Source organism: Meles meles, chromosome 18, assembly GCF_922984935.1.
Source record: "Meles meles chromosome 18, mMelMel3.1 paternal haplotype, whole genome shotgun sequence".
In the NCBI taxonomy this organism is placed as follows: domain Eukaryota; kingdom Metazoa; phylum Chordata; class Mammalia; order Carnivora; family Mustelidae; genus Meles; species Meles meles.
Genome location: NC_060083.1, coordinates 3,246,494 through 3,390,672, shown reverse-complemented (window position 1 = coordinate 3,390,672; position 144,179 = coordinate 3,246,494). Strand labels below are relative to the sequence as shown.

Sequence of the window (144,179 nt, the reverse complement as noted above, 5' to 3'; positions counted from 1 at the left end):
ATATAACTTTCGTTCCCCCCCCCCTTTTTTTAAGTGTTCTGGTTTTTTCAGCATTCTGCCATTCTTGCCAAACTATCCATTTCACAACTCCACCTCCTTTCCAGAGGAGGATTCCTACACTTCAGCATTTCGTTTTCAATCGATAGAATTTAAATTTTCTGGGAATTTTAAAATTCACGAAGAACCTTGCCCTTTATTTTCTAAGCAAACTATAGTTGAACGAGTCACCAAAAAATTATGCATTTATCATCTGTAACTTGCTCTTCTTCCAACAGCTGGTGTGTGAACTGCCTTTGGGTCTTTTGATATTTTATGAGATATTAAAAACAGCCTTCCTGGGGCCACCTGGCTGGCTCTGTCCAAAGAGCATGAGACTCTCGATTTTAGGGTCATAGTTCGAGCCCCATGTTGAGCATGTATGTGTGTATATATATATAATGATATTATTATCTATTATTATATTATTATATATTATGTTATATGTAATATATGTATTTATTATATATGTATTTATTATATATATAATATATGTATTTATTATATATATAATATATGTATTTATTATATATATATATATTTTTAAAATAGCCTTCATGAAGGAGAGTACCTAACTGACATCCAGAAAGCAGAAGAACTGCTTGATTCAATATGATTCTTTCAAAATCCTTGACATCGCGGTGCCTGGGTGGCTCAGTCATTGGACATCTACCTTTGGCTCAGGTCATGGTCCCAGGGTCCTCGGGCTCTCTGCTCGCTGGGAGGCCTGCTTCTCCCTCTTCTACTCCCCCTGCTTGTGTTCCTCTCTCACTGTGTCTCTCTCTGTCAAATAAATAAATAAAATCTTTTTTTTAAAAAAAGTAAAATCTTTGACATATTATTCCTCTTTCGTTTATTTGAATTTTCTGTTTTTCACACATGAAGCAATGAAAACTTCCTATGTACCAAACATTACTTGCTCCTAGTTTCCTATTATCGTGAATATCCCATCCAGCCATTGGAGATGGTGCCCAATGCCTCCTTGTCCTGCTCACCTCCTCAGAGCCACGCCAATCAGTCCAGGGGTGGCAACGTGGGCAGGGTCCGTGCTGCTTCCCAGTAACATTTTCTCATCAGAAGCACGCTCTATTTTAAAGTTCAGAGCTGCTCATAGACTCAGTCTCAGTTGCAATAAAGAAATAATTATGTGATGTGATAGAGACGTTAGCTAGCCCGAGGTGCTAACCATATTGCAGTATTGCAGTATAGAGATGTAGCAAATGAATGCGTGATTGAACCTACACTTGAACTTATACGATGTTATAAGTCAACTCTATCTCAATAAAAATAAATTTTGAAAAAGCACACAGTGGCAGCACCTGGGTGGCTCAGTCCCGTAAGTGTCCCACTCTTGATTTCAACTCAGGTCATGGTCTCAGGGTCCTGCGCTCACTGTGAAGTCCACTTGTCCCTCTCCCTCTGCTCCTCCCCGCCCCTGCTCACTCTCTGTCTGCCTCTTTCTCTCTCAAATAAATAAATAAGAAAAAGCAAACAGCGTGGGTTTTTTACATTCTAAATACATTTTTGTATTGTATGAATACAAAGGAAAAATAGTTTTCTTTAATGGGAAGAGAAAAAAAACAAATTGAAAGATGAACAGGAATGGAAAAATGGCCAAAGACTGTGAAAAAAATCATTGACAAAAGAAATTCAAATTGACAATAAACACAAGAAAAATGTTCAATATCAGGTTCAAAACATGAAAATTGAAATCACAAGATGTCCCTATTCATCTATCAGATTGGCAAGATTAAATACATTCTCAACCTCAGAACTTTGGAAAATAATAGGAAATTGCATTCTCATTGCTAGAAAAGGGTGAATTAGAACATTCTCTCTAGAAGCAGTTCAGCAAAATGTATCAAAAGCTTTCAGTTTTATGAATAGAATCCATATGGAAGTTTCTAGAAATTTAATTTCTTCATTAAAAGAAATAAACAGAGACATGAGTAGACTTTTATCCATCTGTATAATTGTAACAACATTACTTAGAATAGTATAAAAAAGGAATTGGCTCATTCAGTATTTCTGTGCAGTGAGAGAACAAAGCCATTAGAAATCACATACTATAAGAATACAAGAGAATTTTTTATAGCATATTGCTAACTAAATAAACATAGTGTGAAAATGATATGGATGGTGTAATTATAATTATTTTTAAATTTTGACACTTGTATACATGTATAGGACAGAATAACGTTGATGCCAAATGTTACTAGTGACTATTTCTGGGAGGTGAGGTAGGAAGAGGTTTTTATTTCCTCTTTTCATGCTTCTCTATTTTCCAAACTATTTATAACAAATAAGCCTAACTTTTTAAAAAATTCAACCATTAGCATCACTGAAAATATCCCAGAATTCAACCTCAGTATTTATCTATTTCCTTTTTCCTCGAACTTATCTGATTTTACCCAAACAATAGGGATTAATAGAGAGGGGGAACATACCATCTCCTTTTTATTTCCATTTTGTTATTAATATCCCACCTGTATTATTTTTTGTGCCGTGAACTATCAATCAGTGACTGAAAAAGAATCAGCATCATACCAGTTACTAGAACCAATTTTTGTGATAGCAAATGATCCGTGATGTTTCCTGAGTTCCAGGAACTGTTCTAAGTGAGGGGTGTGCCTGTGTCTGTGTGTGTGTGTGTGTGTGTGTGTGTGTGTGTGTGTGTGTGGTGTGTGAAATTCTCACCCAATAGCTCTGGCTCCATGAAAGAAACTGATTTGAGAAAGAGAGAGAGAGAGAGAGCATGAGTGGAAGGAAGGGCAGAGCCAGAGGGAAAGAGAGAATCCAAGGAAACTCCCTGCTGAGCTTGGAACCCGACCTGGCACTCGATCTCAGGACCCTGAGATCATGACCCGAGCCCAAACCAAGAGTTGGACGCTTAACCAACTGAGCTACCCAGGTGCCCCTCCATGAAATAAACCTTAACAGCATCTGCCTTTAAGAGTGAGGACACTGAGAAGGCAGCTTAAGTGACCTACCTAGATTCACACAGCTAGTGCCCATCCAAGCCTAGATTCAAGGGCAGCTGGTCTGCCTAGCATCTGTGTCCAAATCACCATAAGATGCTACTTCTACAGGGGTATCCTAGAAATAAGCAAAGAGCTCTGTGTGGCTCTTGTTCTCTGCTCTTTTTTCTAATAGTACTTTGACTAATGTAGGGTAAGTAAGAATTTGGGGGCTGGCCTGGGCCCCTAACTACCACTTATAATATTATTTCTATGGAAAAAAAAAAATCACTGTGCATTCCAAACAACTGACCTACAAATGAAAATTCTGAATAGTCTATTTGCAAGGTGGGGGTTGCCTGTACATCTCACAAGGAAATTATTACCGAGGGAAAGACATGTGTTTCCATCCAAAATAAATGTCTGGAAATTATTTGGCCTTTGAATAAACTCAGGCCATCCCTCTTTAGCCAGGAGTTTACTCTGAGGGCTCTTCGTCAAGTGTTACAATGTGAATAAAGAGTTTTCGGAATGCTAACATCAAGTCACAGCCATGGTTCTGGAAGCCTTAGAATTTTCACATGGGCACAGACATGCTCCTAGAAGAAAGTCCTTAGGGGCTGCCTGGACTTCTTGAAGAAGAGGCAGAAAATCATGAGAGCTGAGCATTTCCTGATCCTTTTAGAAGTAAATGAATGTTATGCTCTGTACTTCATTGAAGATGAGATATCTAAGAGGGAGAAAAGGCTCAAAGCTGGCAGAGCTTTAAAGTTGCATAATTTTTATTGTTTTTAAATGTGTTCTAATATATGCTTGGGTTAGCCTGCTGAAAGTGGACCACACATTTAACATGTTGTAATAATTGCCTACCAAGCTCTCTCAATCCAGTTTCTAATTGCAGTAGACAGATTCTGATTTTGCTTAATTTCACTCTCCAAAAGGTAAAGCTGTCATGGAATTTTATAATTCTGTAAAAGTCATAAAGCAGTAGTATACTGTAGCCTTGGACAGATATCTATTTGATGGTACACACTTTCTCCTTCAATAATAAGAGAAAGTGTGGATGCCCAGAAATAACAAAAATATCACTACCTGAGAAACCAAGAAAGTCTAAAGATACAGTTTACAATTCTACTGAGAAAAAAAACAAAAACAAAACTCCTATTTGAGGAAGCCGGAGGAGGCAGCCAACTCTCCACATTGCGAAGATACTAGCCGCATTGTCATGAAATGAAAACTTTACAAGATTAAGAAAGAACAAAATCAAAATCTATACTTATAATGGAAAAAGCAGTCACAGGCATCTGAGTCCCACAAAGAACAATGGCCAGCTTTATTACCATAAAGAAAAATTCTGAATTGGAAAATAAAAATCTTTAACAGTAATGGCTAAGAAACTCATTGCTTTGGACAGAATGTTTATGTTCCCTCAAAATTCATATTTTGAAGTCCTAAACACTAATGTAATGGCATCAGGACACAGAGTCTTCAGGAGGTGATTGGTTCATGATGGTGGAGATTTCATGAATGTAATTAGTGCCCTTATAAAAAAGACTCCAGGGAGTTCTCTTGCCCCCCTCCACCGTATGAGGACACTTTGAGAACTGTCATCTGCAAACCAGGAAGAAGGTTCTAGCCAGATGTTGGATCTGCCGATGCCTTAACCTTGGACTTTCCAACCTCCAGAATGATAAGAAATAAATGATTGTTGTGTAACCATCAGGTTGATGGCCTTTTTCTTATAGCAGCCTGAATGGACTAAGACATTCATTCTGGAGGTGTTTAGAAACAACCTGCTACAACGGGCGCATAATTTTGATACATCTGTTTGTCACTAGCTTACTTTTTACATGTAACCGACTTGCAGTTTCATCTGGTTCTTAGAGTTTAGAGGCCCAGGAATAATCCACATGTCCAGTTATCTTAACGAATGGTAACTGGTTATTTTTGTTCTGCTTGATGAAAAGACGGTCTTTTTTTAGGATGAGAAAGACACTTTGATCATTCATCAGCTCTGTTAATGAACACTTGTTGGTTTGTAACCTTCTTGGAGCTTCCCTGGTGAAGTCTGAAAATGGCTCCTGTACTCGGAGGGCAGGGATAGATTGAAGAAAGGGTCAGGGCACTCCAGGCTGGTAGGTGGCAGTTTTCATAAGCAAAGGGAACTTACATATGAGACTTGTCTTGGGCAGTCACAAGACAAATGGATCCCCACACCAGCCTACCAAATCTTAAAAGTTTCCAGAGACCCTAATTGTGTTTGGTCACATATACCACGCAGGTGTTCTCAACACCACACCACTGTCTCAAGGCTAGGACCTTGGAACAGCCTCTGGAAGTGGGAGAGTCAAGCGAAACCCAAATTGCAAGGATGGGTAGGGGAGAAAGAAACTCTGAGTGCCTGGGGCCAGCTCATGGGTCAATCAGTGGTCACATCTTTTTTGATGACCTCTCCCACAACACCCTAAATCTCAGAACATGGGTTTGGCCTCTTAAAGACTCTGAGGCATATCCTCATATAATTATTCTACATGAAGGTGTAATTTTATTGAATTAATGATTTTTTTTGTTTCATAAGTACAATGATACTGACAACAGGTTAGAACTACACCCTATGGTGGGCTAACCACTGGCCACAGATGGCTAATAAACCCAGGAAATGTGGATGGTCTGAACCGGGAGGCACTGGGAATGTAGAACACATACAGGATTTGAAGACTGAGTACCAAATAATGGAAAATATCATCATAATCGTGTTTATATTGCTTACATGTTGAAATGATAATATTTTGGGTATAGTGTACTAAATAAAATAGATTTTTAACATAAATTTCATCCATTCTCTGTCCTGCCATGTGCTCTAAGAGAATGACCTCTGAGGTCTGAGCCAGCCAGACTTCCATACTAGTGGGTTTCTGGTCTGTGGATGATCTGAAGATGACAAAAAGACAGGTTGAGATACTCTGTCCTTTTCTCCCCTCTCCAATTTAGGGCCATGTCTCCTGTAGACACTGGATGTCTTCATGACTTGAGTTCCCACCTGGTGGCCCCTCCCCAAGGCTTCATCTTTCACTGGGGTCTGACAACACAATGTCCTGCTTTTGTCACTTTGGGCCCAAGGAGGTACTAATCACTGGCTGCTTCACCATCCCTTGTTGGTTCCCTCAAGTCTGCCCACTCATCAGATTATCCCTTCATTAATGCCTTTCACTTGAAAGACCTAGGGAGAGTTCTGTTTCCTGCCAAGACCTATGATGCAATAGCCTATTCTTTTCCCCCATGTACCAAAAGGAAAAACCCAAACCCAGGGCCTGCTGACAAGATGACTTATGTTAGGTCAAGATGAGTCTGATGCCCTGAAATCCGCCTACTCTTCTTCTTAACTATCCAGGTGCTTTGCGTGGTGATCAAGGTACTATGCTGAGCTCCTAAGTGACCCCAAATTCCCAAGTCCTAGTTTCACTTCAAGAATATGAGGAAATGAGGGAAGCCCCCAGAAAACAAAATATGCAGCTGAAAGATTAAGTGTCCACAGAGTTACCAGTACAGTGTTTGGGAGTTTGGAGGAGGAAGAAATATGTGAGTGTGGTCAAGGTTTCTCACTCAGACTTGCGATCATTTCTCCAACAAACGGTAAGAAATGTAACAGTGGTCTGGAATACAAAATCTGGGCAGAAGAGTGGCAAATGGTTGTAATAAGCACCGTTAGTGCTTCTCTAATACTTTGTATGTGCCTAACACTCTGCTAAATACTGTACATAATAATTATAGCCATCACTTCTGTAGTGCTTGGAATCTTCCAGGTACTTTCCAAGCATTTTATGGGCATTGACTCATTTATTCCTCATAACAACCTCATGAGATGGGTAGTATTAAAAGATAAACTGAGGCATATTAAAATTTTAAGAGTTTATTTGAGCAGGGGCGCCTGGGTGGCTCAGTGGGTTAAGCCTCTGCCTTCAGGTCAGGTCGTGATCCCAGGGTCCTGGGATCATGCAGGGAGCCTGCTTCCCCCACTCTCTCTGCCTGCCTCTCTGCCTACTTGTGATCTCTCTCTCTCTCTCTCTCTGTCAAATAAATAAATAAAATCTTTTTTTAAAAAGTTTAAAAAAAGAGTTTATTTGAGCAAAAATCTATTTAAATCAGTGCCAAACCCAAAGTAGTTAGCAGTGCTCCCGCAACAGGAGCCAGGGGTAAGACTTCTACAGAGAAGACACAAAAACAAAGCAAGGAAATTGACTGGCTATAGCTTAAGTTTGCCTTATTTGGGAAAGGCTTGATGGCTTTTTACAACTGTCTTTAGGTTTTGATTTCTTAACCTTCAAGCTTTTAAAGGCTTAGGTTTTGGGTGGCTAATAGGCTCTAAAGCATTAGAACCACCTCTGGCTATGCCTCCTTGCTTAACTAATTAAGAATATTATTGGGACACCTGGGTGGCTCAGTGGGTTAAAGCCTCTGCCTTCAGCTCTGGTCATGGTCTCAGGGTCCTGGGATCAAGACCCGCATCGGGCTCTCTCCTCAGCAGGGAGCCTGCTTCCCCCTCTCTCTCTGCCTGCCTCTCTCCCTACTTGTGATCTCTCTCTGTCAAATAAACAAATAAAATCTTAAAAAAAAAATAGTATTGGGTTCTCATTTTACATATGCACAACCTGGGACACAGATTGGTTTCATCAGCTTGCCCAAGGTCTCCTGGCCAGCGATAGAACTGGGTGTCAAGCCAGGCATCCCAGCTTTAGAAACTGCATTTGTAGCCACTGTGTCCTACACCCTCTTAGAGTGAATCTCGGGAAAACAGTTAAGTCTCTCAGCTGATTCTCACAACAAAAATTCTCATCCTATAAAATTCTAAGGAAGATGGAGCCTCAAAATAGCTTTCCTAACTTGCCAAGATGTTGACTATTCACTGTTACTCTGTAGTGCCTCCCAAATAGTCCTGGAAAATAAAGTGGGCCAGACCCTAGAGAGCTTTCAGTACAAGGATATGAGTTTTGTAGCTCTGTGATGATTCTTCACTTGACTTTTCACTTTCCCCCATGCCTCCTGTTCATACCACCCACTCATGATCTTTGACTCCTTTTCCACATCAGCCCCATCTCTGTCTTCTTCTCCTCAACAGTTTACCTTCTTTTCTTCATCTTTCTTCCTGCATGAATTTCAACAATACTAGACACTCAACAGTTATCATAACCCTATCCATTTTCCCCACCCCGACTTACAAGTGGATGGATGGATTTGACCCCGGCAGCTTCAGAGACCCATCTGGATCACTCTATACCATCGTTATAGATTATCAACTTAAAATGATTGGTTCAGGGTTGGAAATAGTAGGGTGCTGGAGATAGCTCTCATGGGCTTCAGAGAGTCAGTTGTGTGGACCTCTTCCTGACTTTGGGTTCAGTGATATCACCCTGGTAGTTTGAATCAGCCATGGTGAGAGTGCAATGGCATTCAAATTTTACAATTGGGGCTTCTCTCTCTCTCTCTCTCTCTCTCTGTCATTCTGTCTCTCGTTTCTGTTTCTCTCTCTTTTTGAGAGAAAGTGCATATGCCCGTTGTTAAACATTCAACTACACGCTACTGGATGCCCATAACCTAATTTAGGTACATGAGACCTGAGGAGATATTTAATCAGCCTTCGGGGAAATCACTGAAGAAGAGGCTTTCCCTAAGATAGAAGATTATAAAGAAATGAGGTCACAAACTGCTGAAACAATTCTGTTCACCATGAGAGGACCTGACCAGATGATAGAATTGACACACATGAAAAGATCAAAGAAATCTAGAGTCAGAACCCTGATTGTGTGAACTTCTGAATCAACCCCCCTGAACCCCATTTACCTCTTTACTCTTCAGTTTAATGAACCAATAGAGTGTCTATTTTAAAACCAGTTTGAATTGGGATTTTTTTTACCATCATCCGTTGAAAGATCTTGAGTTGATATATAGCTATGACTAATGGCAAGAATACCATATTGCACAACCCCAAGGGGATCATTCACATTGAAGTCATTGCAAAGAGTAGTCCCTGGAGTTGGATGGGACCCAGCTTGCGGCCATGTGTGGGGTATGCAGCGGGTGTGCCTAAAGAACAAGTCTACCTATTCCCTATCACTCAGCAAAACCACCACTCCCTGCTAGTTCCCCACTGATTCATTCCATTGCTCTATTTTGATTAATCTCTTATTACCCTGCCACAAGTAAGACACCCATCGGCCTATTTTTATTTCCTCACTTCTTCCAACAAACAACCTTTACTGCTTCTATCCTTGTTTTATGTGTTCTGTGGCCGCTGGGAATTCCTAAAAAGAATGAATAGACCCTTTAATGCTGGCCAGGTCCTTTGATTAATCAAACTTTTCCCATCAGTCTTGCAAACATTTATCCTGTTATTTTGCTTTCCATTTCCTCTCTATTGGCCAACCTGAGCTATTCATCATCCTCCAAAAATACCCAAAAATATGAGTTTTAGCACCTCTGTGCATGAATTCCATGCTCCCTTTATCTTCCCCTATTGAAATCTAATGTTTTCTGCAACTCCCAGTTCAAGTCCCTTCCCTTACAATTGTCTTAGTCCAATATTGTTACAAGAAATGGACCTTTTTATTCAAAGAGCTAGAAATACAGGGCTAGCTCACAAAACCTCAGACACCAAAAGCAGCCTGGTCTCCAATGAAACTGGAGTCAGAGGTACCAGAAAATTGGCAATGAAAGTTATTCTTTCCCTCTCTGGGGCCTCAAGTGTCTGTCTGCTTCTCCCTTCATGTCTTCTTCATTATTTTCACTCGCATTATACCAGCTCTCTGTACTTTTGAGGTCCAATGGCTTACTGGTCCCATCAATTTCAGAGTCCAAAGGAAACTGAGTGCATTTTTATTATATCCCAGTTTCCTTCTCTCCAGTTTCCTAATCCCTTGGAGAGAGAAGCTTGTAGATCCAGCTGAGCCAGTGGGTTGATCTCCCTGGGTCTGTTGTCTACCCTTTAACCAGTCAGCTATGGAGGTGGATAGAAGGTAGATGCTTACATGATGCCTTTGGCTATGGCTTCTCAGAATGTGGGAAGATATAACTCTCTAAAGAGGAGGTGTACAGGCACAGAAGAAGTGATTGGCATCTCTAAAAACTAATCATCCCCCACAGAGGGATCTGAATTCCCACACCCTCTACTTCTTATTGCATTTCTCTTATACTGCTGTAACTTTATTTATGTCTCACTTCCCCCACTAGGGCACAAGGGACGTACTTTCTATTATATTACATACACCTTATGTAAGAACCCACCATTACAGCTGGGTTCTCCAGAAAGCAGATTCTGAAATATAGTTTATAAGTAGAATGTTTATTGAAGAATGCCTTTGGCATCAAGGCTTATGGAAAAGAGGAAAGAAGCACAATTAGGCAAAGAGAGAAATGAGCTGCAATGGAGGCCAACTGACAGCCTCAACCTCTTCTACAGGGAGCCCTACAGCTAGAACATGACTCTCAGCCACTGGATGCCAGCCTTTCCAGAAGGGGTATGAATTTATGCAATGGGGCTCTCTACAGCTGAGATAATCTTTCGGGGGCTAACAGCTGGAGCTGTGTGCTGACAGCCTGCCCAGCAGCTGCAGCAGCAAGTCCTTTTTTGAAGGGGGATCTGGAGGACACCACACAATGACCACATGTCAACTGCAGTCACTGTCATGCCTTACACAACACAGGTGTTGTGTAATCACATCTGTTTGCTCATTCAGAGCAGAGAGACAGAGGGGTTGGGAGGGAAGGAAGGGAAGAGGAGAGAGAATGAGAATAATTGTTGAATAAAAGAATAGATGAATGAAAGGCGCCTGGTGGCTCGGTTAGTTGAGTGTCTGACTCTTTGGTTTTGGCTCAGGTCATGATCTCAGGGTCCTGGGATCAAACCCTGAGTCAGGCTCCATGCTCGGGGGATTCTGCTTGAGGATGTTCTCTCTCCTTCTCCCTCTGGCCCTCCCCTACTTGTGTGTCCCCACACACACTCTTTCTCTTTCTCGCAAGTAAATAAATCTTTTTTTTTTAAGAGGGAATGAATGAATATATACAAATAAGTCATTTTTTCCTACAAGTCCTACTGGAAAAAATAGAAAGAGGAAAAAAAACTCCCAAGGTTTAAAGTCAGTGATGTGTGCAAATTTCAGATCTGCTACTTATTAAGGCTTCAGGCAAGTTACTTACTAAAACTCTGATTATAGCAAATGTACTCCGTGCATGTCTGTCTCTACATTGGCATGACCCAGACAAAGTGTACAAACGGACGACCTATCCCCGATGTGTGAGGAAGCACCTTGAGCAAGTCCTGCCCACACTCCTTGCAACACTATTGTTAGAAGCCCCTTAGACACCCACAGACCTATATGTGCATACCACTGTGGTGTGGTCCTCCCTGAGGTGCACAGACCCAGAAGAAAGACTCTCATATGTTCTGAATGGCACTCCCTTTCGCCCACCATCTCCTTACTTCATGGGGAGGAGGCTGGAATAACAAAAAGAATGCAGGCCCCTCTAAATTATTAACAGGTTTAAATCATTTAGATATTCATTTATCAATGACTTTTCCTGATTCCAGCAGTTCTGCATCGACTTCATAAAGTCCTTGATGCTTTGCAAGATTTGAGACTTTGCTTGGTAATGTTTGTGACTACCCTGTATTTGATGATTGCCCCCCATGTGTGGAGACGACTGAACCATTCCCTAAAGTTAAACCGGGAGGGAAGTTATGAAACAAGATGGGACTGGGGAGGGAGAAAGACCATAAGAGGCTCTTAATCCCAGGAAACAAACAAAGGGTTGCTGGGAGGGCAGGGGATAGGGTGGCTGGGTTATGGACGTTGGGCAGGGTATGTGCTATGGTGAGCGCTGATTGCGAAAGACTGATGATTCACAGACCTGTAACCCTGAAGCAAATAATACATTATATGTTAATTTAAAAAAAAAACAACTGGGAGGGATGTTGAAATAGGGGTTAATTTTATGCATTGTTAGTAATGGTAAATATTCTTGTATTGTGATGCATTTCACTTCCATCTGAGGCCTTTACATGCGGGAACTTAAATAATACATACCCAGACAATGAGTACCTTTTATATTAGATTCCACCTTTATATGGATGGACTGGCTATTGGACTAGGATACCTATTCTAGTCCTACAGACAGAAAAGTGGACTTTCTTGGGTTAGCTCTACGCAGGTATCTTATGGTCTGAATGTGGAAGAGACATGGACAAATGCCAAAAGAGAGAGATTTTTTTAAAAAGCAAAATAAAAACTTTCCTGTATATCAGGCAAAGAAAAAGCAGCCACACCTCCGATTCGTGCCAACAGTGCTAGTGAGTTCTACTGGTTGAGATGAAAGACAGCCTTGGTCTGAGCCATGACACTGTCACATTCAACACTTGCATTAACTATCAACGCCCTCAGTTAAGTGGAAATAGAAATATATATATCAGAAAAGTATTGGGAGGAAAAGTCAAGAAAAAAGAAATAGCTTTTTTATTTCAACCCCTTGCAAGGTCCAAACCTCCCTCTGGTACCTCAACCTTTGGAGCAATGGCTGTGTCCATGGATGGTAGCTACCCAGAGGGTCCCCAGAGGGCACACCTCTACTGATGAAAACATAAAGGAGATGGTGGCAGCTGGCTTAAACTTACAAACAGGAAATTCAACTTTTTAAAAAAATTTATTTATTTATCATAGAGAGGGGCGGAGGGCCAGAGGGAGACAGAGAATTTCAAGCAACTCCTTGCTGAACACAGAGCCCAAAACGGGCTCCATCTCGTGACCTTGAGATCACAACCTGAGCCAAAAAAAAGAACCAGATGCTTAACCAACTTTACCACCCAGGCACCCCGACATTTTTTAAAGTAGGCCCCATGCCCAGCTCAGAGCCCAACTCAGAGCTCAAACTCACAACCAGGAGATCAAGACCTGAGCTGAGATCAAGAGACAAACATTCAATTGACTCAGCCATCTGGGTGTCACATGACTCCTCTTGCTTTAAAATGATTCTGCTTCCTCAGCATCAAAGAAATAACTTAGAAAAGAAAAATTAAATACTAGTTTGCCTGGATAACTATTAAATTAGTAATAGCAACTTCTGAGACCTGCCACGAAACATGTGCTTGTCATTCACTGGGTCAAACCACTGGGTTGTACCATTGGACTAATGATTTAGATAGATTAGAAGGTAATAAATTAATTTTAAAAAGAAAATATGTATATTCTTTCTCATTTGGTGCATGATTCTAAATATGTTCATTATAGTAAGCTTTGTAAATACGTTGTGTGAAACATCTACATGCTTAGGAAATTTTGGTTCTGGGGCACCTGGATGGTTCAGTTGTTGGGTATCTGCCTTTGGCCCAGGTCGTGATCCTAGGGTCCTGGAATCCAGCCCCACATCGGACTCCCGGCTCTAGCAGGAAGCCTGCTTCTCCCACTAAAATAATTGTGATTTCTCCTTCTATTCAGGTCATTTTTGCTTTATTATTTTTGAGGCTTTCTAATTCAAGATGTTAGATCCACCACATGACTCATGTTTATCTCTAAGAAAAGACTCTTCTAATCCCTAATGAAGTTGATTTTGTCTGATACTAAAGCAGCTACATGGGCTTTCTTTTCATGAGTGTTTGCCAACTATCTTTTCACATTCTTTTCAACATCAACATCAACTTTCAACCTTTTGACATCATGACTTTTTAGAGTATCTCTTGGAAATAGCTTACGATGAATCTTATTTATTTGGTTGTTTTTTTTTTTTTTTTTTTTTTTTTTTTTTTTTTATCACAAGACTTATCTGCTAGGCAGTGCTTTTATTTCACTCGGTGTCAGTTTTCCTTCCAGGGAAATGGGCACAAGGATGCACATCACTCACTGAGAGGAAGGCGTTCTGGATTATGCCCCAAAGCCCTAGAGAGATCACCAGTTCTACCTCAGAAGTTCCAGAGGGGAAAAGGATGGAGCTGTTTTGGGAGAACAGGGTGCCATGGTGACAGCAGCCTTGACAACTGGGAGTAGCGAGTAGGCTGGGCCCAGAGGTGCCCTCAAACAGAGTCCTGAGAGAATGAGTGCAAAGAAGAGGAGAGGACAGCTTGCCCTTATCGGCTCTTCTCAGCTGTCATGAGCTCCACTCCCCAGTGTTAGTCACAGAGGGCAGGGGGACCAAAACCACAGCACCTCATAGCTCACGTCTGAGGAGTCTCCCCACACATGCTGGCATGTTCTTCTACTTCTCCTGCTGAGAAGTACAACTGGCAGAGAGGGCACTGGATCCAGGAAGCGGGTGGTGAGCTCTCTGGGGAGGATGACCACAGTACGGACTGCGATGAAGATGGTGATGAGGAGGGAGAGGCTGGCTGAGGTGGGGAGATTTCTCCACAGGTGGCAGCGTGCCGGGGAAGAACCTCAACACTGAAGGAGCCTGCACAAATGGGGCACAGGGCAGTATCCGGGACCCCACTGCTTTGGGCCTGGCATCGGTGATATTCTCTCTGCCCTGCTTTTGCCATCCCCCGCTGGTTGGGCCGTGAGTTCGAGCTGGATAAAGGCCTGCGGGATTGTACTTTCCGTCTCTTTGTCCTGCCCACATGATTCTCTGAGTTCTGCTCCTCTGGTCTGAGCTCTGTGCTGGCTGGCTGACTAGGACCTGGTTCTGAGGGGCTGGTTTTCCTGCCTGCCATGCTTGCGGGGGGGACCCTCCGGGCAGCTGAAAGCACCATTTGGGCTGAACGGCCCAAAGCCCCTGGCTGCAGCTGCTTTAGGATATTCTTAAGCTCTGAAATTTCCTTGGTGCTCGTTTGGGGATCTGGGAAGAACGTCCTCCGAATGGAAGGATTAGCCAGCCAAGGGCTGGGACTAGACTCCTGAGCATCAGAGCCCTGGCTCAGCCTAGAGCTCTCAGGGGCTGAGGGAACTCCCACAGTATCATCTAAGAAGTCCAGAGAGGAACACACCCGGAGCAAGGCCAGGCCAAAAGACTGCTGACGTGTGAATGGTTGGGAGCAGGTCAGGCGAAGTCGATCCCATGACTCACCTGAGGCTGGCGCCAGGAAATCATCATCTTTAAACATGCGGACACCTGAGCGATTTTTCCCCTGTTTTAAGTCGGCTAGGGACATTAGCATGGTTGCAGGGAGCAGGGTGACAAAAGGTCTATCCAGGGACCAGGAAGAACGGCCCACATCAATTTGCAGGAAAGCAGAGCCACAGTTACCCACATCAATGTAGCCAATGGGCACTGCCCTCTCCAGCTGGAGTTCTACTTTCAGTTGCCCACTCTTGTCCTGAGGGCTACTGAGCCAAGGTCCCCTCGGACTGTCTGGGTTCAGCAAGTTCTCCACAGGATACTTGGGATCCTGAGAGGAAAATGATACTACGTGGCTAATCTTTATAGGAGCCATGGTGTGCCCAGCAGCTGTCCCAAGTCGGAGACGAAATTACTTTCTCCCAAGATTTCTTCTGTCACCACTTTTGGCACTGCCTATGTTTTGGTCCTGTCAGCTTCCAGAAGAGAACAAATCCTCATGCTATTCCTCCGCCTTCTGACCCGGAGCACGACTCTTACGCCACCCCAAGTCCAGGAATGTGTTCTGTCGCCTCAGGAAGCCGCTGTTTCTGAAAGATGACTCCCATCGAAGCAAGAAGACATTCGTGCATATCTATGTATATTTTATGTCTATTTGTAAACGAATATCTTACGCAAATTTTCACTCACTACAAATCTTATTTGGTTGTTTTATTCTAACCTGTGAATCTGTCTGTTAACAAGGAGGCTTAGTACATTTGCATTTATTGGAATTACCAGTGTATCTAAACTGTCTTCTGCTTTTTGCTTTTTAATTATCATTCCTTATTTGCTTTTTTCCTTTATTGCCTTCTGTTGAATGATTTGGGCTTTTTCCTATTTTTTCCTCAATTTGTTGTAAAGTTTTACCTTTTTTTGCTTATTTTGTAGCAAACATAATCAATGTAGTTCATCAACCTCTCTGCCTTTCTCCAAAAAATTCAAGGATCTTAGGTCTTATTCTATAATCTCTTTCAGCTGGTTTTGTTTCTTTGTTTCTATTCTTGGGGTGCTGGTTCTCCTGAATTATAATTATTTTTTTTTATTGTGAGTTTTTCCTCATTGGGGTGGTCTTTGCTGAGGGTATTTTATATAGTCTGGGTGGTCGTAGAGAATAGTGTTCTTCTCTTCTCCCACAAGCATAGTGAATCCTGGACCACTTTATGTTAATTTCTCAGCTTGGGGTTATCACCCTGTACCTGTAAGCTTAGAGCTTACCCTCATGTTTGGTGTAGATGGGGTGTTTAGGTTTCTTAAAAAATATGTTCTCCTGATTTTTAAAAATACACTTAGCACCTAAGAAAGATCCTGGGCTTCCTTGCCATCCCTCTGAGCCAGGAGATGGATTTTTTCATTTTTATGACATTAGAAATCCTCTGAAGATCCCAGGTGTACAATAGGAATTTTAGTTAGGGCTCCCCAACTCAAGCAGGCTTCCTTTCCTCCATCCCTAGTAGGGCAATAGAACCTGAGCCCCAGCTCACGGCCCCATGCCCCGCCCTGATGGCCCAGGTTCTGGTGAAGCTGCCACAACTTATGCTAGGTTAGGGGCTTAGGGTGTTAGTGACTGGCCTGTTCCTTCTTATTCCTGACATCAGGAGACTTCCATTTATTTGTCTTATTGAGCTTTATTTGTAGATTTCATTATGCAACTCTACATGTCTAACAACGGTGGAGAAACCACATCCGCTGATCCCCATATGGTGAGATCCAGATTCCAAGGGCACTTTTCAACATTCCCTACTTCCTCCTTGTCTTTCCTCCTGCCTTCCCACTCCCAACCTCCTTTGACACTGTTGTATTCTCCTATTCTGGGTTTACTCTTATAAGCTAGGTGGAGTAGCAGTTCTATGAAGTTGAAAGAAATACTCGCCAGTTTACAGACTCCATATGGCTGAACCACATTGCTCTGAGTTGGGGGCAAGGGTAGATTGGGGGGGGGGGGGAAAGAAGATGAAAAATAACAATATTTCAGGGATACTTGTTGATATTGAATTACTCAGCTACATCTCTCAACTTTTCAGAAATGAAGAAAGCATCATCCTTGGTTGAACCTGTGAAAGTAATGAGGCAGTCAGCTTGGCTTGCTTTGGATTAGAAGAAAATGTACATTAAACTTAAGGTCACCCCACACGGAGAGAAAAGAAGCTGAATGCACTGCTGATGACGTGCAAATTCCCCAAATCTTCTTAACTTTCATAGCCAGGTACTTCTTTTAATGTTTTCTCAGATTTCCTAGGTAAGCATTTTTTGACATTTCCTCCCGCTGAGAGAGTTTCCTTTTGGTTATTCCCAAGCAGTAATTCAAGAAGCAGCCTCCAGAAGGTTCACCCTGCATGTGGCTTGGTTTCCCTGGGATGCTGCATGCCCTTGGCGCTGCATTCCAAATGCCATGAGGGACTCGCTGGTTTGCCCCAGGTCCGGTAGACTAAATACTCAAACTCTCCCCTGGGGGTAGGTTTTCTTTCATTTTTAATTTTTAAATCTCTTGATCCAGCTGCCTTACTTTTGATCGTCAAGTCAAGGTGAGATTGACAAATGTTGACAGTTGTTACAGCTGCCGCTGAGCACCGGTTACCTTAGAAATGGAGAGAAAACAAACACAGAAATTCCAAGGAGCCATGTGGGGTACCCCTCACCTCTAGGCTCCTAAGAACTAGCAAAGCAAATGAGCCTGAAGCCCTACCCATATCTAGCAGGCTGACAGTGTAGCTGCTCCAGGAGCAGCAGAGAAAAGGGAGACAGTAGCTTGGGGGGAAACCAAAGTTGATTGTCACCAACAGTTCAGAGGCAGAAAGCTCTGCCCTTCTTTTAAGCGGTTTGATTTATAGCTTGTGATATTATGTGCAAGAGCACACACAACCCAAAGTGTTTTGTGTCTTGACCTGTAAAAATAAGTCTATTAACCCTAATCAATCTCCCATTATGCAGAGATGCCTGAAATTTAGCAAGCAAAGGGGTGACTGAGGTCTTGCCGCCCAGGAGTCACCATTGTCTAGGGCAATCAGCTTGATCTTTCCAGCAGCAAAATTATCATTCCCAGTAACGTGGTGGGGGAGGGGCTTCCATCTTTTAATGAGAAAATAGACGATTGTTTTCATTTTTAATTGCTGGGACTAATTAAGGCCTGGGGCTCCCGAGCGGACCTGGACCCTTGTGGGTGCGTGTTCCCAGACACCTCCGCAGAGCCTCACCCCAGCTGTGGGTAACCCGCCTGTCCCGACTTCCCTCTGTAATTAGCAGGGGCTTCCATTCCGATTAAGTACTTTATTACAGAAGCTAATTGTGAAGTCTATAGCCTGTGCACTGTGCCTTAGGAGGGATTTCTTTCTGCTTTGTGAGGGGAATTCTAAGGGTGGGTGTTGTTTCAGCCCTTGAAGGGCAAAAAGGAACTGGTGCATCATACGGATGGTCAAATGTTAATATATCTCTGGAAAATGGAAATATTTTAAAGCCACACTAGGAAAACCAAGCAAACAAAGCTTCTTTTTAACTGAGATTTGGAGAGGGGGTTGAAGAGGAAATCGACGCCATGGTCTACCATAACCTACAAACTCCAACAGCAAAGGTCCTGCTCTGACGGCCGGGCTCCAACCCGGAGCCCCGCGGTGAGGAAACATGCTTTGTCCAACGCATTAATCCGGGGCAAAACAATGCAGTGAAAGGTTCTCAGCAGTCACTACCTATTTCTATTTCTCCGTGCAATATTCTGTTCATTAAATATTTCCTCAGAATTCACTGGGGTATTTGGGGAAGAGACATCTTTTGTACAACAGGATGAAACTGGGAAAGATTGGGGATGCTGAATATTCTTTAGGTGCTGTTGCACGGCTATCTTGAATCCCTTTTTATAAAAGGAATTAAGGAAAGAAGACATGGTCTTTCTTCATTATATGTGTCTTTATAATTCTATACAAGGTCTTTATGTATCTATTTGGATGTAGATAAAGGTATCTATGTAGGCATTTGTAGAGGTAGAGTGATAGATCAATCCATAGATGATGGGTGGATGGATGGATGGATAGAAAGATAGATATAGATAATAGATGATAAACACATGATAGACAGATATAGATGATAGATGATTGATGATAGATAGACAGATAGATATTAGGGGTTTTGTTTGGACTTCATGAAGAGTGTTTATGTGTGTGTGTTTTAATGGCTATTGAATTTTTCCAGTTCCCCAAAAAAATTGCATAGGAGCATATTTGGGATGGGGGGTGGGAAGAGTAAGTGACTGAGATAACCCATCCTGTCCTAATATTTACCAGACTTGGGGCAAGAGTGAAATGGAGACTGGTAGACATTGCCTCCCTACTCTTTCCACCTCCGCCTCTGGGAGCAGCCTCCTCTTGGCCACCTCCTGGGCCCAGGGGTGGACACACCAGTAACACAATATATTTTCATGAGGAGAATCCAGAAAACAGGTAGATACAGGTCCTAGAAGCAGGCTCAAAGTTGTTTGGCCAGCTCACTTCCCAATCTCAGGTACCTAGAACTTGGAGTGAGGAGGTGGCCTGCTCTGGATGGAAATGACCCTTTGACACTGAGGCCTCCTCAGTCCGGAAGGAGGATCTCAAGGAGAGGAGATAGAGAGTAAGCCCTCTAAAGCATAGGGCTCAAGGCAGAGCCCTGGATGCCCAGGCCTGAAGTTGATCCTAGACGTTACAAAGTCTGTGACATAAGTTTATTCATTTATTTAAAAGTATATTTCGACTTTCTGCTTTGTCCCATGAACTCTGCTATGTATCAAGGTTGCAGTGGTGGTTAATTATACAAGATAAAGTGATTGCTTTTTATTTTTTTTATTTTATTTTTATTTTTTATTTTTTAAAGATTTTATTTATTTATTTGACAGACAGAGATCACAAGTAGGCAGAGAGGCAGGCAGAGAGGAGGAAGCAGGCTCCCTGCTGAGCAGAGAGCCCGATGTGGGACCCAATCCCTGGACCCCGAGATCATGACCTGAGCCGAAGGCAGAGGCTTTAACCCACTGAGCTACCCAGGTGCCCCAAGTGATTGCTTTTTAAATGAACATATCAGAGCTCATGCAACAAGATGAATGCAGCTTCTATTGCTCCAATCATTATAGAACTGGAATTACTCTTTGGTTCAGTCTAGGATATAGAAAATATATATATATTATATATAAGAAGAATATATAGGAGTGTGTATATATACATGTATGCATACTTGCGTGATTGGAGGTTTGAAGGTTCTACTCCTCTTTGCACATGAAGACACTGACGTTCAAGGACAGTACATCTGGTGATCAAAGGACTTCTGCTGCAGTGGTGATTGATCCCAAGCTTCCGGCAAGCCTGTTGACTACAAAACTGATCTGTCCTCTTGAATTTCTGATTGCTTAAATGTCCTGGCTGACTCTCACATTATGCACAAATCCTGTCATGCTCCTACAAACTGTTTCTCAATGTTAGTTGTATTCAGATCAACCAAGTACAAATCAAAATGTCGTCCAGGCTGAGGGTTCTGTCTTTCCACGTCTGAGGACTTTATGCCTTTGAGGAGGTTGCGTGCTAAGAGGTCTCTATCTTCAAATGGCTCAAGGCTCTAACATCCCACAAATACTCTTGCAAACTAGTTTCCAAGGCTGGATGAGAGAGGACTTTCTTTTAAAATCAAAAATATAGGTTTTGGGGCATCTTGACAAGATGAGGACAAAGACTAATAAATAAATCTAGTCTCCTGGGTGACCTGGATATTAGAAATGACCCATGTAAACACCTTAATTGAAAAAATGGATAAAACTGGGAGGAATTGTTGCCAGATTTAGTGTACAATGGGGTCTGATTTAAGGAAGCACATTTTTTGGATCCATGACCCCCCTTCCCACCAAAAAGTAGAGCAGTCAGCAAAGTGAAGAAGACCCTGTTAAAACTTCACTAACACTCCTCATCTTGGAATAGGATGGACAGTGAGGCCAAGGGCCTCAGTGTGAGAAATGTAGGTCATTGCCCCCACCCAACCTTGGCCTAATTCATCATGGGTGTGTACATTAGCTTCAGCCAACACAAAGAGATACCTTTTCATATAGCTGTGAATGCCTACATTTCTTCTCTCAATATCCACTCACAACTCCAAGCTATGAACTCCAAGCAAAAATGCCTATGAAAGCATAAATTTCCTGTTTACCCCTCATATAGAAATGCAGGATTTCAGCAGGAAACCCCACTAAGTTTTGAAAGAATATTATCTTCCTCATTATTTTTTTTCTTTTTTTTCTCTTTTAATTTATTTTTTCAGCGTAACAGTATTCATTGTTTTTGCACAACACCCAGTGCTCCATGCAAAATGTGCCCTCCCTATTACCCACCACCTGTTCCCCTACCTCCCACCCCTGACCCTTCAAAACCCTCAGGTTGTTTTTCAGAGTCCATAGTCTCTTATGGTTCCCCTTCCTTCCAATTATCTTCCTCATTATTTAAACAAGCAAAGAACTCCCTCTGAAAGAATGGGTCTAAAATAGAAACATCTCAGGATCTGGGAAAGATACTGCTATGCAGAAAAGGGAACCCGGGGTGCCTGGGTGGCTCAGTTTGTTAAGCATCTACCTTCGGCTTAGGTCATGATCCCAGGGTCCTGGGATCGACTCCCATGTCAGGTTCCTTGCTCAGTGGGAGAGTCTGTTTCTCTCTCTCCCTCTGCCCCTCCCCCAGCTTATGTTCTCTCAAGTAAAGAAATAAAATCTCTAAAAAAGGGGGAACCCCACTGAAAAATCGGAGAAACTATTTCTCTATTAAATACATTTGCTATAAGAAATAACACATTTTTCGAAAACTAGTAATCCATGAACTTAATAACTTCCAAGTGGGCATTGAATTTCTGAATTCCCAGTAAGCAGTTCTGAGGAGACAATCATCTCAGAGCATCTCTGTTAGCTAAAGTACTTTCTCTAGTAATACCTGGATATGTCAAAATATATTCCCATTTCAGCAGAAACTTCTGTAACATGAATTTACCTTCTGGTCCATGCTACACGACAGGTACGATTGCAGGCATTTGGCGTTACACCTAAGAAGTCAGCCACTCCTGGGCATCCATTTCAAGACATGACTTTGAATCCCTGGTTTTAATTCCTTCCTCTTCTCTATCTTGAACACCCACAAATAAGAAAACATGTATGTAATCGAGAGGGTGTGGGAATAAGAATAAGATACATGTCATAAAGAACGCAGGAAACGTGGAGAACTTCTGTAAGTTGTAGGTGAAGAGGGATTCACACTCGACAGGTACCCCCCTGGTACAGAACAGGAAATGTCCACCTGGAGAATGAGCAGACAGCAGCAGCTTCTCACCATACTCATCCCCAAAACAGAGGAGGAACTGCTGTAGCCACGAGTGAGTAACTCAAACAAAACAAATTGTTCCAAAAATTAAGGTCAATTTTCTCCATATTTTCACCCACTCCAAGAAACAGAAGTAGACTGAATATAGAAAAAGGAAACCACATAGGTCCAGAGAAAACTGCAGATTACTAAATCCAAAAGCATTAGCAATGATGATCACCACATTAGATACAACAAAAAATCTGCATTGATTAATTAGAGTGTGGCATACCTACTGTATTTGACACCAGCTTCCACAACATGACAGAATTATTTTCATAAGTAATCATGAAATAAAACAATAATAATCAGAAAATAATTATTGAGGCATGAAATGTACAAGATGAGCCATACTGTAGTACAAAAGAATAAGAAAGTGCTCAAAAATAAAAACCCACAATGATGGCAATATACCAAAGGGACCGTGGAGCCAACTGGAAAATCTCCCAATGGTCAAAGCTGGAAGAATTTGAGCAACAGGATAAATAAAATCATATTAGATTACAACCCAAAGTATTGAGAAGGTATTTGCAAATGACATATCAGATAAAGGGCTAGTACCCAAATATCTGTAAAGAACTTATCAAACTCAATACTCAAAGAACAAATAATACAATCAAGAAATGGGCAGAGGACATGAACAGGCATTTCTGCAAAGAAGATTATCCAGATGGCCAACAGACACATGAAAAAGTGCTCCACGTCACTTGGCATCAGGGAAATACAAATCAAAGCCACAACTGAACTCACACCAGTCAGAATGGCTAAAATTAACAAGTCAGGAAATGACAGATGCTGGTGAGAATGCCGAGAAAGGGGAACCCTCCTACACTGATGGTGGGAATGCAAGCTGGTGCAGCCACTCTGGAAAACAGCATGGAGGTTCCTCAAAAAGTTGAAAATAGAACTACCCTATGACCCAGCAATTGCACTACTGGGTATTTACCCTAAAGATACAAATGTAGTGATCCAAAGGGGCACGTGTACCTGAATGTTTATAGCAGCAATGTCTACAATAGCCAAACTATTGAAAGAACCTAGACGTCCATCAACAGATGAATGGATAAAGAAGATGTGGTATATATACACAATGGAATACTATGCAGCCATCAAAAGAAATGAAATCTTGCCATTTGCGATGACATGGAACTAGAGGGTATCATGCTTAGTGAAATAAGTCAATCAGAGAAAGACAACTATCATATGATCTCCCTGATATGAGGACGTGGAGAGGCAACGTGGGGGGCTTGGGGGGTAGGAAATAATAAATGAAACAAGATGAGATCAGGAGGGAGACAAACCATAAGTGACTCTTAATCTCACAAAACAAACTGGGGGTTGCTGGGGGGAGGTGGGGTTGGGAGAGGGGGAGAGGGTTATGGACATTGGGGAGGGTATGTGCTATGGTGAGTGCTATGAAGTGTGTAAACCTGGCGATTCACAGACCTGCACCCCTGGGGCTAGTAATACATTATATGTTAATTTAAAAAAAAGATATATATATATAAAGATTATGACCCAAAGTATTAAATAAATACCTGTGAGTCCAAAGTGATAAAAATAAATTGTTGAATAAATAAGTAATTTCGAAATAGAAAAATCTCCCATGCATGAGAATTCCAAATAGATACTAGATACTAGACCCTCAAGGTGTAACAAAACTCCCATTCCTTTAGTGAAGACTGTACATAGTTACTCCTCTCCAAAAAGGACAGTATAGAAACAGAAAAAAAGATTAAATTTACAGTGAAGAAACCTAAGATACTACCTTAGCCAGGTAGTCAACATCAGCTGTCAAAAGTCAGGTTATCAGCATGTGCTCTGGATACGATGTGATGACAATAGCAATTTACTCTTATGGTCTTCTTCCCAGAAACACATAACCCATGCTAGTCATGGAAAAGACATCAGAAAAATCTAAAGTAAAGACCGTACACCTGACCATTATTCTTGAAAATAATCAAGACCATCAAAAGCAAATAAAGTCTGAGAAACTGTCACACACAGCCAAGAGGAACCTAAAAAGACATGATGAGTGTGCTCTGGATGGGATCCTGGAACAGAGAAAGGACATTAGATAAAAGCTAAGAAATCTGAATAAACTGTAGACTTAAGTTAACAATAATGTGCCAATATCACTGATTGTAACAACTGTTATGCTAATAAAAGATGTTAATGATAAACCATACTAGATGTGGGGTATATGGAATTTTTTGTACTCTCTTTACAATTTTTTGGTAAACCTAAAAGTGCTTTGAAATAAGAATTTTATTGAACACGTGAATAAATGTTTCAAAAGAGTGCTTTCTGCAAGATTCAGAAATGATTTGCTCTTTTGATAACAGTGTAGGTAGATCATGTTTGGCTCCTTCCTCTTTACAATCGCTATGCTGTTACTATTTATTTCTAGCATACTCTTTAAATGCAGAAGTTAGGACTACTAAGGTTGGGGAGACAAAACAAACTTAAACAACACTGAACTGTTACTAACTTGTTCTTAAAACAAATGCTTATTGTTAAGACCCCATGTTTTCAGAGGCCAATTGTACAACTAGGAGTTAAGGTCCATCTGGAATACAATATATGTTAAAAAGTAAGTAATATAAAGGTACTATATTGAAGCTTACATTTATATTTTGTTATTAAAACTCAATATCCACAGCATGTATTTGGAATTTAGAGTAACAAAAAGCTTTTTAGGATGAGAAGTATTTTATAACTGGCATTGTTTAGAATTATTAATGTATAGCAACATAACAAAGCAGACCTACTTTGAATCAGTTTTGTTACTGTTGTGATATTTGCTACAAACCATGCTTCCTTTCATTGGCTATGCCTGAGGTGGAGCTCTCCCACCCATAAGACTTTGGTTTTCCACTGAAATTAGAACATTAGCTTAAAGAATTCCTTGGAGCTTGGAGAAAGAAAATAAAAAACTGAATGTCGTAAGGAATAGAAAAAAAGAAGAATGAAAGAAGACACAAATAGATTCAGGGGACTTTATGTGCATGCACATGTCTGTGTATGTATATACACAGTAAATTCTGAAAAAGAGAATCAGTGAATAAGAAAGAAAAATCCCTAAATTAAAAAAAGACTTGAATTTTTATATCAAAGGAGCTTTTGGAGAATCAAGCCAAATCAGAGAAAATACACACATTTATTTTAGATACTGATCTCTTAAGTTTTCAATTTCAAACATAAACAGTTCTATATGTATTAACCATTCTACCCCTCAAAAAGTTGCACCTCTAAAAAACTCAAGATGGCATTCAGACTTGTCCTCTAAAATGTCAAAAGACTTTGAAGAAGCATCTACATCATTTTAAAGAAAAATAATGAATTCAAAACTCTCATTTATGAGTATAGGAAATTCTTAGACTAAAAAGCTTCCAACAACACATTCTTTCTGAAAAAGTATCTAAGAATAACAAATTTATTTAAGAATATCCAATTTAATTATATATAAAAATAATAATGCTCAATAGGCAACTAGGATCCATTTCATGAATACTAAGATGGTTCAGAATTAGGAAATTTATCAGCATAAAATATTTGAAGGAATAGTAGGAGAAAAGTATCCCATGTTGCAATACAAAGCAAAAAACTTACAGATTCAAGAAACTCAACTTGCAAAAGGATAAATTCAAAGAAAACCATATACATCAAAGCACTGAAAAGACAAAGAGAAAAGACAAAGAAACTCTTTAACACATTCAGACAAAGATACGTGGCATATGAAGGGACAGGGACAATCACGAATTTGTCATTAAAAAAAAAAACAAAAACAAACGGAGGCCATTTTGAAGTATGGAAGAGAAGGAGAAAAGTCAACCCCAAATCCCATATGCAAAAGGAAAACACTTTTCAAAATGAAGGCGAAATAAAACCATTTTAGGTATATGAAAGCTGAGAGGACTTCAGTGTCAGCAAACCAGCACAAGAAATGCAAAATAATGTTTTTTAGCTTGAAGGGAAGTAATACTGGATGGAAATCCAGTAGCAAGAAGGAGAGAAGACAGCCACAAATGGTGAATCAGTGGGTAAATATATAAAAGACTATGGCTTTTGTTCTTATCTTATCATATTCTTACCAGATAAGGGTCTATTCTGATAAAAAGTAATAATATTGTAAAGTAGCATTTATGACACAAGGAGATATAAAAATGTGACTGATAAAAAGCACAAAGGTGGTGAGTAGGTAAATGAATTATACTGTTAGAGAATCACGTTTGTGAAGTGAGAAATAAAAGGTGGAAAGTGCAAAGTTTCAAGTGAGAAGTGGAAAAGAAAATTGCAAAGTTTCAGGAATGCAGTGAAAATTAGGAAGTATGCAGGGGCTCGTATGAAATATGGAGTGGTGCCCTATTGACTCTAAAGAGATTCTGATGGATTAATGATATAAATTTTTAACTCTTTTTTAAAAAACTGCTAAAAATTGTTGAAAGAGATAATTAAGAAGCCATTAGAAAAAATTAAAATAAGAGAGTAAAAGAAACTCAAATACCCAAAAGAAGATAAGAAAAAAAAAATTCAATGTTGTTAAGATGTTGATTTTCCACACATTGACCTATACATTCAACACAATTTCAATCAATGTCCCAGCAGGATCTCCTGGAAAAATTGGAGAGATTGCAAAATTTATATGGACTTGCAAAACACAAAGAAAAGCCAAAATAATTTCAAATACTGGGAGCAAAATAAAATAATAAAAGACTAGAATATGGCAATCAACCAACTTGATGTAATTGACTTTTATAGAACGTTCTACCTAATAGCGACTGAATGCACTTCCTTTTCAGGAAAAAGAATATTTGGCAAGATAGATCGTATCATCTATCTTTCTGCAGTTTGCAATAATACAAGTCCTACAAAGTATATTCTCCAACAACAATGAAATTAAAGTAGAATCAATAATAGAAAGATAACTGAAAAATCCCCAAATACACAGAAACAAAATAACACACTCCTAAATGACTCATGAGTCAGATAAGAAATCAAAAGGAAAATTAGAATGCATTTTGAACATTAAAAAAGTTTTGTGAAATGTAGACAGTTATCCTTATTTTACATGTGAGAAAATCAATTCCTAGAGTTGAAGGGTCCTATTCACAAGCACACAATTAGAGTTTGTCAAAGTTGGAATTCATGTCCAAACCATGGTGGCTGTCAGATCTGATGTGTGTGTCTGCTCCTAGAAACCAGTACTGATTTGTGATAGTCGCAGCTACCATCTATTGAGCAATTTCTATGGCTAGGTACTTTTAGAAGCTCTCAACTTCTATTGATCTATTTATTACTCAATACAGCATCTGATAAATGAGGCACAGAGCAGGTAAATAACTTGTCTAAGCAGTTAGGGTAGAGCTGTGACTGTTTCCAGAATTTGCTTAACCAGTATACTATATTGCTTTCAAATTGTGACTGGGAGGACACAGATTTTATTTTTTTTTTAATATTTTATTTATTTGTCAGAGAGAAGGAGAGAGAGAGAGAGCACACAGGCAGGCAGAGAGGCAGGCAGAGGTGGAGAGAGAAGCAGGCTCCCTGCCGAGCAAGGAGGCTATGTGGGACTCGATCCCAGGACCCTGGGATCATGACCCGAGCCGAAGGCAGCAGCTCAACCCACCGAGCCACCCAGGCATCCCCAGATTTTATTTTTAATGAAACTAGTGTGTTATTTGTCAAAACAAATTAAATACATGGGAATTTACCTACTTTTAGTATTTAAACATGAATTTAAAAACATAAATTGAGAAGTTTAAATATATGTGAATATCAGACAGGGAAAATAGGTCTATTCATAAAAAGTCATTTAAAAAATCCATATACTTAATTACATTAAAATTTAAACCTTTCTACCTGAAGAAATGAAAAGATATTTTTAGTTATGAGTTAATAGTCACAACATATAAGTACACCTTATAAAACAATAAAAAAGACGTTTATCCTAATATAAAATAGGCCATGGATATAAACAGACAAAATCATAGAAGAATTAGACAAAGTCACCAAACCTATGCCAACAAAAAAAGAAGAAACCTAACAGTAAAGAAAAAATGCAAATTTTAAAACAATTTTTCAAGATTTTCATATGGCAAAGATTTCTTTTTAAATTTTGAGTAAGTCCTTTTGCTTTTGTTGCTGTGTTCAAATACTTCTTTGCAAAAGAGAATGGCTTTACTCAGACATTGCTTGTGGAATTGTCAATAATGTAGTAATTTTTCTGAGGTTTGATTTGGCAATATGTGTCTTGAAAGCCTGAAAAATGTTTATACTCTTCATCCCAGCAATCATAATTTGATTAATTTATAATGAAGAAATAAGAAAAGTTGCCTACATGGAGAAGCATTCTTGGTGTAGTTTATGATACAAAAAGTAGAAAGTAATCTATGTGTCCCTGAGAGTTGGTTAAACATCATTGAATATGTACAAGCATTAAAAACTGTACCTGTGGGGCGCCTGGGTGGCTCAGTGGATTAAGCCGCTGCCTTTGGCTCAGGTCATGATCTCAGGATCCTGGGATCGAGCCCCGCATCGGGCTCTCTGCTCCGCGGGGAGCCTGCTTCCTCCTCTCTCTCTGCCTGCCTCTCTGCCTACTTGTGATCTCTTTCTCGTCAAATAAATAAATAAAATCTTTAAAAAAAAAAAAAACTGTACCTGAGTTTTCATGAATTTTTTAAGCAACAGATATCTTACATAAAATCTCAATTTATAGAGAACATGACACGATTGTGTATAGATAAAACAAAAGAGAAACACATTTATAAAAGAAAAAACAAAACTACAATAGTAAAAATGTTTATTTCTGGATTATGGTATTACGGAGTATTATTATTCTTGTTGCTTATTTTCTGCAATAAACACTTATTATTATCATAATCAGAAAAAAATCCTTTTTAAAATCTTCGTTCAACCCACTCTTCCAGCTGGGAATGATTTGCACTTCCCTTGTAATATTAGCTTAGAAAAATAGAATATCTGCAACTCAGTTATTTTGTTCTTCTTGTCTCCATCCGGGTCAAACGTGACCTTAAATTGACAATGATCTTCCAGGCATAAAATACTACCAACATCCCCTGCCCAGGGACCAGAGCTTTTTAGAAGAATTTCTGAGAATTGAAAAAGAAGAAATTTAATGACCTCTTTAGGCTCATGCCTTTGAGAAGATTTGGGAGGAACGTCAGGTGCTACGATCATCCCAGGAATCGATTGCCAGTTGGAACAGGTGCGCCCAGAGCAGCTCTGGTGCTGCCATAGGGATGACGACAAGAATAACAAACAGTTACATCTGCCTACAGCTCCCACATCCAGCCAGGCAGGAATTTCCAACAGAGGTTTGTGTAAGTCAGCGAAAGAAACTCATCATCACTATGGATTTTTCTAAGTGGATAACCATCCTATCCATGTTTGAAAATGCAAGTAGTCTTTGGACCGTTCCTTTATGAATGAAATGAAAACAAAAGTGGCAGATGGGGCCAACTTGATCTCACAGGGCAAAGTGTCTCAACAAGATCGTCATCGATTTGCTAAGCGTGTTTAGTGACAGGCCCTCCAGCAACCAATCGGGATGAGAAATGGAATCTATTAGTGGAGTTGTTAAGTGTCCCTGGTCTCTGCAGGTGACATCTCAGTGTCTGCCTTTCTCCACAACCATTAAATCATTCTCACGAGAGAGACGGGGGGCAGGGGTGGGGGGAGAAAATACACACAATCCTAGAAAATCTGGGCAGTGATTACTTTATTTTGGAGATGACATTGAGAACTCCAGAAGTTCCAGTTAGAAACACAGGGAGATTTATTTTTATGAGTTTTAAGCCTCGGGAGTTATTTATAGGGCAACTCCTAAGACAAAGTAATAATTCACCACGGACCATGGGCTGTGTCTATGTTCTGAAGCCTTGAGAATAAAATATTCGTCTTTTATTATGTCTATGGCTGTGAAAATGAATGCTAAAAGTTAGTGATCAGTAGGAAGTCTGTCATACTGTTCTATAGGCTTGCCAGTTACAAAATTCATATTCTTAGAGCCTCCTGGATTCACCTATCTTCACTTTCCAGCATCACCACCTTGTGGACCATGCATCACATCTGATTGAAAACAAAACATTCTGTATCAGATGAAAAAGAAGAATGTTGTCCCTCCAGTAATTAACTTAGTGCCCCTGATCCTTGTAACAAACCAGTTTAAAGTATACCCCATCAGTGAACTAGGCTCACAGGCAGACTGTTATCTGCAGCGTTAGTCATGCTGGAATGGTGTTTGACTATGACTGAGAAACATCTGTTATAGAGAAAGATAAATGCATTGATCACTTGTCAGTGCTGTGGTCCCCACACCCTTGCCACCTCCAACGTAAGACCAGCGCCTCTTCGAGTGTGGTCGTGATGACTGGCAATTTAATATATGCAGCAGTCCTCAGATCACGCTAGCTTTTTGAGATGGAAATCAATCGATAAGTTAATTAATTAATTAATTATACTGTTTGGGTCACAGAAATCTCACAGCATATTTCACAAATGGTCATATTATGACTTCCTCCAAATCCTTGCATGCCCCCAATAATCGTTATGTTCATAAAGGTTGAATTGCATGGCTTGGTTAGTGCCTCCTGGCTAGCATTCCAGGAGCTGTATCACTTACTTGCATGTTCTTATTGATTTTAGCCAAATGTGCATTTCTAGCTCTTCTTAGTGGGTTGCATTATATTCTCAGTCCACAAAAGTGGAAAAAAGTCAATCATCGATCATAAAAGCAATGATGAAAATCATACCACTAGATTTGCCACCTGCATTATTAGATCACGGAGGTCACAGGAAAGAATCCTTTCTACTACCAAGTCCGTATTCCAAATTTCTTCTCACATAAGGAGTCTTGCTCTCCTTACCTAACTTAACACAGGCAGCTACACTTACAATTGGAGGTTCCAAATATGGCTGTCCCCAGAGCTCAGAAACTAGTCTCTCAGCCCCCATCATAGTAGGTTTCTGCTTGCATTTTTGGATTATACCGTTTAGAGACCTCATTCAATGCAAAAGCTGTGTTCCCCCCACTGGGGAGAAAAAGGGCATGCATGCATGGTATGGAAGTGGTTTTGTAAGTGCAAATAAAACATTTGGAAGGGTAGACTCTAAATCAAACTTTTAACACGAGTTAACTTTGAGGAGTGGGACTGGGAGAGAATGTTGTGAGAAGAGGGAAGATCTCACTTTTTACCGTGCGTTTTCATACTGTTGTTCCAGTTCATTCATTCAATAGACCTTTTCTGAACCCTGCTCTGTGTTGTGCAACACGAACCAGGAATGCAGGGGCACCTGCTCTAGGAGAGCTTTCCTTCTAGCAGGAAAGACTAGTAAACACAGAAACAAACAAAGAAATCAGTTAGATAAACATGCATCAGAGGCAGCACGGGGAGGAAAATCAACAGTCATGGGCACTTGCTTTGGAGACAAGAATGGCTCTGTGGAGGAGATCATGTTTCAGGTGATTTTGTTTGATGAGGAGGTGCTGTGGTTTCAGGGGAGGGTTGATCCAAAGAGAAGGAAGAGCACATTCAAAGCCTGTAGGGGAAGATTGCTGGGGCAGGGGTTGGAGGAGAGGGAGGACACTGGGATCCTGCAGGAGACCAGAGTCTCAGAGGCTGGGAATGAAGAGGAGCTCCAGAAGTGAGTCGGGAACAGTTGACACGCACACTCTGGGGACATGTAAACAGTTTCAATTGTATTCCAAGAAACTGTATCTCTTTTAAAGAAATTTTTTGAAAGAAAACAAAACAAACAGAGGAAGTCTCACTGGTCTCTGTTTGACCTTGGACTCAGCACGCTTTGATGGGCATTCTCTCCCTTAGGAGTGGAATTGAAGGGGAAAGAGGCTTCAGGTCTTAACAAAGTTCTCCATGAAACATAAACAGAGCTCTGTCGAAGGCATAGCCCACAAGAGAGGAGACATCCAAGCTTCCATTCCTTTTCTGAAATCCAGAGTCCAAAGCTTCAGCTGTCAATGGCCACATGGATGCTCCAGCACAAGGAATTGGTTCAACCAACCATGCATGTCTGCAAGCACCACCGTTCCTGGTGGCAGTAAGTGCTTAGGGAATGTAGCCTGAAAGGAAGATGAGTAGTTGTACTTACTGACCTATTCGATGATATGAAGAAAGGTGAGTTCTTTCATCCCTTTTTGCAAAGATTTCTTGAGCTTCTAGGGTTTAAAATCATCCAACTGATTGTAACTCATGCATGTCCTTAGAACCACTAAGTATCTAGAACAACTTTCCGTTTATCTGTTCCTTGGGAGACTGTAGAGCTATATGGAGAAACCAAAGACCTATCTCATTTAAGGACATTGAATGAGAGACAGAGACACTGGCCACCAGGGGAGAGTTCTAACCCACTGAGACCAGTGGAGCCATCCAGAAGCCACAGCCACCCAAGCTGAATAATGCAACTTGAAAATAAAGAAAATGTTTCATCCTCTCTGCTGAAGCTGACTGTAAAATTCAAAAGGCAAAGTCAACACTTCTAAACAAGCTGGAGAGAGTTATAGACTTTGCTCCACCACCACTGGATGTTTGCTCGCTTGGCTAAGCTTTATGTCACTGGATGGATTTCTATCTTGTGTGAATTTATGGAGCTTCAGAGTCATTGGTTGGAAAACAATAGAAAAAATGCCCATCCTTCTCTCCCTCGTTGGCATAGCCCTATCTTCAGCTGACAAATGATGGATTCCTAGAGCCCACAGAGGATGACTCGCCGCAGGTGGATCTCTCAGGTGAGAAAAAGATCTGGGTTTACCTGAAAACAAACCAGCATGGCATGCTTTGTTCCTTAAGGGATGAAATCAGGAAAGAGGAAGCTGGAGGTCGTGTCCTCTTTGGAGCACACGGGGACAACTGCATATGCATTCACAAATGTTCCCACTGATGCTGCCCCAGGCAGAGAGGTAGATCCCCTCGCTTCTAGGCATTCATTCTGTGTTAGTGACACAGAGGATGTACACAAAGGGATAAAGAACTATACGGGGTTGCCTGTTCTAAGAAACACGGGTATGTAGACAAGGGACATAGCGGTGTGGCCTGGTCAGGGAGGAGAATGTGTGCAGGGGCCTGAAGAAAGGCTGGGATGGAGACAGAAGAGCAGCCCAGGATGGAGGTAAAGGTCAGAGGAGCCAAGGAGACACATCTCTGGGAAACAGTAATTCTTTGGAGGCAGTTGTGATTGCAAAGAATGGAGATGGTGGGAGACAGGACTTTGAAGGCCAAGGCAAGAAATCTCCATCTCACCCTAAGCACAGCAGAAATGGCCAAAGGTCTTTTTGATCAAGGAAGGTGATGGGCAGAAATTCAAGTTTCTGCATTTGGGAGGGCAAAGTCTGAAGATATGGAGTCCTATTGGGAGAACTTTAACATAATCCATCCTGAGAGTGGATAAAGACCTTAATTAGGAAGACATAAATCAGAATTGGAAAAGAGGGAAAAGATCCAAAATATATGGTGGGAAGGATCCTCTCCATTTGCAGATGGTTTGGAATACAGTAAGAATCCTGAGTGACGATGGAGGAAGGAAGGTGGGGATCAAAGAAAATCCTGAGACATTAAGCCTGGGTGACTAGCAGTGGTGACACCATTGGGCAGGAACTGGGAAATGCTAAGGGGCAGGGGGGTGGGGTGGAGAAAGACTCCTGAGGAGATGCATCTAAGTTAATGAACACTGTAGCTACCAGATCAGAGACAAGCATGAGAGAGGTCTCCCCAGTGTAGACACAGAGGAGAATGAACTTCCCTAAGAGCAAAAAAGACATGCCTATGAAGTCAGAGATCATCTTGTACTGAGTGGTTACTGCTTGTTAAACATTAGACACCATACATATGCTAATGGTCCCAGCCCTCTGAAGAGTCCCATCTAGTAAGGAGAGAACACAGACCATGAAAGGTGAGTTTCTGCAAAGCATCATAACATTAAGTGCCCCGTGGTCATGCTCTCTACCAGATCATAAGCTCCATGAGGACAGGGACCTGGGTCTTCTCACTGCCACCTCACCAGAGCACAGAACAGTCCTGGTACCAAGATGGTGCTCTGTAAACCATGGTGAGTTAGTAGGACATATGAGATCTAAGAGTAATTAGGCAAAAGGTGGAATAGAGAAGTGATTTTCTCAAGGAAAGGATGGAAAGTCAACTCATGAAGGGAGACACTAAACCCAGATTGGTGGGGAGAAAGGAAGGATGTGTTCCAGGTAATGGTCATGACTTGGAGAAAGCACAAAAGTGGACTAAAAGGAGCAACAAGAAGAGAACGGAGATAGAAGAGCAGGATGGTCTGCCCAGGGCACAGGGAATTCTAAGCACTTAAGTCCAGGTCTTCTTCACAGAGTGACTCAGCTTAAAGTCTCCCTAAATACAAAGATTCCAGCGCAAGGAGAAAAAGTGTGCTTGCTGAGTGTGTAATTATTCACCACCTCATCAAGTGCATCGTATGAGAGTACCGCTTGATTTCTCATCCTAATGAACCTTGGCTGAGAGAAAGATGCCTGAAATCCTGAGGCACAAGGCCTCAGGAAAGTCTCTTTGCCTCTGTTTCCCATGGAAGCCTCACGTGCAAAGAGACTATTGGATCGATGATCCCCAATGCCCCCTCCAGCTCTGCCCTGTAGCCCTAAATGAAAGGATCTTAGAACTGCGTTTGTCCTCTTTTTAGCTGAGCTCCTGCACTTAACACGGGGGAGGAAACCCAGAATCTGGAAGGTCCCTGGGAGGAAGGGCTCTAACTGCCATTCTTAAAATGAATGCTATGTTTGGAAAAGAGATTCTGTGAAAATGATACCATTGATTTTCCCTATTTATTTTTTTTCTCAAAGGCTTCCATATCAAATTCACTCCCTCTTCAGATAAAATGCGTCTCTGGGAAGCCACGCTTAGAAAAAGAAGCTACAAAAGTCTGCCTCTCTGAAGAGTGGTTCTCTGGAAAAGAGGGTGGATGGTCACCCTGCCAATGAGAGAATCTTGCCCCACAACCCCCCAGGATGCCAGCCTCATCCTCAAAGTGTTTCAAGTCAGACCAAAATGGCTTTTGGTAGCAATTGACTTCCTTCATCTGTTAAAGAGAGTTTTGACCCCCTTGCTCATCAGAATCCCATCCTTTTACCATAACCATGCAGAGGGGTGACTCTACCCTCCTCTTTCCCACTTACAATTTGCCTCTCAATTTCTTGAAATATTCTGAGTTTCCAGAGGGAAGAAAAACTGTCACCATCCAAAACTGTGGCAGGAAAGGGAACACTGCTGTTCCTAAAATCTGTCATATTGATGGTGAACAATAAGTCATAGTTCTATTTATTCCATAGAGGGTTGGTTAATTAAGATTTTGTTTTGTTTCATCAAGATAGAAACTAGAAGCAACCCAAGACCAGACACACCATGTCTTCTACCTACTTTGGTTTAGCTTCAACTATGCCCCTCCCATAGTGACCTCCTCATCTCCGACGAAGCCTCATCTTGCAACATGTAATAGAAGGGGCTTTGGAGGGCACCTGAGTGGCTCAGTTGGTTGAGAGACTACCTTCAGCTCAGGTCATGATCCTGGAGTCCTGGGATCGAATTCTGCATCAGGCTTCCTGCTCAGCAGGGAGTCTGCTTCTCCCTCTGACCTTCCCCCTTTCATGCTCACTCACTCTCATTCTCTCTCTCTCAAACAAAGAAACAAAATCTTTAAAAAAAAAAGAAGAAGAAGAAGAAGAAGAAGAAGAAGAAGAAGAAGAAGAAGAAGAAGAAGAAGAAGAAGAAGAAGAAAAAGAAGAAGAAGAAAAAGAAGAAGAAGGGACTTTGGAGCCCCAGGATTTACTCCTGGCTCACTCTGTTCCACTCAAGGTGCTTCTGAGTTATGAGGGTTCCTCATCTACCAGTTCTGGTTGGCCTGTATTTTTCCCAGGAAGTGATTGGACCAACTGGATATTAAAAGATTAAAGGTTCAAGGTGTGACTGTTAGATCCCTGGGTAAATGTGAAGGTTGGCCATGGAGCCAAGCCAAGGAAGCTTCCGGAATTGACCTCCTGACATGGCCAGCACAGGGTGCCCAGCCTTAGAGACAGAGCTAGGAAAATGGATGCAAGGAATTTGGCAGGAAGCTATGACACAGGGAATTAGATTCTTTTTTTTTTTTTTTAAGATTTTATTTATTTATTTGACAGAGAGAGATCACAAGTAGGCAGAGAGATCACAAGTAGGCAGAGAGGCAGGCAGAGAGAGTGAGAGGGAAGCAGGCTCCCCGCCAAGCAGAGAGCCCGATGCGGGACTCGATCCCAGGACCCTGGGATCATGACCTGAGCCGCCTGGGTGGCTCAGTGACACAGGGAATTAGAACTTGAGGTACAACACTGCAACTCTATAGTTGTTTGATCATTGGCCAGAAAGAAACCAGAGAATGTGTCTCACGCTAACAGTGGCTTAGCACATTCCTGTTCTTTGTATGCATCTATAAGGGTCCATAGGTATGAACCAGTTATCATGAGAAAATGGAAACAAAGAAGCACCCCTCATCCCGAGTCCTTCACGCCCCCAATCAGTTCTAGTGTTCAAGACAGGCATATGTGTGCTGTTGGAAGGATGGATTTGACAAGCTTTATATGAACCAATTTGGATGTGTCCTCTATAAATCTACTGACCTGTGTCAAATTTGCTGTGTAAATTATAGCTTCCGATTTTGCAGAGCTGTGTTCTCAAACTTGGATCAGCACTGTCCCGTAAACGGGTAAATGAAACACATCTGGGTCAATTTCTAAGGAAGTTCTGTCCAGTAGAAATAGAATGTGAGCCACAAATACAACCGATATCATTTTTTTCCAGGTTTCTATTTGAATTCTAGGTAGTTAACGTACATGGTAAAATTGGTTTCTGATGCAGAACTTCGTGATTCATCACTTACGCATAATACCCAGTGTTCATCCCCACAAGTGCTTATGTCATTTGTAAGTTTCTAGCAGCCACAGTCAAAACACTAAAAAGAAACAAGTGAAATTCATTTTAATAGTGCATTTTACTTAATGCAATACATCCATAGTACAATACATCCAATAATACAATACATTATCATTTCGACTTGTAAACCACAAGTTATTATTAAAATAGTTTACTTTTTCTGTGCTCGATTTTCAAATTGAGGGTGTATTGTACACTTACAGCACACATTACCTGGGATCAGCCATAATTCATGGTCTCCATAGTTACATGTGCTCAAGGTTATCACACTGGATGGTCTAGTTCTTTTTTTTTAATTATTTTTTTATTTTTTATTAACCTATAATGTATTATTAGCCCCAGGGGTACAGGTCTGTGAATTGCCTGGTTTACACACTTCACAGCACTCACCATAGCACATACCCTCCCCAATGTCCATCACCCAACCACCCTCTCCTTATACCCTCCCCCTGGCAACCCTCGGTTTGTTTTGAGATTAGGAATCTCATGGTTTGTCTCCCTCCCGATCCCTGGACGGTCTAGTTCTAATCTGCCATGAGTATCATTGAACTTAAAAAACCAAATCTGAAAAAAAAAACAAAAAACATAAAAAAAAAACAACCCTGTCAATATGATTCAGTGATGCTGGTATAGGATAATTGTATAAAGATATGTCATCAGAGTCTCAGGGGACCCAAACTCATATTCTGGGGTAGAGTGTTTATTACAATAGCTAATAAATGATGAAAGAACTTTATTTTTTTTAATTTTTTTATTTTTGGAAGAAAGGCACCCTTTTTTTTCTGCAAACAGAACAATGATGAACCAACTCACTGCCATTCACTAAAGTAGCTCCACACACATTACCCATGGATCTCTCAACTTGAAGAACCACATGTAAGTATGAGCTTACGTTATATATAAAAACTAAGTCAGGGACAAGCACTTGTATCAAAATTATGTGCCCATGATACCGATCTGTTTCCAAACACTTCTTGAATGGGTAACGCATGTAAAGAATGAGTCTCTTTGCCATTACCGGTAAAGGTCACTAATTTCTAATTCAGAACCAAGAAGATGACTCCCCAAGTGCCCCTTTGGGAGAAGAAAGCAGATAAAAGCAAGAAATCCCCCGGAGCCCAACAATCACAGCCCTGGAGTCAGAAAGAGCTGAAACACATTGTTCTATCTCCGTCCAGCTCATTGTGGGTCTGCAGACAGGGAGAGCCCAGTATTCCGATGGGAGGGACACAGATGGACCAGAGGAGATTGTACAAGGCTGTGTAAATGCAGCACCAAGCGTGACAAGACCATACCAAACACGGGGTCAAAACGCCGCGGATGCAACATTTACAGCTATTGTAACAACTCATTTGTGCTAATGTATTCAGTGAATGGCTAATCTGGTGAAGAAGAAATGTCATTTCATTGCATGGGGGGAAAACGTTTCGACTAAATAAGTGATTGATGGGCGGGTGGGGGCCAAGAAATACAGTTTAGCAGCGTATTAAATATTTGCAGGTAAATGAAATGGAGGGGTTAGAAACAGGCTGCAAAGCTCGCCGCTCTTCCTGAGTCCTCCAGCAAACGGCCTTGTGAGTGTAGCCTTACTTGTTAACATTCTCTGGTCCCAGGGAAAATTTCTCTTTTTAGTTGACCCCCATTTGAGTCTCCTTAATCCTCATACAAGTCCCTAGCAAGGGCCGTGGCACCATTCCTCGTACGGAAGATAGAATTTATTAGTGTTATTATTCCGCCGCCTTCTCAGTTGCTTTTGATAAGAATACTGACTCTTGAAAGAAAAAAAATTGCAATTCAAAAGAGACTGGGAAGCGAAAGAACGCCGAGTATTACGGAAATCTCCAGTCGCGACTGGTTTAAAATTGGATGCGCTTTTGAGCGAAAGCGCTGTCTTGATGGAGGTTAAGAGGCTGAGATACGCCTCCTGTGACACCATCATGCCGGGTTAAAGGGAAAAACCCCAAACCTGCTGTGATGGGGATATTCAGGAAGAGGTAGCCTGAGCTGGAATATGGTGGATTTATAATAAGATGCTATTTAAGGAACGCAGTTGAGGCGGGAGGAGTGATGAAGCAAAAAGATCGATTCACACCCAAATAAAATTTGAATAAATAAAAGGCTCTGAATATAGGGTCTTGAATAAGATTAACGTTAAAGGCCAATGTGCATTATGGCCCATATGCTGAGAATGTTGAAAAGATAATATTTTGTTGTTGTTGTTGTTGCTTCTTGTCCAAGTTGCCAGGACCCCAAATTCCCTCGGAGAACCACATGATGTCCCCAGGGACAGTGCTCCAACGTAAGGCACCCTGTGGACACCCCTCTGTTTTGGGGAGTGGGATTTGCAAAGCGGGCCACTCATGATGGTCACTAGCTGGCAAATTTTTTCATCTGGGAATGGAAGCCCTTAGAAGGGAGGTTTTGAAATTCTGGTTGCCCCAGCTCCTCTGACCATGCTGGAACAGCAGGTCTTCTCCTGGTGTGAACTTGACTCCTGTGTTGTTAATACTATGTCCATTCACCCGTTCAACAGCTAGGCACTGACCATTTTTTCCGAGCTGTGCACCACACAAGGCACTGGGCATAAAAGAAGGAACCGGGGCACCTGGGTGGTTCAGTGGGTTAAAGCCTCTGCCTTCGGCACAGGTCATGATCCCAGGGTCCTGGGATCCAGCCCCACATCGGGCTCTCTGCTGTGGGAAACCTGCTTTCTCCTCTCTCTGCCTGCTCGTGATCTCTGTCTGTCAAATAAATAAATAAAATCTTAAAAAAAAAAAAAAAAGAAGAAGAAGAAGAAGAAGAAGGAACCACTCCTGCCCTCCTGATTCTCACAGTGTGTAAGAAAGACAGACATTCACTAATTCACAAAATGTAAATCAAAATGTCAAAATGACAACAATGATAAAGGTCTCCAAAGTAGTGAACTTGGTACTGGAGGAGAGTTTTGAAGAAGTGCCTGCCTTAGTCAGGGATATCAGGAATTCAGCTGAATGTCTGAAAGATGAGTACGAATAACCAGACAAAGAACAGAGCAACGAACATTCCAAGTGGAAAGGACGGCATGTGCAAAGGCACAGAGTTAGGGGAAACTTGCCAACTGCCCGGAGATAAAAGAAAGGCAATGTGTCTGGGAGAGGAAGAAGGAGGGAATTCTGGAAGTCTGGATGGGCTGTTGGTAACCTAAAACGAATTGAGCAGTAATAGGTTTGCAGAAAAGAGGGGAACTGGAGATAATATGGAAGAGATGGTATGTCCTGGGAAAGCTTTGTGGGCTCTGTTTTCTGCCCCACAGGATTCCAGAAGACACCCATGCCCTACTGCCACCTTCCTTTGTATTTGTTGTCTTCTCATATTTCTGTAGACTTTCTGTTAACCACAACTGAAAGTCATTCATTCATTCAACAATTTTTTTTTAGATTTTATTTATTTATTTGAGAGAGAGGGTGGGAGGAAGAGCAGAGGGAGAGAGGCAAGCAGACTCCCTACTGAGCACAGAGGCCAATGTGGGGCTCCATCTCAGGACCCTGAGATCATGACCTGAGCCCAAATCAAGAGTTGGACGATTAACCAACTGAGGCACCCAGGTGCCCCTCATTCAACCAATATTATATGTCTGTTATGTGCTAGGTTCTTTGGGAATACAAAGGTACGAGTAACTTATTCCTCCTATCCCCTGCATGAAGTCCATAGCACGATCATACCATGTCTCTTGAAAATATAGGTAGCTGTCATCTGTGGTACCTGCTATGTGTGCCCTGCCCTGTGATAAGTACATGTGTCATGTACATCCTCTGATTGGTCCCTAAAATCTCATCCATGAGCCAGTGAAATTCACAAAATATGTTTTTTTTTTCCAGTTTGCAACAACTTCAAAAGTAAGCTTTTAAAAAAGTCAAATGTAGGGGCGCCTGGGCTCAGTGGGTTAAAGCCTCTGCTTTCGGCTCAGGTCATGATCCCAAGGTCCTGGGATCAAGCCCTGCTCTCTGCTCAGCAGGGAACCTGCTTCTCTTCCTCTCTCTCTGCCTGCCTCTCTGCCTACTTGTGGTCTCTGTCTGTCAAATAAATAAATAAAATCTTTTTTTAAAAAAGTCAAGTGTAGGGGCGCCTGGGTGGCTCAGTGGGTTAAAGCCTCTGCCTTCAGCTCAGGTCATGATCCCAGGGTTCTGGGATCGAGCCCCGCATCGGGCTCTCTGCTCAGCAGGGAGCCTGCTTCCTCCTCTCTCTCTGCCTACTTGTGATCTCTGTCTGTCAAATAAATAAATAAATTTAAAAAAATTAAAAAAAAAAGTCAAGTATATTCAAGTTAAAGAACTATTATATGTTCCAAAAGTATGTCATTTCTAATTTTATTAATACTAACAAGCTCCAATATTAAATGATTAATTAGCTAACAATATTGAAGGATTTGATTAAATAATATTGAAGGATTTGAACCCTAAAAGGCTGTTTTAGTTTGATTGTTATGTTTTTTGTGGAGAAGCTATATAGGTTTTCTATATTAGTAAGGATCCTTAGGTTGCAAGTGGCAGAAAACCCACGCAGTGGGTATTGAATGCAGTGGTAGATGGCCTTCAGGTATGCTTTGATCCAGAAGCTGATCATGTTCCTAGAGCTCTGGTTCCTTTTTGATGACATTTTCTCTAGTTGGCCCTCCCCCTTGACAATTTCCTCCTCAATCTGGGTCCTCTCATTGGAGTAAAAGAGCTGCAGCCATCCTCAACTCAGCCTCAACTCATCCTCAAAAGAATGCAGGACAGTTTTTGTTGCTGTTGCTGCAGCGGAAGTGCCAAGGTTCACTCTGATTGCACCAGCTGGGTAACTTGTCCACCTGTGACCAATCACTCTCACAATGGGAACATCGCAGGATGGAATGTTTCTTTGTTGTAACTTTTGGGAGAGAGACAGACCCTCTTTCCTCCTAGAGCTGAGGTAGAAAGGAAACAACATCAACAGCTCACAAAGGGTACAAGTTGCCAGGAGCTTGCAAACACATTCCCTAGATTAGCTGGTTTAACCCTCGCAGCCTCCAGAAGAGCCCTTTTCACATGGGAGGCCACTGAGGCTCTCGGATGAAAGTACCTCATGTAATGTCCCCCAGTTAGGATGACTGGAATCCAGAATCTATCCCTTGCTCCTGCCCACTATGCTTCTCTTCTGCTCTGCCTCATATGAGAGAACTTCTGAGGCTGTCCTGTCACTGGGAGGAAAGAGCCCCCCTGAGGGGTGGGGGGAAACAAAAACAATAAACAAACCCTGCCAAAGCCAAAAACCAAGAAAGGAGAGAAATCAAGTCCTGAACACATCATTTGAACCAGCAGATCAAACCATACATCAAACTAACAGCCCCTCTGCCTTGAAGCTAACCATGCATGAAGCGAACCATTCATGAAGCTAATCATGCATGAAGCTAAAACCACCTCTGGACGAAGAAGTATTTATGCCAATAAAGTCTCTCTCTCACTCTCTCTTTCTCTCTGACTTCTGCAGATTTGGTCTTTTTGTTACTTGCAACAGAAAAAAAACACACACAGTAAAGAAATACAAATATTTCAGACTAGAACTTTAGAAATTCGATGCCACCATAAATCGTAGTGTTAGGAACCAATTTACAGATCCGTGCCAGTCTACAGCTAATTCACGTATGTGAGCTTCTTGTGTTCTTTTTAACATGATCTGAGTTATGCCAGAATTGAAGGACCAGCTTTAAAAAGAGCAAAAACTTTATAAATAACAATCAACCAGGCTAATCCACCAGTATGTACGAGTTATCAAGAGACACTTCATTTTCTTTGCCTTCGGGTGCGTTCCTGTGTTTCTTAGTGAAGGACACCCAGCAACCTGATATGTGAGGCAATGTGATCCTTTCACGCTTGTAAATTAGAGCAAAGATTGTGATTCCTTAATAGAATATAATGTTTCTAAAGAGGGATGATCTCTTTGAAAGGACTCTGCAGTGGTAATGCCCTTTAGAAATAGGAGAAACCTAGACATCATTGCTATTACAAACCGTCTCTCACACCAAGAGGATATAGGGTCCCTGTTGGGGCACTATTTACACAGCAGAAAGTGAAAACAAAATAATTAGCAATAAAACCAGTCATTGAAACACACATCTCTTTCTTTCAAGCCAAGGTGTAATTTTTCTAAGCACGCAGGCTCTTGTTATAAATTGTTGACTAACTGTCAACACATTATTCTTTCTAACCTGCCACCCAAATCCTCCAGGGTTTCCCCAGCCCTGATCCCCCTAACAGGGACATGAACACTCCTGGGGACACCAGACCAGGCAAAGGAAGCCCAACTCCGGATCACATTTGGTCCCGGGTCTTACAATCCTGCAGAGCATGAATGGTAAATTAATGTTCTGGGGTGGGACAATTATGCATGCGGGAACTATAGTAATTATGCTAATCGAGGAGACCTCTTTGTTGTGAGATTTCCAGAGCAGGAAGCAGGTTGTGTCCGAGATTTACAGTAGAAGTCCTAAAAACAGGACGTCCAGGTGTGCCCCAGGGGGCAATGACAGAGGTAGCTGGGAGGTTAATCTGGGAACAAAGAAAATGTGCTGGAACCAAACAGTGACAAGCATCAACATAAGGTCTACGACTGAAAGCCTCATAAATAAAGGGGAGTAGGGAGGAGTGTTGAGGGAGGAGGAGGCAAGAAGGCAAAGAGCTGTGCAAAGCTGCATCCTCTTTAGACATTCATGAGTGGGAAAAGTATCAAACTGAAAACTGGCTTTAAATAGCAAGGATAATAGAGGTTGCTCAGTTGCTGATGAGATGTGAGGCCAGTGGGAGTCGAGGGTGGCAGAGGAGGGGGTTGGTGGGCAGGAGTTGGACCTGCAAGGAGAAGGGTGTAGGCAGATGCAGCCCAGGAGAGAAGCAGGAGCCCCAGAGGAATGAAGGGGCCCTTTCTCAGTGGCACCCTCAAAGGGCCTACGTGGGGGCACCTAGGAAGGTGCCATTAAACTTAGGGACACAGAGCCATCTGAAACACTTCTGATTTTGTTTCCTTTTCTTTTGCTCTTAAAGGTCAGTGCAAAACTCAGATGCAAATGGACTACTGGTTTATCCAAACTTACCTTGAGTTGAGAGAGCATCTCTTGACCTAAAAAATGAGGAATTGCCTTTTTTTTTTTTAATTTCCAAAACCAACCTTTCTCTCTACGCAGAAATTTCTCCATGACAAAACCTACTGTTTTCCTAAAAAGATAACAAACAAAAATCCTCTTTGCATGAACTTGATCTCTGCTTCTAGGTTCAACTCTGGTTTTCTTCCACCTTCCATGGTCCCAGGTCTGCAGCAAACAGGCCAAACCCACTTCCACCTCTTCCTTGTCATCTCTTCCCCCTCAACTCTGAGAATCATGACTCCCTCCTCCTGGAGGACCTCTGCACCGAAACTGCTTTGGGGATACCTCTGATCGCCTCATCAACCAAAGTCAATGCCTTTTCTTGGATGCACATTATTCTTGGCCATTCTGTGGCAGTCATTGTGTTATCTCAGAACTGGAGCCTGGGATCCATTAAGGGTGTGGTTCTCTAGCTGCTCCTTGACTCTCTCTGTGAGTGGTTCTCACCAGCATCAGAGTTGCCCGGTGGCTTGACTACAAGGCAGATTGTTGGGCCCAACCCTCAGATTCAGTAGGTCTGGGTGGGACCCAGAATTTGTGTGACAAGTTTCCAAGGTTGTCCAGCACCCACTCTTCCAGAACCACTGTTCAAATATTACCACCTCAGCCTGGGCATTAAAGTGGCCCAGGGCTGAGGCGCTTATAAAAATATAATGTGTAGGTCCTACCCTGGACCGGTTTGGTGAGACTATCTGGGCTGGGGTCTGGACTATCCCTATGATTCTAACATTCAGTCAGGGTTGATGGTCTCTCCATTTGCCTCCTTCCCTAGTTCTGTTTTGTCATGTCAAGCTCTATGGTGACCGTCTGTCAAGCTCATCCTCTTGTATCTTTGCCCTTTGGGCTGGGTATTCTTCCCTTCCAAGTGGGAAATTATGAGCCCTGACCTAGAGTGTTGGCTCTGGGGAAAGAGATAAGGTCAGCTTTGAGAGATAGTTGGGATCTACAAATAACTCTTTACTAAGAGTTATATATTTAAATATATAATATAAAATTAAATCTGGGTACTGGAAGAAACAATTCATTTATTTGTAATAAGTATAGAAATGATAGGGATGCCCAGGTGGCTTCGGCAGTTAACCATCTGCCTTCAGCTCAGGTCATGATCCCAGAGTCCTGGGATCAGGTCCCACCTTGGGCTCCCTGCTCAGTGGGGAGCCTGCTTTTCCTTCTACCTGCTGTTCTCCCTGCTTATGCTCTCTCTCTTACTCTTGCTATCTACCTCAAGTAAATAAATATGTTTTTTTAAAAAAAGAAATAATATCTGTAGCCATTTCCAAATACTAGGAAGAGTATAGTCAACATCGCTTCTGCAACAGTTGTACACAAATATTGTGCCCAAACCTGGATTCAGCAGATAAAAAATAGTTTTCTTCTATACTCAGAAATCAGAAGGCAAACTCCCCTTGGTACCTTGCCAAAAAAGGAATTAGGCCTATCTGGAAATAAGATTTGGTTTTTGTTTTGTTTGTTTTACATTCTTAGAGATTTCTTTTCCCTTCTTTCTTTTTTCTTTTAGTAAGTCCAAATATCAGTGATCATACCACACTTGCTAGTTGTGTTTTGATATCAACTTTTTTTTTCTCTCTACACACATTCATACACAGTTTTTTTCTTCTTTTTCTTTTACCATTTTTCCCTCTTTGCATTCAAAGTAGTCATTTGTTCCAGGAATGGAAGATGGATCAATAGTAAAACATTTATCCATAAATTAATTGTCACAACAAATTAGATATATAGGAAGTGAAAGGCATTTGATAAATTTCAGCAATCACAACTATTGCTGAAATAAACAGAAATGCCCTGAGCATGATAAAGACTATTATCAAAGCCTAAAATCAAACATTAAATATAAAATAGTAAGCAATCTCATTAAAGGAAGAAAGAAAATGGGGGTGCCTTCAAACATCTGTTGTATTCAGCATTGTTTTGGCGATTCTAGCTAATGCAATAATAAAAGAAAATAAAATGGGTGGTATAAATTTGGAAATGAACAGAGCAAATTATCTTTATTTATAGATTATATAACCATATGCCTATGTTAAAAAAAAATTCAGCTGAGTAAATTTGAAGATCACATTAGCTTTATTCCGTGATTCATGAATCGGGCAGCATCTCATCTAGCAGACAGAAGGGAGTTCAGAGGAAAAAAATGGAAGGCTTTCAGAAGCAGAAAGTGGGAAGAACAAGGAAACAGCAGATTGTTTCAGGCAAGGTCACCTTCCTATGAGGGAAGGATGGGGTGTATCAGACAGATTACCTCACTAACGCTAACCAGGTGATTCCAGACTTACTAGCTCAGGTCACATTCCTGGGAAAGACTGGAACTCTTTCTTTTCTAACACATAGAACACCCAAGAAAATACAGTAATATTTTTTTGAAACTATGGCGATTAAAGGGCAAGGGATTTTTTTTTTTTTAAGTTTAATAAGCACACAAAAATGCAAAAATCGTCTTTATACTAGCAAGGGTTATTTGTAATGAAAAGAGGGTTTTAAAAATTCCATTAATGATCACATCAGAAACTTTAAATTTCTTAAGAATCAATGTAGCAAAAGAGGTCTATATGGAGAACACAATAAAAACATAAAATATCTAAATAAGTAGATAGAAAACATCATAAAAAAAGTTTATCTTTCTCAATACAATAAATTCAGCTTCCCATAAAATCATAATGGGCTCTATAAATGATTCTTAATCTCACAAAACAAACTGGGGGTTGCTGGGGGGAGGTGGGATTGGGAGAGGGGGAGGGGGCTATGGACATTGGGGAGGGGAGGCGAACCATAAGAGACTATGGACTCTGAAAAACAACCTGAGGGTTTTGAAGGGTCAGGGGTGGGAGGTTGGGGGAACAGGTGGTGGGTAATGGGGAGGGCACGTTTTGCATGGAGCACTGGGTGTTGTGTAAAAACAATGAATACTGTTATGCTGAAAAAAATAAATAAAATGGAAAAAAAATAGAAAAAAATTATAATGGGTTCTTTAATGAAAATGGTGAAGTGACTTTAAGTTTTATACTGAAAAATAAATGTGTAAGAATTGTTAAAATATTGTAGAAAAAATGTAGACTAGGAGACTATGAATTGGTGCGATCAAAGTAATATGGTACTGGCAAAAGACAGAGGAAATCAGTAGAAAAAAGTCCAGAAATAAATCCAAGTATATGTAGGAACTTAATATATGATAATGGTCGTATTTAAATTCAGTCATGAAAGAATGGTTTATTTTATAAATGAGACTAGAATAATTGACTATTCATCTGGAATAAAATAATGATAGGCCCTTACTTCAGGCCATAGACAAAAATAAACTTCAGCTAGATTAAAGAACTAATGTAAAAAAATTGAGGAAGAACGATTATGAGGAGAAAATTTGGGAGAATATTTATCTAGCCATTGGGTGTGGAAGTTCTTATTAAGCAAGAAAGGAATTCCAAAGCCATTTAAAAAAATAATAAATTTTATTTCAAAACCCAGCAATGTCAAAATGACAAAAGGACACCATAAATAGAGTCCACAGGCCTGTGATAGATTGGGGGAAAAAATATTTGCTAATGTCAGAGTCAGGAGTTTGTATAAAGAAAGACAAAATAAATTTTGTAAATCAAATACCTAGCAGACAAATGGGCAGGGAATAAGAAGCAGGAAATTTATCCAAGGAAATATGCAAAGGGTCAACAAACATATGAAAAGAAAATCCAGCTCACTGGTGAATAGCTGCAGACAAATCCAAATGCAAATAAAAGGCCTTTCTCCACCTTCCCCTTCGAAAAAATGTACCCTCGTGAGGATGATGATGGTGATGATGACAAGTCTATATTGTACTTGCAAGGTACCAGCTGAATTCTAAGCATCTTACGTAAAACAGCTCATTTAATCCAATCAACAACCCATTAAGTAGACACTATTATAACCCTCATTTCATAGATGAGGAAACGATACGTACACCCTTGAAACTAAGTTCTCAAAGAAGAATACTCATCCTTACCACATTCAGAATTGCTGTCAGATCCCATGTCACTTTCCTTAAACACTCCTGACTGGGACCCAGTACGTTGCTTTTGATGATATGGAAATGGTTAAACCCACACTGAACAACACTACCCCAGAGAGGGGGCCCAAGTGTGGTAGGACAGAGATTTTCACTGTATTTTACTGTTTCATTTGTTATATTTCAGAAAGAATGCTTTGCTTTTGGATGTCTTTAAGAACAATTCAACGAATTAGGACCAAAGAGTTTTGTGATCTTTTGTAAACTTCTGTGCTGTGGGGTAAAATCTAAGTCTTTCTAACTTTATTGCATCCATGCTTAAATGGTCCCCATTCAGCAGTTGGCTCCCAGTTATTAAAAAACATAAATCTTTCAGTTCCACGTATGAAACGTAATGGGAGAGAGGTAAACCTGGTTATGGTGATATCTTATCAAACTAGGAGGGTAAATGATTATTCTCACCTACAGAAATCATGCAATTGAGATCTATTTATTTATTTTTAGGGAGGGAGAGTGAGAGTGCAGTGGGAAGGGGCAGAGGGAGAGGAAAAGAGAGAATCTCAAGCAGACTCCCTGCACAGCAGGGAACCCGATGTGGGGGGTCAGTCCCAGGACCCTGAGATCACGACCTGAGCTGAAATCAAGAGTCAGTCGCTCATCTCACTGGGCCATCCAGGTGCCCCTAATAACACGATTGAATGAAAGGTATGGGAGCTGCAGGGGGAAATTTCCAAGAAAACTCACAAAGGTGTTTACAGGAGAGAGGTATCATTCCATTCGAATGAAGTTTCATTCATGTATCTATTCACTCACTCATGCATTCAGCATGTGCCTGATTTGATTTATTTTACCTTTGACATACCCAAACTGCTGCCTCTCTTTATATTCTGCATTATATGTATAATGTCCCATTCCATGGCTAGAGGCTTCCCTTGTAAACCAGTATCTCCTTTAGGCATTCCTCCAGCTGAACTTCTCAAGATTCTGGGGGTTTACTCAGCTCAAACATCAAACAAGCCTGGTTCTGTCTTCCAAAGTTTAAGAGAGAGAAAATCATTAGAAATTTCAATCAACTTCTGCGTTACTTAGTGCTGTTGGCCAGCTCTATCTTCTGGGCACATGCCAGGATTGCACAATCCCACCCACTTGGGATCTGCTTTAGTCAATGACAACAGAGAAGAAGTGATGTCTCATTTAAGATCCAATGTGGGCGCCTGCCACATCCCTTTCTGCCCCTGCAAAGACAGAAACAGGCATCCAGAAGCAATCTCCATAAGTCTGAGTCTTCAGGATGGACATACAGAGTGAGTGAGAGGTAGCTCGTGTTGTGTGAAGACCCTGAAGGTTCAGTACTGCTTGTTACCACAGCACAGTGTTGCCTACCCTGATGATACACTCCATGAGGAGTTGTCTTACTTGCAAACTCCCGGCGTGCGTTACTGTTATAACTTATACCTTGCCATGGGATACATGTTTGTCACCGCCATGGTGATGTCTTTGCTCTCTGGAAATCTGCACACGGTGGGCTTAATGACTATAATAGTTTTAGTTTCACTCAAGGTCTTAACCTTATTCTCTCTGAAGGACAACACCCTTGCCTAGGTGGCTGAGTACAGAGTAGCTTCTAGCCTCAGCCTTCGGTGACACCAGAATTCTTAGAAACCCTTGGGCCAATGTTGTGCCCAGGTCGCTAAAGCAACTGCTGTCCTCATGGGGAGTTTCTCTTTGGAATGGTTGGGGCCCTTATCGGATCAAGCATGTTATCAAAACCACTTTGGGTCACTTCATTATGATCAACTAATTTCACATACAGGGATAAGGTTTTAGATTTCTATCTCTTGCCCCCAGAAAACCTTAGATTTCATATACAATGGGTCAACCCCTTCCAAGGCATTCATACTAAAGAGTCTTCAACAAAGCATAGAAGTTTGGGTTATATTCAGTGCTGGGCTAAAGCCAGTGCGTACAGGCTCCCGACAACTAATTGTGTGCATCCCCTTCTAACTCTGCCCTCAGTGCCTCATGTGGATGGCTTGAAATCAACCACAATGGTAGTATTTACACAACAGAAATTAGCAGTTGCTACAAATCAGGATTGTTGTTTTTTCCCTTGGAGATCCAGTTGTAGGACGCCATTGATTACATCCATCATCCTCGCCTCCAGGAGTCCATGCCTCTGCAACCGCCTCATGGAGAGGGCCCACTAAGATGATTCTAACCTTGATAAGGAAAACCCTTCCACCTTTGCCCTCGTGACTTAGTAGTCACTAGCCTACTATTTTAAATTCCACTTCACTTGAAACTTCATTCCAAAGAAACTGGAATTAAACACCTACTACATCCCAGGCACTAGGAATGTGAGGACAAACACGACAAATTCTCCCTTCTCTGTTGGAGCTTCACTTGAGATACCTAGAACGTCAAGGGTACCTACCACTGATATAAGATATTTTTATTATATCATACCCTTTATTTATCATTTTTGTTTACCTTAGTTTCCTCAGAATTACTGAATTAGTTTGTGTTCTTGTTTCAAGTACAGCAACTGTTACTGGTTTGTTTGGTCTGTAATACTTCCCTTTGGGAACTGCTCTGTTCCATATCATGTAATTCTGGTAGAACTATCAATCAAGGTATGAGTGTCCACTGCCCCAGTGATAAATACAAGGCTGAGGTTAACAAACATATCCAACTCCCTTAGACACAGAGACTGTTCCAAAGTATGCTTGTAGCCCACCTGTGGTCAGTCAAAATCCTTTTGCAGAGACTGATTCTGGAAGTCTGAAAGGTTACCAATCCTTCTGAAAGCATGAGATTTAAGAACCTGATAAACCTGGAAAAGTCACATTACATGGAGATCGTTTATAAGAGAATGAAGCCAACACAGATGAAAACAGAGCCAAGAAATGAGGAGGGCAGAAGGGACAGAACATGATGATACTGTTTCTTGAAAGCTCGATCCATCCATGCCTGAAATGGAACTAACTCTTGGACTTTTCAGTGACACGAATTGATGGTAATTCCTTTTGGCTTAGGCTAACTTGAGATGAGTTTTTTCCTAGCAGATGAAACTGAGAGACCCCTGTTCAGTACAGCGAAGTACTGTTTGAGTAGAGGGTACCACTGCTCAAATCTTGGCAAGTAAGTCTTGACTCCCTTGCTACTCTTGTCTTGGTCACCTTCCATGGAGGCAATGAGGGCAAGCCAAGTGCTCTTGTGACATGTCTGTGTCACCTTCTCCTGCCTCCTTAGTCTCTGCTTCTCTCTCCTATGCCCTCTCCCCAGGTCTAGACATTGTGTGTCTTTTCAAGTGGGGAACTCACCATGCACATACCTGAGTTGCTTACCAATGGCTTTATGGCTTAAGAGTTATTTTCTTAGCTTGTTTTTGTTTTTTTAGTGTGAAACTCATGTTTAGTTGTCAACCTGGGGAAAGAAACAAGAACACAGCTTACATTAAAGGAGTTTGGTAAACCTTGTGAAGGTAAGTAGTGCTGGGGTGGGAAGTGATTGCAGGAGGCTGAGGAGTAAGTAGGAAAGAGTGGAGAATAATGGAGTTCTCAGTGATGTTTGGGCATACATTGGAGGAAGATGGTCAATAGCCAAAAGGGTGATGAATCCTTTGAAATTTTTATCCTATTCACTTGTGGAAAAGGTCAACTTCCTCTAATTTGAACAACGGAAGGGTTTTTTTTTTAATATTTTGTTTATTTATTTGACAGAGAAAGGGAATGAGAAAGCACTAGCAGGAGGAACAGCAGAGGGAGAGGGAGAAACAGGTTCTCTGCTGAGCAAGGAATCAGATGCAGGGCTCAATCCCAAGACCGTGGGACCATGACCTGAGCCAAAGGCAGCCATTTAACTGACTGAGCCACCCAGATGCCCCAATGGAAGGAGTTCTAAGGAGCCATATCTGGGGACTCTAAGTCACTACTGTCTTTTTTCTTTCTTTTTTTTTTTTTTTATTTGACAGAGAGAAATCACAACTAGGCAGAGAGGCAGGCAAAGAGAGAGGAGGAAGCAGGCCCCCTGAGGAGCAGAGAGCCTTATGTGGTGCTCGATCCCAGGACCCTGGGATCATGACCTGAGCCGAAGGCAGAGGCTTTAACCCACTGAGCCACCCAGGCGCCCCTAAGTCATTACTGTCTTAAGGCAAAAGGCATCCAGGAATCTGCCAAAATGAGTAGTTGGTTTGATTACCTACAGAGTGTGAATCCCCCACCGAATGATTTATCTGCTGAATTATGAGCTGAATTGGGATGTTCTACTTTTTAATTTGGGGTGGTCTTTTGAAATCAGAACTTCTAGCAAAAAAAAAAAAATGTAAAACCACAAATTACACCCAAGTTACAATACATTGAGGATACACCCCGGATGCTTTGAGATCCGTGAAAATAATCTCATTTTCAAGAGAAATTACCCATCCTTGCCAGAAGAACATGTGTTCCCATGACATCTGTAATGAGACACTCCAAATAGACTGCAGTAATAGAAATCCTCCTTTTGGAGGGAGGGCTCTGGAGCAGGTCTATTTGGATCATGAGTGTACAGAAAGTGTCCAAGTATCAGAGCCTGCCTATCATGCCATGAATCTGTGTAAGGAGAAATTGATGTCAATCACATTGCTCCTCTGTTTGTCCATTCATTGATTCATGTATTCAGTACATGAGTCTCCCGGCCAGTGGAGAGCACCAGAGATACACATCTTTAGCAGCAGCAACAAATAAAAGGTAGCCCTCACCTTGCAGGTTCCAATAGGAGAGATAATGTCATAATAATATATAATAAATATATCCTAATAACAGATGTCTGTACAGTGTTCTCTGGATGTATAGAGAATAGAAGGGAAAACTGAATTCTGGGCTCACAGAGAGCTGGTGAGGAACAGGGATAAACACCAGTTACCTGAACCAAGTCATGAGACCTAGGCACTGAGTCCCACCTGTTACTAACTACATCATCAAGGGGCGGGGGTTAGGGGTGGGGCTTGGCCTCAGTTTCCTCACTGAAAAACTGAGGTGTGGGCTGTAGAGTTCTATGGGCATCATGATATGCGTGTGTGTGTTTGTGCATTTTAACTGGCAATGCATCTGTTCAAAAAGATTTGCACCCAGGCCAATCTTTATCTTCTTGCCCACGTTTCTAAACACAGTGTAATTTCCTTGTCTTATCTGATTAGGCTGATCTTAAGCAGACTGATTTAGAAGGGGGGGAAAAGGTTTTTCTAACAGTTTCAAGCCATTTATCTTGATTAAAAGGATAGTCTTTACATCCAAACAAGCCTGTCTTATTTAAACCTGCAGGAAGAAAAGGCCTTCATCCTGAGTAATGGATGATCAGTATTTTCTATAATTCTTTCTAAAATTTGAGTTAAAAGGATATCTTGGAAACACACAAAGAGATCCAGAAATGGACTTATTTCTGTGTTAAAATGAAAACAAAACCAACCAAGGGACAAAAATTTATGACCCTATAGACCCTCTAGTTATTACCCTCTTCCTCCCCTTCCCTCTCTTCGTACTTGAAGGTCATGCTGGCTCCCTTGGCCTCACCTTTTTTTAGGGTGTACAGGCCACCTGCAGCCAGATCCCATCCCCACCACAACTTGAAAACTGCATCTTCCCAGGGCAATGGTCTCTCCTCGTTGCCGAAGCCAGTGAGGCTCCTTTCCCTCCTTCCATAGAGTAAGTCCCAGATTTTTGACACTGTTCTCTCTCCCTGATCTCCTGGGACACAAATCCCTCTGGGTCTTGCTCCTTTGAGAACATTACCTGGGTGTTTATCACATACTGGGAACTCTGCTAAGGATTTTACCTGTTCTTCATGTACATATAACCAGATCCCCATGGAAGGTGTGTTAGGAATGTCCTTTCACAGAGAGTGACTATAAAGTGAGTCCTCAGGACCTATGCCCTCTTCCCCAGTACACATATGGGAACCCCCGCCCCATGGCTTCATTGCCTCTGCCCTTCATTGTCCAATCCACCCCCACTCGCTCTCTCACCACACAGTCCTTCCAGGAAGATGTTGGCCATACACATGTATTCAACCCCAAGCCTGCCTTTCTAGCCTTTTCCAGGTCCCAAACCATTCACCCATCTCACGGTTTTATATTCCCCCAACCTTCTCAACCAAAGTGGGGAAACATACATTGTTATCTTTCCACCAAAATGTAAATGTCTTCCCCCTTCACTTCCTCTTCCAGTGACAGCACCACCATTTTTACCAACTACCATGGAAGAAATGTAAGAGCCATTCCAACCCTGATTTCGTCCCTCTCACTCAAGGTGGTCCCCAAGTTCAATAGCTCTGCCTTACCATAAGATGCATCAGCCCACCTTCTCTTGATTACTTGTCCTCCCACCCCATCTACCCTGCCTTCATCTCTTCCTGCCAGGATTCCTTCAATCCCCTCCTGACTGGTTTGTCTTCACATGCACACGTCTGAGGTTTACAACTACAATGTAACAAAGCAGCCTTTCCAAACCTGAACCGTCACCCTGCTCCTTCAGCTCTGAAGTGACATGGCTGGTTGCCTTCCCAGTCTCCACTGGATGGCAGCTCACCGCTGTGGGTTTGACGCCTCTTCCCATTCATGGGTGGGTAATATTCCAGACCCGAGTGTTAGAAACACGTGGAATTCCCCAGCTGCAATGGAGGATGAGCATGGAACCCAGCTGGTCTGATCAGGATGACAGGATGATCTCAGGATGGTTGTTGGATCATTAACAGAGAAACCAAAACTTTCTATTGTCTCTGGTCATAAATGAGAAGTAAGTCGTGTCACCAACAATAAGGCAAGTCAACCTTAGATTAGAGGAGGTTCTAAGGTCTAAGCAATTTTTTTTTTTGCAAGGTTCTAAGGTCTAAGCAATTTTTTTCAGAAAGTCATTCAGGAGAATATGTATGCATTAGGTCTTCTGGGACATGTCTTTCCATCTGAGTCTTTTCTCTGTGTATAGAAACGACATTGTTTAAAACTGTGTATGGAGTTTTGTTAAATGACATTGTTAAAAACTCCACCAAGACTATAATTGTGTTTGTCTAATTAGATTAGGTTGGTCTGTCTGAAATTGCATTTTTGGGGGTCAAAACTGGTGGAATATTGCCATTCTGCATGACTCACCTGATATGTGTCCATCTCTCCATTTCCTTTGGAAGTTCATTAAGAGCAAAAACCACTTTTGTGTTTTTAGAGCTCAGCAGTATGTCTTTCTAGTAGGTCAATAAATGTCTGTTAAATCTAATTGTATGGATAAATTCAATACAACAGTGTTTCTAAGGTAAGGCTCTACATTCTGCTCCTATTTGTTTGAGGCTTCCTTCCCAGTGTCCTTCTTTCCTTATCCACAACCCTCCAAATGCGAAAATGCCCAAAGTCTTTTTTAATTTTGATTTAAGGCACTTTTCTTGTGGTCTCATGACCTCACACAGATTTGTCTAACACACACACACACAGAAACATCTACCACCCTATGTCTCCAGTTCCATCTCCTCTCCCAAACACTACACTGAAATTTCCAACTTATGGGTGTCTATAAAACATTCCATGTAGCTATTAATACATTATATGTTAATAAAAAAATTAAAATTTTTAAAAATTTAAAAGAAAATAAAAGGCAAAAAAAAATCCCATATAGATGTCCTCTCTCTCTATAGACGTCTTACAGTAGGACTCATCAGGTGTCTCTGCCCTCTGTACAGACATCTCCTACAGGTCTTCTCCTCTCCTTCTATAGCACATCTGTCTTAATGCTGTCCCATCTTCCCAGTATCTTGGGTTCAAAACCTCGTTGTCATCTCAGACTAAATCATTACCAATTCTCTTGGATTATTTCTAAATCATCTCTCTGGCATCTCCTCCTTGTTCCCTCATTACCAATGCCCCAGTTCATTGGCAAGACTCATCCCCTTTGGACACATACCCCATCCTATAGAAAGAAAAGTATTTCTCAACTGTAAATCATACCATACATCTTTCCTCCTTAAAAACTTTCATAGTTTCCACTGACACAACACAAATGCACAGTGTAAATATTGAAAGATTTATTTATTTTTGAGAGAGAGAGAGCACAAGTGAGGAGAGGGGCAGAGGGAGAGAGAGAATCCTCAAGCAGATTCCCCTCTGAGCATAGAACCTGAGCTGGGGCTTGATCCCAGGACCCTGAGATCATGACCTGAGCCTAAATCAAGAGTCAGATGCCCAACTGACTGAGCCACCCAGGTGCCCAATGCACAGTGTAAATATTAACAGAGGATTGTTTAAAGTAGAAGAGAGGAAAACAGGGAAGAGTTTCTCAAACTAGACTGCCCACAGGAAGGTAAGCTTTGAGACAGAATCTGTAGGAAGAGATGGGATTAATCTCAGCTAAGCCAGGGGAAGCAGAGTTGTTGTCAAGAATAGAAAGGACAGGAACTCCTTTCTGATCCCAGTGCCTCATGAATTACTGCATCCAAATCAGAAAATAGTATTTGTCAGACTTTCCATATCAGATAACAACATTATAGTAATTATTTTTGACAGTCTAAGTGTTTCCACTGAAAAATTGAGAAGCAAGGCAGAAAAAAATTGTAAGAGTTCTGTTGTCAGTATTTTATGCTGTTGCAATACTCTTGCATTGATCATACAAAGGGAAATGGAAGTGTAGACAGCTTTGCTACCAAGAACCAGGCCAAATATTTAGGATTTGAATTGAAGAATTACTTTTGACTGTTGCAGACTTAGAACATATTTGAGTATTTGTTCCAGAAACACGTTTTGAGATTCTGCCAAGCAGAACCATGATCTCCCAAGATCAAGGTGGCAAAGAACTACTTCAAATGTTTTATAAGTAGGTGTACATCAATCAATCAATAAAAATCCTGTTTCAATCCCTGAATTTTTGTGAGACATGTAAAAGGGAACAATCTGGTGTTGGTTTTTTTTTAATATTCATACCAAAATAATAGAACACCCATGTCAGTTCAACCTTCCATTAACTTCTGAAGTAATTAGCACATAGAATATAGATTAGTTTTCTTTTTTCCCAAGCATTCCCGGGAATATCTGAAATGCACAACAAGTACTATTATCAGATTTATATTAATACATGTAAACCTTGGGACATTTAAGCAATAGTCTCATTTCTTTCTACAAGCTATCAAATTCCCAGTCTTTTTTTAGGGTTATGATGGCATTTCAATACTAAATAGTATTATAGCAGGGATCAAGAATGCAGAAAGAGTAACTAAATAGAAATGACATCAGTAATAATAGTAATAATTCGTCCAGCTCAGTTAATCCCTATTTAAGACCATCTTGTCCATTCACTAAGGAGACCTCAAGACCAAAGTGGATTTTCCAGTCTCCCCAGCTGAACTTAGCTTCTGTGTGGGAGAAGAAGTGTGTTACAGAACCTTCAGATGCTCGTTCCAGGAACACAGGACAAAATTCTGCCTATCTTCCATCAGTCATGAATCCCTCTGTATCCCCTTACCAACACAGCTGCAAGGACGCGGCCACTGGGAAAAGAAGCATTAGAAACATGAGGAGAGGACAGTGCCAAAACACTCACAGGTACAGCTTTTTAATGCAGTTTAACTCTGCTCACTAGATCGGGGACAGCCAGGGAGTGGGCAGAAGTGGATGTGACGCCAGGAAAGGTAGCCAGAGCATTTCTTGTCCCCCTACTCCGTGGGTCTGTCATTATATGTGTCTGACCACCGGAGGGCGCTAGCCGCTGCACACTTGCCTGTATCTCTCGCTCATATGAACCTTGAGCCAGGATCTTCCTAAGGTCTAGTCCCAGCAACCTAAGACATAGGGTTTCCCCACTTTAGCTCCCCACCCTCCTAACTCTTCTCCCCGCCCCCGCCCAGTTTCTGTTACTGCAGAACACCACCCAGTATCCAGAGGGCAGGGACTTCAGTCTCCTCTTTGTCCTTTCCACAGTTCTGGAGGCTAGAAGTCCAAGATTAAGGTGCCACGTGGCTGGGTTCTGGGGAGAGCACTCTTCCAGGCCATCTTTTCACTGTGTCCTCACATGGCCCAGTGAGAGTGACCAAGCAAGCCCTCTGGTGTCTCTTGTGATAGGGGCACTTATCCCAGCATGAGGACCCCATCTTCATGACCTTCTCTAACCCTAATCACTTCCCAAAGGTCCGCACTTCACATACCTTCACATTAAGGACTAAGGTTTCAACGTATGAATGGTGCAGCAGGGGGTGTGGGGCCCAATTCAGTTCACCACTGCATTATTGAATATTGTGTGCGCTTTCTCTAGACCTTTCCTAAACCAAAGGAGAGGGAGAGGAGGAGACAAGGAAGGGGGGAGGAGGAAGAAAGAGAGAGATTGCTACTCTATTACAAACCTACTATTCTGTAACTACTTTGATTGACAGATTTTTTTCTTTTTTTAAGACTTTTATTTATTTATTTGAGAGAGGGAGAGAGAGCACATACATAAATATATACATACAAGCGGGAGGAAGAGGGCCAGAGGGTGAGGGAGAAGCAGACTTCCCACTGAGAAGGGAGCCTGACATGGGGCTCAATCCTAGGACCCCAATATCATGACCTGAGTGAAAGGCAGTCACTTAACCAACTGAGCCACCCAGGTGCCCTGACAGATTTTTTTTCATTATTATCTTATCCTATCAGTGCATAGAGATCCTTCTTACTATTTTTAATATCATCATAATAATAAACAGTATGGAGTATACCATTAAACAATAAAATAAGATTTCAGCTCAAAAGACAGATTGAACAAACCTCTGTATATGTACCCTCCTTTGACTACTCCATTACAATTATATATGGATTTGAAACATATATATTTGAATTATATAGTATATACAATTGACTTATATGTTATAAATGTATCTGTAATTTGAAATCATATATTATACATGTAACATATATATAATTTGAATATACAAATGGTCCCTGACTTGTGGCTCAACTTAATGACATTTCAACTTTACGAGGTGCAAAGAAAATACACATTCTGTAGAAATCATACTTTGAATTCTGAATTTGGATCTTTTCCCAGGCTAGCAGTACGTGGTCAATCCTTCCTCATGATGGTGGGCAGGTACAGCGAGACACACACCCCAAAGTCAGCCACGTGACCGTGAGGGTAAACAATAGATACTCGTCTAACTGTTCTGCTCCAAAATACATTTCTTTCTTTGTCAGTACAGTAGTCAACAAATTATATGAGATAGTCAACCCTTTATTACAAAATGGGCTTTATGTTAGATGATTTTGCGCAACTGGAGGGTAATATAAATATCCTGAACACAGGTAAGGTAGGCTAGGCTGAGCTATGATGTTTGGGAGGTTAGGTGTATTAAATGTATTTCTGACTGACAGTATTTTCTACTTAGGCTGGGATTGTCCAGTTGTAACTCCAATGTAAGTGGAGCAAGATCTATAAATATTTGAAATCATAATAACCTTAAATCCCTGAAAAACAAGAAAATGTATCAACAACAGAACTTGTAAATTCTTGGGTGCTCGGGTGGCTCTGTCTGTTAAGTGTCTGCCATCAGCTCAGGTCATGATCCCCAGGTCCTGGGATCGAGTCCTGCATGGGCTCCCTCCTCAGTGGGGCTCCCTCTTCCTCTTCCTTTGCCCCTACCCCTGCTCATGCTCTCTCTCTCTCTTTCTCTCTCAAATAAATAAGTAAAATCTTAATAACACATACAACACAAAGAAATTGTAATTTCTTAGTAAAAGGAAAGTGTAATAATTGATGAAGAATTCCAAAGTGCCCGGTGTTCCCCAGGACAATGAATACAACAAGAGGAGTGATTCCCCAGGAAGTTATAGGATATTTTACTTACAAAACCCATTTCAAAAAGCTATCATTATCAGGACTCTCCTATCCCTCTTACCCTCCCACCCTCAACAGAAAGACTGGCGCTAACAGCTGGATTTTGTCTCCAAGATGAAACCAGAAAATGAGCCCCTTGGAGGAAGTTTGTTAGGTCCTAAAAGATTCTTAAAGCAGCTTGAGGTACTTCCAGACCTCCACAACAGACAAGGAGATGCCTGTGGTTGAAAAGGGAAGAAAGACGATTTTACCCCAGAAGGAATTACATGAAAGACTTCCACCTCCAGAATGATGGTCTCCTTATTATGGCAATTACCTGTAGACATTCTGCTTTCTGTCCACATACCTGAAGAGCATGTTGCATCCAAGTGAGCCCAACCCAGGAACAGAGCTAACAACTCAAGGAGCCTCTCAGCAAGGAAGGGAAATCAAAATGGCATTTAATTAACAGACCCGCCAGACTGTGGGGCACCCAGGTGGCTCAGTCAGTTGAGCGTCTGCCTTCGACTCAGGTCATCATCCCAGGGTCCTGGGATTGAGCCCTGCATGGAGCTCCTTGCTGAGCAGAGAGTCTGCATCTCCCTCTCCCTCTGCCCCACCCTGCCTCACCCTCAAATAAATAAATAACAGACAAGCCAGACTCAATATCCTCCTGTTGAGAGCTGCCTGGTAGGACTGGGGAAGGAGAACCCTACGCCAGGTGTAACAGATGCTCTTGGTGCCCGGGCCACAGCCCTTCTGCAGGCATTCATCTTCCTGAGTCAGCTCGATGGCTTCGTTCTTGCAACATCTCTGCTGTCTCTGGCCTGTGCATTGGGCAGGCGATGCTGGCAGTCCCCAACCAATCATCACTGGCCCTGGGCATGGACGTCAGTGAGAAAAGCTTCCGATTCCTCATCTGTCAGGTGCCAAGTGCACACTATGCCGTGGGATCCCCAGTTGCCTGCTGAAGTCCCTGCTCAGGAACCACCTGCACTGGCTTCCTTCCCTTTCCTGCGCTGTCCGACTTCCACTGACCCCTAGTGGTGCCTCCGGGAATCACCTCCAAGGCAAACTCGCTTTTTTTTTTTTTAATTTAAAATCAATTAATTAACATGCAGTGTATTATTAGTTTCAGAGGTAGAGCTTAGTGACCCATCAGTTGCATATAACACTCAGTGCTCGTTACATCACGTGCCCTCCTTCATGCCCATCACTCAGCTGCCCCATCCCCCACCTCCCTCCCAACAACCCTCAGTTTGTTCCCTGCAGTTAAGAGTCCCCTCTGGTTTGTAAACTGCTTTTGAATCTCTGTCTCAGCGTCTCCTTGGGGAACTGAACTTAAGACTCTAGGCCTGGCAGGTCTTCTCTACTCTGTGCAATTTTGATCTTTTTGTAAGTCTGTTAAGTCCGAAACTTCTATTAATCCAAGGAAGACTTTATATTTTCAGAAGTCTTTAGAAATCTTTAAAAATAAATGAAAACTGGGGCGCCTGGGTGGCTCAGTGGACTAAGTCTCTGCCTTCGGCTCAGGTCATGATCTCAGGGTCCTGGGATCAAGTCCCACAGGGAGTGGCTCCCTCTCCCCCCCCAAGCAGAGAGCCTGCTTCCTCCTCTCTCTCTCTGCCTGCCTCTCTGCCTACTTGATCTCAGTCTGTCAAAAAAATAAATAAAATCTTTAAAAAAAAATGAAAACTAACTGAAGTAAGTTATTATTTTTTTTTCCAATCTGACTATGAATGTGGCCCACTTGATCTTTGTAGGAGACCAATGAATTGGTGGAGACCCTGGGGCTCACATTGTCAAGAAGTCCAGGATCTCCTTCTTTTAAAAAAATTTTTTTTTAATTTTTAAAAAAGATTTTATGTATTTACTTTTAGAGAGAGAGGGTGCACAGTGGGTTGGAAGAGGGAGAGTGAGTCTCCAGCAGACTGTGCTGAGAGCAGAGCCCATCGTGGGGCTGGATCTCACCACCCTGGGATCACAACCTAAGCTGAAACCAAGAGTCAGAAGCTTAACCAACTGCACTGCCCGGCTGCTCCCAGGAGCTCCTTCTTGAGGCCTCATCCCTCTCCCCACCCGCTTCAAATATAGTCCAAAAACCCAGGCAGAGAAACAGCAAGTGTGACCAGTTCACTAAGAAGACCTAGATTGTGTTTGCCATTGGTCTTGTTGCTGCCACCAAAACCTGTTCTTTAAGCCTCGCTTGGCCCCATTGGAAGCATCCTTGCCCAAGGTCACTGCTCTCAGTTACCTGGTTCCCAAAACTAGCTCAGGAGTCCTCCGTGTCCAGTCTCCAAGGCTGGGATTCCCAGGCTGGGCCTTGGGACCAATGTGCACACCCATGTGGGGCCACTGAAGTGTAGAGAGAAGAGTCACAATCATCTGCTCGGAGGAGATTGTGAGATTTGACCAGGCTGCTGGAACACTGGAGGTATCTCTTGATAAACTGATAAAGTGCAGGCTCACTGAGTCCCTGTTCCATAAGTCAATGGAGGCTTTGAAAAACCTATCAAAAAGATCGATGTCAGGGGCGCCTGGGTGGCTCAGTGGGTTAGGCCTCTGCCTTCAGTTTGGGTCATGGTCTTGGGGTCTTGGGATCAAGCCCCGTATTGGGCTCTCTGCTCAGCGGGGAGCCTGCTTCCCCCTCTTTCTCTGTCTGCTGCTCTGCCTATTTGTGATCTCTCTCTCTGTTGCTCTCTCTCTCTATCAAATAAATAAAATCTTTAAAAATAAAAAATATAGATGTTAAAGGGCACAGGGGTGGCTCAGCAAGTTAAGTGTATGCCATCAGTTCAGGTCGTGATCCCAGGGTCCTGGGATCGAGCCCCGCATCAGGCTCCCTGACCCGCACAGACTCTGCTTCTCCCTCTCCCTCTGCCTCTGCCTCTCGCCCTGCTCATTCTCTCTGTATCTCTCTCTCTCTCTCTCAAATAAATGAATAAATAAAACCTTTAAGAAGAAATAGATGTCAAAATGTGTATGTTATTGTGTCCACATGGTGAAATTAGGGTCAGTTTTTATTTTTCTTCTGGTTTCTGTACTGCCTAAATACCTTTCATCTAAAAAAAAAAAAAAAAAGTTTTACTTCTGTAGGCAGATTTTTAGGGCTATGAATATTTTTCAAAGAAGAAAGAGAAACTGCCGTCATATTCACTGGATTATTCAACAGACATCTATCGAATGGTCCTTCTTGGCCAGGCACTTCCTGGGCATTAAGAATGCATGAAGAAATGAGACAAAATGCTTCCTCTTGTAGAACTTAAGTCCTAGTGAAGAAGAGTCAGTAGCTAGTCAGCAAATATGCCAGAAAATAATATGAGTGTTCTGAAGAACTCTGAAGGAGGATGAGACATTGAGGGCACAGTGGAGGGCATGGCTACCAACCACTAGATAAGAATCCATCCAAAAATTATCCATTACAAAGGAGCTCCTTTATCCCTCTTCATTTTTTTTTTCAGGAAAATTACACAAAACGTTGGAAAGAAGGCTACCTTTACCTTGCATCTCAGATGAAAACTGTATCGTTTACCTTCTAGGTAAAGCATCTGAAATGATCTAAAATCTCATTGATTTATCTGTTAGGAATAACATTACAAATGTGCTTTTCCCCAATTATATTCAGGTTTTATTATTCTGGTTTTTCCCTCTTTCCCTCTCACCCCCTGGGCTCCTGCTCTCCAAATGGATGCACAGACGCTCCTTGAACACACACCAGCATACTCCATGATGAATGCAAATGGCCACAGCCACAGTGACCCCTGGCCACCCACCTCCATTCTTCAGAGCCCACACGTCAGAGGAGTGACAAGTCTTTCTCCATTGTCTGAAACTTCAGGCAGGTCAGGCCAGCACCAGCTTCAGAGGCGAGGGCTGGATAATCCCTTTTCCCCATGTGGAGTAAGTCATAGGAGCTCAGCTGTGGCTTACAGCCTATGCATCACTGCGGAGTGTCTCCTCCTTAAAGCACAGCGGACTCATTAAGAAGCGATCTCCGATCACATTTACCCAGCTCCTTTGGAAAGTACCTGATTGACTTTCTGCTTTTCTGGTGCCTGCCATTTTTACATGGAATAGAGGGTGTCCCAAGGGGGCCTCTTATAGCCCATCCAGTGTGGCCAAAACCACGCACTCATTACACAGTCAACACACCTCCACAAACACACACTTACACAACATCTCTCAGGGGGTGCTTCAGAGAAACACAAAGAAGGGCAGCTCAGATTAGAAGCCAAGGGGAGACACTTGCCTGTTAGAGATTCTCTTACTGGGACACCAGACAAGACCCTTGGTGTTACCGTATTTTAAAAAAGCAGTTGAATCTCAATGTGGTTTTGATTTAAATTTCCCTGATGGCTAATGATGATGAACATTTTTTCATGTGTCTGTTAGCCATTTGAATGGCCAAAATTAACAAGACAAGAAACAACAAGTGTTGGAGAGGATGTGGAGAAAGGGGAACCCTCTTATACTGTTGGTAGGAATGCAAGTTGGTGCTGCCACTTTGGAGAACAGTCTGGAGAGTCCTTAAGAAATTAAAAATAGAGCTACTCTATGACCCTGCAATTGCCCTACTGGGTATTTACCCCAAAGATACAGATGTAGTGAAAAGAAGGGCATCTGTACCCCAATGTTCATAGCAGCAGTGGACACAATCGCCAAACCGTGGAAGAACCAAGATGCCCTTCAACGGACGAATGGATAAGGAAGATGTGGTACATATACACAATGGAGTATTATGCCTCCATCAGAAAGGATGAATACCCAACTTTTGTAGGAACATGGACGGGACTGGAAGAGATTATGCTGAGCGAAATAAGTCAGGCAGAGAGAGTCAAGTATCATATGGTCTCACTTATTTGTGGAGCATAACAAATAACATGGAGGACATGGGGAGATGGAGAGGAGAGGGAGTTGAGGGAAACTGGAAGGGGAGATGAACCATGAGAGACTATGGACTCTGAAAAACAACCAGAGGGTTTTGAAGGGGCGGGGGGGGTGGGAGGTTGAGGAACCAGGTGGTGGGTAATAGGGAGGGCACGTACTGCATGGAGCACTGGGTGTGATGCCAAAACAATGAACACTGTTATGCTGTAAATAAAAAAACAAACAAAAAAAAGCTGTTCAGCCAGAAAAGTTTATGTGAAACAATTGTTGAAAAATTCTCAAAGAAAGCACTAATACAGTTTAACTGAAAGTGTCCACATTCTCCCGGTTGAAAGCTCCAAACTCTATCATTCAGCCTCCAGAAGTAAAAAATGGTTGCCAGCCTAGCCCTCTGGTTCCTCTAAGACCACCAAGGAAACAGACAGCCTTTTGCTTCCTCTTGTCAGTTAATGTGGGGCTGAAGACCTGAGGCTTCAGATATCCAAAGCTGAGAGCAGAATGATGAAAAAAAGACAGTTGAACAGAGACATCCCACCAAGTCCGAGCACTAAATCCGGACCCGTTCATTCATAGGGATGCCCTATTTGCTTCTGTTTTAAAGCAATTCTGATAAAATGGATTATCCGGTTTTACACCCCATCACAGACTTGAGGAAGCCTGTGAGAAAATGGGCAGGCATGCTGCTAGAAACAGGAACACGGATTTAAAAATAAAAAAATGATACATGCCTAAAAGTAACAGGTATTGATAAGAGAAAAGATGTGAAATTTTTGCAGAGGCAAACAAAATCCTCCAAGCCAAGCACTTCAGGCTCACTTAGGTACAAGGCAAAATATTTTTTTAAAAGGTATTTATTTATTTACTTTATTATTTATTTATTTATTCATTCGAGAGACAGGAGAGGGTCAGAGGCAGAGGGAGAGAGAGAGAATGTCAAGCAAACTCCCTACTGAGCTTGGGGCCCAGCAGGGAGCTCGATCCCAGGAACCTGAGATCATGACCTGAGCCAAAACCAAGAATCAGATGCTCAACCCACTGAGCACCCCCAGGCGTCCCAAGACACAAAATATTTTAATCCTTTCACCCACTTCTCAAGATACCACAAGGACTGATGTTCATAATGAAGCCTTCGGATGGTCACTAGCTTACGCGTTCAATATCCTTGTGGAAGGAAGCAGAGGGAGTGTGTTTTAGACAACTTCCCATCCAAAATGATCGCAGATCACGTGGGGAGAGTGGACTGTAAAGGAATTTGGGGGGTGGTAGAGATGGAGACTTATCTCTGAGTAAGGAAGGGGTTGAGTTACAGGTAGAGAGAGGCTGGGGACCCTTGACCAGGCTCTGAAACTATTCCTGGCAGGCAGCAGTGCTAAGCCAGAGTGAACAAGAGGTAAGGGAACAGACCAGACCACCTGGTCCCAGACGTTAGGGAGTGTTTTTCTTGGGAGGCTACACTGTAATCACAGAAAATGACCAAACTTCAAAGAAGTAAGTCATTAAGGGTATTATCATTAGTCCTTGCTTAAACCAAGACAGCACAAGCATCTCAAGGCCACAGGCCTCCTGGTCAGTTCTCAAAAGAAGACCAGACCTAAAATCCCTCAGGCGCCACGCATTTGGGACCCCTCTTATGCTAGAGAGTTTTCCTTTCCTTTCTGCTCTCACTTTCACTTAAAGAATTTTCACTGCACTTGACCCTTTTGTGTCTGCAAGATTCGTTCTTTGATTCTGTGAGACAAGAACTCTCCAAGCCTACAACATCGTGATTAGGAAGGGGGTGACATGCATGTATGGATTCGCTGAGGCATCAGGCTCTGCACTGAAAGGGTGCATTTTACTGCATGTAAATTATACCTCAATGAAATTGATTTAAAACATAAAAACGGGGTGCTTGGGTGGCTTGGTCAGTTAAGCATCTGCATTCAGCAAAGGTCATGATCCCAGGGTCCTGGGATGGAGTCCCACATCGGGCTCCCTGCTCAGCAGGGAGCCTGCTTCTTCCCCTCCTTCTGCCTGTCTCCCCATTCCTGCGTGCCCTCTCTCTCTCTCTTTCTCAAATACATAAATAAAAATCTTTTAAAAAATAAAGTAAAAATAAAGTTAAAACTTGGAACTTACGCACCAGACTCAGTCATCTGAGATCTCACTGGTTTTTGCAAAGTCCACTTCCCTGCTGATACAAGTTACTTGTATTAATTCAAGATACTTCTGTTATGCCAGCCATTGTGTTGGGTCCTGAAGATACAGAAATGTTGGAAATATATTCTCTGCTTTGGAAAGTTTCCAAGCTTGATGAATTTAGTGGCCCCAAAAAAAAAAAATTTTTTTTTTTTTTTACTTTAAAACTCTGTACATATTTGAATATGTTATTGGAGGAATTAAGCCAAAGAGAATCTTGGACATGGGTTATGCTTGTTCCTTACCTCTTCTTGAAGGATTTGCTAACCTGCACAGCTTCCTGCTTTTGTAACAAAGCTTTTCATTGAGCATCATTTTAAATGGGAATCATTACCATACCCTCACTGAGCCAAAACCCAAGGGAGTGGCCGGCAGGATAGAATTTCCTCTCAATTTTCAGGCAATAAACAGGACTTGTCACAAGCTGTCAGAATCTCACCTATTTGGTGAAAGAGAATGCATTTCATTGAAAAACTATGCTGTGATCCCTAGATCCACCCAGGAGAAAGTGACTCAACACTGCATAGACTGGACTGTCCCTGAAAATGTATCAAAAGTATCCAATACAAAAGTAGGAGCAGAATAGACTGAAAAGAACAGCATCTTGGCCAGAGCCTGGCCCATAGCAGGGTTCTAGCCACGTTTGTTGAATGAAGGAAGAAAATACTTGCTTTAGTTCTCATGGCTAGATAGAACAGAAAAAGGCTGAAAAGCTAAGACTCTGTCCCAAGGGACAGAGTATAGCTCGAAATTCAGTCCCGGAGTTTAGCTGAGATGGTAGCCCAAGGTGCTTTCCCTCTGCTCAATCCTCCCCTCGCCCAGACTCATCTTAATTCCAGAAGGTTTATTCGCTCACTCAGAGGTTGCCTGAAAGTTTTAGTTTATCTTAGGACCTGGAGCCCTGAGAGCCGGCATTTGCCCAGTGCTAACTTTGGCCAGCTATGTATGGACATTGGGTCCCACAAGGAAACAGACCCAGTCAGGGTTCCAGAAGGAAACAGATTCTAGCCCAGTTTATAGTGATCTCCATGGAGAGAATGCTCACAGAATTGTGGGCACATTTCAACCCCCCCAGAGGGGGCTGGAGAAGCACTTGGATGCCAGAAATGGCAGCTGGCATGGGGGGGGGGGCAACCTGTTACCACCCTCAGACCTAGAATCACCAGATTCAAATAAAAATGCAAGGTGTTCCATTACATTTGGCTTTCAGAAAAGCAATGACTATTTTTTTAAGATAAATGTCCCAAATGTTACACACACTTACACTTCAAAAGTATTCATTGATCAGCTGAAATGTAAAGTTTACTATGTCTCCTGTATTTTATCTGGCAGACATAGAAGGCCAGAAGGGCAACACAGCGTTACAGTGTGGAGATTCCTTAAAAAATTAAAAACAGAGCTACCCACCCTGTGACCCAACAATTGCACTACTGGGTATTTACCCCAAAGATACAGATGTAGTGAAACGAAGGGCCATCTGTACCCCAATGTTCATAGCAGCAATGGCCAGAGTCACCAAACTAGGGAAAAAGCCGAGATGCCCTTCAGCAGACAAATGGATAAGGAAGATATGGTCCATATATGCTGTGGAGTATTATGCCTCCATCAGAAAGGATGAATACCAGCTTTTACATCACAATGGAGGGGATTTGAGGAGATGATGCAGAATGAAATAAGTCAAGCAGAGAAAGTCTTCTATCATATGGTCTCACTAACTTGTGGGGCATAAGGAATAACATGGAGGACATGGGGAGAAAGAAGGGAAAAATGAAGGGGGGGGATCAGAGGGGGAGTCAAACCACGAGATACTATGGACTGAGGAAAACAAGCAGAGTTTCAAGGGGGAAGAGATGGGTGGATGGGGTGACCTGGTGATGGGTATTAACGAGGGCATATATTATATGGATCTCCGGGTGTTTTATGCAAACAATGAATCTTGGAACACTGCATCCAAAAAAAAAAAAAAAAAATAGAGCTACCCTACGACCCTGCGATTGCACTACTGGGTATTTATCCCAAAGATACAGATGTAGTGAAAAGAAGAGCCATCTGTACCCCAATGTTTATAGCAGTAATGGACACAATCACCAAACTGTGGAAAGAACCAAGATGCCCTTCAACAGACGAATGAATAAGGAAGATGTTGGTTCATATACACGATGGAGTATTATGCCTCCATCAGAAAGGATGAATACCCAACTTTTGTAGCAACATGGATGGGACTGGAAGAGATTATGCTGAGTGAAATAAGTCAAGCAGAGAGAGTTGAGTATCATATGGTTTCACTTACTTGTGAAACATAAGGAATAACATGGAGGACATTAGGAGAAGGAAAAGAAAAGTGAGTTGGGGGAAATCTGAGGGGCGGATGAACCATGAGAGACTGTGGACTCTGAGAAACAAACTGAGGGTTTTGTTGGGGAGTGGGGGAAGGGTTGGGGAACCTGGTGGTGGGTACCGAGGAGGGCACATATTGCATGGAGCACTGGGTGTGGTGCATAAACAATGAATCTTGGAACACTGAAAAAATAAAATAAGATTAGAAAAAAAAAAAAATTAAAAGCTGATGCCTACTTGGGGGTGGCCCGGCAGGAGCAGTGGTCATGGAGGGACCCCGGTCCAAAGTAGAGCCCAGGGCAGTAATGAGCAAGGAAGGAAGATGAGATCTCTCTCTGCACTTGCCCTCTGAGCTCTGGCAGGCACCTTCCAGGAGCTGAACACAGTCAGAAGCCAGCTTACTAGAGCCTGGTCACTAGAACCCTGAGGTGTTGGTCTCCTCAAGCAAAGAGGTGGACAGGGAAGGTAGAAAATGGATATGGAGGTGGGAACAAACCAAGAATAACAAACACAGGTGGAAGCTATATTTTACCAGAAGAATTTCCTATACCCATTTAGATGTATTGGGTTTTTTTTAATTGTTGTTGTTGCTGTTCTGCTTTTTGCTTAAAGCCACCAGTAAAACCAGATTCATAGAAAGCAAGTACTTACAAACAATGTCCTCCTAACCATTAAACAATAGAATCCATATACAGGAAGATGCTTCTTTCTTTTATTTATTTTTAAGAGGTAGAATGGACAACATTATATTAGTTTCAGGTGTACTACACAACGATTTGATATTTGTACGCACTATGAAATGATCACCACAATAAATCTGGTTAACATCTGTTACCACACATAGTTAAACATTTTTTTCTTTATGATGAGAACTTTTAAGATCTACTCTCTTAGCAACTTTCAGATATATGACACAGTATCATTAATGATCATCCCCATGCTTATATTATGTCGCCATGATTTTATAACTGGAAGCTTCTGCCTTTGACCACAAACACTCATTTCTTTCGCACACACCCCCGCCCCCCCCAGCCCCCTACTTCTGGCACCCATGAATCCCTCCTCTATATCTACAAGTTTGGTTTTTCCTTTGGTTTGCTTCAGATTCCACAAATAAGTGAGATCCTATGGTATTTGTTTTCTGTGCCTGTCTTATTTCACTTAGCGTAAAGCCCTCAATATTCATGCATGTTGAAAATAGCAAGACCTCATTCTCTTTTATGGCTGAATAACACTCCATTGTACCATACCGATTTCATTTCTATAGCTTTGTAACGCCATTTGAAATCAGGAATGTGATGGCCCCAGGTATCTCTCTCAAGGACGCTTCTTTCTAAATGTTCAGCATGGGTTCAGCTCCCATGAAGCTGGAGAAGGTAGGATAATGAGCAAGGATAATAAAATGCCTCTTGGACAGATCATAACTTCTTGTTTTGCACCAGGGAAGTATCTCAAGAGAAAAGCAAATAATTCCATTGGCCACATTTTTGCCGGAAGTTAAAAACCAAACCCTGTGCTAGAGTTAACTTGCAACCATAGTTGAAAGGATCAAGCACTTGTTTTTTTTTTTTTCCAGTGGCGATCATTATAACTAAATTCTTTTATCATCTCTAGCATCTTGGCCCTATGCGAGATCGAGGTATCCATTAAAGGCAGTGAAGCTGAGGTCAGGGGGCACGGAAAGAGATGCCACCTGCAGACACTTGACTTTGAGGAAGTGGGTGGGAGCCGAGGGTTGAGAAACGGTGGGGGAGCACTAGGCGGGCGAGTCGTGTTACTTCTGGTTCTTCCTCCTCTTATCTGAGCCCCGTAGTGCACGTCACTAAACCTCCCTATGCTTCAGATTTTTGTCATCTGTGAAATAAGGAGGGTAGTTTCAAACCACTTTTCTGATCTAAGCATCTCTATCTCAGAACTTGATTCTTAATAATTTTCTGAGGGAAGAGTGGGTAGAAGTCTTACCCAATTGCGTTAACCAAGGTGACTTCCTGGGGCCGAATTAATGGAGGACATGGGCCAAGCCCACTGGAGCTCAGCTTCCATTCAGATGAGATTTCCATGTCTGGCTTCAAGAGGGACTATCATGGGCACCTGGGTGGCTCAATTGGTTAAGTGTCTGCCTTCCGCTCAGGTCATGATCCCCGAGGTCTCAGGATCAGAGTCCTGCATTGGGATCCCTGCACAACGGGGAGTCTGCTTCTCTTTCTGCCCTTCACCCCACCTGGGCTCTCTCTGGCTCTCTCTCTCCCAAATAAATAAATAAAATCTTTAAAAATTAAAATAAAAAAATAATATTTTTTTAAAAAGAGGGACCATCACTATTGTAGGAAGGGAAATGGGTAGCAAATCCTTCCAGAATACCTATGACAAGATAAAGAAGCATCGTTTCTCATTCCCCACAGAATCCCAAGGAGGGATTGATCTCACCAAAGGCACAAGAGCCTCAACTTTAAATTCCCAGATAATCCAACCAATGGCTAAGGAGACAGAACAAAATGAAAAAAAGTCCCTGTAATAAATGGGCCACCTTTATGAAAGTCTATATTCTTAATTTTAGCTCATGTGTTTATTACTGCTGTATCTTTTCGTGCCCGGGCTTCTCCCATTAACTTTTGGTCCCTCGTATTCCAGGGCACAGGCAAAGCAAGGCATCTTTGATAATTTATACAAGAATATTAAGATTCCATAGCCCACCAGGAGCAGCAGAAGAAAAATGTTTGGCTTCTCAGAAGGTGGAAAGAGCATCCTAACACCATCCCCAGGTCGAAAGAGCAAACAGAAAATGGGGACCCCCGTCAATTGTCCTACATTTGAACTGCCTGATTTCACAGTGCAAATCTGATCCTTATTTTCCTGTCCGAGCTGAAGAATTCTTTTTTTTTAAAGATTTTTATTTATTTGACAGAGCGAGATTGCAAGTAGGCAGAGAGGCAGGCAGAGAGAGGGGGGAAGCAGGCTCCCCGCTAAGCAGAGAGCCCAACATGGGGCTCGATCCCAGGACCCTGAGACCATGACCTGAGCCGAAGGGGAGGCTTAACCGACGGAGCCACCCAGGTGCCCCTGGGCTGAAGAGTTCTAAGTGCCTTGATTGTCCACCTAGACCTCAAATTGCACAGCCTCGGAAGATCCCATAAAGCAGGAGCTTCCCTAGATCATGGGGTGAGGAGAAAGCCACCTCACATGGATTCCTCCCCAGTAAAGAAGGAGCAACACGGGTTCTCATGCATAAACCGGTTTTCAGATGACCCCACAGAAAGACCACATTTAAAGCGCGAGCGTTCCAGATTATAAGGAGCCATCAGTGTCCCGGTGCCATGTTCCCCAGCTTTTGAAAGCAGCAAGGAATATGAGAATCCAGCTAAGTCCCACGGACGAGGACCAGGGTCCTCCAGGACTGTGCAGGCAGGGTCCTGCAGGCATTCCTCCTTGGTCCCCATCTAGAAAATCACCAAATTTAAACAGACAGCTGCTGGTCAGGCTCCTACAATGCTGTCTGGAGGGAGACGCGGGTCTGGCCTCGAGCTGCCCGCCCAGCAGTGAGTCTGATGGGAAATGCAGTTGAAAGAACGGAGTGGAAAGCCAAATACCTATCAGGCTCTTTCACACTCCCGCGTTGCCAGAAGGTCTATAAAAATGTCATTGTCTCTCAGCTGCTGGTGATTATATTACCCTTTACATAGGCGGTTGGTAATAAAAAAAAAAAAAAAGCAAATATCATTTTTGCTCTGCTCTGGCCTTCCTCTGGCCTTTTTCAAACAATAATAGACTAAATATAAAGAGACAGAAGTCATTACTTGGCTCTTTAACTAGTGCCAAGGAAAATGAATAATTAAGGCAACATTGCTTGAAAGAAATTTACACTGTTGCTTTTAAGTTAGAACCAAATAAGAGCTCCTTAAAAATACATCATTTCCCCTTTCTCTTAACATAGCATTTGTGTTCTGGCATAATATATTACGGCTGCTACTGTTTAGATCTGACCAGGAAAAAAAAAAAGTGCTTTTAGTTTCCATTATCCTATTATAAGTCCCAAATCAAATGGAGGCGCACAGGAGAGAGACAGGGTGGGGAGGCAGAGGTCGCTCCCTTTGCACTGTTTTCCTTCACCTCCGGCCAAGCAGCCAACATTGCACTTTGGTGCATTCAGGACAGCAAGTCCCAAACTCCATTCTCTGAAACCCTCTGGAACATCCACCTCAATTGCCAGAAACCTCATTAGCTTTGCAAGCGTGAGCTCAGTTTGTTTTTTAAAGTGGCCAAGAAGAGACACGCACAGGTGCACCCGCAAGGCAAGGGTGAGAATCAGTGCTGGCCAAGGCTGGTCGCACAAGGGCTCTTGAGAGTCTCCTCGCTCTCTCTGGTTCTCTTTCTGCCTCCCTCTCCCTCTATTTGTCCTCCTTCCCCACCCCCACCCCCAATATGGGTCTTAGAACAATAAAAATCTAATGTCTCCAAATTCCAGAGGCTAGACATCTGCATTCGCGGTGTGCAGGGCTGGTTCCTTCTGAAGCTGGGAGGCAGGATCTGGTCCACGCCTCTCTCTGAGCTTCTGGGAATTTTCTGGCCATCCTAATTGTTCCTTGGATTATAAAACATCCCACCGACCTCTGCCTTCATCCTGCCCAGCCTTCTCCATGGGTGGATGCCTGTCTCTGTGTTCCAATATCCTCTTGGAAAGGACACCAGCCATGTTGAATCAGGCCCACCCTAATGATCTCACCATAAGCTGATCATAGGCAAAGATGCTCTTTCCAAATAAGGTCACATTCACAAGTACGTCAGGTTAGGACGCCAGCATCTTTGGGGGAGGGTACAATTCAATCCACAGCAACTACTTAGGGAAGGTACTTACTTCTGGCTTGTCATACCAGGCAGTGATTTATGAGTAAACACAAGTGTTCCCACCTCCATTCCGCCCCCAAATCTTTCCAATCTGTGCATCATTGTTTGGGGTCTTCTCATCAGAAAGCAGAACTTTTCTGGGCCTGATAAATGGGGCTTTTGCTGCAGATGTGTTCTGAGAATCCCTGTCCCATTATACATGGCCAAGAGTGGAATGTTCCCTGGAAGAAGGTGTGGCTACCAGATGGCATGAGACCAACGGATGAGCTTTGCATTAAGGGCCTCGTGGTTGGGCACAGAGAGAAGGGGAAGGGAGGAAGCGTGCTGCCGAGGCTCGTGGACACGCGGATTCGCACGGCTGCCTTTTCTCATCCCTGTGTCCATTGTCAGTAGACGTGGCCTTAGCATCTGGTGAAGAGAATGGGGGTTCAAAGCAGCCTCTGATGAAACTTCTGTGATCACATTAGGCTTGAAGCAGAGAAAAATCAGAGGCAAGCACAGTCTTCTGACAAGCACAAGACAGGAAGAGAAGAAAGAACGGCAGAGGCTTTAAGAGCCACCTTGACTTGTTTGCCTTGCCTGGAGGTGATTAATTACACATCCTCACAGGAAAAGCACAAGTTTCCGAAACGCTCTTCCGTGAACTACATCCATTTGTGCTTTTAGAGAGTCAATCCAGGTGATTAAGGCAGAAGGCAGGGCTTGTATAAAGAGGAAACCTACAAAGCAGCTTCATTCCACACGTATTTGCTCTTTCAGAGCAAATGCAGCAGGAAATCCAAGTCACTGATGCAAACCTTTGCCGTTAATTTGTTCCCAGGGGCATCGTTGGGGCCGTTATCCCAGAAGCATGTACATGAAAATCCCATTATTTGAAATACACTCACTGTATTTCTGTTTCACTCTAGGCTGTGCACTGAGGAGTTATCAGTAAATCGGAACACAGTCAAAGATGACAGAAAGAAACTTTGGGGCATTTTATGCCAACGGGAAGGAAACCAGGTTGGCAGGACCCAGAGATTATCGTCCAGAGATCGTGTTTAAACCCACATGTAGGGGGCGCCTGGGTGGCTCGGATGGTTAAGCTTCTCTCTTTGGCTCATGTCATGATCCCAGGGTCCTGGGATCGAGCCCCGCATCGGGCTCACTGCTCCGCGGGGAGCCTGCTCTGCCCCCTCCCCGCCTGCCTCTCTGCTACTTGTGATCTCTGTCTCTCTCCATCAAATAAATAAATAAAATCTTAAAAAAAAAATCACATGTATGGGGCGCCTGGGTGGCTCAGATGGTTAAGCATCTCCCTTTGGCTCACCTCATGATCTCCAGGTCCCGGGATTGAGTCCCATGTCGGGCTCCCAGCTCAGTGGGGTGTCTGCTTCTCCCTCTCCCTCTGCCTCTCCCTCTGCTGTGCTCTCTCTGTCTCTGTATCTCTCTCAAATGAATAAATTTTTTTTAAAAATTTTAATAACAAAAAAATTACATGTGACAATAAGCTGTGGGCTGAGCTGTGTGTGTGTGTGTGTGTAAACACAATCTAGCTGACTTATTTGAATGGGTGCCTTGTGAAATGCCAACCCACAAAGTTATCCCCCATAATTCCGAAATTCCTTGTTTTGGGAGAACCTGTTGTTCATACCACCACCAAACTTTTAAAGTTTACCCAGGAAGACGCACAACTTGCACGTTGCGGGTTTGTCGGTAAAAGGGAGAAATTATCAACAAGGTAAATAATTTGCATCATTTCCTTCCAAACCAGCACTCCTGAACAGCTGAACATCCAAAGTTCCCTACGTTTTTCTGGTATGGGTTTACCCCGGACACAGAGCACACCCCTGGACCCCCAGCCCCCACCTTGCAGCCTTTTCTAAGTTCCATAAGGGCCTCCTCACCACCTCGCCCCTCCCTGCTTCCTCCTGCCTTCTCTTCCCCATTTCGACGGAGAGCCTCAGAGCAGTGCGAGCGCCTCAGAGAGGTTCCAACTCCAAGGTTCCATCCTGCTCCAGGCACGTCTCCGATGAACTCAGAACCCCGCGGCGCAGGGAGGACCGGACTATTTCCCCTGCAGCTGCGGGACCTCCATGCACCAGTTCACCCTCCCCAGGAAACCCTGATCTGGCAGATGGGAATATCTTTTGTATTACTGGTCTCTCTGCTGCTGCCCGGACCTGCGTATTGCGCATGTCCAGTTTGGCCAGAAGGAGCGACCCGTCCTTTTTCTCCTCTAAGAGAGCCGAGGAGGTATTCTGAAAATCTTTCTGTGATTCTGCATCACGAGACCATGTTCTGGGAAGGAACCGGCCCACCTGTTGCAGTAGCATGCAAAGTACTAGCTTTATGGGGAGGAAAAGACAAGCAAAAGACAAAATTCATAAAGAACTTAAGTGTCATTCAATAAGAATTTTTTTAAAGGACCTCCATGCAATGGAATCTACACGCTGGTTAAAAAGAATCTCAGGGTGCCTGAGCGGCTCAATGAGTAAGTGTGTACCTTTGTCTCAGGTCATGATCCCAGGGTCCTGGGATCAAGCCCGAGTCCAGCTTCTTGCTCAACGGGGAGTCTGCTTCTCCCTCTTCCTCCCTTCCCTGCTTGTGCACTCGTGCGCATGCTCTCAAATAAAATCTTTAAAAAAAAATTGTATCTCACAAACTGGGGGTTGCTGGGGGGAGGTGGGATTGGGAGAGGGGGAGCGGGCTATGGACATTGGGGAGGGGAGGCGAACCATAAGAGACTATGGACTCTGAAAAACAACCCGAGGGTTTTGAAGGGTCAGGGGTGGGAGGTTGGGGCAACCTGAGGGTTTTGAAGGGTCAGGGGTGGGAGGTTGGGGGAACAGGTGGTGGGTAATGGGGAGGGCACGTTTTGCATGGAGCACTGGGTGTTGTGCAAAAAGAATGAATACTGTTACGCTGAAAAAATAAATAAAATGAAAAAAAAAATTGTATCTCTATGACTAGTGTGCATCTGTCTGTAAAATATAATGCAGAGTGGGATACAGATATATATGGCCTGAGCCCCTGTATGTGAAAATAAATATCCAAAACTGTTCTGGGATTGGGGGGAGTGAATGCCCACTGTTTGATTTGTACAGTTTAAAAAATAATAATCAAAGGATAAGCTCTGTCCCGGGAGGAGCTTTCTGTCAACAAGGCAAGGCGAGACTAACAAATGTGACATGTTCTTGAATTCGTGGTTCACCTGTGTGGTAGAAGCTGTTTTTCACTGTGAGACCCCTGGAGGGAGAGCCGGTAGTTGTCCTGGAGACTTCCCTACAGAGGTCAGGACTTGAGGGGGTCTGTGAGGAATGGGTAAGATACAGAAAGGTTGGGGGGGGGTCAGGCAGTTAAGTGAGGTGTCTTACCGGTGCATTCCTCCCCATCACCTGGGGCGTATGCATTTTCCCAGTGCAGTCAAGTCATTACAGAGAGGTTGCTCTCGGGCAGTTAGTAAAATCTTAGGAAGGAACAGCAATATGCATTACACTTCCAAAATTAAGTCAACATTGTATTTCTCATAACATAAGTACAAATCATTAGAAAGCAAAGCAAAAAGCCCCACTGGCCTGGGGACAGAGGAGTATTTTAGCTCTTAATTGACTTGTGATCATCTTCTGATAATCCATTCCCTCATCCTCTAATTACAACTATTTTAAACAGAAGCCCATTAATTCTGGAGTACTATTGTTTTTCTAATGAAAAATGGATTAAAAATTGCCTAATTGCCCCCCTTTTTGGTTATAACAGGCTGCCCAAAGCCTCTGGCTTAAGGGCACTTCCTGGTTCCAAGAAATTTTAAGTGCTTCTGGGCCGCTTCCCCATCGTAGTAGCAAGGCGTTTGACACCCACAGCACCTCAGCTGCACCCAATTAATCCCCAACCAGGATGCTGCTGGATGAATGATTCAGCAACCTTTCAAAGGGCCTGGCCAATCTCTAGGCACCAACAACATAGGCTACAACAAAGTTAATCCAACATGTAACATCAAGGAAGCAAACAGATCTATTCACAAGGGGAAGAGACTGCACGGGCAAATAACTTGAAGGCAGGGAGGAACATGGAATATTTGGAAAGAACGGGAATTCTGCCTTGCAGGGATGAAAATGTTCTCCCCCACTACAGTCAGGCAATTCCTTGTGAATCAAACCAGCATTTCCCTGCACCACCAAAATCTTTTGCTTTGGGAGTTAGTATCATTTCGAGAACAACAAAAACAAAAAAGTTCATGACCAAATAAGCTTGAGGAACAGTTTGAGGGGAGTTAAACCAATCTTTTTCTTAATGCAGGACTTGTCAGAACCTTTACTATTGTGACTGTGAGTGTTGAGTCTCCAAGACTGATAGAAGGGCTGATGGCAATCAGCATTTCTCAAAATTCTCTCAGCTAAAGATCCTTTGTGGTCATCGGTACACAGTTTAGGAAATAAAGATTTAGACAATTATTTTTCTTAGGTAAATATAGTTTCAGAAAAAATACACAATGTCCCCCAACAACTGCAGTTAGTTACTTGGAGTCATGGCAACCTGGTGGGCAAAACTCAACAAAGCAATTGCATTGTTTTATGACTTAAATTTGTTCCTTCCTTTCTGTCCTAAGTTTCTTGATTATCACTGTCAGGGTCTCTACAGTCTTATTCCTCCAAGTGTAGTCCAGCGACAAGAAATATGGACATCATAGGGAATTTGCCAGAAATGCAGCACTGCGTGCCCCTGTCCAGACCTTCTAGATCAGAATCTGCTTTTGGACAAGCCCCCCAGGGATTTGCATGCACACCACAGTTTGGGAAGCTCTGCTCTCCACTGTAGCACTGGTTCTCAGCATTAGCGTTCATCAGGATCAACCAGGGTAAAGGAATGATGGAAGCCATGCATGACATTTTCTGACCCTGAGTTTGAGAAGTCCTGAAAACAAACCATCTTGAATGACTGACATCTTCGGCTCACCTCACCTGTCAGCCTTGGACTGGTTTTGAAGTTCACACCATCTCTAAGCCTCAGCTGATCGCTCCAAAGACATAGAATGAGGGATACATGCAGATGAAGGATGGTGTCAGGGGTATTGCTATGCACCATATTTGGTAAGAGCTGTTGATCCATATGGTCTCATATTTTGGTGTGACTGCTTTCATGCCGTGCCCATGACTCACTGTCCCCCAAACTGGCTGAGTCAGAATTTCCTGCCACACTTAACTTCATATACGTAACCAGCAAGAAGCATTCTTGGACTTAGCAAAAAGCATTCTTCAGGCTTTGCAAGTAGAGGAAGAAGATTATGAGGAATCATGCATTTGCTCTGCCCAGTGGGTTTAACACATGTGTGCACAGCGTGATTAAGAGTACTGGATTGAGCTGGTGTCTGGGATTAGGTTGCAAAGCTCTTGTCCGGGATTAAGAGTTCAGGCAACGGTCACGAAACACGTTTCATCGGTACAAGCTAACCAGGGAGCAAACCAGCAGCCTTGGCTCTAATGAGCCTGTCCAACTAGGTAGAGGGAAACAGATGACTGGGAGTCAAGGAATACATATATGGCTAAACAATTAGAGAGAGTTTTCTCTCTTAAAAAAGAAAAGGAACGGTCCTCAGGTACTGACAGAAACCAAAGTCCATGTTTTGTCCTGGCCACTCCATCTGGATGATTCGAACACGGTGAGCAGGGAGGGGAGGAAACATGTAAAACATTACTGTTTGAAGTAAGACCCTGTAGTTTTTCAAAGCGAGTTTTTCCAGAAGCCTAACTGATTGGCACAGTCTCAAACCTCGAGGTCATTGAAAAGTCCGGAGCTAAGTGGACACACTTGCCAAGGAGTTGCACACGCACACCAGATTCCTATTAATAATAGACTTGGAACTCTTCCTGTGTGCAACTTCTGTGAAGTTCTTGGAGAAACACCAGGGTGATGGAAACAGATTCCTCATCCCTCTGGAGGATGGTCTCCCTTCTCTCTTACTTGAAAGCCCCTGGCTTTTTATACCCTCATGGTCCTCAGAAGAAGGATTCTGTGGTGTTCGCTCTGTCCCATGAGGGTAGCTACTGTCTAGGAACCCAGAGACCCAGCTTATGCAAATGTCAGCATGTCCACAAGAGAGCCACGCTCTTTCTCGATAAACTGAGGACTTAGTACCTGTAGAGAAGAGCTCGCTAGAGAGGCTGTGTGCGTGTTGGGGGCAGGGTCCTCTTATTTAATCCCCTATTAGTGAAAAGAACAATCCTTAAGCTCTGTTCTTAATTTCTTTCCAGGGGCCTTTCTTTATAATGAGTCACCAGAATCACTATGGACCCAGCCCGCAACGCAGATGCCAATGGCTTATTTTACTATTGTTCAGAAAATCTTGGGGTACAAACTCTTGGATCACGTGCATATGGGGTGGAGTCCAGTCACCGGCACGACCAAGAAGTTCATCGAGAATTAAAAGACGGTGTGGTCAGGGCCGAGATCGAAACTGAGGAGGCATGGAGGTGTGTGCCTGGTTTAGGGGAATCCTGGAAATACTTTTAGAGAAGGAGATGCTTTCAGGGTAGGCTTAAAAGTAAGAATGAGTCACCTGGAAAGTCAGGGTATCAGGATCAAGGACTGGGCCTATGGGAGGATGAAGACAAGAGAAAAGCTTAGGACGTTCACAGACAAGTGGTCCAGCTTGCCTGGAGGAAATGCTGTGCAGGTGGCAAAGTGACAGAGGCAGGTGTTCCCATGGGGGCTTAGGGAAGCAGGACCTTGGAAGTCAAGATGGGAAATTTGATCTTATGGAGTTGCTGAAGGACTCAAAGCATTTGACGCAACCAGATTCACCCCTCAACTGCAACCCTCCACCAATATCTTGGTGCACTGGAAGGTGGTGAGATCACAAAGAGAGAAGTAAGAGAGCCATTGCATCAGTCCCAAAGCCAGGGTGGTGGGTATGGTGAGAAGAGAGGAAAGTTTAAGGAGCATAGGCTCCCTGGGAAGTTCTGTACTATTTAGGGAAGGGATAGCCCCTTCCGGGCCCAAGCTCGTGCTCCTGGGGAGTGGGCTCAGGGGAGCTAGGAAGACTGGGTGGGCTTGCCAGCCCTGAGGAGATCAACTCCATCCTGTAGAGATCATGCCTATGGGATGTCTTACCCCTGTCTCCTTGGGGCATCCATCTACAGTGTGGGGTATGGAGCCAAATTCCCTGTCTTCCAGGAAAACATCCACCACTGGATCCCTTCTGATTGTGACACTAAGCCCCATAGCTCCTCTCTTTGCTGGTGGAAGAAACTCAATGAAGAATGTTTCACATTCCTAAGAACCTTCCAGACATTGGTGATTTCCCCCTCAAAGGGCTTAGAATTTAATCTCCTGCCCTTGTGCACATAGATGCCTTGAGGACTGGTCTCTCAGGCCCATAATCCTAACCACCCCAAGCAAGGAGCTTTGGAGAAACTGTAGAACATCTGGTCACAGTAAAGTCCTATCAACTAATAGAGGTATGTGTTGTTCATCAGTCAGAGGTCGTGGTGTTTCCTAGACAGCACATTCAACCCTGCTCCCTCCCCCAACCACCACCGCCAGCACCACCCATGTGTAGACAAGCATTCTAGGATCAGTGGGATTGTAAAAAATAAAATAAAATAAAAGACAGTCCCCATCCAAAAAAGAAAAAAAAAAAGTATCATCTAGCTGGGAGAAACAGAACGTTCACATATGTACAAAATGACTTGAAAACAAATTTACAGAGAAATATAATCAAAAGCATAAGTTGGCGTGGGGGGAGGTGGGACACTTCCTCAATGAAGACATAGACCGGGGATATACCATGCATGCAGGGCCCTTTCAAACCTCGTCTTCTAGTTTTGCTTACAGTTCACCTTGTCCTGGAAGGGTCTTGAGAAAATGTAGAAGAATGAAAGTAGGGAATGAGAACCAAGGAAAATAAGAACAAAAAAATGCCCATTATATGTCAATCTATGTGTTACTACACTTCCAATCTATGTTTTTCATTTCCTGCTGAAAATGAAGGTATGTTTTGTGCTGTACTTCCCATGATCAGGCATCAGAGGGACACTGAATTCTAACAGGTTATTGCTCAAATCATGGTCCTTGGATCAGCAGCATCAGCATCAATGGGAACCTTGTTAGAAATGAACAATCTCAAGCTGATCCCAGACCTACTGAATCAGAATCCACACTTTAAGAAGATCCCAGGTGACTTGTACGCATGTGAAAGTTTAAGAAGCAGTGTTCTGAAAGTCATCCTTCCAAAATCAATGTACGTAAATCAGTGGCTTTCTCATACACTAACAATGAAAATACAGAAAGGGAAATTAGAGAATCGATTCCATTTACTATAACACCAAGAACCATAATATATCTGGGAATAAACATAACCAAAGAGGTAAAGGATCTGTACTCGAGGAACTATAGAACACTCATGAAAGAATTCAAAGAAGACACAAAAAGGTGGAAGACAATTCCATGCTCATGGATCGGAAGAATAAACATAGTTAAAATGTCTATACGCCTAGAGCAATCTATACTTTCAATGCCATTCTGATCAAAATTCCACCTGCATTTTTCAAAGAGCTGGAGCAAACAATCCTAAAATTTGTAAGAGACCCCGAATGGCTAAGGAAATGTTGAAAAAGAAAAATAGAACTGGGGGCATCATGTTGCCTGATTTCAAGCTTTACTACAAAGCTGTGATCACTAAGACAGCATGGTACTGGCACAAAAACAGACACTTAGATCAATGGAACAAAACAGAGAGCCCAGAAATGGACCCTCAACTACATGGTCAACTAATCTTCAACAAAGCAGGGAAAAATATACAGTGGAAAAAAATCTCTTCAATAAATGGTGCTGGGAAAACTGGACAGCTATGGGTAGAAGAATGAAACTCGACCATTCTCTTACACCATACACAAAGATAAACTCAAAATGGATAAAAGACCTCAACATGAGGCAGGAATCCATCAGAATCCTAGAGGAGAACACAGGCAGCAACCTCTTCAACACCGGCCACAGCTACTTCTTTCAAGATTGGTCTCCAAAGGCAAAGGAAACAAAAGTAAAAATGAACTTTTGGGACTTCATCAAGATCAAAAGCTTCTGCACAGCAAAGGGAACAGTCAATAAAACAAAGAGACAACCCACGGAATGGGAGAAGATATTCACAAATGACAGTACAGACAAAGGGCTGATATCCAGGATCTATAAAGAACTCCTCAAACTCAACACACACAAAACAGATAATCATGTCAAAAAATGGGCCGAAGACATGAACAGACACTTCTGCAATGAAGTCATGCAAATGGCTATCAGACATATGAAAAAAAGTTCATCATCACTAGCCATCGGGGAGCTTCAAATGAAAGTCATCCTTCCCCTGGAATTTCATAGGGGGGATCCCGGGTAAGAAAACAGTCAATCTGTCCACAGGATTTTTCCAACAAATGTGCCAAGTAACTGAATGTCTGTTCCTTATAACAATTTTTGAAATGCCAAAGGATATAGCAAAATTAAATCTAAGGCAAAGAGCTCTTAGGACACCAAAAGCACAATTCATAAAAGAAACATTTGGTAAATTGGACTTCATCCACGTTTAAAACTTCTGTCCTGAAAAAGACCCTACAAGAGCATGACAAGGCAAGCAATTGTGTGGGAGCAATTATTTGTAAACCACATAACCAACCAAAGACTAGTATCTAGAATATAAAAGGAGCTCTTGACAGTCAACACTTAAAGAGAAATCCTGTTGGAAAACAGGCAAAAGACAGGAAGAGACCTTTCAATAAAGAGGAGATATGGATAGCAAATAAGCAAAGACGATGTTCGGCCTCATAAACCATTAAGGATATGCAAATTACCACCATGATGATGTACCACTGTGCACACGCAACAGCAAATGCGCTCAGAAATAGTGATAATACCGAAGGCTGGGGAAGATGTAGAGAGACTGGCTCTCTCCCACACTGCAGATGGGAATGTCCAATGGTACAGCCACTTGGAAAATAATTTGGCAGAGTCTCACCAGCCTAAACCCCTACAACGCAGCAATCACACTCCTGGACATTTATCCCAGAGAAATGAAAACTCGAGTTCACGGGAGACCTTGTACACAAATGTTCGTAGCAGCTTGATTCACAGCCCCAAAACAGAAACAACACAAACATCCTTCACCAGATAGATGGTTAAATCAACTTTGGTACTTTGTACAAAGTTATACTACTCCACCATAAAAAAGAAGGAATATTGATACATGCCACAGAAAGATGGATCTCAAGGGCATCGAGTTTAGCGGGAAAAAGCTAATCTCGAAAGGTTACAGTCTATATGATTCCATTTATATATCATGTTCTCAAAAGGACAAAATTATAAAGAGGAAGAGCAGATCTGTGGCTTCCAAGGGACTGGGATAGGATCGGGGGTGAGGTGGCTACAAAGGGGTACTGGGAGGCAGGCAGTTCCTTTGCAGTGATTAAATACTTCTATAGCCTGATTATGGTGGTGGTCACACAAACTATCCACGTTATCGCAGTGCATAGAACTACACACACACACGAACCAGTATAAAAACCGGTAAAAACTGAATAAGGTTTTAATTTATGTAACATTACTATACTGGTGTGAATCTCCTGGTTTTCATATTGGTTTTTTATTTTATTTTATTTATTTATTTGAGAGGGAGAATGAGAGAAAGCACGAGCAGGGAGTAGGGGCAGGCAGAGGGAGAAGAAGTCTCCCCATTGAGCAAGAAGCCAGATGTGGGACTCTATCCCAGAATCCCAGGATCATAACCTGAGCTGAAGGCAGACCCTTAACCAACTGAGCCACCCAGGTGCCCCTCTCCTGGTTTTGATATTGTATTATAGTTATAAAAGACGTTGCCACTAAGAAAAACTGGCTGATGGGTTCATGGGACTCTCGGTAATATCTTTGCAACTTCCTGTGAATCTATAGTTATTGCAAAATAAAAAGTTAAAACACACACACACACACACAACTAAGGGCACCTGGATGGCTCAGTTGGTTAAGCGTCCCACTCTTGGTTTCCTCTCAGGTCATGATCTCAGGGTTGTGAGAAGGAGCCTGCCTAAAATTTTTTTCTCTCCCTCTCCCTCTGCCCCTCCCTACCACCAGCATCCTCCCCTCTAAAAAAATAAGTAAATAAATAAATACGAAATCTAAAGGCAATTAGGCCAAAAACCAAGATAATGTGATTTAAGGCCTCTGATATTTCAATAAACCAGCTCTCTCTCAAAAACAAACAAAAAAACCACTCTGATTCTTAGGTTTTGTTCATTTCTCTGGTGCAAATACCTCACTAATTGGTGGGTAACTAATTTCAAGATCCCAATAGGTTAATGACTGGTTTCCAAAATTCCTGAATGTGTAACAGTAGGTTCTCAAAAGCCAGTAAAGCCAGCTCGAGGCACCATGATGTTTGGTAATCACATAGGATCCTCCGACCACCTCCATGAGACTCATCTGCATGGACGTGTTAAAAATTCATATTCCCGTACCCCAGGCCGGAACTATTGAGTCAGAATCCCGAAGGTTCAAATAGGGAACGTGCAAGTATGACAAGTCCCTTCAATTATTCTCATCTTCATTAGAAGTTGAGCGCAGTAGGGTGCCTTGGTAGCTCAGTTGGTTGGGTGACCGACACTTGACTTTGGCTCAGGTCATGATCTCAGGGTCATGAGATTGAGCCCCATGTGGGGCCCTGTGCTGGTTATGGAATCTGCTGTGGATTCTCTCTCTCCCTCTCCCTCAGCCCTTCCCCCCACTCCCACTCACAAGAGCTCACTCTCTCTTTAAAAAAAAAAAAAAAGAAAGAAAGTTGACAATAGTAGATGGTACGCATAGCTATGAAAGGCATCAAGCACTAGAGAGAGCAGAAAACCACCAGCTGTCCCTGTAGTCAAAAGAGTGGACTGAGCCTTGGAATGTAGTGTGAGGTTTTTTTACCCCCCAACTCTACAGGACGGAATGAAAGGCTGACCAGTTTGTGGGTTATTGAAGCTAAATTCCTCTGAATGCCTAAGTACAATCCCAGTTACACTCTAACAACAGTTCCGCTGTGCTTTCTGTTTGGTGCCCCCAAGAAAAACCAGGGTTCGATTAAAGTATTACTGATAAAAACTTTTTCTTTTAAAGTAGCATTTATTTTTTTAACACTTGGTCTAATTCAGCGGTTCCCAACTTTGAGTGCATGTTGGAATCATTTGCAGAGCTTTAAAAAATACAGATGCCTGGTTCTTCCCCCCAGAGATTCTGATTCCATTGGTTTTGGATATGGCTCCGGCATTAGAAGCCTTAAAAACTCCCCGGGTGACCCTCCCATGCAGGGGAACCACTGCTAGATTCTAACGCATGACAAATCATGAATTTGGTTAACTGCTACACTTTATTTAAAATGGAAATTTCATCCTTTTTGAATAGTTAATATAATTAAACATTTCATAAAACAACATTAAAAATATATAGTGAGAAGTCTTGATCCCATCCCTGATCCACTGATACTATATCTGGCCTCCCATACACACACATACACACCCACCCCAGGGCTTCCTCCCAGAATTTCTTTCTGCAAATTCTGTATAGGCAGATATATGTGTCTGTAATATATTCATATTTATATAAATAAATTCTAGGGAAATAATATAAGGCTCTAAATATGTATACAGATATATACCACATATATTCGAATGTGTGCTATGTATAATATATACCACATATATTCGAATGTGTGCTATGTATAATTAGATATGTAATATTATTACATTATTTAGGCATTTACTTACATAATATATATTCATATTTATATAAATACATATTATATTTATAATTATATTCATATTTATATAAATTGATTCCGAGGAGAATGCAAGGCTCTAAATATACATATAGATAGATAGTATATTATACAGTTAATCCTTAAACAATGCCCCCCACACAGTCAAAAATCTGCATATAACTTTTGACTTCCCCTCAAATTGACTACTACTAGCCTAATGTTGATCAGAAGCTTTACTGATAACATAAACAGTTGATAACATATATTTTGTATGTTATATGTGTTATAGACTGTATTGTTACAATAAAGTAAGCTGGAGAAAATAAATTATTAAGAAAATCGTAAGAAAGAGAAGATACATTTATAATACTGTACTTATCGGAAAAAAATCCATGCATCCGTGGACACACACAGCCCAAGGCTGTGTTTTTCAAGGGTCAGCTGTATCTATAATATACATTTACATAGGTATCTTTACAGCCATATATTGCGTCCTGAGAATTTATTATTTATAATTAACCGAAGAACGTGTTTACGTTTGCTCTTACACCAATTTAGCTACCCCAGCCATAGCTAGGCACCAATATTTACACAGTCTGAGCTAGGCAAGTTACAATCGTAATGCAGAGAAAAGCCTCGAACTCCAACAGCAAATGTCCTATTAGTGTGTGTGAACATGTGTGTGAGAGCTACATGTGTGTGTGTGTGTGTGTGTGTGTGTGTAGTTGGATTACCCCAGTTCCTGAATCAACTGGTAAGTTTTCTGAGCCTGAAACTCAGAGCAACCAAGTCTGTACCCATTCACTTATCTGAACAGAAGCTTAGAATGAAACCTACCACCCCAGGTCCATACCTATCACAGCCCGCTGGCTTTAGCCGTTTCCTGACCTCTCTAGTAGCAGTTCCAAAGAATTTTCCTCAAAGTCAAAAGCTATTCCTCCTGAACTCTCAGCAAGAGATGTCAGAGGTCATAAGTCAGGCCAGTTGTCATCTAACAAGTTTTTCTCATCTGCAAGGTGTTCTGTTTTCTCAAGACTGAAACCAGCCAGCATTTTGAAAACTGAGAACTGACCTACAGAAATGTAGGTTTCAAGTTCCTACTTAGACCATGGAGCTTAGGCTCCCTTGTGGCAACAGCCTGCTTTCATCTGAGGGTACGCTGTGCCTTTTAGACAGTCTGCCTGGCCTCTCCATTTCCCCCTTTGTCAGGGAACTTCTTCCCAAAGAACTCACCTTTCATACTGTTGTCTCAAAGCCAGTGGGTCAGCAAGGACCAGGCGAAGACATTTTTCGCCATTCTGCCCCTCTGCAAAGCTTTCCCCATATCAACATTGACCCCACCAGCCTGTTCCGGGTTCTGCCATGTTTCCAACACCCAAAGGGTAAAGTCCCAGTGGTAGTGACAAGCTCCAAGAGCTAGGGCAGTTTTTAAAATTTACTTTAAGGATGCTTACACGTGCCACTCCAGAATGATTTAACACTGGGCCTTGGCATCTAATGGACCTTTGTGATTAATACCAGTCATTTGTTCAAAGTTAACAGCCCCGGAGTGACAGCCATAGACAAATTAACAACATTAGAGAAACACTAAAGCAAGCATTTATAGAGTGGGTCATTGGAGACTATGATAGTAATACAGATCGGCTCTGCTTATGATCCACTATTAATAAATGTTCTATGTTGAAGCCATTTTTGCCCGGTACCTTTTTAATTGTCCTAAAGTTGTCTATATTTATCTTGATTAAAAAACAAGCCAACTCTTAGAGACATTAATGGGTTTTATGTGCTTAGAAGTGAATATTATAAGCAGATGTGGGAAGCGGGTGGGGGTGGGGAGAGCAGCCTGGCATTGTGTTTCCATCCGCGCAGTTTGTTACAATGAATCCAAGGTGTTGAGTAATGGGCTGTTATAAATTAGGGGACTGTTTACCTCCTGACTCTGCCAAAGAAATGTAGACAGATTTGGGCTGTGCCTTCCTGGGCTCCTGCCTGTGCCTTGTTAAAGAGTCACTTCTTCGGGGAGAAGTGAATAGGGCTGCGGGCTATGGCCGTTTAAGTCCCCAGACCCGGACCTGGTGTTGCAAAGCCATTTACAAGGAGAAACAGTTTAAATCCAAAGTGGACTTTGTTATCTTGGCAGGAATGTTTTAGCTTCTGTAAACAGGGACTCTAGGTCTCATTTCGAAAGAGCGATGGCTGATCTGTTCCATTTAACAGCACTTAGAAATGACAGGACTGAGGACACCTCACTGTCCCCTCCACATCCTCTGGAGGAGGACGCTGGGATCTGGTGGGGTTAAACACACCGAGCCTGAGAGGTGGGGTGTTGAGGCCACGGTGGGGGGTCTGACCCCCCGCACCTAGCGCGTCTCTCCTTTCTCCCTCTCCCACGATGTGGGGAGGAGGAGGAGGCAGAGTCCACATCAAGGCAAGCATTTGGGAGTTACCTGATACAGAACGACCAGACAAGAAAACACACATTTTATGAGCAGTTTGTGGTGCGGGGTGCTCAGCACATTCTCCCCACTCTTGCTTCTCCTTCCGCAAAAGAGCAACCAAATCCCCTAGATAAGTTTCAGCAGCGTATCTCTGTGACTTTCTGGGTCACTCGTTTTGAGAGCCACCAAGTCCAGGGAACCCTTTGCTTTCCCCGGTTCCCAACGGACACCGTGCTCTGAGGACAAGGCCAAGGCCAGAATGTCTAAAAGACAGAAGGCTCCTCCTACGTCTCGTTTCTCAGATTTCAGATGCTGCCGGGCTCCTCTTCGGTTATCTTGTGGCTCTGGGACGTCGAGATGTAAATTCTCGGGGTCTGTTTCTCCATCTGTGGCCCCAGGATGATGGATTTAACTCAGGAGATCTCTGTGCTGATGGAGCTCTCCCAGTCGGGGACCACCCGGGAACAGGGGTGGCAGCTGAGATGGGAAAGGGAGCCGTGGAAGGGGGTCCCTTGGCCCACGGAGGAGGAGGAGAATTTTCTAAAGAAAAGCTTGACGAAGGCCACACATTGGGAATGACCAGGCCTCTGGGGCACCTCACACGGACTCTGACGCACGTTCCTAGGCTCTGTGCGAGCAGTTCGTCTCAGCGGCAAGCAACAGTGTGTGAAAGCACAGCAAAAGCATGGAGGGAAAGTCAGGAGCCTCCCTTCCCACTCTGATCCGTGGCTCTGTGCTATGGGACTTGGGGCACATCTCCGTGCCCCTCTGTTACATGAGCAGGCTGCACAAGACAGTGGGTAAGCACTCCTGCTCATGACGACCCTCCAGCAAACTCAGGGACCCACGGGGGCATGAAGCAGGATGGTGGGTGACAACAGTCAGGAGGGTCCTCAATGGGACGCCAGCGTGCGACTCTCCCGTGAAACCCTGTAACAGTAGAGGGAGCCCAAGAGGGCTGGTGGTGAGTCTGGAAGACATGGGATTCCTCTGCCCCACACCGTCCCCCCAGCCCCCCAGCACCCAGGCATCTTTCTCACTGTAGACACGCAGGCACACGTGAGGAGGAAAAGGGACAGAGCAGGCATGTGGCTTTGCCAGCAGCAAGCCTGCAGGGGCCATAGCTGGCTGAGACATTTGGCAACTCAGCCAGCCAGACGGGCCTGGAGTCAGAGGTGCTTCAGCACGGGTGAGAATAACAAGAAGGTGAGACCGGGCACCTCTTACCACCCGACGTGAGAACCGAGACTCAGCTGGAATTTTCCAAAGACTTAATTAAGTGCCACCTGACTCCCAGAAAGTATGAATTGGGCTGGGATAGGAGAGGTGAGGGGGTGTGGGGGGTTAAGGGGGGAGGCAAAGTGAAAGAAAAAAGGACGAAAATAAAAACCAAACAAATGCAAGAGTTTAAAAAAAATAAAGAAATGAATGGACGTCCACAAAAGGATTCATCAGAACTAAGAAACACACAAGTTCGATGCATGGAAACCTGTAGAAAGGGACCCCCCTCCCCGCCCAAACCCCAGGGTGTAAGAGAAGTCAGAGCTAGACATGTGCAGATTTGGGACTCTGAGACCCCACTTTCTGTACTAGTCGTGATTTCCCTCCCCAAGTAGTTTAAGCACTCCCTAGGGGTGCCGACGTTAAGAAACACCTCTGACCTTGTAATTATGTTTTTGCTCATATATTTCTTGCTGTCAGATTCTGCCCCTCAATGCACTAAATTCTATAATTCTCTTTTTTAGATTTTATTTATTTATTTGTCAGAGAGAGAGAGAGCACAAGCAAGGAGACTGGCGGGAGGAAGAAGAAGCAGGCTCCCTGCCAAGTAGGGAGTCCAACATGGGACTCGATCCCAGGACCCTGAGATCGTGGCCTGAACTGAAGACAGATGCTTTCCAGACTGAGCCACCCATCAGGCGCCCCGATGATTCTATGGATATACAGATTTCATCTGCCTGTCTGCTGCTCCCAGGCCTATGGAGGCAGCTCTGGTCCTCTATAAGCTCTGGTCCTCGATAAGCACCAAATGAATGAATGAATGAATGAGTGAAGGGACAAATGGTCACTCACATGCTGCTGCCTGAGGCCCTCACCCTGCACCCCTACACCACCCATGCACCACCACCGACCTTCTTGCAGTAGTAAATCCAGGGATCTGGGCGCCCCACTAGCTGGTGTGGGAAAGGCATAGTCCTTCATGGCAGTGATGTGCTGGGGACCAGCCCTGCCGCAGGAATGTTGTCCCTGTGGCTAAATCCGACTTCACTGACCAGTCTCTGTAAATTCTCTCTCTAGGCCTGTTGTTCCTTCATCCAGACTGGCCTCGAACAGGGACACCCCGGAGCCATTCGATATATTTTTCGAACCCGGTGCGGCAGGATCCTGGTGCTGGTTTTAGTACCCTTTATCTAAGGGAGAGACCGCTGCCTACATGTAAATTGATGGGGGCAAAAAAATGAAGGGACAGGAGCTTCTCCAGGTCTCACTGGCATCTGAGACAAAAGAAAAATGAGGATGGGGGAGAAGTTCTGGATTACTAACCCCCCCTCGCACCTCATCACCCTCCCGCAATAGAATCTGAGTCCTAAATCGCCAGTTCAGCCAAAACAAATGTTTCGTGATAGTAGGGCCAGGATTTCTGGACAGAGCCAGAAAACAATTGAAAACAGTCCTCTGAGAGGAATGGGGGCCACTTTGCCCTAAGAGTGGCTCGTCACTTGATGGAAGGACAGAGAGAAAGTGGGTCAATCACATGTGTTCTAGACCTCAGGCTGTTTCAGCTGCGGGAGAAGGGGAGGCAGATCTTCCTGCCTCATTTCCAAATCCTTTATGACCTGGGTCACAGAGAGAAATGGCCAACCTCTTTTTCAGTAAAAGAAATCAGAATGAGAATACATTCCATCATTTGAATTCAACTTACAATCAAAACAATACCACAAAAACAGTGGGTTGCCCTGATTCAGGCATTTTTATTTTATCTTATTTCATTAAAGATTTGTTTATTCCAGGATGTCTGGGTGGCTCAGTGGGTTAAGTCTCTGCCCTCAGCCCAGGTCATGATCTCAGGGTCCTGGGATCAAGCCCTGCATCGGGCTCTCTGTTCAGCAGGGAGCCTGCTTCTCCCTCTCTCTCTGCCTGCTGCTCTGCCTACTTGTAATCTCTCTGTCTCTGTCAAATAAATAAATAAAATCTATTTTTAAAAGATTTATTTATTTTAGAGAGAGCGAGCGCGCACTGGAGTGCAGGGTAGGGGCAGAGGGAATCGGAGAGAGCGTCTCAAGCAGACTCCACTGCGAGCACAGAGCCCCATGCCAGGCTCCAACCCATGACCCATGAGACCAGGACCTGTGCCAAAACCAAAAGCCAGATGTCTAACCAACTGTGCCACCCAGGCACCCCGGCTTTGGGCATTTTTAAAGGGACCTCCAATATCTGAATTCCTTTTTCCTACCTTGGTACTCAGTAAGCTGAGAAAGAGAACAGAGAGTGAACCTGAGCACTGAAATAACACTGTTATTATTGGTGGATACCAGACTGGAGCACAGTGCTTGGTGTGAGAGCCTAGCTGGGCTGCGGGCAAGGCCAGGAATGCAGCCGACCAACCGGGCTAGCCTCTCCGCTCCCCACCCTGCGCGCTGGTAATGGCGCGTGCTTCAATAACACTAAGGCATGAAGAACTCCAGCTCTCTGCTGGTTTTGTTATTGTTGTTCTTGCTATTGATCTCGAATTTACTAATCATGTAAAGTCACTTCACTTCTCCAGAGACAAAGGAGTAAAGGCTCAACAGAAGCCAGTCGGCTGTGAAAAATGCCCTTGCCCAGAACTCAGAGGGACAAATCCTTCCCACTATACCTGCCCCATCTGATAGCCTTGGTAAGCTCCCTCACCGACTGTCTTCCACTGAGAAGGGCCCTGGTGTTGAGGACCTCCTCTTGCTTGGTGGCCTTGGGCAGCTCCCGTAAACTCTCTGGACGTCAGTTTCGTCATCTACAGCACCCGCGCAGTGGGTGTGAGCAACATGGCCTTACAACTTCTTTCTGCTTTAACGCTACAGATAGTATAGTCTCATCTCACCTTTGAGACATTCCCATTCAGGCAGCAGGGAAAGACAATCCATGGGGAAAGGTGGATTTTACCTTACCTCCTTCACTGGGCAATTCTAAGGGTACCTTATGCCACTCAGGGTTTTGCTGTAAGCAAGATGACCACTCAGCCACTCTACTGAGCGAGCAATCTTAGTACCCCGTGTTGAAGGAAGAGGTGACAATCCTACTCCGTCAGCAGGATTTGAGGACTCTGGCAGGATATGGGATGACACGTTTGCTTCTCCTAACCTCCTGGCGTGGCCTCCCCCAGTGAGGTGAGTCCACGCTTCGCTGTGGGTCTGGGCACCAGACTTTCTCCCCATTGCCTTCAGGAGCACCACTTACATGGGATTAGCTTGTACCCTGGAGACGCTCATCAGTGATAACCAATGAGCTTCCAAACAGCAGGACTAGACTTTCCCATTCCAGCTAAGACCTCTCCTTGTCTGGGAGTCTCAGGTATAAGAGCTGAAGTAAAAAGCAACTGGACACTTAGTCTTGTCCTATTCCGGGTCCCTCATAAAATGCCCATGTGACAGCCATTAGCAATTATACGTAACATGATATTAAAATAACAAAGTCTCAGCTTCTAAGGCGGATGGATGGATGTGCGCGTGCGCGAACACACATGCACACCCCCCCCCCCCAACTGATTTACGTTTGAGCAGAGGCTGATTTACTTTCCCAACTACTTACAACCGAAAATGATTTATAGCAGAAAGTGCGTGTTGACTTTGTCTTACAAGCTGCAGAGAGTGAAACTCAACCAAATAGGATTTCTCAGTAGTACTATGAAGACTATCATCTGCCTCTGATTGATTTTAAGGTGCAAGGATTTTTCCGAATCTGGGCAAGTGTGGTTGGGAAAAAACCCTACATCTGTCCAATGGGGACACGAGCTTCAAAGGGCTGAGAAATAACTACGTCCTCTGCAATGACTAACTAAACATTTTACAAGCAGGCAGAGAGGCAGGCAGAGAGAGAGCAGGAAGCAGGGTCCCCGCGGAGCAGAGAGCCCGATGCGGGGCTCGATCCCAGGACCCTGCGATCGTGACCTGAGCCGAAGGCAGAGGCTTTAACCCACGGAGCCACCCGGGCGCCCCTACAGTTTTCTTTAAAGTGTCAACCGCTTAATACTTTTGGAAGCAGGTCTATCTTTTTGTTAAGTGTCTGACTGTATGCTGAAGAGGACTTCCCTTTCCCATATTTTTATAAAAACGCGGTGGGGAACTTTTAAATTCACTTAAACAGAACAAGACCTGGGTCTCCGCCATTCCCTCAGGCGAGTTCATCCATCCCGCTCCCAGCTTCCCTTGCGGCTAGAGTCGTCATGTGACCCAGTTGCGGCCAATGAGAGAAGAGAGAGACTCTGCGGGGGCTTCTGGGAAAGAGGCACCTCTTATAAAAGCAAAGGAAGGAGCCGTGTGAACACATGCGGAGGCGTTCGCTCCTGCCGTGCTTCCCGGGCTTTCCTTATTGTGTTTGGAAGCAGTTCTGCGTGAACAGGGTACTTGGAGCTGCGGCCGCCGTACTGCTGCCTTCAGAGGTTGGACCAAAAATAAATAACAATGAACACTGTTACGCTGAAAATAAACAAATAAAAAAATTTTAAAAAAAATAAATAAATGAATAATAATAATAATAAATCAACCCATTGAGGACCACGGGGCCAAAAGCGGGAAAGAGCCGGTGATGTTGCTGGGCTCCCAAATCAACCTGCAGGCCCCTTCCCGCGCAGTTCTTGCAACGTGACCTGAGTGAGCACCTTCTCGTCTTCAGCCCCCGAGAGTAGGGGCGGCGGCGACTTTCGAGTAAAAACAACCCAACTGACGCTCTCACTTCTGTCTCCTTTTAGCCTGTGCATGCGTGTGTTTTATCGAGCCCAAATCCGTTCAGGATTTGTTTTGTTTTCTGTCGCAAACTTGGTTCATAAATGGTTAATCCGTTTCCCCATAAACCGGTACTCAGTGATTCATACTCTGCTTAGTGTTCCAACCGTCACCTTTACTGTACGTTAAATTCTTATCCGTACGAGGGTCTCTTGAAGCCTCAAATCCCTCATTAACAAAATAATAATGGTAATAGAAATAATAATGGCAGTAAATGGTAGACATTATAAACAATAATATAATAATACTTATTAGAAGGTTGAGAGATAATGCTTGTAAGTTCTAAGTCTCGGCCCTGACACATAGTAAATTACAATATAGGATAGCTATTATTACTCATTACCATTGCTGTTATTATGCGATTTCTGGTCATAAGCTTCTTCATTGGTTTTGCTTTCTTTGTCTTTTGTCTTTGGCTACGTATTTTCATTATATACTGTTTTTCATACCAGTGGTAGTTTCACTTGGCAAAATTATATTTAGTCTCTTTTTAACTGCAAAGTCAAGAATGGAGTGGTATTTTTGAGCATTCTGTATTTCAGGTAAGCACTTTTTTATTATGAAGTTTAGCAATTTTATTTTTTTTAAGATTTTATTTCCTTGAAAGAGAGAGAGAGCATGAGCGGGGTGAGGGGCAGAGGGAGAGGGAGAAGCTGACTCCCTGCTGAGCAGGGAGCTTACTCAGAAGCCCATCCCAGGACCCGATCCCAAGACCCTGACCTGGGACTTGATTCCAGGACCCCAGGATCACAACCTGAGCAGCCACTTAACCCACTGAGCTACCCATGTGCCCCACGAAATTTAGCACTTTTTTTTAAAGATTTTATTTATTTATTTGACAGACAGAGATCACAAGTAGGCAGAGAGGCAGGCAGAGGGAGAGAGAAGCAGGCTTCGCACTGAGCAGAGAGCCCGATGTGGGGCTCGATCCCAGGACCCTGAGATCACGACCTGAGCGGAAGGCAGAGGCTTAACCCACTGAGCCATCCAGACACCACGAAATTTAGCACTTTTAAAAAAAATTTCACACATACCTATTGCCTACTCCCTCTTTTTACTTGCTATATTTAGTCAAGTCTAGAATTTCTGGTTCATATCATTATAATTAAATATTGTTTTTATATTAAATATGTCTCCTCTAAGAATAATTTTTGACATTTTTGTTTAGTTTGGAAGCCAGATTAAACAATGAATTCGTGTTTATGTGACGTAAATGCTTATCACAACCACTCATTCTTTTCTATCAAGATGTTATACACTCTCAAGGCTTCTTTTTGCATATTCTCAGAGATGAGTGCAGTACATTTTAAATAACCTTTTTTAATAAGGACACATGAGCAAATGTTACTGACAAATTAGCTTACAAAGAATGTCTTGATGTTGCCTTCATATTAAAAAAGAAGAAAATTCTTGAATCACAATAAGAAAGGAAACAGTAGAAAACAAATCCAGAAAGAGAATGCAAGAGAGGGGGAAGGATTCTGATCATGTAAGGACCTCTTCCGCCTTTGGAAAGATTTGAGCTTTTACTGTGAATACCCAGAGGGATTACTGGGGGGTTTTGAGCTGAGGAATGTAATGTTATCATTTCAGCTTGGGATTTTTTGTTTGTTTGTTTTTTTATTTTTTAAAGATTTTTTTTAAGTGATTGCTACATCCAACGTGGGGTTCGAGGTTATGGCCCCAAGATCAAGCTGCATGCTCCACCAATTGAGTTAGCCAGGAGCTCCTCTAACTTCAGTTTTTAAGTGATCATTCTGGTTACTATAATTAAAATAGGCAAGGGGCATCTGGGTGGCTTAGTCGGGTAAGGGGCTGACTTGATTTTGGCTCAGGTCATGATCTCTTGGGTTGTGAGATTGAGCCCCGTGTTGGGCTCCACACTGGGCATGGAGCCTGCTTGAGATTCTTTTTCTCCCTCTCCCTCTGCCCCTCCCCTTGCTCATTCTCTCTCTCTCTCTTTCTGTAAAAAATAAAATAGGCAAAACGCACTATAATAATCCAGGCAAGAAATGAAGATGCTGGCTCCAAGGTGGTAGCAGTAGAGTTTCTGGATCTGCTTTGGGGCTAGAGACAAACACATTTCCTAAGGCATTTGATGTCAAATGTGAGACAGAAGAAATGAGTATGGTTCTGCATTTCGGAAACTGAACAACCGAAAGAACAGATCTCTCATCATCTGAGATGAGGAATGCTGTACCTCAAGCTGGTTTTTAGGATGGGGGACATTAAGGGTTCAGTTCTAGACATGATGAGCCAGGTACATCTATTAGATACTTAAGTGGAGATGCTGAATGAACCATTGTATATATAAACCTTGAGTTTGGAGAGAAGAACTTGAACAAACAAATTTGGGAGTCATCAACATCTAGATGGTAAAGCCGTGAGCCTTGGTCAACTTCCAACAGTATTTTTTTATAATAGCTTTGTACTTGGAGTTCTTGTTTTCTTTGTATATATGTTTGAATGAGAATATAGGTTTGGGGGTTTGTTTTCTTCAGGACACTGGGTCTAGAAGGGAAGAGAATTTTTCATTTGTCGTGGTCCCACTCACTGTCTGCTCTAGTCAGTTGAACCTGTTCTCAGATCCTCAGCTGGAGAGTAGGCTCACACATAGAGCTCCTGGTCCAACCTAACAGGCAATCCAGTGGGCTAACAACACAGTCCTACAGACCCAGGTGGGAGTTGTCTTTCACCCCTCCTGCCTGATACTCCAAAGTTTCAAAGTATTAAGTGTTGAGACCCCACAACCCAGCATACACCACTCCAAGACCTCTCCATAGTGCCCTTGGGCTCTTATCATCCACCACAGCCAGACCCTCCAGACTGCCTTCTGTCCTGCTGCTTTTCCCCCTTCTTTCCTCAAAATTATTTCTTTAAGAATTGCCAAAGGCTAAACCTGTATCGTAAATAGATGCCTCTCCAGGCTCAGAGTACAGGGTGAGATATGAAATATCTCCCTACCTTTGTTTCAGTGGGAATATTACTCATGATGAGGTAAAGTCTGAGTTAGCCGTGACGGAAAGCCCGGTTGGTTTTTCTCCCTCAGGCCCCATCGACCTTACTCCCCATTCGGGCTTTAGGTTGTCCATCGGGCTTAGTTTTAATCTCACTCTGTCTTCAAAAATAGTTTAGTGGGAAGCTGAAAGAGATCCATAGAGAACTGCTAGTCAGATGCCATTTCAAGTCATTTCAACTGCAAAATAAAGTCATATAGCATATAGGTCAGGTTAACATTGTAAATTTCTAAACTCTCATCCCCAAAGCCAGCATGCTAAAGCTAATATAGAAACTCCATTTGATAGTAAGCTTCCTCTCTCAGATCCCTGAACATTTTATAACCTATCTCATGTATCTCTTCAGCCATAAATAATAACGAGTTCACTGTTGGGATTTCACTCCCCAGTGGGGACAAGTCTGTATACATTTTCCCAACAAGGTATAAACTCCACAGCCAGAAAGAAAAATATTTTTCCTCATCTCTAAACACATGCATAAGTATCTAATGTAGGCAACCTAAAATTAGAATATGGAAATAGTTAAGGAGATTTGACCTATGTCCCATTTTTTCCTCTTTCCTCTACCCCTCCACCTCAGTAATTAACATGTCCTAGGCTCATATGTTACCCATATTTAAGATGTCCACAGCACTTACCCCTCTTTATGACCTCAAAGCCTGAAGAAAGCAAAATGCTCCTCTATCACCCATTTCTGGGCTGTGGCTACTAGAAGGAAAACAAGGGAAAAAGTCAAATTCACCCTTTGTGGTTTAATACATTGCTCATCTAGTACAATTTTCTCTGCAGGATGCAAACTAAGCCCAATAAATAACAGACCAACAGATAAGGAACTCATGAGAGTTCACCCTCAATCAGAGGCTTGCCAGAGATGTTCAGGAATTGTGTTGCTAAGAGGCTGCTTGGGACTGAAATTACCATTCTCAAGGATTTATAGTTGAGATATATAGTAACAAAGCTAAATGAAAGCAAGGTCAGGGCAGCACCAAAGGTCGGGGGTAAAACTCAGAGCACTGATGTAAATTTGCCTTCCTCTGGGTTACTAGAGTTTTACTTCCTTTGACACACCTCTTCGTTTTTATGACAATGCTTTTCTCCTACATGAACTTCAAAATACCTCCCAGAAGCCCATAATGCTGCCTTGCCCAGAGTGGCCTGCTATAATGTTTGTTCAGTTGAACAGAATGGGTTTGTAATATTCTAGATTAAGCACATATTTGTGCACCCCTGTGGTCAGATTTTCTCCAAGAACACCTAAGACCCAAGGACAAGAGGCAGTTTAGAAGGGGGTCTGGAGAGATGCAGATGGGGTTTGGTGGAAGACCCAGACTATTGGGCCATTACGTAAGGCATCGCTGAAATAGTTGACCCAAGTCAAGAAAGAGAAAGTGAAGGAAGATGACTTCAGGGGTGAAGGAGAAACTAAGGAACCAGAGGAGGAAAAGGGTGGGGGATTTAAATGGGATTAAAAACAAGGAAGATGTTGAAGATAAGGAAATTGGAAGCAAATAAAGGAAGTTCAGAGCTAAGGACCCCGGGGATCTCCAGAGCTCCAAGTTGCAGTGAGATCTCCTGTGGGAAGGACAAGATAACATCTCTGAGTGGTCAACACATGTGCTCTGCAGAAGGACTGTCCAGAAAGGAGCAACAGCGTGCTCATCTCTCTTCTCTTCTCCGAATATGTCCAGGGCTTTTATCTCTTAAGAAAAGTATAAGTCCACCTTCAAGGCTGCTAGCCTGTACAATCAGAGTCCCCTTCCCTTCTCAGGCTCGTATGTGAATGACCACCTGGGATAGTAAAAGATAAATATTTGGGTTTTGTCTCCAGTTCTGGTTTCTGGCACACATGTCCTAAAAATCTTGGACTCTCTGGAGTTATAAGAGTGTCTTGGTATGCTAGTGATACACTGGAGACTGAGGTCCCCCCAAAACAGCTTTAGGATTGGGGGCTGAACACCAGAACAATTAAGTCGTGATTAGAGATTTGGACCTTTTAGCCCCAAATTTTTACCTCTGGGGAGGGGAGTAAGGCTGAGATTGAGGTCATCACCAGTGACCAGCGATTTAAGCAACCATGCCTATGTAATTAAACTTACTTTAAAAACGCCTAAGCCATGTGATTCAGAGCGATTCCAAGTCAGTGAACACATTCCGGGTGCCGGGAGAGTGATGCACCTGGAGTGGCCACAGGAGCTCTGCATCCCATCCTGCAAGGCTGATCGTAGGCATCTCTCCCATCTGGCTGTTCTTGAGTTGCACCTTTTCATATCAACCAGGAATAGTAAGTAAAGCATTTTCCTGAGTTCTGTGAGCCAATCAAGCAAATATGAAACCTAAGGAAGGAAGGGGGTGTAAGAACCCTGGATTTATAGTCAATTAGTCAGAACTACAGGTGACAGTTTGGGACTTGCAGCTGGCCTGCGAGGGGAGGGCAGCCTTGTGGGACTGAAACTTTACTCCTGTGGAGTTTGGCCCTAAGTAGGTAGCCGTGTGTTCAAATGGAACTGGGTTGTAGGACACCTAGCTGGTGTCCAGAGAGTTGAGGAACGGATTGTCGATGTGGAAAAATGCCACACACAGTTGGTGTCAGAGGTGTTGAGGGTTAAAACAGCTCAGAAGGCCTCCCTGCTGCAGTCTTCCTCGGTCCTCCCTGTTCCAGGTATTCCAGCTGCAAAGCCTCAATTATAGCAAAAACCTTGATCTCAGCCTAGAAACCTGTATCCTTTCCTGTGTTCCTGACTCTGATTTGGGAATTCACCCCACTCACTTGAGAGCTTGACTTCAATTTCTGACTGCTCTACCCTCAATTTTGATCTCTCTGTTTCTAATCATTTCTGATTAACCCCAATGTCATAGAGCACTAAGAAGTAGCTGATATTTTTGACGTGACATCGGGCGACTCCCCGGGAATAACAAGCTTTTCCTGTCATGTCCCTTTTACAGAATTCATTCTCTCTGAAGGGACCTCAGCCCCCCGCCCCCCCGACCTTCACTTCGCTCCTTCTTCCTTCTAGATATGTTCATCCTCCGGTCCAATGCCTCCAAATACAGATCGCCCTTCAGAGAGATAACATCCTGATTTCTGCTATGTTGCCATCACATATCACCATGGATATTTGGGAAATTATTACATTTGACTTAGATTCAAATTATCTCTCAAATTGGCTAAGTCTATGAATTGTGAACTCAACTCCCCCATTAAAAAAAAAAATCATCCATTCACCTTACCTCCTCTCCAGCTGTCATCCTTTTCCTCTCCTCTTCTCATTACAGCTTCTCAAAGTACTGCCTAAATTCAAATCCCCAGTTCCTCACCTCTCAATACATTCTAGTGACTTGCATCTTTCTTACCCCACCCTCCCCCTGGCCATACAAAATCTCCTCCTAAGGCCATCGAGGACCTCTTTGTCACTAGTAGCAATAAACCTTTTTTCAGTCTTTAATTTTACTTAATTTCCCAGCAGTGTTTGATATTGTTAATCACTCCCATCTCCTTGAAACACTCTGTGGGCTTCCTGGGCATTCTCCTGGCTCTTCTCTGTCTGCTTTGTAGGATCGTGCTCCTCTCTCTGATCAGTTAAAGTGATGCCTGTGTCTTCAACTACCACCTATAAGTAGATGACTAACACATCTAACGTAGAGTGTTCATTGGTGACTAAGACCTTTGGTCCTCTCCTCTGATCTCCAGTCCCTTATGTCCATCTACCTGCTTGATCCAGCCTCACAGAAGCCCCTAAATTTCCTCACACCTAACATGAGCAAAAGTAAATTCATTGTATGTCAGTCAGCCCCTTGGCCAGAAAGCAATGGCACCTTTCAGTGGGGATAAATTAAGAAGAATTTAACAACCCCCCCACAAAATCCATAAAAAGATTATTTTCCAATGTGTAAAATAACCAAAAAAGTAAAAGGAAACAGACAAGAGACAGTGAGCTGGGTGAATAAATACCTTGACATCATTCTCCTTCTGCCCTGTGACCTCTTGACCACTGGCAAAACTCAACCAGAAACAGAAAAACATGGGAGCCTGCTGAGGCAGGTTAAGTCAGCCTCCCGGGGCTCAAATCTAGGTGAAAGGGGAGTAGAACTGGAGGGACACATGAGTAATAGCATAATGATCTTCCCACCAAAATACGTTCCCTTCCAGAATTCCCTCCTCAGGGAATGTACCCTCATCCATTCAGTCAATCAAACCAGAAACCTAATATTTTCTTGACTCTCCCTCTTCCTTTCCCCCATATTGAAGCCATCGTATATCTTAGTAGGACTTCTAAGAACAATGGGTGGCCTCAACTATTTCAAAACACGCTACTTCAAATTTACATGTGTGTCTCTTTTATAACACTCATTGCAGATATAATATTACGTGCCTCATGGGATTGTTTTACTGGTACTTTCTTTCCCTGTAATCGATAAACCCCATGTTGACAGAGACAATGATTATTTTCGCTGCAGTCTCTTACCACGGGCCCTGGCATTGACCGGGTACTGAATAATATTTGCTGAATGAAAACACGTTAGAATTTGCAGGGATATATGGATCACATAGTCATGTTCTATCATCAAGGGAGAAGGCTGGGACCCAGTGGTATTAAGAACTCATCCAATAATTCTAAGGCAATTTTTTTATTGTCTTACCATAATAACATTCCAAGTGTTAGGTCCTGCCTAAGGATTTTATAAATGTAGTAGGAGTGGGCTCTCTGTGTTGAAACTCCAACATGAAAACTCCAACTTTTTCTCTATTTTCCTTCAGTTCAATGAAATCCAAGTTCGAGACCCTCTACCACTAGACTGGTAGAAAATTCACTAATTTCTGTATTCTCCTTCCAAGAATTGCACTAGAATAGGGAAGATTTGTGCAATATTGTAATGATAGGAAGGGCTTCTAGTCTCTAGTTCATCATAACCCTCCTGAAAGCCTCACTGTCTGAGTCTACACTGATTTGTTGAAATTTGGAAGCTCTCTGATTCCACGCCACCTCTAGGTAAAATTCAGGAATCAGTGACTGGACTGGAAGCCTCAGAACCGAGGATCAAGCCTTCCTAAGCATCCTAAAAAGAGCTCTCCTTACTCCCTGCTGTGTCTTGACACTACCCTGGCTTTTGTCCTCTCCTTTTTTTTTTTTTAATTAATTTATTTTTTTCAGCGTAACAATATTCATTGTTTTTGCACAACACCCAGTGCTCCATGCAATACGTGCCCTCCCTATTACCCACCACCTGGTTCCCCCAACCTCCCACCCCCGCCCCTTCAAAACCCTCAGGTTGTTTTTCAGAGTCCATAGTCTCTTATGGTTCGCCTCCCCTTCCAATTTTTTTTTTTATAAACATATAATGTATTTTTATCCCCAGGGGTACAGGTCTGTGAATCGCCAGGTTTACACGCTTCACAGCACTCACGATAGCACATGCCCTCCCCAATGTCCTTAACCCCCTCCCCCTCTCCCAACCCCACCTCCCCCCAGCAACCCCCAGTTTGTTTTCTGAGTTTAAGAGTCATTTATGGTTTGTCTCCCTCCCAATCCCATCTTGTTTCATTTATTCTTCTCCTATCCCCCCTAACCCCCCATGTTGCATCTCCACGTTCTCATATTTGCGACGATGTGGATGGAACTAGAGTGTATCATGCTTAGTGAAATAAGTCAATCGGAGAAAGACAACTATCATATGATCTCCCTGATATGAGAACGTGGAGTTGTCCTCTCCTTTTATTGTAGGAGCAAACTAATAATCTCACTCGCTCCCACTTTCCTTTTCTTCTGGTATTCCTCAAAGAGGATTCCATAAGTGGAATTTCATCAATGAGGTCAGGATTTAGCAAAAGAGTAGCTGGAAAGAAAAGGGGCTTAGAGACAACTCCAGCTATAGTCTCCTTTTCCAAAGCAAGGAAGCACAATAGAGCTGCTTCCTTTGGCAGAGTCGGGTGTGTGGGAGGGAAAAACAGGAGGAAAACAGAAAACACCATATTTCTTAAAAAGCATACTGCCACACTAATATTATTTTATGAAACCTCATGACAAACTTATAGCTTAATGACTGTAGTCTCTAATTTTCAGAAGAAAAATCAGAAATGAGGAAGCCTTCCATAACTCATTGCAACCCAACTGGTAAGTGGCCAAGAAAAGATTTAAAGTTCAAAATCTGACGCACCTCAAGCCTGTGCTCTCTATTTTGGGCTAGTAGCTTTGGAGAAATGCAGAGAAAGAGAATGCCAGGATAGGGCCCAATATTATTGCAACATCGTGGCATGAGACTGGGGTGGAGAATTTAAATTTCCCTGGTGTCAAGAAGAGGACTGTAGAAGGTAGCTTATTTCAGGAACAGAAACCAAAAAACCTGAATTATCAAATGGGGAAATTTAAGAAAGAAGGAGCCCTTGGACTTCATGCTCTGAGTCTTGGACGCTCCATCATGAGCCATTCAACTTGCTGCAAAAGGCAAGACATATTTCACAGCAGTACTTTTGGGCTGGGATTTCTTTTTTAATGGATTCCAAATGAGAATCCTGTCTTCTTCATGGGACAATCTCTTGTTTTAATGCCAAGCTTTACTGTTTGAAGGAGGAAATGTTGTCAAAATATGGTTCCCATTCCATAGTCATCAGAAAACACATGGGAGAGATATATAGACTTCCTGAACACACACACACACACACACACACACACACACACACACACACGAATAACTTTCCTAAATAATTTGATGATGGCATTTGGAATTGATCTCATACATATTAAACCCTCTGAAAAGTCCACGTCTGTGAAGAGAGGCTTTAAATAATTAGGTTCCATTGCCTATAAAGGTCAAATACACCCTCTTGTGGTAAAACGGCATATTTTATTTGCACATGATTTCTATGTGGAGCTCCTGAGATAATAGTTTGAAGAGTGATGAGTATTTGAGAAGAAACAAAGCAAACAAAGCTATAGTGCATTTTTAACAAATATCAGTGATACTTCTCTTATGGAACCCCTAATCTCTTCTAATTTTCAGATGAAAAACTAAGACTCAGAAGACTCATACAATTCGCCCAATGTTATCCAACTAAGGAATAAAAAAGCAAAGACTTTGAATGTCCTGCTTCTCTATTACAACAGATACATCCCTAGGAAAAATGATCCTTAATAATTATGACCACTAAGGGGGCACCTGGGTGGCTCAGTCGGTTAAGCATCTGACTCTTGATTTCGGATCAAGTCGTGATCTCAGGGTCATGAGACTGAGCCCCACGTCAGGCTCCATGTTCAGTACAGAGTCTGGTTGTCCCTCTGCCTCTGCTCTTCCCCCATAGCTCGCTCTCTTTCAAATAAATAAGTAAAATCTTTTAAAAAATAATTATGACTGTTAAGGTTGGAGACCACATGACATTGCTAAAAGGTTAATGCAGTCATGTAATGAATGAACTGTCATAACCCAGGAATCGGTCAGTAACCCGGGATGGAAGGACCCCTTTTTCGTTATTTGGCTTTCCAGCTAATGTTTGCTGCCCATCTGTCAATCATTTATGGAGCCCATCTATCAACATGTTCTGAGTGCTTGATATCTGCTGGCTGTCCTCAGAGCTAGTGATAGAACGATGACTGACACAGCCACGGCCCCTTACTTCATGAAGCCTATATTCCACGTGGAGTATGAGTTTTCTGTCACCGTGCAATAAATTACCACAAACTTAGAGGCTTAAACCCATTTATTCAGGGAGAACACATCTTCAGATCCAAGGTCTGGATAGAATCAGCCGGAGTCCCTGACTAAGGACAAAAATCAAGATGTCAGCTGTCTGTGCTCTTATCTGGAGGAAGAATCTACTTCCAAGTTCCTTCAGGCCATTGGCAGAATTTAGCCCCATAAGCTTATAGACTCAAGTCCCCAGTTTCCTGCTGGTCGTCTGACCTCTACCAGTTCCTAAAGGGTTCTCACATTTTTCCCCCAAAGGATGCCTCCATCCTCCACCCAGAAATAGTCCATCCAGCCCTTCTCATGCTTTGACTTGTTCTGGTTCCCCTCCTGCCACTGGCCAGAGAACATTCTCTGCTTTTAAAGGGTACATGGGATTAGAGTAGGCCAGCTTGGATAATCTCCCTTTTGCTGAATGACACGAGACAGTCACAGAAATGACATCTGCTCGTATTCCCAGCCTTGCCCCCAGTCAAAGGGATCGGACAAAAGTGAGGATCGTTGAGAGTCATTCTTAGAAATCTGCCTCCCACAGTGGGTAAGAGAGCGAGGAAGACAAGAGAAGAATTCGTGGTTATGAAGTCTAAGGAAGGAAATAAACAGAGTTAAATACAATAGGGAGCCCTGAATAATGAGGACAAGTAGTCACGAAGCAAACCGCAGGAAGAATGTTCTAGACCCAGGGTAGTTTTCAGAAAGGTCCTGAGACAGGATAAATTGTGTATTCTAAGAATGGAAAGAAGCCAGCAAGGAAGAGAGTGGTGCAAGGTACAGAATCAAAGAACTTATTTCATTCCAAACAGACTCATGCAATCAGCAGAGGGAAACTTTTGAAGAACGTTATATTCTCAAGACATTTACAGTATTGCCCAAAAAAGGGGGGGGGGAAGAAAGAAAAGAACAGGTAATTGTGAAGTAGAAGCAAACATTCTTGCTCTTCATCACATAAAATATTAAATATGCACATGAACATTAAACATTTCACACACACATAAATGAGTAGTTTTCTATCTTTTCTGCAGTCTGGAAGCATTCTGATAAATACAGGCATCATCTGTTCTGCTATATGGATCTCAGCTGTAAGATCATTTGAGCCTAGTTCCTTGTCTCCGATAGTGGCACTGTAATTACCTTTCCTGTCTATTCTGTATTTGTTCTGGTTTTAGAACTCTTCTTGGGTCCATTTCAGAAGTGTATATTTCAATAAGAGATTTTCTATGTTCTCTGGATTTTAAAGTATATTGCCACATTGTTGTACATAATAATCTTTAGTATTCCTTTTAATCTCTTCCATATTTGTATCTCCTTTCTTGTTACTATCATGCTCTAATGTTGCTTTCTTGCTTTCTATTTAATCAGAATCAGCAGGGAAATCTCTATTCCATTAATCTTTTCAGATACGAACTTCTGGTTTCATTTCAACTGTCCCTTTGTTTTCTAGTGAATCAGTATAAGCTTCTATATTCATTAATACCCACCTGCTGTTTTTATTTGGTTTTTTGTTTTTCTTTTCCTAACTTCTGAAATTATATCCTTTGTTCATTTTAGCCTTTTTTTTTCAAAATTAAAAATCATATCATATATAAGTATACAATTTTCTGTAAACTTTAGTCTGGTTTTTGTAGTGAAATGTTTTCTCTGTTATTACACTTGAAAATTGTTAGGATTGTGTTGTACAGATATAATGTATAGGTGCTTACATTTTGCTATTTGTCCAAAATTTTAAATTTCCCAATATAATGGCATTTTTATAAGTCTCTTTTTGTATTTGTGGTTCTTTAGACATTGTAATATTTACCTGTTTATTTTAAAGATTTTATTTATTTATTTGAGTTAGAGAGAGTGTGTATCAGCGGGTGAAGGGACAGAGAGAGAGGGAAATGCAGACTCCCTGCTGAGTGGAGAGCCAGACATGGGACTTGATTCCAGGACCCTGGGATCAGACCTGAGCCAAAGACAGATACTTAACCAACAGAGCCACCCAGGTGCCCCTAGACATTGTAATATTTAATAAATGGTTCTGACATGATTTGTTCTCCATCTAGGCAAAAATAATGCCGAACTCATTCCATACGCAGTAATTTATTGCACACAAATTAAATATTTAACTGTAAAAATAAAAATCACTAGAAAAGTCAGGAGAATATAGCTCTAGAAATCTTTCCAAGGATTGTTACAGAAATCCAGACTCTGTAAAGACATTTTGGTGACATAACATTTTTAATGTTCTGTAGGACCAAAAACAAAAACAAAAAAACTCCCAAAATGAAAAAAACACTATATATAAAGGCCACAGGCCAATGAAAACAGGTATAAAAGCAGAAGTTCCTGGAAAAACCCCTTTGGGAAATTGGGTCTGTCCTGGATAGGCTATCTTGCAGTACGTCCTTCTCTCTTTAGTCACTGATTTGTTTACATGAATTGAAGTCTATAGGTCTTAAATACAGAATGACCAGTACATCTTGATTAGCAAGATTAAGTTTAAACTACATATCCGTGCCGTGTTTAAAATCTAAAACAGAGCTTGGCCTTTACCAGAATCCTTTCAAGGAATCAGTAGTTCCAGCCTCTGAAAGCCTATTAGTATCAAAGAATCACATACCACTTGCAGTTAGGAAACCCCACAAAAATGAGGGTCTCGGGACCCACCCTCAGAATCAGACAATCTCCTACACACCAAGTTTCTGCTTATAACCTTTGTAGCAGCTGAGAATTGCCAGCAGAAGAAATGGGGGTGGGGGAGCGGGAATCCATTGCTTGGAATATTGCAGACTCAAAACCATGTCTGAGCTCCTCTCCTCAGTCAGTCAGCATGGTGAGAAGTTGAAGCCCTTTAAGTCCATTGAGTTAGGGATCTTCCCTCTCCTGCCCCACTGAGACCGGGAAGAAAAAATAAGGCATGGAAGCCTACTGTTCTTGCATTCATACTTGGGAGTCTAGTTTCTCTGTGTGAGAGCCACTCACAGGAAAAACGAGATCCGGTCGTGGGCATTACAACTAGACTATGCATCTCTAATCAGACTAACAGAACCAGTAAAACATGTGGCCAATTCAAATGACACACAAAGGGTTAATGTCCCCAAGATCAGAAAAGCACCTACAAATCAAAAAGGAGAAAACAAAATCTTAAAAAAAAAAAAAAAAAAAAAAAGAGCGGGGGCGCCTGGGTGGCTCAGTGGGTTAAGCCTCTGCCTTTGGCTCAGGTCATGATCTCAGGGTCCTGGGATCGAGCCCCACATCGGACTCTCTGCTCAGCGGGGAGCCTGCTTTCCCCTCTCTCTCTCTGCCTGCCTCTCTGCCTACTTGTGATCTCTGTCTGTCAAATAAATAAATAAAATCTAAAAAAAAAAGAAATATAAATTCAAAATATGCATAAACATACAATAACTTTGCACATGAAGGTAATTCTATGCGTACTGCAATTCTTAAATAACTTCATAATGTTGACATGCTACCTGTTAAAACCCAAGAGGTTGTCGTTTGTTTGTTTTCTGTTGTAGTTTGTGGGGAAGAGAGGAAGAGACAGGAATCTTTACCAAAATTCTGAAGCTCGTCAGAAGAATAAATATGTAGGAAAAATATATTTAAAAAAAAATTTTTTTTTTTGAGAGAGAGAGAAAGAGAGAGTGCACTTGAGCAAAGGGGTAGAGAGAATCCCAAGCAGGCTCTGGGCTTAGCTCAGAGGTCCCACATGGGGCTTGATCCCACAACCCCAAGGCCATGACCTGAGCTGAAATCCAGTATCTGACACCCAACCGACTGAGCCACCCAGGTCCCCCTAAAAGAAAACATTTTTAAATGAATAATAGTGAAGGTGACTTATTTCACCATAATCATAAAATGATTATGTCTAGGGCCCCAGTTGGCTCAGTCTGTTAAGTGTCTGCCTTTGGCTCAGGTCATGATCCCAAGGTTTTGGAATCAAGCCCCACATCAGGTTTCTTGCTCAGGGAGACGGGGTGGTGGGGATGGGCGTCTGCTTCTCTCTCTCTTCCCCATTCATGCTCTCTCTCACTATCTCTCTCTCTCAAATAAATAAAATCCTAAAAAAATAAATAAATAAATAAAATAATTACAACCAATTTGGTATTAGTTGAATAGACAGGCGGATAAGGAAGGAGAATTGAAAATCCAGAACACACAAGGTAAACAAATTAAGTGACCCTTGCACATTTTTAGTTCAGAATAGAAAGACTAAATTTTTCAGAGATGTTGCTTAAACTTTGGCTCTTTGGAGAAAGATACAGTTCAGCCCGGACCTCAAACTTAATTTATTGGTAATCAAAGAAATGCAAAGACGGAGAAGGCATTATAGGTTCTTTGCCTATCAGATCAGGGAGGATATACATATTGTGGTCAAAGGGACATTCCTGCTGTTGATGGGATTAAAAATGGGCAAAACCTGGGCCCTGATCCCTGACCATACATTTCCTGGCTTAAAAACTGACACAGGAATTCTACTTCAACAAATGTACTAGGAAACAGATAAGGGTGTACAACCTGTAACAACAGTTAAAAACTAAAGAAAAATGAACGAAAAAAATAAAGAAAAATGAACGAAAAAAATAAAGAAAAATGAACCCAAAAGAGTGAGAAAACCAGGATAGACAGGTTCAGGACAAGAAACTGAAGGGGTTATCACAGACCTACTATGGGGGAGAATAAAACATCCAGTCTCAGATGACTTTTTGTGTTTTGTTTTTGTTTTTAACATTTTATTTATTTATTTGACACACAGAGAGAGAGATCACAAGTAGGCAGAGCAGCAGGCAGAGAGAGAGAGGGGGAAGCAGGCTCCCTGCGGAGCAGAGAGCCCAATGTGGGGCTCGATCCCAGGACCCTGAGATCATGACCTGAGCCGAAGGCAGAGGCTCAACCCACTGAGCCACCCAAGCGCCCCCCAGTCTCAGATGATTTCACAGGTCAGTTCAACATAACCTTAAGGAACAGATCATGCCTATGGATATTTGAACAATTCAAAAAAGGAGAGAGAATGCCCTTCCGTGAATTGTATGGAGATGGGCTACTCCTTAAGGGCGGTCAGCACTCCCAGAGTGGGAGGATCCCTCTGCCCTGCAGTGCTCCCCCACTGCTCAGGCTGGGCTCCCAGAGTCCTGCCTTTGGAAAACAAAAGGTTGGAAGAACCCTTGGGCGCCTGGGGGTTACTTAAGGCTTCAGAAGACCTTTCAGTCCTTGGAGGAAGGTAATGGCCATGGACCAAAAATGAAATGCAAATCATCTTGCCCATCACGCTAAATTATGTATGCATAAATTTCCAAAAATGTTTTCAACAAATATTTTCGGAAGTAATCTCTAGTTTCTTAAGATTTTATTCTTCTCCATAGTCTTCCATATTGTTTGAAACTCTGAACAATAAACATGTTTCTTATAATAATAATAAAAAAAGCTACTTTCATGCTCCACCCCACCCCCAAAAATCTATGGGAATTTCTAGATCATTCACATCTTAACAATATTAAATCTTTCTGTGTAGGATGACATGTAAGAATTAACTCCATGTAACCTGCTTAGGATATTTTAGGATTTCCTTCATGCCCTCGTAGATGTTTCCTGGCTTTTATAGATACTGTTAATTAGATCTTTTTTTCCATCTTAACTTCCAACTAACTGTTGTTGGCATACAGTAAGGAGATTGAATTCAATACATTTCTGTGGGCTAGCTGTCAGGAAGAAAGGTAACATCCCAGTTTTGTGATTAGCATTGGTGCAGGGATGCCTGGGTGGCTCAGTCGGTTAAGCATCTCCCTTCTGCTCAGGTCATGATCCCAACGTTCTGGAATCGAGTGCCCCATCGGGCTCCTTGCTCAGTGGGGAGCCTCCCTCTCTCTCTGCCTCCAGCTCTCCCTGCTTGTGCTCTCTTTCTCTCTGACAGATAAATAAGTTAGATCATTTTGAAAAAAAAATGGTGCAGATGCCTATGGTGTCGTGCCCTGAAGAAGGGTGTTTGTGGTTTATTTCAAAAATATGCTCTTGGGGCACCTGGGTGGCTCAGCGGGTTAAAGCCTCTGCCTTGGGCTCAGGTCATGATCCCCCCTCTCTCTCCCTCTGCCTGCCTCTCTGCACATTTGTAATCTCTGTCTGTCAAATAAATAAAATCTTAAAAAAATATATGCTCTTTGTCTTGGTTGGGAAATATCTTGTGGTTGTCCATTTACCAAGATTATTTTGTTATCCTTGTTAAGAATCTTTCAACAGTATTTTAGCAAAAAAAAAAAAAAACAAAAAAAAAACAGTATTTTAGCAAATGTAAAGATTTTCTTGTGGCCCTTTCCTCCAAACTACTAATATGGTCATTACTATTGATCTATTTCTTTAAAAAAAAAAGATTGATTGATTGATTGATTGACTGATTGATTTTAGAGAAAGAGAGTGTGTGCATGAGGGTGTGTACAGAGGAGAAGGAGTCTCATTCAGTCTTTATGCTAAACCTGGAGCCCAACACGGGGCTCGATCTCTCGTCCTGAGATCACAGCCTGAACCAAAAGCAAGAGTTGGATGCTTAACCCTCTGTACTACCCAGGTGCCCTATTAATCTATTTCTAAGACTGAACCATCCTTGGTCTCTGGGGGGGAAATCCTACCTCTAGAAGATACAGTATCCTTATATCATACTGACTCTATTGATAATATTTTTCTTGGGATTTTGCTTTCATATTTACATATTAATGACATTTCTGCATAGCTTTCTGTTCTCATATGCTGCATTCGTCCAGCTCTCTTAACTAAGCTCTGCTAACTTCATGGAATGAAATGGAAAGTTTCCCATCCTTTCTAGGCTTGTAAGTGCTTACTGGGTCTAGGAACCGTTTTCTAAAGGGGCTACCAGACCTTGTGCCCCAGTCTTGTCCAAACATTTTAAAGGAATATTGTAGATTATTTTTATAATCTGATAGAATGAATATTTGATTATACAAACTGTGTTGGAGAATGCCTAGACAAGACGAAATGTAACGACAAATTAAATGAAAACTGAGTCTGAGAAAGCATTTGTAAGGAATACTCCCACGTATCTGTAAACACATCATCGAAATGAGCCAGAAAGAAGTATAACAAAAGGTTAACAGAAGTTATTGCTGAATGACAGAATGACCGGTGATATTTATTTTCCCCTCTGGGCTTTCCTGCATTACCCTACTCTTTCCACCATTGGCCTGTAACATGTTTGCAATTGGAAAGAAATTAATTAATGATTTGTTACAGATGCTGATCTCTTGAGAGTATGAACCAAAGCCCACCAACATCCATGATACTCACAAATACTTGGGTGCACAGCGGCAGGTTAATGAGGACACTGACTTGTGTTCATTCTCAGAAACAACCCTCTATGGTTTGCCTAAAGAGGTTCAACCATGTCTTTGGTCTCATCCATTAATGGTATCTGCCAGGGAATTTAAAGGGGAGGGGAGCAAGGGTTGAACGTACCCCAAACATCATGGGCAGTTGTGGGACAAAAAGTATCTGCCTGAGCCCAGTGAGGGCAGCTACTGCCCAGGCAGGTGTTCCAATACCACTGACTCATTTTGCAGACATTTCGAAGAAAAAGCAATTTATAAAGATGCCGCCTCATGCTGTCCCATGATGCTGATGATAGGGTGGCAGTCATTCCATGCGAAAGGGAAATAAATTTTTCCAAAGAGACACTGAAAGCAGATTGCCTTATTTTGTGGTTTTCATCTGGCCCAGACATCCTCAAGCCTATCAGTTTTATTTACAGTTTAGACGACCAGTCCCTCTGGCTTCTCTCTACACATATCAACGTGTGGCCCTTCCCAGGCTCAACCGAGGACCTCTCCCATCTTTTCCCTCCCAGCAGTCCCTGCGGAGACAGTGGCCAGGGGCTCCCAAGATAACGCAGAGGAGAGAAACAGCCCATCAATCTCTTCAAGGTTGTTTCCCTGTGATATCCAAACATCATTAACCCAGTGAAAAATTCAGTCAAACCAGCTGTATGACTTCACAGTGACACAGATGTAAACTCATCTTCCTGAGAGCCAGAGTGGGTCATGAGTGTGTGTCCAGGACCCGCATCCCCTAGCTCAGCCCACCTCTGCCGGCCCCTGAATGGAAATCCTAGAGCAGTGTGTGATGCCCCGGGCAGAGTTACCCTCACTCCTGTGCCTGCAGATGAGTGAGACCGGCTGATCGTCCCACTGCCACCCAGGTTCTGCCATTGCAAAATGAACGCTCCGTGTTTCTTTTTTCCTCTTCTCTTTTTTTTCTTTCTCTTTTTCTTTTTTTTTTTTTCTTCCCTCCCCTCTCCTTTTCTTTCCTTCTCTTTTCTTTTTTTCTTTTCTTCAGAAGGGGTGCCTAGCAAATACTTAGGCTGTAAAATGAATTCTAACCCAGATGTTTGATCTTTTGGTACCTACCTCCTCTCCACCAGGAAGTACGACTACCCAGTGCTCAGCTTACGTTCCCCCATAGATGGCTGGCTCTTACAAGATGAACAGTAGCAACAACTGGTATCATTTCATGTTTCCTCTGGCACTAATCACTGCGCCAAGCACTTAGTATTTATTACATTTATAATGATATGTATATGATTTGTGATATTTACATAAATACACATGCTTTAATATATCATTATACATATGTTGTGCTTAATATGTATATCATTTCTTACAGTAATCCACAGGTAAAGTCCATTATTTTTGCCATTGCACAGATGCATAAACAGATTTAAAGAAATTAATTTGCCTGCGGTCACTGGGCCAGGGGGTGGCCAGCAGCGCAGGACGGAGCTCTAGAGCTCGGACTGCAATGATGCTAGCAGGAGCTAAAACTCAAGACTTCTTCTTGACACCCACGGCACTGTCTGAGACATACAAGATTTTTAAGGTGTATTTATTGAACACACACACGACATTTTACAGCACAGCAAGGCAAAGACCACCCATATGAAGAAGCAGAAAAGCTTCGGGAAACTTCAGTTCCACTGTTGCAGGGGACTAGCCTGAGCCCCCTCTTGCTGACGGTTCTCCACGCAGTTTCTAGAACATGAACCGCGCTGCGTAATTGCGCACTTACATACGTGCTTGTTCCCGGGCTCCATGAATGGTCCGTGTTCCCCGCTTGATTGCAGTCCACAAGGAGCTCTGTTCCCACGGCCCCTGTGGGGCCTGGCTGGGCTCTCATTCAACTAGAAAAAAAGTGAATGAGTGAATGAATGAATGAATGAATGAATGAAATGCACCAACTTTCCTCCCAATGCTGCTCTTTCTGTTTTTAAAATGTCGTTCTCCCCATCATTCTGGCTCGGCGCACGCAGCCGCCCACACTACACGGAATCTTTTTCCGTTTTTTCTTTTCTTTTTTTTTTCACCCACGTTGCCTCTCCCTCCTGCAGCGTAGTGCGCCGCCGCTGAAAAATTAACTCTGACCCTCCCCAGGGCCTCGCCTCCTGGAGGTCTGGTTTAATCTGACTTTAAAAAAATAAAGAAACGTGACACTTATTTATCCTCAGGTATCCTAAAGCAATAATCTTTACCTATTTTCTTTTCCCTTCCCTGCGCCGCGGTGTTGGTTCAGACCCTGGCCTCACGTTAAGGCTGTGTAAATAACCTCCTTGCCATAAATCAGGGGATTTCCGATGGAGGAGAATTTGAAACCCGATCGATCCCACGCTCCCTCTCCCTGCTCCACCCAAAAAGACACCGAGGCCCAGAGCTATAAGGCGACTGGGGTGAGGCCCAGGAGCCACCAGTGGGACCCTGGTTTCCGGCCTCACTGTCCCCTCTTTTGGGACCTCCCCCGGCTGCCTTCAGCCCCCTTCCTTCTTGGGATGTTTTACAGCCTGTCCCTTTTCTGTGTTAATAAGCAGAACTAGGCTCATTCGAGACTATAGGAAATTGCACGTTTTGAAAACATCAGCTCGACTGTGAGCTGTGCATTTCCTATAAATCTGTTTCCACTCAGTCCCAGCCCAGCCCTGCCAGGCCGGCCGTTTGCATTCGGTGGCCACTTCCACCACCCAGCGGACACAGCCTGGTACTGCATGCAAGGGGGAAAACAACCCAAAAAACCACACACACACACACACACACACACACACACTCACACACCCGCTCCCAGCAAACATCTGGCCGCGATTTGTTTAAGGATATTTTAGTAAATGAATTCTTTTCTGTTTCTTTTCTGTTTCTGTGAGCCCAGCGTATCAGCTTGACTTGAGCAGTACTGCCGCTGGGATATGAGGGAATTTCAGAGGAAACGGGAAATCCAGCTAAAATTCATGACTGCTCACTTGCCCTAAAAATGTGGAGCAGGGGGAAGGTCTTTACAAGAGGCAAACGAGAACCATCCTAAGAACGTGCTCATTCTTTTTTTTTTTTTTTTTTAGATTTTGTTTATTTATTTGTTGGTTGGTTTATTGGTTTATTTATTTATTTGAAAGAGGTGGGGGAGGGGAAGAGGGAGAAGGAGAGAATCTCAAGGAGACTCTTCACCGAATGCAGGACCCCAAGATCATAATGGCAGCCAAAACCAAAAGTTCATGGCTTAACCCACTGCGCCACCCTAGTGCTCCAAGAACCTGTTCATTCTTAACTAATGCTATTTGGAATCTACTTTGGAATGACATATCCCCCCACCTATCTCCATGCTCCAAATTTGGGACATCTCCCCAGTCTCCCTGATCTTCATGCTGGTTTCACCATTTCCCTAGCTGGATTTTCATAATACAACCGGCCGGCATTCCTGATTCTTAGTTGGATTAACAGAACAAAAAGACTTGAAAAAGCCCCTCGATGACTCATAGGATCTCAAAGGAACACAGTGATATACACAGGTTAACATGATGGTCTACAGGGACTCCAGCACCTCCTAGATAACCAGGAAATTTAACTTATGCGTGTTATCAAAATACACAAGAAATAAATGCCCCCAGTACCTTTTCAAGTTGGGAGCTAATAATTATGAAAAATGAACAGAAGATCAGAGGCATAACATTTATGAATAGATTTAACAGCCTTCTCAAAATTGTACAAGTTAGTCTATAATTACTGATACACACAATTTTTCTTGTGCTAATAGGAAATGGCCATTTGTTCACATAAATAGCTACAATAATTCATCAGCGAGGATGCTTTCTTACAAGAAGAGTCTTAAAAGTGGCTATTTCCAATAACTTAAATAGTGTTTAAAAAGTGTTATTTCTAATAATAAGCCCAGAGGCAGAGGCAGAGGCAATTTTTTAAAGTTGGCTCACCATTCTCATCAAAGACTGTGAGATCATAGAAACTCCAGTTCCTGGCACAGAGCTCCTAACACCCTTGTAATTTCCTAAGTGATAAGAGCCCCAGGAGCAACTTTTGTTCTAATATTTGGGCTTTGGAATTTCCTGGGTGATAGGAGCATCTTTTAGAGTAAAGAGGTGATTCTTGGTAGGCTCCTGGATGGGTCTGGTCACCAGAAAGATGGAACCATGATTAGAAGTTTGGAATTTTCAGCCCCATGCCCACATTCTCTGGTAAGGGGAGAGGGGTCGAAAATGGAGTTAATAATTGATCATGTTGGGACACCGGGTGGCTCAGTTGGTTAAGCGGCTGCCTTCGGCTCAGGTCATGATCCCAGCATCCTGGGATCGAGTCCCACACCGGGCTTCTTGCTTGGCAGGGAGCCTGCTTCTCCCTCTGCCTCTGTCTGCTGCTCTCTCTGCCTGTGTTCTCTCTCTCTCTCTCTTTCTCTGACAAATAAATAAATAAAATCTTTTTTTAAAAAATTGATCATGCCTATGTAAGGAAGCCTCCATAAACACCCACAAAGTAGAAATTTCAAGGGATTTCCAGGTAGACGAACACATCCATGTACCAGGAGGATGTCTCATCCCAACCCCATGGGGACTGGAACTGAAAACAGGTGGGTCTGCCCTCAGTCTTCTGGTCCAGCAGCCAGAGTTCTTTCCCCTGGGATCTTGGAGATGGGAGTGTACATGTGTGTTTAATGTTCCCTCAATCACAGACATCAGACAGTGAGAAAACCATGTGCTTAAGGATGGTTGTGGGGCAGGGGTGGAAGGATTTTAAGATCAGCAAATAAAAAGATCCTTAATGAAAACCCATCTTCCTTCAACTTGCAGTCTGCTGATGTGTTCAGATGGAGTGACAGTTTTTCATTACTTAAAGGAAAGAGGAAGAATTAAAGATGCCCATGTCTGAGCAAGATGTTGTTGGCCCAAAGGCCTGAGGCCCAGAGACCTGGCATGGAAAAGAGGCTGGGATTGGGGTGGTTGGTAGTCCGAGGAAGATTGAACTTGAGAAGACAGGAGATATCAGAGTGAGGTTTCAGGTGCAGAAAGTTAAAAGAATTTAGCCATCAAACCAACTCTGTCATCAACAGGTAAGGCTTTGCAGAGAGAGGAGTTCAGTTCTGTTCCAGGACCAGGGGCTAATGGCAGGAACAGATGGGAACCAAGAGAAGGAAGCAGGGATTGGAACATGTAAGTATCATATTTAAACAGGATGCTTGCAGGGGAGGAAGGTGGCTTTTTTTCCTCCTACCCTTTTTGGTTCTTAGCTGGGTTTCTGTAACAAAAGATGGATTAACAGGAGAAAAGCATATGCATTTATTTAATATAATATTTATGTGACACAGCAGCCTTTCTGAGGAAGGGAAGACAGGAAGAAGCAGTTAAGTCTGAGCATTTTGTATGCTAAGTGTGATGAAAATTAGAGTCATGGGAAAACGTGATAGGATGAAGGGTTTAAGTGCAGTCAATGGGGGGAAACTTAGCAAAGCCTGTTCATTCAGACCTCCCTTGTCTTCCCTCCATCTTCACAGATAAGGTTTTGTCCTTTCCTTTGGGTTTAAGAAGAGCAACGTCCTCCTTATGCCTGCAGTTTCTCAAATTCCTTCAGTTTAAAATACTCAGTGTGCTAGGATACCATATTTTGGGGCAGAGTACCTTGAACTTTGTCATGCTCATTCATAGCAAAATACCAGGAACAGATGCTAGGAATAGTTTAACGTTAGTGTCAGAGGTTGTCTTGGCTTCACTAAGATTTTCACCTTGGGCGAGTTATTTAACTTCTCCACACCTCACTTTCTTCTTCTTTAAAATGAGGCTATGGACAGCCACCCTGTGATCATGTGTGCAAGCCCTGAGCCCCTCCTCAGTTACCCGCTCGTCAAATGAAGCCCTTATAGGTATGGGGTTGTGGGGTTATTGGATGTTGTAGCTGCTGCTTTGAGAAGTGTTGTACTTTCTTAGACCAAGCACCTCTTTGTTGGGCTTTTGTCTACAGCTCTGGATCTTTCAGCTATTTCTCCTAGGTTAGAAATCTCTCAGCTCATCCTCTGCTAAGGAGAACCCCAGAGAACTTTGTCATAATCTCATGCAACTTCTCTCCACCCCCGATACCTGTTGGTGGTCTCCATACCAACTGAACAGTTTCTCTGGTCTTTCTTTTTTTTTTTTTTTAACAAATAAACACTTTATTAAAAATTAAATGAGGGTATGGAATGTGATACAGTACAAGTAAGACACCCAAGATGGATATAATAGTACTATTCACACAGATCAGACCTCCAGGGATCCCCAAAGTGGCAGTTCAACCCCTGTCCCTCCAGTACCCCCCAACTTCCTGCTGGACTGCAGGGCCTCTGCTCTGGTATCTCCAGCCCTGGAGCCTACTCTGTGCATTTTGTACTACTTTGAACACACCTTTAGACAGAACACCCATCCTAAAACAAAGATCTCTATTTTCCCCTCTGAGAGGGCTCCCTAATTTCTTTTTAATAAATACATTCTATTGCCTGTGCATATATGTAATATGTGTTATAGATATAGAGGGCTCCCTGGTTTTTGGATGTATGTGTTATATAATATAGTTCTATACCATTGCATCATATAGAATTATGTAGTCAACTATATGTCTTCCCACAAGAATGAGGGCTCTTTAAAGGCAAAGGATATGTTCTTCTCCATCTCTCTCTCTGTCTTACAACTGAGACTTTAAATAACTGTTAATTAAATAAATAAATATGTTACAAGCTCGCTACGGAAATGGATACTTAGTATTTTAAAAAATTTTAGACATATCTATCAAGTAAAAAAGCCATATCTTTTTTTAATAAGAAAGCAGAAAAGAATTGATTTATAGTTTTAAAGTTCTTTCTAAACACATCACAAGTTTCAGACCCATGAAGAGGAAGATTGATGAATTTGAACACAGAAAGGTGTTTTAAAAATCTCTGTATTACCATCAGAAAGATAAAAGCATAAATGAAATCAGGGACAACCAACCAACTGAATGAAAAGAAGGACAATACATAGAAGAGCCAGATGGTTTATTGACTCTACTTGCAAAGCATTTCTACGAATCAGTAGAAAAATGGGAGGAAGCTAAGGGAATCATGAGCAAGAGACGTAAGCAGCTCCTAGAAAAAGAGTAAGTACAGGGACCAACGATCATATTTAAAAACATCAGTCTCACTTGTAATGCAAGAAATGTAAATCCAGCTATCTACAATTTTCACTATCCAGATTGGCATTTTTAAAAATTTGCTAATACCCAATATGGGTTAGACTGTGAGGAAGGAAACACTGTTTTACTGAGCCAAGAGAATGTACGTTTGTGTAGCCTCTTGGAGGGAAATGTGGCATTATCAATCAGGTTTTTTTTTTTTAATATTTTATTTATTTGACAGATAGAGATCACAGCTAAACAGAGAGGCAGGCAGAGAGAGAGGAGGAAGCAGGCTCCCAGCAGAGCAGAGAACCCGACTTGGGGCTCGATCCCAGGACCCTGGAATCATGACCCGAGCCGAAGGCAGAGGCTTTAACCCACTGAGCCACCCAGGCGCCCCTATCAATCAGGTTTTAAAAATGCCTTTTGATCCAGAATCTTCCTGCTAGAAATGTTGCTTGTGGATATATTTTTAAAATACCTTCAAATGAAAAAAAAAAAATTCAAGATTCTTTTTGCAAGGATTGTTTGCAAAGGCAACGAAAGGCTAAATTTCTTTGCACTGTAGTAGAAGAAAACTTTCTTTAGTTTCTTTGACTGGTCTAATAATTAAATTGATATAGAACAGATCAACGGAAGAAAAAACAAACACATTTCATTGACACAGGAACCCCATAAAAATATGAGACCAAAAGGGCAGCCAGGTCACTGAAGTGTATACAGCATCCTGAGTCAAGGACACTGGATGGGGGTTCAGGGATACAAAGGGAAGGCAGGCCACTCAACAGGGAGGCAGAGGAGGACATTTGGAAAACAAAATTTGCCCTGTTATGCAGATAAGTTTCTTAGGTAAAAAGATACTTCTTGGCAATAGCTCTTTTCTGGCAAGGCTCCTTATCCAATGCAAATTTAGGCAGTGGAGGGGGAGGAAAAGAGATTTTCCTGAATCTGATGAGCTTTGATTTCTTATGCTCAAAATAATCCTCATGCCCAAATGACACGTTTTGGGGCAGTAAATTCTCCTTGTCACCATTTTTGCAGCTTATGCCGAAGAAGCTAATTTATAGGCATGGCTTGTGCTAGAAAACGTGGACCCCAGCACACACATGGGTCAAAAAAATTAATATGCTCACGTTAAAATAATAACTATATAGATGAGAAAGTGACCTTTGAATTCCCATCAAGTGAAAACTCAAAATTCTGAAAAGTATGTTCTGACCACTGGCTTTCATGAATTTCAGTCTTTCCTGTGGGCACAGATCACTTACCCCCATTCCCAACACCCCTGCATGTTCATTTCATAGACTCACTTTGGGTTTTTGTTTTTTTTTTTTTTTTTTTGCAATTCCCTCCTCTTCTCTTATCATCCTTCCATTTCTGTTAACTGCACTCTTACTCTGCTCTTCCAAGAACAGCCCATAGGTCACTTCTCCTGAGCCAATCCTCAAGCCTTCACAACCCCCGACAGGGAGTTACTGTGCTCATTTAATTCTGCCTCCCAGGACAGTTCACTGGTTGACACACTAACCATGACATTCCAGAATTCTCCGGGGTACCCAGCACAGCTTTGCACATAGTGGATGTGGAATAAATGATAGATCACTCTATTCCTCCTTGAACAGAGGAAAGGGGGGAAAGCAGTACAAATGGGGAGTTTGGCGCAGGCAGTTTGTGGCAGAAGCAAGGCCAGGTGGGTAATGTATTCAGTGGTGATCTAGTCAATCACCCCCTTCTCAAGAGTCAGGGGGTGGAAGCCCCAGTTGGTAGCGTTGGCCAATTTCCCCCATGTAGATACTTCTGCTGTGGCTCATTTCACATTACCAACAAGAAGTCACTGAACTGTGGTGCCTGGGTGGCTCAGTGAGTTAAGCCTCTGCCTTCGGCTCAGGTCATGATCTCAGGGTCCTGGGATTGAGTCCCGCATTGGACTCTCTGCTCAGCAGGGAGTCTGCTTCGCCCCCTCTCTCTGCCTGCCTCTCTGCCTCCTTGTGATTTCTCTCTCTCTGTCAAATGAATCAATAAAGTATTTTAAAAAGAAAAAAAAAGTCACCGAACTGTGTTGGGAAGAGATGCACACAAGCTCTTCTGATCCTACACTTCAGCATTTCGGTCCCCAGATTAAAAGTTGGGTCAGTCACTTGCGTAACGAAACTCATCCTACATACCAGTGAGCTCTAACTTTCAAAGCAAATCATGAAGTTACTTTATACACTTACCATCTTCCAATGTAAGATTACATTGATCTTTGCAAGTCCTTTCCTTCACCCGGTGTACAACGTCTTCCCATTTCCAGAACTACTCTGAACTTACCCATTCACAGTGACGTGGGTGGGAGAAAGCCAGATGCAGACAGGGCTGGCAGAAACAAAAACTTAGTATTTACTCCTGTATGATATCATGTAGCTATCCGCTGAAGTCTACTTTTTGTTTCCTTCCCTAACTCCTGGGTTTGAGGCGGTTGGGAAGCAAGATGAGGAAGGGGATGAAGACACATAGAAGAAACCAATTATGTGGAGGGGGCAAGAAGGTGATCATTTCTTTTTTTTTTTTTAAGATTTTATTTATGTATTTGTCAGAGAGAGAGAGTGAGAGCTAGCACAGGCAGACAGAGAGGCAGGCAGAGACAGAGAGAGAAACAGGCTTCCTGCCGAGCACGGAGTCCGACGTGGGACTCGATCCCAGGACCCTGGGATCATGACCTGAGCCGAAGGCAGCCGCTTAACCAACTGAGCCACCCAGGCGTCCCAAAGGTGATCATTTCTTTGCCATTTTCTGGCTGATGCTGAATCGGTTCTAATGTTAATAGAGATCACAGGAGAGAAGGAATGAACCGGAGCTGTTATTTTTTATATATAATATAATATAATATAATATTTATTATTCTACTTATTATTACTTTTACTATAATCTACTTTCAACTACCTTTTTTTGAAGCCTTTTTTTTTTTTGACAGAGATCACAAGTAGGCAGGGGGCGGGTCGGGGGTGGGGAGGAAGCAGGCTCCCCACTGAGCAGAGAGCCTAATGAGGGGCTCGATCCCAGGACCCTGAGATCATGACCTGGGCTGAAAGCAGAGGCTTTAACCCACTGAGCCACCTAGGCACCCCACTACTTTCTGATAAGTATTCTTCTTTCCATTCTTGCTACCTCCAGTGGCCATTCCCTTGGACATATTCATGTTTTTAGCATATTATAGCTCAGAAAATCTTCAAGGAGTAAAATGACAGGATGCCTAGCTCATTCTGTTGGAGCATTACATACTCAGAATCAGTATTTTAATTTTTAAAAATGTGCCCTTTGGGGGGGGTCCCTGTGATCAAGGCATCTGATAAGAATGACTGTAAAATACACAAAACTTCTGTAATAATTTTCCTCGCGTGTGATCTCGGCATCCAGAGGCAATGCTTGTAACAGACCCACATCATTTGGTAAACCGACTGAATGCCAAGAGTTTATTGGGAACGTTCCTTAATCTCCCAGCAGCTCTACCAGTTTGTGAGCATATCCACGGTTGGGTCTTTGAGGAAGAAAATGCAATAAGAAATGAGGTCAAGCTGGGATTTTCTAGCTAAGTCAGCAGCTCTAAATGAAGGCATATGAATCTTTGCCTTTCCGTTGTGTGAAAAATCTGCCAGGGGCTAAACTTGGTTGTTAGATTGGCCTCAACAAGCTAGACGGGGTTAGCTGGGGTAGGAGAGAGGCTGGAAGAAGAAAGGGAAGAAAAACAACGTGGCTTCCTGTGGTTTGAGGAGGGTCACATTAGTCTTAGGAAGTGAGGACTTTGGGAGCTGCTAAACACATGCAAATGAAATGCAACTTCTCAGGGGGATTTGTCAAAGTTACTTCATTAGCACTAAGGCCAAGGGCAGTCCAGAGCTGATGCAAAGTAGATCTGAGGGTTTCCTTTTGTTTGCTTGAGGTCTTCAGGGCAGTGGGAGTAAAGGGGGAAAGAGGGGCTGCAAGGTCCTTGAAAGGGACCAGAACCCCAAGCCCTTTTGGCCTGAATGCCAGCTTTTGTCTCCTAAGGGCCATTGCTCTGCTCCCCAAGAGTCTGTAATGAAGCCCTTGATTAAGACCTCATTAAAAGTTCATTGACATTCATTATGACTGGGGCCATCATTGCAGCCCAGGGAGATGGAGGGAGGATGGGACCAGTCAAAAGCATAAAATCTGGGTTTGAATGCCCTTTCTGCCACTTCATGGCTTTGTTTTCTCAGGCAGATTTTCCAGACCCTTGGGACGTCCCTTTCCTTGCCTCCAAATTATCTCCAGTGCAATGTTGCCAAGAGAAAGCATCTTGAAAGCTTTCATCATTTGGTGATTCCTCACTCCTACCATCCACGCCTTTCCTGTCTTCACCTGGTTGTGACAGGCCCTTTCAGACCAGCCAAGGACATTTATTTCTTGCAACACAGCACTGTGAACCTTCCCAAAACAGGAAAGTCCTCTGAAACATATCACCAGGTTATAAGGGGAAACAAGAGCCAAATTCAAGCTCCTGGCATCAGACCTAAGAACTAGGAATAGTAGCGAATCCCAAAGTGTGCTCCATAGAACATTCATTCTTCCCGATGTTTGATAGTCTACCATGGGAGAGGGGTAGGGAATTCTGGGCTGCCTTCCCCCAGTGAACTCAGGTATCTGCACAGCTACCTTCACATCCATACGCCGTCACATCAACCTCAGTCAATGCAACTCAACACCCACGTGTTTTATTTTGTTTGGTTTTGTTTCATTTGGACTTAGTTAAAAAACAAAATTCAACTGAGTAAAGTTTGAAGATCTTATTGGCTTTATTTAATAATTCATGAATCAGACAGCATCCGATTGGTTGGTAGAAAAGAGCTCTGAGTACCTATACAAAACGAAAGATTTATAGGCAGAAGAAAGCAGGAAGAAAGAAGTTATACTAGCAAAAAAAAAAAAAAAAGAAAGAAAAGAAAAGAAAAGTGGGTTGGTTATTGCAAGTTCACTTTACTTTAGGGGACAGCAGATATTTATCAGGTCAACGACCTCACAAGCACTGACCAGGCAATTCCTGATGGACTGGTTTAAGTCTCTACTGGCTCTTTTGGAAAGAGCCAAAACTATAATTAAGTTAGGTCTTGCTTTGGTGATGCAGGATTTAGCTAAGTGACTCCATATTGGACCAATTGTCTTATTTTATTAGACTTCTTTAAGGTTTGCATTTTCCCAGGTCACACCTTGGGAAGTCAGAAAATGGTCTCTTCTTCTCTGGAACCTTCTCAGCTCATCCAAAGATTCTATTAGAACTTCCATTCCCTCCATCATCACCTCCAACCTCAGGTAGCCTCTCATTGGTCCTTTCTTACCTATGGTTTTGTATCTTCCCTTGTTCTGGGCAGAGGAAAGATTTTTCACTTTATCTTCAGTTATTCACATGCTCTGGGTGATGGTAAGAACTTTATGTCAGATTCCCCCATTCAAAGCCAAGTTTTTGAAAAAAATCAAAGCTTTCTTCTCCCTTGCAGAAGAATCATGGCTTTTAATTCTGTATTTGGCTATAGATTTATAAAGCTTCTGAGCTCAAATGCCAGTGAATGGATTCTTTGCTCCCTGTGATTCTTCCCTACCCAGAGGGCAGTATTTATAGAATCCCACTGACTATGGTTGTGGTGATAGAAAAAAATGTCTGTATTAAGAAGGAGTAGACAAAACAGCCATTTTTGGTGTTTTTTTTTTTTTTGAGAAATAATTGGCATATAACTTTGCATAAATCTGAGTTGTACAATGTGTTGGTTTGATACATTTTTATATTTTAATATGATCACTACAGTAGAACTAGCTGACACCTTTATCGTGTCACATAATTATTGATTCTTTTTTGTGTTGAGAACAGTTAAGAGCTAGTCTCCCAGCAACTTTTGGAGTCGAGTCTATAATACGGTACTGGTGACTATAATCCCCATGTTGTGCATTAAAGCTCCAAAACTTATTTGTCTACCAGTTGCAAATTTGCACCTTTCAACAGCATTTCCCCAGTTCCCCCACCCCTCAGTCCCTGGTAACCACCATTCTATTCTCTTATTACAGCTCGTGTTAGATGCCACGTTGAAGTGATATCCTATAATATTTATCTTCATCAGTCTGCCTTATCTCAGTTAGCATAGTGCCCTCGCCATCCATCCATGTTGTTGCACATGGTAGGACTTTCTTCTTTCTCATGGCTGAATGATACTCCATCGTATATACACCACATGTTCTCTATCAGGTGATGGACACTTCGGTTTTGTTTCCATATCTTGGCTACCGTGAATAAGGCTATAGTAAACACAGGTGTGTAGGCATCTCTTCAAGACAGTGATTTCATTTCTTTCAGATATATACCCATGGGTGTATATATATATATATATATATATATATATATATATATATATAGTGGGATTTGATGGATCATCTGGTGCTTCAATTTTTAATTTTTTAAAGAAACTACCATACTGTTTTCCATAGTGGCTATACCCCTTACATTCCCATCAACAGTGTATAAGGGTTCCCCTTTCTCCACATACTTGGTGTTCGCATTCTTTAAAAAAAAAAAAAAAGATTTTATTTATTTATTTATTTATTTGAGAGAGAGAGAGAGAGAGAGCAAGAAAGAAAGGAAGGGAGAGAGAGCATGAGCTAGGTAGGGGCAGAGGGAGAAGCAGACTCCTTGCTGAGGAGGGAAGCCTGACATGGAGCTCAATCCCAGGATCATGACCTGAGCTGAAGGCAGCCACTTAATTGACTGAGCCACCCAGACACCCTCATGTTCACATTCTTAAAGGCCAATAGATCAACACTATTCATTCTCCTCCCAAATGCAGAATGAGTAAAAGACAAGAATCAGATGGAGATTGATATTAATTAGCTTGATTACTGATAAAAACTGGATTGGATGAAGTTGGCTCACATGGACCACACCAATGGACTCCATTGACCTACTGCTTCCAGTTGTGTTTGGTCAATGAGGAACCCAGAAAGGAAATTGGAGGGCAAAAGGAAAATGATGTGACGGCATCTATTCTCATATCTCCTTCCTTTCAAGGCTGAAGAAAGCTCTCTAGGTCCCGGGAGATCCCATCAGGCCCTCCTAGTAAGTTCTGATAATCACCTCTCCCATGTATGTCCCCTTTAAGCTGAGGGTTGGTAAGGAGCCTGCCTAGCCATCTGGCATTTCTACACCCTTTCCAAACCTTTATCAAGCCCTCTTTACCATCTGGTTTTTTGCTGGAATCTGACTGACACATGTGGTTAGGGTAAGTTAATAAAATTAACTAGAAAGACTTCTATTTTTATCTATGCTCTGGAACACATTAAATACTGCAAGAATTTTCTAGTCTTTGAAGGTCAAAGAACCAATCTTTGTGGCCTCTTGGCCTAGTATTTTAAGGATGGGATATGACAAATGTTTAAAATTTTTCTCATGGCCATTGGTCATTTAGGTTTCCTCTTCTTTCATCAAGCATGGTAACTGATATTTCCTAGAAAATCATCCATTTCCTTAAGGATTTTAAATATATTAGCATAGCATTTTTTGGAACCCCGTTTTTTAGTTGTTGTTTTAATCCACTTAGAATCTGTCACATTTTCTGTCACACTTCTAATATTGTGTAATTATTTTCCCTTATTGTTTTGGTTAAAGTTATTCCAGTTGTGTGTATGTGTGTGTATTTTCCTTTAAAAGGTTTATTTATTTATTTAAAAAAAAAACTCATTGCACTCCACTAACTTCTTTTTTTTTTAATTTTTTTTCTTTTTTTTTCCATTTTATCCATTTTATTTATTTTTTCAGCGTAACAGTATTCATTCGTTTTGAACAACACCCAGTGCTCCATGCAAAACGTGCCCTCCCCATTACCCACCACCTGTTCCCCCAACCTCCCACCCCTGACCCTTCAAAACCCTCAGGTTGTTTTTCAGAGTCCACAGTCTCTTATGATTCGCCTCCCCCTCCAAATTTTTTTTTTTTAATAAACATATAATGTATTTTTATCCCCAGGGGTACAGGTCTGTGAATCGCCAGGTTTACACACTTCACAGCACTCACGATAGCACTTACCCTCCCCAATGTCCATAGCCCCCTCCCCCTCTCCCAATCCCACCTCCCCCCAGCAACCCCCAGTTTGTTTTGTGAGATTAAGAGTCATTTATGGTTTGTCTCCCTCCCAATCCCATCTTGTTTCATTTATTCTTCTCCTATCCCCCTAACCCCCCATGTTGCTTCTCCATGTCCTCATATCAGGGAGATCATATGATAGTTGTCTTTCTCCGATTGACTTATTTCACTAAGCATGATACCCTCTAGTTCCATCCATGTCATCACAAATGGCAAGATTTCATTTCTTTTGATGGCTGCATAGTATTCCATTGTGTATATATACCACATCTTCTTTATCCATTCATCTGTTGATGGACATCTAGGTTCTTTCCATAGTTTGGCTATTATAGACATTGCTGCTATAAACATTCGGGTACACTTGCCCCTTCGGATCACTATGTTTGTATATTTAGGGTAAATACCCAGTAGTGCAATTGCTGGGTCATAGGGTAGTTCTATTTTCAACATTTTGAGGAACCTCCATGCTGTTTTCCGGAGTGGTTGCACCAGCTTGCATTCCCACCAACAGTGGAGGAGGGTTCCCCTTTCTCCACATCCTCTCCAGCATCTGTCATTTCCTGACTTGTTAATTTTAGCCATCCTGACTGGTGTGAGGTGATATCTCATTGTGGTTTTGATTTGTATTTCCCTGATGCCGAGTGACGTGCACTCCACTAACTTCTAATGACCCACCACCAGAGTTTGAAAAGTACCATTCCTGAGGACCTTGTGCATATGTGTACCAGTTGGCGTAAGAGAAGATATTCAGGGAAGCACTAATAATAATTGGAAAAAGAAACAATAACTAGAAACGAAACTGGCGATGGACAGAAGAAAGGCTAGTAAGATGTGACACATCCACACCATGGATATCATTCAGAACGCCAATGAATGAGTCCCAGCTATTCAAATCCACCTCAATGAAGCCTCGAATCGTGACGTAGAGGGCGCCTGGGTGGCTCAGTGGGTTAAGTCTCTGCCTTCAGCTCAGGTCATGATCCCAGGGTCCTGGGATCGAGCCCCGTGTCGGGCTCTCTGCTCAGCAGGGAGCCTGCTTCCTCCTCTCTCTCTGCCTGCCTCTCTGCCTACTTGTGATCGCTCTCCCTGTCAAATAAATAAAATAAAATCTTTTTTAAAAAAAGGTGATGTAGAGCAAACTGCAGAAGACTGCTTACAGTATGATTCTAAGTTCACAATTACAGAGGAATATATACATACTTGATAAGCTGTCGAGATAAGCAGGAAAGTAATAAGCAGAATTCAGGAAAACGGTTATTTGAAGGGCAATTTGGGGAAAAGAGGGAAATCGGAAAAGATTACAGGGAGCTTCAAGAAATTTGGTAATGTTCTACTTCCTCATGAAACATTCAAGCCTCTTCATTTTATTTTTCAACATAACTTCAATATTCATGTACTTTGGGATGTTCATCTACTTCTTTGAAAATGTATAATAAACTTTTATAACTGTTCTATGGATATATGATGAACAGTGTCTGAAGAAGAGAAAGTTCTTTATCTCTTTCCCATTTATCTCTTATTTTTGGACCATCTGATCTCTCTGTCGTATTTCTAAGTCTTATGATTGTGAATTTCTCATTGTACTTTTAAGTATTCTTGGCTTTATATCTTTTACTGTGATGTTATTTGGCACATAAATATTTATGATGTCATACCCCTACTGTGCAGTGATTCTTATCAATTAAAAAACGACTCCTTGCTCCATTATTGCTTTTGACCTGAATTTGTCATCATCTAGTACTAATATTCTACCTCTGCTTTATTCCGTTTACATTTCCTTATCTTTTATTTGATCTTTATGTGTCATTGTTTCCTTTTCAATTTTTTTTTCCTGGCTCTCGTTATGTACATTTTTTACTTTCTCTTTACTGACAAAATTTTTGGATGTTAGGCCAACTTTTACTATTCACCTGGTGGTCCCTTCTGAGTAAAGAAATCATTCAGTCATTAAAAATAACTTATTTTTCCAGTTGGGTTTGGTCAATGAGGGACCAGAAAGGAAATTTACTAACATAAATTTACTAAATTTACCAACATTGAAAAAGACTCAATCTTGAGGAAGAGAAGATATGCAACTTGCTTTTGCGTCTATACTCCAGACCCAGATATCTCAATTTAGGCTGATTATAAATGGATGTTTTACATAATATTTTCCACTGAGTGTGATTTTTGAATTATGTAGTTTCTCAGTAAAGAATTACTTTTGACGTTTTTTGCAGTTTTATAACAATATCAGTAAGAATTATTTTTTTTCACACTGTATTTTACTGGTCTAATTTCATATATAATACTGCTTCCCTATTCTTAAATTTCTTATTTCTCACTCTCTCTCTTATTTTTTTTTCACAGAGAGAGAGTGCGTGCATGTGGGGGGGGGGGGGTGGAGACAGAGAGAGAGAAAGAGGGAATTACCATCCTGAAATCATGACCTGAGCTGAAATCCAGAGTCAGACACCCAGCTGACTGAGCCACCCAGTTGTCTCATAAATTCCTTATTTTTATTCAATCTCCCACTGAAAATGCATAGCAACAGTATTTTTGGTGATCATGTGACTTAATATTGGAATTTTTTGGTTCACAAAGATTTCCCTTCAAGTTTTCTAGATGATTTTCTGTGGTCATCTGACATTTAGTGTTGAGAAGGCTAATGATAAACACTTTTTTTTTCATTCATAAGTAACATTTTTTCTTTAATTAATACAGACCGGTTTTTGTTCAACTTTAAAATTCAGAAGTTCAATAGAACATATCTAGACCTATGACTATGTCTAGATAGTGTTTCGTTTTGTTAATAAACACCCTAGTCTTTCCTCCTTCATTACAGCAAATTTCTCTCTAACACTTCTTGATTATTGTTTGCCATTTATTTGCTCTATGCTTTCTATATGAGTTTTTATTTCTGTACGGAAAAGCAGTGCAGCACAGTAGTCATGAGCTTCAGAACCGGAGTCAGAAAAATCTGGATTGGAATCTGAGATTTGCCGTTTATTAGCCATAAGACCTCATGCACGTTTATTCATATATCTAAATCTCAGTCTATGCATCTAAAAATAGGGACAGTAATACTTGTTTAATGGATTATTAGTAAAATAAATGAGCTAACATGTAGAAAAAGCTTAGCAATAATGCCCAACTCTTTTTAAAATGCTTAATTATTGTTGCACATCATTGTTTTTCATTTGTTTGTTTTGGCCTCCCCACCCCCCCCCCCCGAGAAACCTTTAGACCCTTTACCTTCTTATTTTATAAAGCCATATAAAAACTTTAACTGACATTTATTGGGAGAAAACTAATTGTCAGACATGCAAAGCATTTTACATATATCTTCATGTTTAATTTCCACCCCAGTCAATGGAATAGGAACCTATTGAATTGAGGAATAGTTGACATACGGCATTATTTCAGGTGAGTAGCATAGTGATTTGATATTTATATCCATTAGGAAACAACAATCAAGAAGACCTCAGTAAGTCTAGTTACCATCTGTCACCATACAAAGTTGTTATATTATTTTATTTATTTATTTATTTATTTTCAGAAAATTAGAGAGAGAGCGATCACAAGTAGGCAGAGCAGCAGGCAGAGAGAGAGAGGGGGGAAACAGGCTCTCCGCTGAGCAGAGATCACAAGCCTGAGATCACAACCTGAGCCGAAGGCAGAGGCTTAACCCACTGAGCCACCTAGGTGCCCCAAAGTTGTTATATTATTGACTATATTCACTATGCTGTACTTTATAGCCTCAAGACATTTATTTATGCCTGGAATATTGTACCTCTTAATCGCCTTAACCTATTTGGTGAATTCTCCCCGCCCCACTCCACTCCGGCAACCATCACTTTGTTCTCTGTATCTATGAATCTGTTGCTATTTTGTTTGTTTTTTAGATTCCACATTTTAGTGAAATCATACAATATTTGTCTTTCTTTGCCTAATTTCACTTAGTATTATACCCTCCAGGTCCATCCGTGTTGATTGCAAATGGCAAGATTTCATTTTGTTAAAGCTGAGTAATATTCCATAGTATGTACATAATGCATCGTCCTCATCCATTCATCTGTTGATGGATGCTTAAATTTCTTCCATACATTAACTATCGCAAATAATGCTGCAATGAACATAAGGGTGCATATGTCTTTCAGATAAATACTGAGAAATGTAATTGCTGGTAGTTCTATTCTTAATTTTTTTAAAAAAACTTTTATGCTGTTTTCCACAATGGTTGCAACAATTTACATTCCCATCAACAGTGCACAAGGGTTCCCTTTCTCCACATCTATGCCAGTCCTTGTATATTGTCATTTTCGGTAATAGCCATTTTGACAGGTGTGAGGTGATAGGTCATTGGGCTTCTGATTTGCAGTTCTCTGACAACTCGTGATGTTGAGCATCTTTTCACATGTCTGTTGGCCATCTGGATGTCTTCTTCAACTCGGATCCTCTGCTCATTTTTTGAATCAGATTTTCTTTATATCAAGTTGTCTGAGTTCTTTATATGTTTTGGATGCTAACACTTTCTTGAATATATCATCTCTGAATATTTTATCCCATTCAGTACATTGCCTTTTCATTTTGTTGATGATTTCCTTCACTGTGCAAATGCTTTTGGGTTTGATTTAGTCCTGCTTTGTTTTGTTTTGCTTTGCTTTGCTTTTGTTGTCCTTGACTGAGGAGACAGATCTAAAAAAGTATCACGAAGACCAATCCAAAGAGCTTACTGCCTATGTTTTCCTACAGGAATTTTATGGTACCTTTAAGTCTTTAATCCACTTTTAGTTTATTTTGGTGTAAGAAGCGATCCAGTTTTATTCTTTTGTATGTAGCTGTCCAGTTTCCCAACACCATTTATTGAAGAGCTTATCTTTTTCACATTTTATATTCTTGCTTTTTTTTCCCCTCATAGATTAACTAAGCATGGGTTTATTTCTGGGCTCTCAATTCTAGAACATTAGTCTATGTGTCTGTCTTTGTACCAGTACTATACTGTTTTGATTGATATAGCTTTGGAGCATAGTTCGAAATCTGGGAATGTGGTACGTTCAGCTTTGTTCTTTCTCAAGATTGCTTTGACCTTTCAGGGCCTTGTATGGTTCCATACAAATTTTAGGATGATTTGTTCTAGTTTTGTGAAAAATACCATTGGTATTTTGATAGGGGTTGCAATGAATCTGTAGACTGCTTTGGATAGTATAAACATTTTAACAACATTAATTCTTCCAGTCCATGGGCACCATATATCTTTCAATTTATTTGTATAATTTTAAATTTCTTTCATCAATGTCTTATAATTTTTAGGATTAAAATCCAACTTCCAACTCACTGGTTAAATTTATTTCTAGGTATTTTGTTATTTTTGATGCAATTATAAATGAGATTGTTTACTCAACTTCTCTTTCCAATAGTTCATTATTAGTGCATAGAAATGCAACAGATTTCTCTATAATTGCTTTTGTATCCTGTAACTTTACCAAATTCATTTATTAGTTCTAATAGTTTTTTGGTTTTCTGTATAAAATATCATGTCATCTGCAAATGACAGTTTTGCTCCTTCTTTTCCAAATCGGATGATTTTTATTCCTTTTTCTTACCCAACTGCTATGACTAGACCTCCCAGTACTATGTTGAATAAAATGGCAAGAGTAGGCATCCTTGTCTTGTTTCTGATCTTAAAGGAGAAGATTTCAGCTTTTCACCATTGAGAATGATGTTAGCTGTGGATTTTCATATACCGTCTTTAGTATGTTGAGGTATATCCCCTCTATACCCACTTTGTTGAGAGTATTTACATAAATTTTGAATTTTGTTGAGGCTTTTTCTGCATCTTTGCATTGAGATGATCATAGAATTTTTATCCTTCATTTGGTTGATGCGGTGTATCACGTTGATCAATTTGCAAACTGAACCATCCTTGCATTAAGAATAAATCCCATTTAGTCATGGTGTGTGATCCTTTTCATGTATTGTTGTATTCAGGTTGTTAATACTTTGTTCAGGATTTTTACATTGTTGTTCATCAGGGCTATTGGCCTGTAATTTTCTCTCTCTCTCTCTTTTTGTTTTGTTTTGTTCTGTTTGATTTTTGTTTTGTTTTGTTTTGTTTTGTTTTTTGGTAGTGTCTTTGTTTGGTTTTTGGTTATGGGGTAATGCTAGTATTGTAGAATGAATTTAGAAGTATTCCTTCCTCAAGTTGGGGGAAATTGGAAGGGGAGGCGAACCATGAGAGACTATGGACTCTGAGAAACAACCTGGGGGTTTTGAAGGTGGGGGGGTGGGAGGTTGGGGGAACCAGGTGGTGGGTAACAGGGAGGGCACGTGTTGCATGGAGCACTGGGTGTTGTACAAAAACAATGAATACTGTTACGCTGAAAAAATAAATTAATTAATTTAAAAAAAAAGAATTATTCCTTCCTCTCCAGTTTTTTGGAATAGTTTGAAAAGGATTGGTATTAACTCTTCTTTGAATGTTTTGTAGAATTCAAATGTGAAGACATCTGGGTCTGAACTTGTGTTCATCGTGGCTTCTAAAATTATCATTACTGATCTAATTTCATTACTAGTAAGTGGTCTTTTCAGATTTTCTCTTTCTGATTCCGTCGTGGACAATTGTATGTTTCTGTGCATTTTTAAATTTCTTATAGTTGTCTCAATTTGTTAGTGTATAATTTTTCACACAGTCTTACAATCCTTCGAATTACTGTGATGTCAGTTGTAACTTTTCCTTCGTTTCTGATTTTATTTATTTGGGACTCGCTCTTATTTTGGGGTGCATTTGTGTTTGTTCTTGATGAATCTGGCTAAAGCTTCATCAATTTTGTTTATCCTCTCAAAGAACCAGCTCTTAGTTTTATCAATCTTTTCCATTGATTTTTTTTTTTAGTCTTTATTTCATTTATTCCTGCTTTAATCTTTATTTCCTTCTTTCTGCTAACTTTGGGCTTTTTTGTTGTTTTTCTTTTTCTTTTTTTTTTCGTATTTTCCTTAGATGTAAGGTTACATTGTTTCTTTGAGATTTTCTTGTTTCTTAAGGTGGCCTGGATCACTATAAACTTCCCCTTTAAAACCATTTTTGCTACATAGATTTTGAAGTGTTGGGTTTCCATGTTTATTTATCTCATGGCAGGTTTTTTTTGTTTTGTTTTGTTTTTTTCTGATTTTTTCATTGACCTATTGGCTGTTTTGTAGCATGTTATTTAGTGTCCATGTGTTTGTGGGTTTTTTCTAGGATTCTTCTTGTAACTGATTTCTAGTTTCATAGCATTGTGGTCCAACAAGGTGCGTGATACAATTTCAATCTTCTTAAATTTGTTGAGACGTTTTTTGTGACCTAACAAGATCTATCTCAGAGAATGTTCCAAGTGCTTTTGAGAAGAATGTGTGTTCTTCTGTTTTGTATATGACTATTAAGTCCATCTGCTCTAATGTGTTATTTCCTTATTGATTTTCTGCCTAGATGATCTACTCATTGATGTAAGTGGGGTGTTAAAGTCTCCTATGATTATTGTATCACTTTTGTTTTCCTTTATATCTGTTAATATTTGGTTTATATATTTAGGTGCTTCTATGTTGGGTGCATGAATATTTACAAAGTTGTATCTTCTTGTTGGAGTGATCTCTTTCTCATTATGCAATACACTTCTCTATCTCTGGTTACAGCCCTTGTTTTAAAACTTATTTTGTCTAGTATAATTATTGTTACTCCACCTTGCTTACCACTTCTGCTTTACTCAGGATATCTTTATTCATTCCTTCTCTTTTGGTCTCTGTGTGTCTTTAAGCCTGAAGTGAGTCTCTTGTATGCAGCATTTAGATGGTTCTTGTTATTTTATTTCATTCAGCCACCTTATGTCTTTTTATTGGAACATTTAGTTCACTTACATTTAAGGTAATTATTGATTAGTATGTCTCTGTTGCTATTTGGTTCATTGTTTCTGGTGGTTTGGCAGTTCTTATGTTTCTTTCTTCTTTTCTTCCCTTGTGATTTGATGATTTTCTTTAGTGTTATCTTTGGATTCCTTATCTTTATTTTTTAAGATTATCTATTTCTACAAGGATTATATATAATAACCTATGTATATAGCAATATATTTTAAATTGGTGGCCACTTAAATTTGACCACATTCTAAAAGCGCTTGTCCCCTTCCCATGTTTTCTGTTTTTTATATCATATTTTACATCTTTTTATTTTGTGTGTACGTTAACTAATTATTTTAGAGAGAGCTGATTGTACTTTTTTTTTGTCTTTTAACCTTCATACTAGCTTTATAAGTGGTTGTTCCACTAACTTTATTGTATGTTTGCCTTAATCAGTGAGGTATTTTTTCATTTTGTATATTGTCTTATTTCTAATGCTGACCCTTTTTTTCCTACTTAGAGAAGTCTCTTTAATACTTCTTTTAAAGCCCATTTAGTGGTGATGAATTCCATTAACTTTTGCTTCTCTAGGAAACTCTGTCATCTTTTCAAATCTGAGTGATAACCTTGCTGGGTAGAATATCTTTGGTTATAAATTTGTTGTTTTCAGCACTTGAAATATATTATCCCACTCCCTCCTGGACTGCAAACTTTCTGATGAAAAATTAGCTGATACTTCTTTTTTTATATTTTTTATTTTTTTCAGCATAACAGTATTTATTGTTTTTGCACGACACCCAGTGCTCCATGCAACACATGCCCCCCATTACCCACCACCTGGTTCCCCCAACCTCTCACCTCTGCCCCTTCAAAACCCACAGGTTCTTTTTCAGAGTCCATAGTCTCTCATGGTTCACGTCCCCTTCCAATTTCCCCAACTTCCTTCTCCTCTCCATCTCCCAATGTCCTCCATGTTATTTGTTATGCTCCACAAATAAGTGAAACCATATGATACTTGACTCTCTCTGCTTGACTTATTTCTCTCAGCATAATCTCTTCCAGTCCTGTCCATGTTGCTACAAAAGTTGGGTATTCATCCTTTCTGATGGAGGCATAATACTCCATCGTGTATACGGACCACATCTTCCTTATCCATTCATCCGTTGAAGGGCATCTTGGTTCTTTCCACAGTTTGGCAACCGTGGCTACTGCTGCTATAAACATTGGGGTACAGATGGTCCTTTTTTTCACTACATCTTGATACTTCTTTTTTAATTTCAAAAAATCGTTGAATTTTTATTATACCTGTGGCTTTACTTAGAGATATATAACTTGTATCTGAGATTTTATGAATATATTATAGATTTAATTTTTTGCTTTTAATAAACAGAGATGTCATGAAAAGAAGATACTTCATAATTTTATAGACGTGAGAAAGAAATAACTTCTTAGAAAGAAATAGAGGAAGCTCTCTTTCATCAGCCTCATAGTACAGGGGTTTTTAATCTTAGTCTCTTATAATCAGCTTAGCAGAATGATAAATCAATAGCCTTATGGGGGTCCCCTTATACATAACTAATTGATTAACTCTTTCTGCTTTTAAGGTTCTCTCTTTATCTTTAATTTTTGAAAGTTTAATTTTAAAGTGTTTTGGTGTAGATCTCTTTGGGTTCATCTTGTTGAAAACTCTCTGTGCTTCCTGAAACTGGATGTCTGTTTCTTTCTCCAGATCAGGGAACTTTTCAGCTGTTATTTCTTCAAATAGCTTTCTTCCCCCTTTCTCTCTCTCTTCTCCTTCCAGGACCTCTGTAATGTGAATGGTAGCATGCTTGATGCTATCCCAAAGCTTCCTTAAACCATCTACATTTAAAAAAAAAAATTTATGTTTAGTTTGGGTGATTTCCACTGCCCTATCTTCCAGATCCTTAATCTGTTCTTCTGCTTCATCTCATTTGCTTTTGGTTCCCTCTCGAGTGGTGTTCATTTTTGTTCTTGTGTTCTTCAGCTCTGGTTGGTACTTCTTACAGCTTCTCTTTGTTAAAATTCTTATGTGTTCTCCATTCTTCTCTCAAGTTTGTAAGCATCTTTGTGACTATGACTTGGAACTCTTTATTGGGTAGATTGCTTATCTCCATTTAGTTTAGTTCTTTTTCTGAAGTTTTGTTTTGTCCTTTCCTTTGAAACATACAGAAACTGTCTCTTCATTTTGCCTAGCTCTGTTTGTTTGTATGTATTATGTAGTTCAATTATATCTCCCAGTCTTAAGGAAATGGCCTAATGTAGGAGATGTCCTTTGGAGCCTAGAAACACAACCCCCTTCCCAACAAAGCTGAGTGCTCCAAAGGTGTCTCCTATGTGGATACCTAAGTCCTATGGTTGTGATGAAGCCATAACTGCTATTGGCATGCTGATTGTTAGGATTATTGTCCTGTTGACTGCAAGGCCTGGCAGAGGCACAGGATTGTGTTAGGCTCTAGGTAGGGCGTGACCTTTGGCATTAGCAATCTCCAAGGAGGATTCCAAAATGCACATCAGCATCAGGATTCCTCCTGACTATGGAACACTGTGCCTTGGGTGTGGCTTTTTTCCTTAGTGAGACTATGTCTCTGCCTCTTCTACCCATCTTAGTACTGTCCCTTATTATGGAAGCTCTGTTCATCCAGTTTCTAGGTCCCCTTCAGAGGTAATTTTCCCATATGTAGTTGTAGATCATTGTGTCCATGGGTGGAGGTAAGCTCAGGATCTCCATACACTGCCATCTTGAACCCTCCTTGGTCATCACTGTTATTATTAAGTTCTCTGGGTTATGGCACTCTTGTCTAACTCATTTCATTCTTATGCAATTGTTCCATGAGGCACAATATTTTTTGTTCTACTTGGACATCCAGAAATTGTCTGCTTACTTCCTTGTGTTTGGACACATCTGCGTCCTTTTAGCTTGTGTTGCCCCTTGAAGTCAGAAACTCACTTACCTAAGCTCCCTGAGGCTAGGACACAGACTGTGATCCACCAAAAAATACCACCAAAAATACTCACTCACAAGAGACTTTGGAATTTCATAATGCAAAGTCATCATTCATTTGAAAACTATTTCTGGTGCAGGTTGTGGAAGCAACATCTAACTTTCAGAGGCTACATTTGTTCTAGAGGTTATACACAATGCCCAGTTTTAAGTAAAACATTGAGGTCTCTATGTTCAGCAGGGATAGTAACAGTATCTTCATGAACACTGTTCTCATGTGGTTTAAACTGATAGTTATTACTGACTCAATATTCTTGTTCTCTAGCTCTCTTGAAGAATGAGTGAGGTAGCTGAATTTTATGAGTTGCATTGTGTTTCTCCCAAACTTTGTATTGTTGAAGGCTTTAACACCCAGTACCCCAGAATGTGACTTCATTTAAAGATAAGGCCTTTAGAGAGGTGACTAAGTTGAAATGAGGTCATCAGAGAGGCCCTTAATCCAATCTGACTGGTTTCCTTATAAGAAGAAGAGATTAGGACACAGACACACTCAGAAAGAAGACCATGTGAAGACATGGAAAGAAAATGGCCATTTGCAAGTCAAGGAAAGAGGTCTTTCTTGAGGAAATTGAATCCTGCCAACACCTTGGGCTTGGACTTTCAAACTCCAAAAATGTGAGAAAATAAATTTCTGTTGTTTAATTCACCAAGTATATAACAGTTTTTTATGGTAGCCTTAGCAAACCAATACACTGATATTGGTCAATATACTTATTTCCTACTTGAATTTACTAAAATTGACTTGGTTGTTTGAAGCTAAGGACATCAAGTCTGTGTATTATAGAATTACAAAAATGGTTTCCACTTCTGACATGACCAAGTAAGCCCTTATTGAACCAATTCTCTTGAAGATTACAAGTATAAACTCCAAACAAATCAAACAAAAGTTAAAAATTAAAAACAACAACTCCAACTAAAGACTCTGGAAAGCAACCAAAAGCAGGCATATTCTGGAAGAGACTTAGCACTTGACAGGTGGGAACAGCACGGAATGTTTCCTATTTTTACAATTTCTAACCTGAAATCAGGCCCAGACTTTGCCATGCAGATGGCTAAAACTTTAATAGAAAGTCTGCTAAGTTTTGGCCCAAAAAACTGAAAGAAAGTGTTTGAGGAAAACCCGAGCACTGGAAAGTGAGGAAGGAAACATAGAAAGGACAGAGCCAGAGGAGGGCGGCCCAAGTTCTGTATATATACTTGGATCACATTTCTGGATAATTCCCAAACCACACATGTATGGGACAGACTCCAAATAGCTTAGCTAAGGATAAAATAACAACTGAAATTTGAGCTGCTGCCCAAAAGACATAATTTGCAGTTTTAGTCCAACACATTAATTGCCCGCTAAAATAAATGGAAAGCAATCCTCTTCAGAGGAGTAGTTTAAAAATCCAGAGTCTATATAATACAACATTTATAATATCCAAGATACATTTCAAAATAATTTACATATGAAAACAAACAAACGTGACCTATTCTCAAGAGACAAAACAATCAATAGAGACTACTCCAAGATGACTCAGATGTTTGAGTTAAGATTTTAAACCATTATTATTAACTATGCTCTAGGAAGTAAATGAAAATATACTAACAATGCATGAAGAGATAGTAATTTTCCGTGGAGAAGGAACAGTAATAAAATATCTAAATGGAAATTCTAGAACTAAAAAGAACAATATTTGAAATAATTATATAACACATATATAAAAATACGGAGACATATATGGGACTCTAAGATAACAAAGTAAGCATCAGCTTCCACAAGAGAATGTTCCCTTTCAGTCTAGATTGTTACCCAGAACCTAGGAGAGAATACCTCGGCCCATGACTTCCAAAGGCTGTCAGATACTTCGCAAGAGGGTAAATTGAAAGGATGGGCTAGGTCTACTGAATTCATTAGCAATAACTGCCTTATTTTGACAGGATAGAACATTTTTTAAAAAGTGAACTTCTATCCCTACTATCATTTCATTTGAAAAGAGAAACTTAGAGATAAAAAGCATATGATTTCAGAATATATGACAATCCTTCCCCATAAAGCTATAGCTGGCCATCTTACACTGATATGTCAGAAAGTGGGGAGGAATGAAGAGGATTCATTTGAAAAACTACTAGTGCAATAAAATTACAAATTGAAATGTTAATAAATGGCACTGTATCATATGTAACTGTTTTCTTGATACAAATTTGAGATCTAGAGAGTTGGTTAGTTAAGTGTCCGCCTTCAGCTCAGGACATGATCCCGGGGTTCTGGGATCAAGTCTCATGAGTCCTGCATTGGGTTTCTTGCTCAGCAAGGAGACTGCTTCTCCCTCTGCCTGCCACTCCCTCTGCTTATGCACACTCTTTCTCTCTCTAAATAAAATCATAAAAAAGAAACTGAGATCTACATTTTACATTATCGTGTGTTTTGGTACCTCATTTTTATTTCAAGCCTGTTAAAAATATGAAAATTCAGTTTCACAATGTATTTTTTTAATGAAATGAAATTCTTAATACCATTTCACTTAATTTATAATATTCTAAGTTAACAGAATTTTTGAGAAGAAAAACTCAACTCTTTCTTAGGTCTCATTACCTATGGGATGGGAAGAAAGAAGTGATGGTGGAAAGAAGTGATACGGTCTGCAGGAATGGAGTTAAAGACACACCCCAGTCAGTGGCTTTACCCTCATGCTCCAGTACAGCTCAAAGCCCTGGAGACCTAGGTGAAGCCAAAGGAGTTAATTACCTTTGTGAGAATTTTGGTATGGGTCAGCATGGGGGAATATTTAGTACCCACTGATCTAGTGTCCTGAGAAATATGACACACAGGTTCTGACTTGGTCTGTGAAATATAAACCTTGTGCTTGCATCCTAGAATTCAGCTGGGCCACCAGGGCTGATTAAAACTAATGAATTAGCATCCAGGGACTTTTGGCCGAAGAGTGCTTCCAACTTTTTTCAGGGTCATCCATGTGATCCGTCAATCTTCCTCTGCCTACCAGACCTGAAATTGAGGTTTTAATTTTCTAGCACCAGCCAGGCCCACTTTGCTCAAGAGGCCTACATTTAAAATTTGTATTGCACTAAGCCTCCTGAGATGGATGATTGCTTAATTGGGGGAAGATATATATAAACTCTCCTAGGCCAGTCACCTGTAGCATTTATCTATTACCTCATCATTATCATGTCTTCTAATTCATGTCATCTAATTCTGATGATTTTCAGCACAAATCAAAGTGTTTACTGTCTTCATTTTTTAACTTTGATAGTGGTTTCATCCTTATGCAATCTCACATTGTTGCCATAACTCACATTTTATGGATGCGATGCCATCATGAATCTTATTAAAACACCAACGGGAAGATTTTGTTTTTTGAAATGCTCTTCATTCCACAGGGTAATTCTGTTTTGAAGGAGAGAATTATTTGTGCCATATTGCTTCTTTTCTTGAACAGCTATATATTTTCAAATGACTGTGATTTATATGTGTTGTTTCCAACTTTTCAAAGGGTGTTGATCTAGTATACGGAGTAGAGATGGATTATTTTCAGAAACTGCTTTTTTAATATTTTTTGCCTTTCTGGGAGAAAGCAACTATTTAAATTTACTCCATTGTTACTTTGCCAGATCAGAGACCCAGGAATATGAAGAAATAAGTGAATTTTATCCCTTAGTCATATAATTTCTCTTTCATATTTGTTGTGGTAGCTGGAACCTATCTGACCAACAATCCTCAACTCTCATTAATACATCTTCCTTTGTTAGGACCGATTTGTGGGAGCACCCATGCTTTATGATGGCCAGGACCCCTAACCAAGTACATGCTAGAAGTAAACACCATGGAGTATTTCCAGCTGTGTGATCTCCTGGAGACGTAGGTGATGTTTACATCCTAACCCCTCCTTCCATGACCACAGGCCCCAGTGTCCAATCTCTTCACCTTTCTGGTCTAAATTAGAAGGCATTAAAGGATGCTTTCACTTATTTCTTAAAAAACCATTGCTTTTCCCATGTAAAACATATATTAGTTGAACATTCTCTTCAGTTCATTGGATATTGAGCAAATGTGCTTCAAGGTTTTTAGTATATGGTTGCATGCTATGTAGATACAAATTTTTCTTCATTTTTAAGTAAATTTGATAATCAAAAAAAAATCAAACTTAAGGATGGACATAAAGAGAAGTAAATATATGTAACCAAGTCTCTATCTTTACTCAATTGTAATCTACAGTGCACATATGATTTTGTCTGACAGCACCCTTTTTTAAGCAAAAAACTCCTTCCTTTTTTATCCATCTAGTTTTGTGGGTTAGCCCCATTCCCTCTACTCCAGAAGTGGACACGTGACCCAGGCCTAATAATCAGTTTTC

The 144,179-nt window shown here is 41.9% G+C and overlaps 1 protein-coding gene across 3 annotated transcripts; it reads right to left on the bottom strand.

The window, feature by feature from the left end:
* Positions 1 to 13,800: 13,800 nt before the first annotated feature.
* LOC123928869 (short transient receptor potential channel 2-like) lies at positions 13,801 to 15,716 on the bottom strand. Of its 3 annotated transcripts, none has more exons than XM_045983918.1 (2): positions 15,216 to 15,716; positions 13,801 to 15,059 (listed from the first exon to the last, which is right to left on the bottom strand). In XM_045983918.1, the coding sequence occupies exons 1-2, from the start codon at positions 15,400 to 15,402 to the stop codon at positions 14,188 to 14,190; spliced, it is 1,059 nt and encodes a 352-aa protein (XP_045839874.1). In that variant the 5' UTR covers positions 15,403 to 15,716; the 3' UTR covers positions 13,801 to 14,187. The 3 variants fall into 3 exon arrangements, with proteins under 3 accessions (XP_045839874.1, XP_045839873.1, XP_045839875.1); XM_045983919.1 differs by having other exon boundaries at positions 14,260 to 14,624; positions 14,798 to 15,716; XM_045983917.1 differs by having other exon boundaries at positions 13,801 to 15,716.
* Positions 15,717 to 144,179: the final 128,463 nt, after the last annotated feature.

Coding starts and splice junctions, on each gene's coding strand:
- LOC123928869 (XM_045983917.1), bottom strand. CDS start 15,402: ATGGCTCCTATAAAGATTAGCCACGTAGTATCATTTTCCTCTCAGGAT.